This window comes from Opisthocomus hoazin, chromosome 10, assembly GCF_030867145.1.
Source record: "Opisthocomus hoazin isolate bOpiHoa1 chromosome 10, bOpiHoa1.hap1, whole genome shotgun sequence".
In the NCBI taxonomy this organism is placed as follows: Eukaryota; Metazoa; Chordata; class Aves; order Opisthocomiformes; family Opisthocomidae; genus Opisthocomus; species Opisthocomus hoazin.
Window position 1 is genome coordinate 13,823,920 of NC_134423.1, and position 115,533 is coordinate 13,939,452.

The window sequence follows — 115,533 nt, forward strand, 5'->3', positions numbered from 1 at the left end:
GGGAATAAATAAGCAGCATCTATTTGCACGCTGGAAAACCTTGCGCTCCGGGCGGTTGATTCCGTGGAAGCAGCACAGTGCTTTTCCTTTCTACCCAAGATCCCAGTAAGTGGACAGAGGCACAGAGGAAGGCAGCACTCGAGGCACCAACGGCTGGGCTTGTGTCATTGCCACCTTCCTCCACAGGCACGGCTGCCAGCACGGCCTGTGCCGAGGGACTCAGCTGGGGGTTAGCTCGGCTGGAGCCGCAGCCCCTTGGTGCGCCTTGGCCAGCAGGCAGGCATATGCAGTGCCCTTCCGCTTGGGAAGGCCCGCTTGGCGCCTACAGCAGGAGCTGGAGATGAGTTCCAGACACAGGGACCACGCGGCAGCATGTTTCGGGGTGGTTCACGTCTTTGTGTTCCAAGTAATCGATGGTTTAGCCATTTTGCTACCCAGGATGCTTGAAGCGGGAACGTGCAGGCACAGGGAGAAATTGGTGGCACCACGCCTTGGCCAAGCTCTGTGGGGCTGAACCGTCCATGGCTGTAAAGCACAAAGTGGTGAGAAGGTCCTGTAAGATCCCACACCGTGCACTGTCCCCTCAAAGGATGGCTCAGAGCTGCTCATGGGAGAGCAGGGCTACCAAGAGAGCCCAACAGAAGCAAAAGACAAGAAAATACAAGCAATGTTGTCAGGAAGAGGTAATAAATACGTCTATTCATGGAGAACAATGCAGCAGTGCAATGTTTTATTGAAAAAAAAAAAGTCATCTCACTTGATACCTCAGAAGACTGCGTCGCAACGTTGGTGGGCTGCACCGTAGGAGAGCTACATCGGGGACGCCAGCACAGTGCTGGGTGCCTCCTGCCGCATGGGCCCGAGAGCCCTCCCCTCGCGCCCCTGGGGTCTCCCAGTCGCTAACGACTTCCCGCGAGGAGAGGAGAGTTCACCCAGGTAGGCTTAATGCCCTGCTTCCTACCACAGCGCAGTTGGCTCAGTCTGGCTTGTGTCTCCTAGTCACCTCCGAGCTCCCTGGGGACAGTTGTTTCTTCAAGCACAGGGCTTGCTGTTAAGCTGCTTCCTTTTTTTTTTTCCTAAAAAAAAAAGCCACCCCACATCTTTGCCCTTTAGAAGAGTCCAACGTACGATTATAGTGCAAGAGGGCTTGGTACAAGTGAGCATTACCAGCATGCCGTGGGGGGACAGTCCTCCCCTACAAACACATCATCGTAGGATTAAAAGAACATCGTATCTCCAGAGAGAAGCGGTAGTGGGTCACCGTGAAACAGCTTTCAAACCAACCCACTTAAAAACAAGGTCAGGAAAGTCTCTAAACAATCAAATACATTCACTTTAAAAAAAACAAAAAAACCAAAAAAAAACCCCAAAAACCATTTAAGAACAGAAACTGTCGAGATCGCCCCTTTTACTCCCCGCCCTCCCTCACCCTGCAAACACTTACATATGCTGCAACTACGAGCTGCTCCTTGACCGGAGGCAGCGAGGAATGACCAAACACGGCAGGAGATGCAGAAGGAATCAAGTTCTGGTGACAGGCACTTAGTGGGGCTTGGGAGGGCAGCAACAGCAGTGTCTCAGGGCCCGTCTCTGTCTGTGGCGGGCAGGACCGCTCCCCGGGGAGCGCCTGTGCCCCTTTCCCCCCCTCCCAAGACGCCAAACAATTGTTTCCTACAACAGAGAGGGGAACACCTGTGCCAGAGACACTGGGCTTCTGGAAGCCACTGGCAGCGGAGTCGTCTGGAAAGAGAAGGGCTGGGATGCAGCCACAGTCCCGTCCTCCCTCAGGCAGCAGGGGACAAGCAGGCGAAGCGCCCCGGCACGAGCCTGCGGGAGGTGAGTGGTCCCCTCCCTGCCCTGGCTCATGGCACGGCTCAAGGGAAGCGCTCTGCAGAACGAGAAGCGGGGTGCATGCGTCTCCTGGTTGGGCACGTGAGCGAAGAGCTCCGTGCCTCTGAGCCGCGCTCATCGGGGTAAGGCATGGAGAGAATGCAGCAGAGAACGGCAAAGAGACACCCTGTGGGGAGCCCAGCAAGGAAGCGATGCTTTTCTGCCCTGGCACCACACCAGCGTTGGCCTGCTTTAGGGAAGCACAAAGAGCAAGCCCAGAAGCTCCCTGTCTGGGGTGATCTCCTGCCCTCCAAGCCCGCTTCTGCCCAGCCAGGGGAACTGAACGTCCTGGGAGTGCCACTCCACAAACTCCAAGCTCTGCAGATCATCATTAAAAAAAATAAAAGATAATGAGATCTAGTGTCTCCCTTTCCTCCCTTCATGTTCTCCAGGATTTCTGGTGTGAGCCAGGCCTGAGTTTCTGACAAGCGAAGTCCCTTGAGTGAACAGTCCCAGCCTGGTTAGGTATCACATGTGGAAAGACAAAGTACAAGGAACCTATTCACAATCTCCCCAAAAGCTGCCCCGGTTCTCCCAGAGCTCTGCCACGCCTGCGGTAACCCCCAGGCAGCCTTGGCCTCCTCCAAGTTTGGAAACGCTGCAGCAGGATGCAAATTTTTTTTTCTTTTTTTTTACATGTGTGCAAAGTGCCCAAGCCCTTTGCTAGCTATTGGTTTGGCTCAAAAGCGGTGCGTGAGAACCGTGGCTTCTCGTGCGGGGTGGGATGGCATCCCATGTGCCCCAGACCCACGCTCGCAGAGAGGACGTGAAGGCTATTCCAGTCAAACCTATCTGACCATCTGGAGATGGAATCAGTGTTAAGGCAGTGAAGTCTCCTCTCCTCTGCTGGGGAAGCTTTGCTCCTGCTAACGTTTTCTCGCAGAAGGTACGTGTTCGCAGCCACCCTGCCGGAGGGACTTGAGAAGGCTGCCCAGTTGCCCACCCCGAGAAACGCCTGCGCTTTGAGAAATGGCTGCCTCCCCATTACCTTAATCCAGATCTACCTCTTACACCAGCGCAAACTCCCCCAGCCCAGCAAAGCTGACGCCGCTCCCTCCTGCCAACACTGGGCTACGGCCTCGCATCTCCCAGCCGGTTGGGTCAGGCACGGTGTAGGGAAACATGGTAGGGACATTCACCGGGCAGCGAGAAAGGGTGATTGAAAATTCAAGTATGCTTTCCTCAGCGCGTGGCCCAAGGCGGGCGTTGGGAACCCCACACTGGCACGAGGGTTGTGCGGATGTCGTCGACATCCCCACTCGAGGGCATTCTTCGCACCCCACTGTCTTCCCGGCTGAATGTCTGTCTGCGCTGGCACCGCGTGGCCACGCAGAGATCCACAGATACAATGTGCATCTGTAAATGCTAAAAATAATAAAAAGTGCAACGACGTCAGCTTCTTTAAAACAATCCACATTGCTCTGTTACCGTCAGAGGAGGGAGGTGTCAAGGGAGCCGGAAAAAAAAACTAACTGGAACAGTAGATTGCAAATTTCTCACAGCTTGCACATTACAGTGTAACTGTTCCCAAGGAGCCGAAAAGGGAACCTGTCTCTTTACTGCTGCAGCAGTCAGGCCCTTCTCCCACGCAACTTTCCTGCCCACACAGCATCCTCCTGCCCTCTCGACAGCCAATCGAGCCTACAGTATTTCTTTGCTTAATTAAGGAGGGAGGAGGACCAAGGAGCAGAGAGTGCAGGGGAGGGAGGGGAGGAAAGTGAGCAGGAACTAAGCACAGTCCTCAGGTTTGCGTGAACGATGCCTTCGCCGTAAACAACGGGAAAGAGGGTCAGCCAGCCAGCCCCCCTCCCAGGGCGACCAAGACCTGAGCCAGCCACAGTCCTGGTCCCAAAAGGAGCTTCAGGCTTGGAGTGAACGAGGGAGACCATTCAGCAGATCCACCCCAGAGTGGTTTGTTTTGGAAAGTTTTCTTCTCTTTTTGGTTTAAAATGTCACTTTTTTTTTTTCCTCTCTTCCTCCTATGCCTCCTCCTCCCCCCTAAAGAGAAGCCCCTTCCAGTGAGACAGGGTAGGAGCTGCAGGCGCGGTGGTTCCTGCAAGGCCCAGGAGGCACCGGTCACTTGTGACGCTGAGCCGTCTTCTTCCGTTTCCTCTTAAAGAAGCAGCAGCACCTGGGGCACAAAGGACAAGGTAAGTTAGCCCCGCGCCCGGCACCCCAGGAAGGTCCCCCACCACCCCGGGCTTCCCTCCACTCAGCCGCATGCAACAGCCCCTGCGCGCCCGGCCCGAGGCCCCGGCAGACCTGCCGTCCTGCAGGACGGCTGGCAAAGGCTGCTGGACGGTTGACACCACCAGCCTGGACTGGCAGACCAGCAAAGGCAAGCAGTCACATCCCGCGGCCCAAAGGCTGCAGGCAACAGTGGGGCGCAGCCCCTGAGCACGGGAAGCCAGGCTGTCTCCCTCCCAAGGCTCGACTGGGGCGGGAGCGCAAGGAGCCATCTGGGAAAGCAGCAAACAAGGATCCAGATGCTCTGCTCCCTCTGTCCGAACCCTGGAGGAAGCGGACCGGGACAGTGAGCCCTGGCTGCTCTTCCCAGCTGTGAGACACGCGGTTTTCACCACTGTTCAGTACAAGGTCAAGTTCCAAAGGGATCTTGGCTCAGGGACCAGGTTTCTTTACTGAACCTTTCATGATAACCAGAGCTTCCACCTTGGATAACTCATTCAGTGCCGGGATGCAGAACCCCTGCTTCTTCCCCCATCCGATGCGAGGGAGGTGGCACAGCGCCTGGGGACTGGGGGAAGCAAGAAGGATGGGTATTTGGAGGCTGAGGTGGGGAGACGAATGCCCATCGCAGCTGAGGAGTGGTGGTTTCACTTGCGGGGTACTCTGAAAGCGGTCGCCCAGGTTTTCTACCCCTCCTGGCTTCCTACGGAATGACTTGGTCTGTAAGGCGTATCTACCTTGCTACCCTCAGCCCAGCGTCAGGGTTCTGTCTGCACAGAAGAAATGTGTTTGTTCTGTGCAAGTTCTGCTCCTGAGCTACTGTCTTTCCCCTTCTGCCGTTACAGCCATCTCCAGAGAAGCCCGGGTGATGCTGAAAGACTGCTTTCCCAGGCTGGTGGAAGGGATGCCTGGCTAAGCAGCAAGAGCAGAGTTGAGTATGCAAAGACCATTTTTTCCTCCAACCATCTTTGAGCAACAGCCAGACCAACAGCATTCAAAACTGCTGTAACAGCTTCTCTGAGTTATTTCCCACTGGGTCCTTCACAGCTCTGAAATGTCAGCATTACGCTTCTGTCCTCTCAAGAGCTGGAGGAACAGAGTCGTTCTCCCTCATGCCCTAGAAGGTGCTTGCCCCTGGATGCACAAGCCTTACTATGGGGTGCAAAAGCGATGGGTGACCACTACCCCTCTGTGAGCCAAGCCTGCCAGTGCAGATCGTCTGCTGGGGAGACCGAAACCCCCTACAACAGGGAGAGCTCAAACAGCCACAGCAAGAGGAGGCCCACCTCCTACCACATGTTCTTCTGGCCTGCACGGACTAAGGGCAAGGGCAAGTTTAACGTCCACGATTTGTCTTTAGGTTCCTAAAGAGGCCCAGTTTGGAGGTGGGACAAGAGAAAATGCAAAGCAGTTGTCCTCACAGGAACACGGGCTTAGAGCGACTTGTGACGACTCCATCACTACCCACCTAGCCTGACGTCTGCTGCATGCAGTCTGAAGCTTTGCCATCACCCAACCCAGGCTCCTGCGCACGGCTGGCACTCTCACCCCCCACCCCAGGACTGGTCTTGTGCTTTACTGTCCCAGGCCATCTGCCACCCTCTCCTGCTTTAACCTGTCGCAATATTTCTCTCCCACAGCAGCCACCTTCCTTCATGACTTGGGCAACGGTGAGTAAGGGGGAGGATGTTATGGGGAGAGAGGATGGAAGATGCACAAGTTATGATTTTGCATGCAGCGGGTAAGGGAAGAAGAGGGCTGAGCAGCACTCGTTTCCTTGGGCACCGAACAAAGGGAGCTGACTGACTCCTGGCTGTTTTTCCTTGTGACTGTCTTTTTAGGCTGTTACTCAGAGGTCCAGGGAAGGGTTCAGGAAAGGAAGTCCTGGCAGTTCAGACAGGCAGAGGCAAAACACCAAAATAAAAGAATAAGGCAGGCTGACAATTACAGAATGTGATCTCTCTGCATGCAGACAATGCCCAAGAGAACAGCTCCAGACTATGACATACAGAGAAGCCAGAGATGCCAGAGGTATTGGAGGCAATGCCTATGGAGAGCAGGGCAGAGGCAGTCAGTCTCCCGTCCAACAAGGACATTCCTCGCCGCACACGGGCTTTGTCACCTTGCTCCGTAGCAGTTCCCACCAGTCAGCCCTCCCTGGGACCTACAAACTCCTCATCCGAGTCTCCGCTTGGTCCTCCGCTTACTGGGTACGTGGTTTCCCCAAGGGGCAAGGAAGGAGGGAACACCTCTGTGGGACACCTTGAAACCAGGACACTACAGCTGTGGCTTCGAAACCCTGATAAAACCGTACACAGGCCTGAGCTGGGCTTGGACCAGGGCTAATCCCAACCCTTCTGCCTCGTCTGTCCTGGAGAAGCCTGTTCACCTGCACCCTCGGCTGGCAGCTGCAGGGTTTTTGGAAAGGAGCTATCTCCCACCCACCCTCTCCAAGCTGGAGCTCTAGCTGGGGCTCTGCAGCCAGACTCCGTGGCCATGTCTTCCCATCCTCTCTAACGATACAGGCCCTGGCCTGTGCTTCTTCAGAGAAAACTCTCTGAGGAAGTGACTGGCCCCCTCCCCTCGATACCCTGCACAAGGTTTTCCCTTCATGACCGTCTGCGTGAGGAATTCCTGCAAGATGCTTGGCAAGCCTGGTCCCGACTCTGCCCAACTCCATCAGACATCATCTGCTCATGGACGTAACAGTTTGGACGAGATGACAAGCCGAATAGAAAAGGATTAAAATCCATCTTTTGCATCCATCAGTTCAGACATCAGCCAAATTTCTTGGCCTAATGTGGGCACTCAGACAGAGCCCACACCCTCCCCAATATTGCATGCGGTCCTCAGCATGGTCCTAAAATCAGAACAGCTCTGGGTTGGCTTTGACTTTGTGCCTTTTTAGGGTTTGGTCGGTTTGATTTTGCCAGCCCCAGTCTAGTCTGGTCCGCTCCCCCTTGCATGTGGACTGGAGAGAGGGACTCACCACAAGTTGAGCATTTTCAGGCAGCTACAGAGAGTGTAGAGAAAAAACACAGAAAGGAAGAAAGAGCAATTAGTTCACAGAGGTGGGATGAAAGCATGTCGCTGCAGCCATGCAAACATGCAGTGCAGACTGGCAGACACACACCATGCCTGCCCGCCGCCCACCCCCAGCCCTCATACCACCTCTGCCCTTGCCATGGTGCCACTGAAAACTGCCACGCTTTCCAAGGTCTCAGGCCTCCGACAAACACCCCCTGTTCTCCACAAAGGCACCGGCCCCATGGGGTTCTTACCAGAAAGGAGCTCGGGGCCACCAGGAAAGGAGACTGCTCTTGTCCCTGCAGCTCCAGCGGCAGAAGGGCCAGATCATGGATTTATGCCTGGGACCTGCCTTTCAGCGAAGGAGCTTATCTCCAGTGTACCCCAAAGCAGCAGCACTTGCACAGCTCCTCTACCTGCCACGAGTGCCAGGGAAAGACCTTTCTGCTGCTGCATGTCGTCTCAAAACACAGAGCCTCAGCTCCAGCTCCTTCTAGCTCTTTCTGACCCACTTTACTGCAGGACAGAATCAAAAAGTCCTTTGCCCTCCCCATATATCTGAGGGGATTTATGAGCGCAGATACAAGGGAAGATGAAGCCAACCCTCCCTGTGGCAAGAGGAATGAAGCGGACTACACCTGGGAATTACAAGAGACCCCAAACCTGCCAGTGCAAAGCAGCTTATGCTCTGCTTCCCAGCACCTCCAAAACCTATTTGAGACCACAAAAACAAGAGCTAGAGAGAGACAGAACCGTTCCATGCATTGTGAGACATGGCTTGGGCAGCACGGCCCTTGCACAATCCTTTTCACCCGTCTTGACATCTCCCCTGTACATGGGTGTAGGGCCTGGACCCTGGCCTCACTCAACAAGGTGCTGCAGAAACATCGGCTGAAGGTGGTCCCAGCTTAAAAGCTGGCTCTCCCTTGCATTGGGTTGTTGTATGGTTAAGGGTGGCAATTTGCCTCATCCGAGGAGTGAGCCACATGCCCAGAGAGCTCCACTCCAGTCTGATCAAGGCAGAACCTGTGATGCCACACTGGTGGTCTCTGCAGGCCACACTACCCATATCTAGGAGGAATATTGCCCACCCTGCAAGCTACAAATCAGTATCTCCCCCACCCCGCCGTACTCGATGAGGAGCCTGTACCAAAACCAAGGCTCGCTTCTTTGGCTGGGAGGAGAAAGTGTATCTGTTGCTCGGGCAGGATCATGGCCAGGCCAGCTTCCAGTGAGCAAGACCACGCCGAAGTGCTTCCCGAGGGACAGAGGAACAGACAGCAGAAGACCTCCAGCACAACTAGCAGTGGCTTCGGCCCGATGCATACCTAGGGGCCTTTGCCATCAACACACCCTTTCTCACGGCTGCCAGTTTTCCTCGTCACCTTCCCACAAGCCGTTCCTAACAGAGGTTCCCATGAAGGCCAAGACAAACCATGTGGCACAAGCGACACCACTGTCATCCAGTCAAATTATAACCATGCTGCTGGGCAGCGTCACGGCACTGAGCAGTTCCAAGGCAGCCCCGGGGCCTATTTACGCCTCACACGGGGAGTGTCAGGATTACACTGTGACCTGCTAGGTCCTGGTCTAGTTCAGAGGCAGTGAGAAGGTCACATGTTGAGGATCATGCAAAAGGTGACGTGATGGTGCCAGATGCAGCACGTGTGCAAAGGAGGCCAAAATGATCAAAGCAGCAACTTTGTACATCAGTTCTCACTCCTGACCACAAGCTACAGAGGAGAGGTCAGCTCGGAGGAGGATGCTCTTCCCCACAAGCAGGAGGGCTGCTTCTGGTTTCTCTCACTCAGCTTCCATTGGGCTGGACCAAAAGAATTGACAGAGAGAAGGACCCATCCCTTCAAGAGTTACTTTATGACCATTCTGGATACCTGGCATCCACTTCTTGCAGCCAGAAACAAAGTGCTAACTTTCAGACCAACAATGTCTTCTCTTCACTGATCTGTGCTCAAGCTACTCCTACACTCTCAGCACGAGAGTACAGCGCGTTCTCCTTTTGCAGCAGGGGACGCTCACCGGGACTCCTGAAATCAATTCACATTATTTTGGTATTTGTGCTACTGTCTATCTTGCAATACATGCTCTGGATAAGAGTTACGTTCTCCAGCCATGACAAGTGTAAAAAAGAAGCAGCAGCAGCAGCACTGAAGACACCATGCACAAAAGCAGCAATATGCAAGGAAAAGGGCATGGGACACGAGCATCGAGTACTTCACCACGGGTAAACATCCCCACTCGTCCCAGGAGGAGGATTAATGACCACACCAGTGGAAAGCCTGTTTGTAAAGCAAACGTACTTAGCTTCCTCCACCACCTCCACCTCTGCCTGTGCTGTTATCGGCGCGTTGGAGTGTGCCCCCGTCGGGTCGTCCACGTTCAGCTCCCCATTGGTCGAGCTGACCACCTGAAACACAAATGAGCGCCCCGTTAACGAAGCCCCCTTGCACATGATGTGTCTCCACCTGCCTGGACCAGGGATGCTGTGGGAATGGGAAATCTGCGGAATAACTTCTGTTTGCTCTTGTCTCTTTGCACCCTCTTAGCAGGCTGTGGGATTTCTTGGATGCCTTTGGATCATGTTCCCGTTTGGAGAGACCAGCCTGGTTCATCCAAGGAGAACAGGAGACAGGGGACTCCACCTGAGTCCAGTAGTTCTTGCTCCTTCTGTGCCCAGCACAGGTCTTCATGTCTCTGGGGGGCTATGCCACTAGTGTGAAGATTAACTGACAGCCTTCTATACACACACAAACTGTGTTATGTCGACTCTTTTCTCCTGACACCTTTACAAGTGAGCAACTCGGTCCTGCTGCCTGCCAGCATCATGGGAAGAAGTCACTCCAGGGCCACCAGAGTCGCACTCCTTACACAGCCAGTTTCTGGAATTAGGTCCTCACCCAAAAGCTACTGATACAGTCTCTCATCATTTTTTGCTTCACAGCTGACATTATGGCTTACTTCGGCATTTCCACTATAGGGATGACTACAGCATCACAGAATCACAGCATGTTCGGGGTTGGAAGGGACCTCTGTGGGCCATCTAGTCCAACCCCCTGCCGAAGCAGGGTCACCCAGAGCAGGCTGCACAGCACCGCGTCCAGGCAGGTCTTGAATATCTCCAGAGAAGGAGACTCCACAACCTCCCTGGGCAGCCTGTTCCAGTGCTCCGTCACCCTCAGAGTGAGGAAGTTCTTCCTCATGTTCAGATGGAACTTCCTCTGCATCAGTTTGTGCCCATCGCCCCTTGTCCTGTTGCTGAACACCACTGAAAAGAGTCTGGTCACCCAGATCCCCAGCTGCCAGCAGCTCTGCATTCGCCAGGAGAACATGTAATTTTTTAGATAATTGATCATTGCTCCATTGCCACAACAACCAGCAAAGAATCCTGTATGGGACTGAAGTTCAGCTCGCCCTTCCGCACTCCAGCTGGAAGGCAGGACAGGCTCCAGCACGATGCTGTGAACACCTGGAGCTGCTCCCAGGTCCAGAGCTGTAACGATGCGTGGTTCCCCTCCTGCTCCACCTCTTTGCCCTTCTACAAGATAAAAGGAGGTATCTCCCATGGCGGGTGTCAAGGTGCTGCCCAGTACTCCTGGTGGCTCTGGATGACCTAGCCACCCGAGGTGAAGGGCAGGAAGCCACTGAAGCAGATGTCCCCTCACTATTACGTGCATCTATTCATATTCATTTTGAATACTTAGGTTCTACCAGCAACTGCTGTTTCTGAAGATCAAGTCCTGTGGCCAGTCTCTGCCAGGACAGGTCAGGACTCAGCTCTCCTCGAGTGACAATTCCTTAGGTTCTCCTCACATCTCCCTTCCCAGACTCACCACACTGTAGGCCCACCCAGGTTTTCCAGAACCCCACAATTCTTACACAACTTTGCAAAATGCTAGCACTTCATGGTGCTATTCCCAGTGATCTTTCCACACTTTCTCCAGCTGCTTGTTAAATTTCATTTTACAAAAGGCTTTGGTTTTCCTCCTCTTTTTCTACATGCCGCCACTTCATCTCGATATGGCAAATTCAACTGCTGCCTTAAAGGAAACGGCCACCTGAAGCTACTGACCTTCCAAGGGTTCAGCATGAGCTGGGGCATCTGTTGAGAAACAATTTAAGCATCTGCAGCCCAGCAGCCACGCGCAGCAGAAGATTTCCTGTTCTTCGCTGCAGATAAGCCAAATTTTAATGCTGATGGTGGCACATACAGGCTTGTAAACTGCTCAGGTAGGCAACCCTCCCAGTCAAATTCAGCCTACGACTGCATTATTACTGTAGCTGGCTTTGCACAAGGAAACTATTCCCCTTACATTAAAAAAAAATGAATAAAACCACCTACTCTGTACTTACCGAGTGCTGAATTCATAGAATCACAGAATGGTTTGGGTCAGAAGGGACCTTTACAGATCGTCTAGTCCAACACCCCTGCTGTGGGCAGGGACATCTTTCACTAGATCAGCTTGCTCAAAGCCCTGTCCAACCTCGCTTTGAACACTTCTCCAGTTTACTGTCTGCTCACGTCTGAGACCAGAGCTACACATACATTAGTTCCTTCTTCTCTTTCAGTTTCTCTGCTACTTGGTAAAATATCTTTAAACGAAAAAAAGGAACATGGCTAATCAAGCCAGAAAATCATTGAATACAACAAAGTATCAGGAATCAGTAAACATTTCAATCCAATCTGCATTTCACTTCGAGGCATCCTGCACTACCTGTCTCCTCAGCTCAGCTCTGTCCTACTCCAGGCACTAATTCCCATTTCACCAGAGCCACTTTTCAAAGTGTTGTGTTTGGCACCAGAGCCCACTCTTGCAGGCAAACCTCTGCCAAAGAGTTTACCTCGCCAGCAGTATGAGACAGTTCTTGTTTGCTTGAATGACTCTTGCATCTTCTCTCTAGCACGTCCAGCCACCTTACTCTGGCAGTAGAGCAAGAAACTCCCTTAGCGAGCCTGAGTGACAACCAGAGGCAGGTATGGTTTCATAAATAGAAGCGGTCTTTTCAGGAATTTAAAAACTTGGCTGTAGTGCCACCTTTAATGCTGTCTGGCACCATCGCACATCCTCTGCTCATCCACCTTCCACAGCGCAATCACCCAGCAATCCACCGTGCAGCCACCATGCCTCACACTTGTGCTGGTCTGCCACTGGATCCAAAACTAAAATGCACCGGGGAGCAAGAGAACAGGGTCACCACACCCTGCAACTGCAGCGACAGCTCAGCCTGTCTCCCCTCCATCCGCAGGGAGAAGTGGCTGTACAGCCTACTCGCGCCAGCCATCCCCTGTGCTCTTCTTCAGTCTGACAGCCCTAGATTTCCATTAGGCAGCAGGAATTTCATAGGAACCTCGCCTATCAAGCCTGAACTGGAGCAGCTCAACTCTTTTCCTAACACTTGTTGCGGTTATTTGCAACAAACCCTATTTCAGCTGCTTCTAAGAGCATCCCCAAGATGGGGATGGAAAGGTGCTTTATAGACCAAACCTGCTAACATACACTGCTTTCTGCGTTCAGTTTGACAAATCTGAGTTCAAAATAGCTCCCAGAGGAAAAGCTTCATCGAAACGGTAGCAGCAACAATATTGGCCGTCACAGCTTGGGTCCCACAAAACCATGGCTTGAGCGTTGCGTACAGCACAGGACCAGACTGGCCTGTGAAACTGCACTCCTGACCATGATGTTACTGCGGTCCGAGGAGAATTCAGGGGATTTAACACAAATTCTCACACCAAGGCTGTACACATCAGGAAGAGGAGGTACCTGTACTGATCCTCCGTGCCGATCTGCAGCCAAATGAGATGTCAAGTACGAGGTATTCGTCTGCCGGCTTGGCTGGATCTCCCACTCCCCTCGGCGATCTGATGACGCCTGCTCACAAGTTCAGAAGCACGAGAGAAACAGAAGAGAGGGCAAAAGTGAATGAGGGGAAGAAATAATAGGGTTTTTGTTAGTGAGTTAGTTTCTTTGCAAAAAGCAAGGCATTTAAACTTTTAGCTGGGCTAAAATCTCTTTACCAAGTGCAAATCATACTTTACTTCAGTGGCGTCTGCAGTAATCCACTGCAGGAGTGGATTTCTTCTTGTCTAGCTGCTACATGAAGAGAAAGCTCAGATCTATTCAGGAAGTTACTTCTTTACACGGCTTCATTTCCATGGATTTCAGCATAGAAATAAACACACTGACAGTACGTTTAATTACGTCTGTCAGGTCACACACACCAGAGCGCTTGGCATGGCAGCAAGACTGGATATACAAGCTCAACCTCCCTAAAATACGATTTTTTTAAACTCCAATTTGCAATATAAAACAAAGCCACGTTTTATTTCACCAAACGCTAGTTCCACACACTGATTCACCTGTACAGTGCAGAAGGAAACATCCACCACACCTGCTTGACTGGAGAGAGGGTTGGTGGCTTTTTGGTTTTCTGCAGAAAAGTAGATAAGAAACTTTCGCTAACAGTTTCTTCTTTATCCCTAACAGATGAAAACTTCAGGCAATTAAATTATTAGAAATGTATTTGTTTTCTCAGAAGAACCACTTTGCACTTGCACGTGAAGCTCCTTACAAGTCGCCCAGCTTTGATGACAACACATCCAGCACTCACCTAAGACCCAGCAGGATCTTGCCGCACCTAAAGCCAACCGACCAGCTGGAGGAACACTTCCCTAAGACCGGGAAGCACTGGACAAACAGGTAGATCTGTGCTGGCCAAAGGCCAATGGCAGAGGACACAGTCAAGCCCAAAGTGATCACGGAACAGATTTAAAAGGTGTCTCCCTGGACACCATATAAAAAACTTACGCAAGTGTTTCAAAGCTGAAACAGAAATTTGGCAGAAGAGAGGGCAGAGCAGCAGAGTCCCCCCAGCGCCCACGCTCCTGGCAGGAAGGATGCTGAACACAGACGCCTGGCCAGGAAACAAAAGGTGCGAGCGAACAAACACCAGGTTATCAGCAGTGAAGCTGAAGGAGCTAACCAAAGAGGGGTGCACAGGCCCGGCCTTTCCCCAGCACTACGTTGCGTTACTCCCTGCAGCCACAGACGATGAGCGCGAGCCCTGGTCTGAGCAAGAGAGAAGCCACAGGGCTCAGTGCCACTGTAAAAAAAAAAAAAAAAAAAAAGCTGCTCCACACAGGAGAAAAACCCCAGAAACCTTTGAATAAACTTCAACACTAGCTAGTAAATTGTGACTCAACTAGAATAGGAACACATGCAAAGGGGAGCAGAATAAAAAGTTGTCTCCCGGCATTTTAAAAAACATTTGCTATCGTTCCCTTTGCACGTGACCTCTGACTCCCTCCCGGAGTGACCCGCAGTGCTGCTCCTCCTTCCGAGCAGTCACCAAATCCAGTTCACAGACAGTATTTCCCTAGAGGTGGTCTTGTCCAGGCTTGTCCTATTAAATCTTCTTGTTACACATTCTTCCCATCAGCCTGGAGACGCTGCTCACACTTTTTGTACTTGGTGACATTCAAAGGAGAAGCACTTCCCTTGGAATATTTTTTCTAATGGCTGCAAGTCACAAGATTATGAACAACTGGAGAATTTAAATGCAGGTTTCAAAAGCTAGTAGAAGACAGATCTTGAGTGCTGCTTCTTCCAAAGCACTACGCCATCAGGTTGCTCGGCTAGCCCCGACGATGAAGTGGTACCATGCTATGTCAACGTTAGGATAAGCAAGCTTCTGCCTGGGAGCCTGGAAGCAGTTTCTAGGAGAGGCTCTAGAAGCCACAGGAGCCACACTTTTCTCTTTTAGCTCTACAGCGAAGTACGTGATAATCTGGTTTTAAAGTAGGCTTGAGCTGAGCTGCCCAAAACGCAGCCCGAGTAGTGCCACTGGGGAAGTGACGCCCATGAAATCTGAGAGCATCAAGTTCCCGTCAACACTCATCACCTTCCTACCAGCTACCAAACTGCAAGACAAGACTGGCACCTGAAGACAGAGGGGGCAGGGCTCACCCGTCTTTGACAGATAGCAAGTATCATCATTTCAAGAGGAAAAGGCTACATAAAGGAGATCATTCTCTCATGGCAGCGTCTTTCCTGGGAACCAAATACTATAAAAGAGAATCTGTGGTTATTATATTGAAGAACAAAATTAAGGCAATTAAATCTGGAGATCAAGGCAGTTGCTTGACCCAAACCCATGCCTCCAATTCACTGCTCTAGGTGTTTATTTTTTCTACTTTTTCCTTTAGACAAATCATTTGCTCAACATTTAAAAGGAACATCCCTTGGAATACAGTTGTTTATGTTTTGGTGAGAAGAAACTGATTTTTCCTGCACTTTGGGAATATTAAATAATTCAGCATCCTAAGTAATGGTTAGGTTAAAAAAAAATGACAAAAGCTGCCATGCAATCCAGCATCAAGATCATCTGACAGGCTCAGAAGAACAAGGACTGAAGGCTGCCTGCATAATATTTTGGGAATAGGACAGATTTCTTTGGGCTACATACTATAATTTGTGAACTAACATGCTTGAAAATGAAGCCAGGCGTCATTGTCCCTTAAAGGAAACAAGATGCCTCCTACGTACATAGCGTGAAGGTCTGTCATCAAAGCGGACAACTAGAGACTGCCACCCAAAAAAGGGGGGTTAATGCATTAATCAGGGAATATATTAAAGCAGATTATTTTACTAGTACTCACAAACCAGTCCACACTAATGAGCATGCATAAATGCAGCACTGCAAACGTGCTTCAAACAATCCTGCTTCCTACAAGCAACACTTCTAATGAGGGGTATTCATCCTGATTATAGCTGATGGCTTGAGATGTGTTCTACGTTAGCAGCTCTACCATTCAGACCCCAGCTGCATGGAACAAGGAAAGCTGAGCCCAGACGGGTTATTACATCTCACACTCGATTCTGCACCCACGAACCCCAGCTCATGCGAGCTGAGCGGGAGCAGAGCTGGCAGACAAGGAGCACACAGCGGTTAGAGGAGCAGAGCGAGCCTAGAACCACTCACTGGGAAGTAAGAGCATCAACAGCTCTAGCTAGCAGCCGGCAGCTGGAGATCTACTGAACTTCTGATCAATTCTGTTAATACAGAAAACCCAAACTCTCAACACCAACAAAATATTACAACTAGAAAGGAAAAAACGGGGAAATTCAAAAACTGGCAGTTCATCTGGACCATGATGCCCAGCCTCCCCAAGAGACCCTACCCTGGCAGTCTTTTATGCTCTGCAACACTCATTGCTGTGAACTGGACACCCCGAGAAGGCTATATTGCACGTACATGGGACATGCACATCCTTATCGCAGCCACACAGTCCATGGGAAGAGGGCACCTGGGAGCAGGCTGCCATCACCACACCTGTTGGTCTACTCCACGGTCCATGTGTTATGAGTAAAAGCACCCAAAAGAACGTTGTTGGCTGGGTACGTCAGGTAGTCTGACCAGACTGGATAGTTGGCATAAACAGCTTACCCAGAAACTACAGAAAAATGACCCATTCCAAATTGTACTGCACTTGATTCATGATCCTGAGAAATTCCAGTGGCTGATACAGTATTTCAACAACCTGTTGCTTCGACAAAATTCTGTTCAAATCACAATCTCTAAATTAGGCGGCAATTGTGCTTGCCATGACCAAGGCAAGAATCAGCCCCTGACACCTCTAGTGGCATACGGCTTCTGCTTCTCCAGACCAAGAGGAATTCAGAGAGGTGTCAAACAATGGAGCACCGCCGAAGCAGTTGTGAGCAACGCACCTGATTGCGAAGCGCCTGCTGCGATGGCCGATCCCTATGGACGTGGCTGTCTCTTGTTATTGCGGACGTCCCAGAATCTACGTGGACAGATCCCACTGGAGTAGGCTGGAAAGCAAGGCGTTCGTTAGGATGAACCCAGTGTTGAAGATGCTGCTCTCTCTCAACACACGCACGCACAAACCTAACTTGTCAGGCTGGCTCCACTCGGCTAGAAGCAGGAAAACATCAAAACACTGCCCAAAGGTACTGACAGTAACCAAGGAAAATTACAGCCAGGGCTATAAAATCCCCATGATTTGATAGACATGTGATTTGATGCTAGATAGCAGCACTAAACCTCTTGTATAAAAATTAGTTAAAAAGATATAGTTAGGTATCTGTATTGGTGTCAGGTCACACCTAGCGTGTCTCATAGGATTATTACAACCAAAAATATACAGACTTGTTTTCCTCATCCCCTTGTCTTGCCACTTTTAAAAATCACGTTTGCATAGAAACAGGACGTGTTAAAATTAAAGCTTCATCTGCTCTATTCTCGCCAAAGTCATAATTCCTGCTCACAACATCAAAATCTCCATAGCAACCACTGCAGTTATCATCAATAGCATGCTTGTCTTACAAGGTGCTTTTTATCAATTGCCTTTGTAATTAAACAAAAATAAGGAGAAAAATCGTGATTCACAAAGGGAATGATTTCTTATGAACTGTTTTGGGCGCAGCAAACATTGGTAATGCTAAATATAGTTGGGACGGTAAATCACCAGCAACGGCACCAAGTTTCGCACCGAAGGCATTTGATCTGGCACCAGTGACAATTAATTTACAGGTGCCTTTGTCACTGCTGGTGTGTGGTGACTGGCCATTAGCAAGAAGGCTATCAGCACAGTGACACAAAACACAAGCGATAGGCAGCCAGTGGAAGAGCTTTAGACTTTCCTATCAGATTTCCCCATGACACATCTTTTGGTCAAGGTCTTCTTGAGTATAAATGGCTTTTGACAACAGAAGCGATGCAACGAGATCATGATTATGGTCCATCTGGTGTCATGGAACTGCTAAATGGAGCTTGGTTACTCCCACATTTCCTTGCCACGTGCTATAAAGAGCTGGTTCAGCCTCCAGAGTAGAGTAACCCCCAAGATCTTTTGAGCTCAGAACCTGTTTCTGTTACTATTCACTGAGCATCTATCAGAGCTCTGCCTAGACCTCCTGTATGTCTTATCATAGAATCATAGAAAGTTTTGGGTCGGAAGGGACCCCTAGAGGTCATCTAGTCCAACCCCCCTGCAGCGAGCAGGGACACCGCTAGCTAGATCAGGTTGCTCAGAGCCCTGTCCAACCTGGTCTTGAATATTTCCAGAGATGGGGCCTCCACTACCTCTCTGGGCAACCCGTTCCAGTGTTTCACCACCCTCATTGTAAAGAATTTCTTCCTTATATCCAGCCTAAACCTACCCTGTTTTAGTTTAAAACCATTACGCCTCGTCCTGTCACTGCTGTCTCTACTAAAAAGATTGTCCCCGTCTTTCCTATAGGCTCCCTTTAAGTACTGAAAGGCTGAAATGAGGTCTCCCCGCAGCCTTCTCTTCTCCAGGCTGAACAAGCCCAACTCTCTCAGCCTGTCCTCATAGGAGAGGTGCTCCAGCCCTCGGATCATTTTTGTAGCCCTCCTTTGGACCCGCTCCAACAGTTCCGTGTCCTTCTTGTGCTGAGGGCTCCAGAGCTGAACGCAGTACTCCAGGTGAGGTCTCACCAGAGCAGAGTAGAGGGGCAGAATCACCCCTCTCGACCTGCTGGCCACGCTTCTCTTGATGCAGCCCAGGACACGGTTGGCCCTCTGGGCTGCCAGCGCACATTGCCGGCTCATGTCCAGCCTTTCGTCTATCAGTACCCCCAAGTCCCTCTCAGCAGGGCTGCTCTCAATCCTTTCATCCCCCAGCCTGTATTGATACCGAGGATTACCCCGACCCAGGTGTAGGACCTTGCACTTGGCCTTGTTGAACCTCATGAGGTTCACACAGGCCCACCTCTCCAGCTTGTCCAGGTCCCTCTGGATGGCATCCCGTCCTTCTGGTGTATCAACCGTACCACTCAGCTTGGTGTCATCTGCAAACTTGCTGAGGGTACACTCGATGTCGCTGTCCATGTCATTGATAAATATATTGAACAGCACTGGTCCCAGTACGGACCCCTGAGGGACTCCACTCGTCACTGGTCTCCATCCGGACATTGAGCCGTTGACCACTACCCTTTGGCTGCGACCATCCAACCAATTCCTTATCCACCGAACAGTCCACCCATCAAATCCATGGCTCTCCAATTTAGAGAGAAGGATGTTGTGGGGGACCGTGTCAAAGGCTTTACAAAAATCCCCATAGATGATGTCCATTGGTTTTCCCTTGTCCACTCTTGTTGTTACACCATCATAGAAAGCCACTAGGTTGGTCAGGCAGGACTTGCCCTTGGTGAAGCCAAGTCTTGATGAGGACTCAACCATTACAGAGGTCTTCCACCATTCAGTGCTGAGGTAGCAAGTATGCTCTCCTGCTTTACAATGGATGTCTTTAGATATTGGTCTCAAATCTTGTGCTAGACTAGAGGAAATTAAGTCTAGTCATGTTTATTGCCACAAGTGGGAAAACCAGCTTTGAATGCCCCACCAGGGCAGCCTCAAAGAGGTGGGAAGGGGCCTTCTGCCCCTTAGGGAAACTTCCAGGCACCGCAAGAACCCCCTGAACACAATGTCAGGACATCTGACTATGTCAAGCCCATGTTAACCAGAGAACATCAGTGAAAGATTTGATCCTAAGCTCACTGGCATTAATTTGGATTATCAGGAACAAAATGTCAGGTGGTGGGGAAGCAGCACCCAGCAGGCAAGGCACTGCATTTTGCAGGGACAACTTACAATTGGCCTGCCGACCCAGTCATAGGCGTAGTCAAAGGTGTAGCCTTTCTTTTCAAACAGCTCTGTGAAGATGGTTCGTAAATAATCATAGTCTGGTCTCTCAAAGAAGTCTAATCGCCGAACGTAACGGAGGTACGTGGCCATCTCCTCTGTTGGAAAAGAGGAAAAAAGCAGCAGCGTCAGTACTGCTCGCACACGAGCTCCATCACTTCCAAGCCTCTCAGAATGACACACATGCTGGACACATGCTTTTTGGTTAACTCCAATGAGGCTTTCCCATGGCACTAGGCTCAAAGTTGGTGCTCAGAGTTGGACCGTGGGGCAGATCCCTGGTGATGCGGGTTGCCCAAGCTCTACTAAGTTCAGCTCAGCTGTGTGGATTGACAGAAGCTGAGCATATCCAACAAGTCTTCACCCTCAATGACCTATCCAACAGTCTTTTATTGCCAGATAAATCTCACTCAGCTCTCCTAGCCTGCCCAAAGTCTAGTAATAGCCTGGTTTTATTCTGAATCTTCTGAATGAGCTGCTGCAAACCAATGTCTGTGTTCTAGCATTGAGCATCACACTCAGAGAAATGTCTGGGCTGTCAGTGCTACCTCTGGCTTTTCTTATAAAAGTAGTGGTTTTAGTAATAGTCTGTAACACAAATCAATTCAAACATTTCTCAAGCAAAGCTGGAAGTCCTACATCTGTTCCAGAGAGCTGCTGCTCCACCTCAAAACCGAGTTCCAGAGTTAGTTTCATTCCATGCAGCTTGCATGTCACATTGAGGTAAAAGAGGGAAAAAAGGAGAAGAAAGGTAATTCCTTCTTCCTGCTAGTAACTCTGAAAGGTGGAGGACCGACAGGTTTCAGGCAAGCAGGAACAGAAGTGAAGTTCCCTCATATCTCTTCATCCCAGACCTGCAGGTGTGACTGAGCTCTGAGGAAGGAGTATTGGGGAAAAAGATAAGAACAGTCAACCTGAAGCTGTTCTGCTTGGAACTAGGGGGGTTTTGGATGTGAATAAGTCTGGGGAATTAGAACAACTTGAGTGAACAATGATCCCTTTTCAGGCTTGCTGCTCCTCACGCCACTCTGTGAAGGCCACAGGGTACCTGGAGAGGGCTTTAACTTCGTACTCTGCTCTCCTAGCTCTGAGGTAGACTTTTGTTTAACTGGAGAAAAGATGTCGGGCTTAGCTAGAAGCACATCTTGAATAACACTCTCCTTACAACTGTTGTCAGGAGGTGGAATTCAATGACAGACACATCATTCTTGGACTAGATGATCATTCTAGGTCCTTTTCAACTGAAGCAGTGTATTATATCCCATCTTCTAAGCTGGCCACCTAAAATCTCAACACCTGTAAAACCTTCTGTTTGGAAGAGAATTAACTCAGTAGATCCAATACGCTCACTTGGGAGAGGGAAAACAACAAGGCCCTCTCTTGGAAGGAAGCCAAGAAGCAAAGCAGGAACACACAGCACTTGAGTATTGCGCAGCCTCCTCAATGAGAAAAGTTATGCTCATTTTAACTCGCAGCCACAAGCCCTCAGGCCCCACTAATTTATAGTGGCAGCTCCCATTGTCTGTCAGCTTGAGGAACAACATAACAGATACTCATCATCCAAATACTTTCTGCCACAGGAGCTCAGAACCATCGTATTTAACAAGGTATGTCCATCCGCACTCAGATGGTCCCATCAGGGCTTTACCTGGAAAGTTCTCACAGAGAACTTCAACCGGAGTGTTTCTCTTTGTGTCCCCAATCTTCTGATACCTCTCTTTTAAGGTGTCAGCCTGTAGTGCACAAAGACAAAACAGTTGTGGAGAAAGAGTTCAACTATGTGATAAACGACATGCTGTATGGGAAGAAAAACAAGGTATTTAATACCCATTCTGGGTGGCATCAGAAGACGTTACTTGTAACGGAACTCCATCCTAGACTACACTAGTTGGAATACCGTCTTACCCTGTTGTAATTCTCGCTGCATATTCTACGTGCGACAGGCAAAGAATATCTAAGGACATACTCAAAACATCTTCGGACACTTGTTAGTGTTTTAAGAGGATAATTTCTTACCAGCCCAGTCCTGAGGACTGTATAGAGAAGCTTTCATGGGACAAGAAAATAAAGCTGCATATACTGTGACTGCACATCAGTCCTAGGCTTAGAGCCACTGGCAACCTCCATGAACAACTGTAAAAGTAGATATTTGGGCACGTCGGGTTTTTACTGTGTATAACAGAATGCCACTATCGATAACTAGTCTACATCAGTCACATTTCTCCCAAATCCCATGCTACTCTTATACTACCTCTCTTTTCACCCCAAAGTGTCTATCACTTAGACTGCACTAATTAAACAGCTGGTCATCAAGAAAATGAAGCGATTTTCAGTTAGCTTTCCTACCTAAATCCCTCTTGAAGCAGAGAACTCTGCTCCAATCAGCTCCCTAAGAACAGGTTTTATTACCTTCATTTCAAAATCTGCCAATTAGACCTGCCAGCAGCATAATTAGCACTGTAAGATGTTCGCTCAAGAATTCAGCTCCAACAATAGAGACCAAAAGCGTAATCTGAGGAAACTTAGTAGAGTTAAGATGCCACATTCTAGATGAAGCTGAAGAGCCTGTGTTTGTTCTGGAGCTGAAAATACATAGGACTTCAAGAAGCAGTCGACTAATTCTTATCAAGTTCAGCACTGAACTGAGGAAATTACTTTGTAGAGTCTTGTCTAAACCTGGAATTGTTTTTGAACAATTTACATGATCAATTTAAAGCAGATGAGTACAACTAAGCCAGAAACAAGTAATGGAATAACACATACCTAGAGGCGTGAACTCAAAGTTGGAGAGATTCTGATTTCTTTCAGAATCACTTTCATGCTTGAAAAGCCCTGTCTTTGCTCTTATGAGTTGTCAACGTTTCTGGCATGTGTCTGATAAGGCTAAGCTGAGACTAATTCTGGATAGATGGTGACAAAGCAGCTTAACAAGGTCTATCACGCAAGCCACTGCCGCTGACCATAGCAACACTCTGCTGAGCAGCTTGCGAGCCCAAAAGCTTGTCTCCTTTTTCCCAACAGTACTAACAGGTCTGACAGGAGTTATTGTCTTTGTTAATAAACCTTCTCCTAAACTGATCACATTCGATCCCTTCACTCACTCACTGCAATTCCAAAGCTGAACACAGTTGTTTAATCATCACGAGAGTGATGGAGAAGTGAAGACGCAACTACCAAGAGCTTCAGAGCCAGCAAATCACTTGCTGCTAGTTAATTCAGCTGACGGACGTTAGCTGCAGTTGCTGTAACTCAGTTGCTTGCAGCCCTCCACATTGTACATGACATTTCATAAACTTCTAAGCACCGAGTGTCTGGTGTCTCTGGAGGGAAGCCAAGCTCAACACTTCTGTCAGAAAGCCAGTTTTTCAAGCTGAAGTCCATCTGCATGTCTAAAGCCATCAAACTGCTCCCGTTATAAACACGTTTCACAGATGCAGCGGCGGGACTGTGCCGTAACTGGAATTTCATAAACAGCCACTGTGTTCCAGTCGCACTCCAGCTTGGGGCAGCTTCACGTTACAGCAAAGCCACTCCAACAGCTCAGTGGCGGTCTCAGTGCTGCCCCTGCCCCTCTCTTCTGCCTCTGCTCAACCTTCTCTCCAGACGTGTACCAATCAGCTAAGCTAACGGTAACTTGAAGTTACAGGTAACATATTTCTGTCTCAGAATCTTTCCTGTGGCTAAAGCTAACGTCTTGTTAGACTTCAAGGACACAAAGGAGAGGGCAGCTTTTCTGGCTGGATTTTGCAGATGTTTCCCCCATCAGATTCTCATTTGGGCAGAGACCAGACAAAGTTTCAAAGGGGAAAACCTAAAGCTCAAACCTACCTTCAATCCTTGCCAGGGCAGGCTGCCTCGGAGGAAATACATAAACATATGGCCGAGGGCTTCCAAGTCATCTCGACGACTTTGCTCTAGAACAGAAGAGATGACAAATTATTGCTGCAACTGCAGAAATGCACCTGAGAGCTGATCAGCAGCTACATGTATTTCTGAGATAAAACTATAGTGGTGAAGTACACTTGCTGTCTGTAGCTCAGACCTTGTGCAAAGATACCTAGAACCTGTTACAAAAAAACATAAAATACGTAAAGAAAAGATCAGCTAGAAGGCGCGAGACAACACAGGAGCTGTAAGACATACTGCCTAGCCTTGGGTAGAATGGGTAAGAGGTAGAAGTATTAATTGCAGAGGAATAAAGCAGTTCCCCAGTTCTCCTTCAGACTGCCAGCGCTGATGGTGCAACTGCGATGTGGAGTTGGATCACGTTATTTCCTCTAAACTACACAGGAACAGACAGGGAACGCTTGCAACCACCTGCAGGGAACTACCGTGTTGCACAGTGCCAGCCCTTTCCTAATTGCTTCTGCAGCTCCTCACATCAGAGCAGATCAAAAATAGCTCCTTCCAGCACTGCTTTTCCTTGTGAAACACTTGCTGCTGTTGCCATGCAGATGTTATGACTATAACTGAGGGGGGAAAAAAGGAGCCTCAAGCCAAAGGAAAAAGCATCCTTAAAATAATCTACCAAAATGTGTAAAAAAATCCCAAGGGAAGATACAAGACAGAACAAGAAATCTGGAGCGCAACAGCACGGGACTGCTGCTGTGCCATCCTGCAGACTTAGGTTCACCGAGCTCGCAGACCCATTTGACGCAACCTCCTCTCCTCCAAATCTCCACCTGCGGGCAGGTAGAGTGCTCCGAAGCCGCAATGTGGGGCAGATCTAGTCATGCAGCCCACATGCCATGGCCAACTGTGTGTGAGCTCTGCCTGATGCTGCATCATCTGCCAGAGGAGAAAACGGCAGCGCTTTGCACAGCATGACTCTCCTTCAAAAGCAGCAGCAATTTAACCCTCAAAAGATGCTGGGGACGAGAACATTCAGCAGAAGGGAACTGAGATGACAGTTTCTGCAGGTTACCCTGATGCAGCTGTAAAAAGGGGAAAAAAATAGGATGCCCTGGGTAATTTAGCTCAGTGATGCAGATGAACTTCTGGGGAAGATGGTTGAGTGCACTTGTCTTTCAGAAAAACTGCAAGCAGAGTCCTTCACTTTGCTCGGTCCTGAGCTGTGAAGGGAGCTGGGCTGCCCTCACCAGCAAAGCACCAGCCCTACAAAACCCCTCCGGCAGAGACAGCCCCTCGCACAGCTGGCAGCCAATCTTCCCCTCCTCAAAAACACCCACCCAGAACTGACTCTTCCCCTGCATGCGCCATGGCAGGGAAATGGGTCCTAAAGAAGGCACGTGGTGTACTTCAGACGCAAGCGGATCTTCTTTCTGAACCCACCCACAGAGCACATCCCTGGCACCGGCAGCTCTCGAGCCTTCTCCCGCTGCAGCTTCTCATTCCTCCATCCCTTCCTGCCTCTTCACCAGGTTTTCCAAAATTAGAGACTGGGCTCATCCTTCCTCACTCTCCAAAGAGGGCGAGCTCTCCAAGAGATGTGAAAACCAGCAATGCCTTGATCTCATAGCTGGGAGGCTACTCAGAGAGTATTCCATTATCTTACTGCTCTTATGAGTTTAAGTGAATATAAACATTTAACAAGGTTTTTTGCCTTTTGGCCATAGGAATGTAATCTTCCGTTATGAAAGAAGGCAGTGAGGAGAGGAGATGAAAGGCAGGTTTAAAATTAGTTAAATCATTAATTTTCTCTAACCAATTATTAGGTCAGGGAACATCCAGCTCTAACACCTGAAACTGGAAGGTACCGGTACAGAGCTGTGCTATAAACATCTATTTGATCATCATTTAGTGTGGCAATTACTACTTGCCTACTTGCCTTTTATCAGGGCAGGGTTGCTACCAGTTATTTAGTTCCTAATAAAAACTATAATTATGGGGCTTCCAACATTTCAGCTGTCTCAATTCCTCAAAAGGGGAGAAAAAAAGCGCCTCACAACTGCAAACAGCATCACGGCATTGAGTGGCTTATAAATAGCTTGAAGGGCACAAGAGAGCCATGAGCCAAGCTACCATCGGAGGTCTACAGGACTCGGCCTGGCAAGCTCCCGTCAACCACACAGACCTTTGCCCAGATGAGTGTTGATGGACATGTATCTCGCCGTTCCAGTTAAGCTCTTGTGTTCCCTGTAAGGTATGTGTTTTTTGGTTTCCGGGTCAATGTATTCCTTCGCCAATCCAAAGTCTATGATGTGAATGACGTGCTCCTTCTTATTGCCTTGCCGGCCAATAAGGAAGTTTTCTGGCTTGACATCTCGGTAGATGAGGTTCTTTGAATGCACGTACTCCATTCGAGATATCTGCAAAATGACGAGGCAAAAGTTATTTGTGAGCAGACCAGCTACCGCACCCTCCTGGCTAATGAGGCAGCAAGGCTTTGTTAGCCCATCACGGAGCCTCTGCTCGGTGCTGTCTCAGATTTCAGCTACTTTACAAGAAACACAACAACAGATGGAGCAAACCGAGGCAGAAGTTACGATCCGAGCTGGGTCACATCCTGCCATGCAGAACTGGAAGAGGAATTTGTCATTCCCTCCTTTCTCTGGCTACTGCACTGTGCTCCCCGAGTTTATTCCTACAGAAACAGCAAAGGCTGTTTCTGAAACGTTACCAACAGAACACAGCTTTTGGAAGGATTCCACCGGGAATTGCAGCAGCCTTTTTGTATTGATTTTAAACATACTAAACCGGTTACCGAGAGCTCTTCCCTTGCCCACAGCCTTCCCTTGTTGCTCTTTGTCTTACCACCTTCCTCCCTCGACCCATATGGTGTCTTAGGCACGCCAGATTCTTCATGGGGGGGGATTTTTGGGCAGGCGGAAGCCCTAAGAACCTGAGCGCTGACTAAAAATTAGAATTAATCTCATCGGTTGTCAGCTAGGTATGGCTGGAATAGTTTTCAGCTTCTGACTAACTTTGGTCTGGCAGTACAACAGAGAAGGGAAGGTAAAAGGGTGGGAACCCCACTTCCAAGGTGACGGGGGGTCATTTCCCCTCTAACAACGCACCTTATTCAGATGGTCATCATTAACATTGCTTTTGAAACTTGATATATTGCAGGTGAAGTTGGAGTAGGTTAGCAAGCAGTTCTTCTTTGAGTTCCTAACTTACTAGATGATTCCAATTGGAAATAATTCACAATTTCATTTAATTTTTTACCTTTTAATTTTCCTTTATAGGTTTTAAATGAAAACTTGTGAATTCCCACTTATGGCTGTTTTGGTCCATGACTGCCCTGCATGCATGGCAGATTTTTTAAGCAAGATCCTTCTTTGGAAAGGCCATCTGCCCATTTGCATGCAGGCTTGCGACACTACAAAACCACTGCAAAGCTCTCGCAAACCCCACATTTTGCACTAACGAGCGTCAGTCCGCAGAGGTCACTGCCGCACCGTCGGGGTGGACCTCACAGCGGGATGCTATCAGATTTGGTGAACATCTAAGGTGACAGCCACAGGCTGGTCACCGCCCAGGGAGCTCCCTGCAGGGGGTCACTGGTTGCTGAGTGGTTCTGCACTGGGTTCATACTGGCAGGACAGCTCTGCATCTCCTGCACGGTGCAGGCTGGAGCGTCTGCCACTGAGCCAGCCGATTCCCCTGTCGAGCGGCTGCCCAGGCAGCAGTAACCTCCCGTCAGCCCCTCCAGTCACCCTGCCTGCCTCGAACGTGACCGCCCAGTCAGGCTGATAAGACCCCGACTGCTCTTTCGTTTCTTGCTCTGAATCCAGACACATCCTCAGCTGGCAAACCCAGATCTCTCTTTCTCTTCAGAGCTCTTGGATTCGCACCTGGCTGAAAGCTCCACGTAGATGTGATCACTCCATCCTGCTCACAGAGGTTTATCAGACGCCTTATTTTTACAGAAAGCCTGCTGCATTTCCACTGGTCGGAAAGAAAGAGGCGGGAGGGGGCAGTACTCCTTATAAAATAAAAAAAGCTGCACAGGAATGGCAGGAGTCAGGAAAAAATTGACTGCAGGTGAATCAGTTAAAAAATAGGATTTGCTCAAAGGCTCTTCAAAGAAGGTAACAGCACGCGTTGCCATTCCCCTCCTCTCTAAGTAGTAATTTATTTCAATGTGCTGAGAAAATGGGTTTCACGGCTAACAGCCATTATTTCTAATCAATTACAGGATGATGCAGAACAGAGCAGATGCTCTGCACTTCAGCCGTTCTTCTCGCTTGGAATCACCTGCAGGACACAGCAGCAGGTTGGAAGACAAAAAGGTATGTTGGGAGGCAATTCAAATTAAGATGCAACCCTTAAAACTGGAACAAAGCGTTTCCTCGCCTCTCCATACATAATGAGCTTTCAAACAGAGCCTGACTGGCTCATTTGATTTGTCTCTGCCACCAGAGAAGCTCAATTGTCAAAATGGCCAACTGCAACTATGCAACCTGAAAAAAGTCTGTTTTTTTTGTTTCTTAAAACCTCAGAGCAAGTCGCGTTGGCCAGGACAACAACGTGGACAGTGAGATGTCAGATGAAGCGATACACTCCAGCAGCACTTGGAGGTACTTATTTATCTGCTTTTTTTTGCTTCCACCACACATGCACAGATGCTGTTGAGTCTTTCACATTCCTTTTTCTTTACTTCCGCCTGCCTGGACGCCTCATGATGTGCTGCCAGAGAGCTGCGCACAGCCAACGATGGCTGAAAGACGCTCTCCAAGTCAGAAATATGTTTCCTGAAGTAGCCTTCGTGCTTTATTCACCCTGACAAGACACTCACCCTGCTTGCAGCTGCTAGGGATGGGAAGCTGGTGACTACCTGTGCTGCACTGCCCTTCTAGGCTTGCTGCCTGAGCAGAAACAAGCAGCGCTGGTGCAGCACGACCTTGGCCTGACTCAGACCCATCGCAGAGCTGAAGAAGCGCAGGAGTGGAGTTTCCACTCCAGAAATGTGCTGGAGGCAGAGACACAGTGTCCATTCCTTTTTGTCTGAACTGCAGGCTCTAATGTTCATGACTTAGTTCTTCTACGGACAGAGAAACCATTGCAAGGAGCTGGGACTAACTGCCGGAATTGCTTTCACACTGGAAAAACAGTGACTGCGAAGCAGTGTTAACACCTGCCCTGTTATTTTAACAGTATTAACAGACCATGGCATTTTATCGTAGGGCACAGGAACACTAGGGCTGGATGGGAGACTCTGCTTGCGAACCGAAGCAGGCCATGGCTGGCCGAGTCCACCTTCGGAGACACAAATCTCCATTTCAGACGGAGGGACCCCTGGGAGGGAAAGCATCCCCTGGCCCACAGCAGGACCCCTGTGCTGTTGCTGAGAAATGAGAGGATATTTGTGACATTTAATGAGATGCCAAAGAAACCCATGCTTTTATTTTCCTTTCTCCTGCCAAGGAAGCAAGCGTAACAAACCCTCTTTCCCCAAAAAGTTAACTCTTGAAATTCTGATCTCTCCGGCAATCCCATCTCTAGGCCTTCCTGATAAATCCGAGCCCTTCTTCCACACGTCACTTGCTTGAATATAGATCAGATCAGCAGAGATTAAAAATTCCTCCTGTTTAAAGGCTCTTTTGGTGTCTCTTATGCAAGACAATTTTGATGGTCACAAGTAAAAAACTTCACCATGACTTGGTCCAGATCGCAGCCAGAAGTATTCGCACAGTGCCTGGCACAACAGGCCTCGTCTCTGATGGCGAGCACTTAAAGCAAGGGTGAAAATAACGTTTATTCCTGACAAAACTGACTTGTCAATGAGCATTGCACATGTTGGACCTGCCCAAGAGTGGAAAAATTGACACCAGAATACAAAACATTCTCCCCCAGCCCAAACACCAAGTCAGCTCCACAAAGGCCTAAGATGACTTCTGGTTTATGGGCTTCGGGGACTCATATTCGTGAACACATTTTTAATTGCCAAGCTTTGCCTCGTTCAGGAACGTCAGCCGCTTGATGTATTCAGCTGCACACGGAGGATGGAGGAAGCAGTTCCAGTTTGATGCTCCCTGCAGAGCAACGTGAAGCATCACAAACGCACAAGTTACAGGAGTAAGAGAGCTGGAAAACTTCCACCAGGGAAGGAAAAGGAGAGGACTCTTTCAATACAGGTTTCACCAAGAGGTATGAAACAGTGCATCAGAGTAAAAGCGCTTCTGATTCGACTCAAGCTGTGTTTGATAAGCTGCTGCCGCAGCTCTGCACACAAGGCAGAAGCACATGCAAGCCTAGTGACAAACCTGAGGGCTGTGTAGCTCATCCCCCTGCGAGGCAGACCATCCTACTGTGTCATCTCATCTGAGAAGACTCCAAAATGGGCTCTCCTTCCTTGAAGACTCATTATCGTCCAATCTCTATCTCCCTCAGCCAGGAGAGTCTTCTTGACATAAAAGCATGTTTAGATTCCCCCATAATCACAAGCAGCACTCCTTAAAACAACGATGATACATTTGTTTCTCCTAGAGGGCTTTTCTTTCTTCTAACATCTGTAGAGTTAAAGGATCTGCGCCAGTCCTGAGAAGCTGCTATCTTGCAAGCTAAGCAAGACCAGCCAAGCATGTAATGCTTATTAAAAAACATCTTTCAGGGATGCCTCTGGTTAAAAATTGACCAATGGACATCAGAAAAGGAGATCAAGCGCCACCACATCGCACTCAAAGTTCGTGCCTGGTTTTAGCATGCAGCACACACACGGATGTGTCAGAGATGTGCTGCAGCAGCGGTCAGGCTTTGGGAGGGAGCAGGGGAAGAAGGCGGCCAAACGGGACCTTGAAAGCAGCAGCTGGCTGCTTGTCAGGCTGAGCCTGCACCACGCAAGGGCAAGGAACCACACAAACAGCAGAGAAGGGACTGGATGCTCCTAAAGACATGGGGTTCATTACGTGCAAGTGAGGGGAGAAAGATCTAGGGGACAACGGGGTGGACACTTAACATCCCACTAGCTCAAGGCACCCGAGATGCCAGCGTTGCTGCTCCAACATGTACAAAGACATCCACGGCAGATTTTTCCTTCCTCCCCCTCCAGAGAGGATCAAGCCCAAAGCAGGAATAGAATCTTACAATTGTTTAGGTTGGAGGAGACATTCAAGATAATCTAGTCCAACCATTAACCTAACGCTGTCAATTCCACCACTAAATGGAATAGAGAGGCAATGCAAAGGTGGCTCCCAGCAACGGGTTCGTCTCCTGGGAGCTCTCTGATGCAGAGCGGCCTCCCAGACGAGTCACACTGCTTTTTGAGTGGTCTTCCTTGGCTAAAAAGATGCATCATGTCATTTTGGTGAGAACCAAACCGGAGCAGCAGTTGTCTGCAATGTGCTGAGCTGTCCCTCACTCCCTCCATCAGGGCAGGGTGCTCCTCTCTGCTGTTTGGGCGGTACCAGCCCATTCATGTTTTTGGAAGACTCCCTGGATATTAGGCTTCGTTAACAGGTGTGTCAAGCATCATAGGAGAGAAACACTGCTTGTCCAAAGCACTGGATTCTGGCAGTGAAGTCCTACATCTCCTCATGCCTGCAGTCAGAATTACAGCAGCTGAAGCAGGCTTGGCTGGTCAAAAGCAAGAGTGAAACATAATTTATGGAGGCAAACCCACTGCATTTGACAGTTCAACTTTCCTTCTCTGATGTGTCTCTGACACTGGACTGCTATGGTTTAGTGGAAGACCTAAGATAAATCCAAAACAATTTCCCTCAAAAGCCTCGTGTCTGGAGAGGCGGCTTTTCATTCCAGTCGAGCAGTAAGTGCCAGCTCCTTCACAAAACACGTCTCTGAGGACCAGCTGAGCCCTTCTCCCAGGAAATCTCTCAGGGAAGATTGAGCACACCTAAAGATGCTAAATCTGTCTCCTTAAATGCATACACTCCAAGCCGGTAATTAACGTGATGTTCTTGAGTAGATTGGAAAGGTCCCAAAGAACCTCCCCATGGAAAAAGGAGCAGCACTGCCTGCTCCTACTGGAGAACATCAACTCCTCCATTTGTGACTGCTTTAGGTGTCCCCCCACATCAACCCAAGCATCTGTTCTTCAAACTGGTACCAGTGTCTAGATGAGCTGGCAGGCCGGCCGAGGTCACGAGATCAGCAGATGATGCCAGTGAAGACCGTCCAAGTACAGAACTAATCTGCAACCGAAGGGCTTGGCAAAAGGCAGAGGCAACCTGCTGTGACAATCTTGATTTCCTCAGCAGTCTCACGGGAATAAATTTCCATCTTTACATTTTACCTCTTTACAACCAAAAAGTCATATAAGCTACATCCAAGGCTCTGCCATCTGTTGCCACTTGATTTAACCAAAACCAATACTATAAATTGGTTTTCCACTGATGAAGGAACACTCGAAGCCAACAAAACTAGGCTGCTCAGCCACAGGAGGACAACTTCATGAACTCAATACCAGGCAGACGCTGTTCAAATTTCTGCATCTGTGACCTCAGTTTTCCATTTGAGATTCTGCTGTGGCAAACCAGTTTATTTAGAAAGGATTGTGCTCCCTACTCCCTTACCATCTTCATTTCAACTCTTCTATCCACAGATCCATTAACGCGAATACACAGTCCCACCTCTGCTGTGCCACATAAGTATCTGCAGACCATGGGTTGGAAAACAGAAAGCCACACTAAAATGATAACTGATCAGCACTACCCACTCGTGGAAGTTCATTTACCACATTTAGTATGTTCAGTTCTCACGTCGTCCACTTTTAACGCAAACACAAATCCAAGCTGCCACTTTCAGCTTGGTTTCATTGCCTTTTCAGGCAAATTAGGGGCTCTGTGGTGCTGCTCATACATCTACCAGTTTCCAGTGGTTAGTCATTTAAACCCATTGGCCAGTTTTGACCAAATTTGACCAAGGCCGAGACCTCGAATGTTGGTATTTTGGCTAAGCAGAGCTCACCTCCCACCGCTCTGAGAGGTTTCAGTCTATGAGCAGCCCGGTAGCACCAAACCAGTAAAACTGGTAGGAGTGTGGGAGGATGCTGTGCTCCCTGTGTCCCAGGGAGTGGGTAAGAAACGAGATGTTCTGGGGGTTGTCCAAACAGAGGGAGGGAGCTGGGGTAGATACTGGGGCAGGAGTGTGTAGGGGACACAGGACAAAGTCCATAGGAATCCAGCTTCACTGGTTCTGCTATGCAAGGAGCAAGTTTGCTCATAAGCAAGAGTTATTCTCAAACTTAAGAAGCTTTCTTTTGTAAGAAAGATGGAGAAAGGCTTTTTACCAAGGCCTGTAGGGACAGGAAAAGGGGCAATGGTTTTAAACTGAAAGAGGGTAGGTTTCGACATAAGGAAGAAATTCTTCATGAGGAGGGCGGAGAGACACTGGAAGAGATTGCCCAGAGAAGCTGTGGATGCCCCATGACTGGAATTGTTCAATTGTTCATGGACAGGGCTTTGAGCAACTTGCTCTAGTGGAAGGTGTTCCTGCCCATGGCAGGGGGGTTGGACTAGATCTTTGAAGGTCCCTTCCAACCCAAACTATTCTGTGATTCTACGATGGAAGGAGATTTTCTCTCCAACCAACAGACACCCCTGAACCTCACACTGTACCAACCCCGTCCTTCAGCTACACCAGGACTGACATAAACATGGGTCGGCATTGTGGAGGCTCCTGGTCAGAGCCCTGCCCACTGTTACTCACCAGCTGGATAGCTATCATTAATACCGTCTTCAAAGTGAACGTCCTATCACAGAGGTCAAATAAATCTTCCAAGCTAGGACCAAGAAGCTCTAGTACCATGGCGTTGTACTTTCCACACGGTCCGAAGTAATACACCTGGGGAAGCCCTTCAGCTGGAAGAACATGAAAAGAAATTAAATCAGTCAATGGGACAATGTTAATACCCTTCCTCCTAGGTGTAAATCTGTCGCTGGGCAGAGCCTTTACATCTACCTCTCGAGTGTCCTTTCTGTTTGTTCTTGCCCAGCAAGCAAATAAGTTTCAGCACACACTGTGCATGAACCAAAGGCCAAATCAGTGCAGGCTTTGCTCAGCTTACACCCTGAACAGACAAAAGGATTTCAAAGCAATAACATGACCACATGAAAGCATCTAGCTTTGGCAGCGTAAACGCTTCGATTTCATGTAATGAGACACGGAGTTCCCTATGTTGCACTAAACACCAGGCAGAGAACAAACCCAAACATGGGCTGGCACTCGTCTGAGCAGTTAGGAAGAAGATAGCCCTTGCAGAAAGCGAGGCACGTCCAAAAAAGGGCTGCTTTTTCAACCAGGATAATACATAGTTGTTTTTCAGCACAACCTTACACAAAGTTTACTCTTATCATACTTATGAGAAAGGGGAAAAAAAAAAGTTTTCCTTCAGAAAAGAGCAAATTTTGAGCCATCACCATGTAAAAATAAGCAATTGTAGTCATTAAGCACATGTGCAAACCCTTTTGCTAAGTCACACAAAAATTCAACGCCCAACTGGTAGGAGTCAGAGCCTACCCTTCCCACCCAACAGCTCAGCAACACACTTCTCAGCAAGAGTACGCAATATTCATACTCAGCTGACAGCGGCTTTTTGCGTGGATTAGCTTTCTGAAAGGCACCAGAAGAAAAGATAAAAAAAAAACAGCCTTGGTGTCTGGACACCCACTGAGCTGCACAGCACTCCTTGAATTACCTTTTAGTCAAAAAGAAAAATCAGATAAGTCCATATGGGGGGAATTCAGAGCAGAGCTAACTGTAAATTTTTCTAATCAGCATCTGAAAAAAGCACTCTGCATCCCGGCATCAGTACCAAGCTGTGTAACACTTTTTAAAAAAAATATATTTCTAGTCGACATCTCATAAGCAGTTCCAAAACACAATAGAAGGGTATTTGTTTTGAAATACGGAGGTTTGTCCTATGTCAAAACATTATCTTTGCTTCAATAGCAAAGATACAATGCCCTGCTACTCAGCGTACAGGCTCAGCACGGGGAGTACTACCATGTACACAGCCTTTTTGACAAAGTTGCACAGAGGACTGTAAATTATACAGCATGGGACCTCAAAGGATAGGGATTATAAATTTTATGGCATGTTTCAAGTGAATGCATACATGCACCTACATTTACATAAGAGATCAACATTAAAAATAGAAAAAAACTTCACTAATTATCAGATCCCAGAATGAAACTGCTTGTGTAACTGCACGGTTTTGTGTCTGCTCTGTGGCGCGCTCAGGCAGCCTAGCCCAACACAGGTCAAGGCAGTAAAGCAGGGGAACACTACGGCTGGAGTGTGTCAGCAGAACAATAATTTTATGTCCTACTACAGATTCAGGAAAGCCTCGTTAATCTGCCCACCGGCACTCATCAACTTACCAACAATACAACAAATGCGGCACTGAGATTACTAAAGCTTAAATATTACAGAACTTGTGCTCCCATGTATTACTCAAAAAGAACAAAATGCAGCTTGACAAAGATTACTGTAGGATGGTTTTAATCTTGTTAACTCACATGCTCGGGGAATCACATTAGGTATCAGTCATCAGGACGCATTAATGAGATATTACAGAGCATTGCAGGAATTCCCAGTCTAACCGGAGTTTTACATCCTATGTAAAACATTTACTCAGCCTGGTCTTGGGAGGCTACTGCTCCTAACAGAGCTTCATGTTTTAGAAAGCATTAACAGCACTTAAGTCCTCTAAGAAAACAGGATGGTTTGATGCAGCAGCAATTCAGAAAGGCGAACAATGACAGGATGTGACCCAGGCATCTCCAAATTGTTTTTAAATATCCCCAAACTAACATAAATGATAATTTAATGCCATCAGCTTAGTGTTGAAGGCTTACATAATTGCAATAGCTCTTGAAGTAACCCATGGTGAGCCACTGATTTTCAGTAAAACCTGATGAGGACTTACCTACGTTAGCTCTAATACCAAGATCATCATCTCTACATTTTAGAGAATAATAGAAGGATAACAGGGAATAATAGAAGAGAATAATAACAGAATAGTCTATGGAAAGTTTAAAACTGAGACTCTTATAAATTCAGGAGACAGATATATACAGTGAGTACTTCTACCACAATTTCTACACCAGGATAACAGTCTTGAGAAGTGCAAATCAAGAAGGAAACCACTTTGATTATGAGTGTGCTAATTAAGGAATATGGGAGAATAAAATTGCAGAAAGGCTCTTAAGGAAGGCGAAGAATCTCATTCCCAGAGCAAGGGGAAAGGAGTCCATTTACAGCCTTACTTGGTAAAGAGAGAGCACTGCAATTAAAATTAAATTCCTACTGGACGTAAGAACCAGGAAGATAGATTGCAGCAAGACTCAAAAGATCGGGATTTCAGGTAGGAAAGGAAGCAACACAACTATTTAGCGCTCTCTGGGGTGCCAGCCCCTCGAGTTAGTTTTACCCACTCAAAGCCTTACAAGCCATGAGCTTGTAGTACCATTCTTGGCTTTAACCTCAGGAAGGCTCTGCTGTAGGTGGGAGCTCCTGCAAGGTGAAGCTGTAGCAAAGAACATTAAAAAAAGCATCCTAACTGCCAGCCTATAGAAGACATTATTAGTTTCAGGCATATTTTTAGGATTCGATTTTTCTCTGAGGGTTTTGAGCAGCAATACCGCCAGCTCTGCAGTCAAGAACTTACCTACTGGCTTTGTTAGAATAAAAATGCTGTAAAATATATCTAATTTTCAGACCCAGGCTGCATTGCCCACGCATCCTGGACCCAAACGAGCATCACTCACAAGCCCTTTGGAGCTTCCCAGCCCAGGCCAGGGCTCCTCAGCTCCACTCTGGTTACTGAAATGAAGTTATGAGGGACACAGGGTAATGCACCCTCAGCTCACTCAAACACAAGTCAAAGTTTAGTATCATTTTAGGAAGGGGTAAAGCTTGAAAGAGAAGTTGTAAGCTTGATGCATATACTAAGGCTTTATGTCTGCAGGATCCAAGGAGGCAGATGAGGCTAGATGATTTCAGAATGCTTCTCCGCAAACTTGAGATACAGGCATCTCTGGGCCTGTTCTTCTTATGAACAGTAAAAAGGGGCAGCCTAAACGAATGTGCATAAAATTTTACTTATTCACAGCCCATCTGCGTAATTCAGAACGCAGCTTGGCTCTGTTTCAGCAACAAGCAACGTGTCCTGGTCCCACTGAGTCCATTGCCATGGTGAATCACAGGAACTCCACAAATATCACCAGCAGATCTGTAAATACTTCAGGACGTTGCCAACATAAGAGCTTGACTGAGGAAAAATTATCTTTTGTCTGGGCAGTGGAACTTGAGGATTTTAACAGCGAAGAATTGTGTCGGCAGAGAACTGAGAAGGTCAAACAAAGCCACAGTGTTGTGAAGCAATCTGTCCTCGACAAGCAGTTCTGGATTCAAAGCGTGCAGGATGAAAAGCCACAGGCACAACAGAGGTCTCCTCTTGAGGATTCAAAGATACAACTCGACACTTGAAATACAAACCATGATCAGTTTAATGCAATTAACATATGAAATAACATCTAAACAAGGAATTTCTCTGTGGCATTAAACACAACCAACATTTTAAGGCAAGAAAATCCATGCACGACACATGCAGGTTCTCCTTTGGAGAAAAAGCCGCCTATTACAGCAGAGGCTGCTGCAAGCTAATCTGAATTTGCTTAATGGCTTCAGTCTTGCTGCTGAGTGATTTGGCTTGACTGTAGGTAAAAAGCCCTGCTCCACCCTTGCTCTCGTGGAAAGTTTATCACCCCAATAAAGACAGACTGATCACTGCACTGGAATCCACAGGCAAATTCTGCTATTTCAGCAGTACAATGTCTTGGAAAAAATTCAAGCTGAGCACAGCAAAAACCTAGCCTAGAATTTCAGAGATTAAAGCATCGTGGCTGGAAGGAGAGCAAATGCAGACATCAAAGCTGAAAACTCAGACTTTGCTTCCACTGCGCTCCCAAGCAGCCACACGACTCCGGCCCTGGGTTTCCCAAGATGCTAAAACTCTCACTGCTCCTGCGGGCTGCCACCAAAAGGATCCATGCCATCCTCGTTCCACCCTCACCCGTCCCACCGCCTCCCCGTGCTCGTGTGGCCAAGGAATAAGTTGGATCAACCCACAAAAAAGCCTGGTGTCTGCTTGAGCTTGAACACAAGAACAGGAACAGTAACAAACAGCGGGACTACTGCTCTTGGAGAGCGCTTCATTTGAGCTGGACTGTCAGCAGGGAACTACACCTTTCAGCAAATTTCAGATCAAGCATCCTGGCTGATTCAAGTAGTGCTGTCTTGCTGCCACATGCTTTATAGCATGACTAATGGTCCTAATAACTTGTCAGACATCCAGCAAACTCCAACAAGCCACGGCAGTCCAGGCATCAGGTGTACAAATCGTACAGACAGTCCAAAGCCATTTCCAGGACTGCTTCTGAAACGGCGACTGGCAGAGAGATGCCAATCACAGGTTACGCCCAAGGGAAATCAGGTTTTGCAGCACCTGCCCCACATGGAAGGCATGGAAAGCGGAAACCATCTGCCGTGGCAGAGAATACATACTGATGCTCTGTATGTGAGCATCATGAGAGGCTATGAATAAACCGCGTGCAACAGCGAGCAGCCCAAAATACACCCAAGAAGAGACAAGGTAGGAAGTGCAGGAAGCTACACGTGGCACCTGCATCAGTGGAAGCGCAAAAGCCAAGTCCCTGTACATCATATCACCAGGAGACAGATGCAACTTGTGAAAACTAAACGATACTGGTAGCTTCTGAATCACTGATTTTTTTTGCTTCTATGGGAGACTGGTTTCCACTGCACTTAGACGTAGTGTGGCCAAATAAAAGAGAAGCTGACATCTTCAATTTCAAGAAGACGAATTACAGAAGAATTTCATAACCTCTTTTCATGCACACTTGAAAACGGAGCTCTATTGCAGAGGGGAGACACTTCTGAGGACCCCCAAATTAGATACCTGAAGACAGAGGGAGGGGGGAGCAATTCAGTGTCAAACAAATGGCTGATGCTCAACGCAAAAACACACTCTACATGAGCAAGAACTATTCTTCATAGAAATGGATGCAGAGACACAACAGCAGCATTAGTGCACACAAAGTTTCACGTGACTTTGAAGCAGCACTGATGAATGGAACGTAGATTGTCACAAAATGCTCATTCAGAGCAGAAAGTTTATTTTTACAAATCACAGAACACAAAATTACATGACAAACAGCATAAATAGCAACTGTGTGAGAGCTGAACATCTACAGCTAAAATTAAACATGTTCCAAACAAATTAAACAAATTGCTTTAGAGTAGTCAACCCATTTAAGCTGATTACACTAATGAGGATCTACCCTTCTCTTAATTTTCAAATCGGAATAAAATCCTGGCTGAAGCATAAACTTTGCTATCAATGTCGACTGGGCCAAGATCTCATCTTTTAACCTCTTAAAACACGACCCATGATAGCAGGTTTAAATCTACCCAAGTACTTTGGTTACCAGGTTACATCTATGAGCTGGAATTACAAAGGCTTGTTCCGACCTTCAGGTTTCTAAATAATCTGCTTCAAAAATAGAAAGAGGAGAGAAAAGTTAAGACACGCCTGTCACTTGGAATCAAGTTAGCCTAAAGCTCTTCCAACTATTTGACTGCGTGCATTTCAGAGATGTCTTATTTCAAAGCAGGACTGCAAAAGCGTTTCAGTACAGCCCTTCACCTTCAACCATAACTGGAGGAGTTTGGGCAAGGACAGAGATTTTGGGTGATCAAGAACATTTTCTCTCGTTTGTTGTAAGAAAACACCCAGCAGTTGAGATGCAAAGAAAAACGAGCAGAAAAAAGTAATTTCTGACTCTAGCACAAACTCACTTGCAGCTACGTTGCAGGTAGAAAAGGGGGCGATGGCACAGGGTCCGCCACAATCTTGCTAATTGCTCCAAGACTTTACAAACCCGTAAACCTTTACAAAACTGGCATCAGATTAGGGAAACAACCTAAAAATAGTAAGCTGATCCAACACACGCAGAAAAACATCAACATACAGAAGCGGGGCTAGAGCAGCGCTGTGACTCAGTGGTGATGGCAGTCGGAGGCCGGTAAGCACTGCAGCAGCTCCCTTCCCACCACTCTGATAGAGACCCTGGAGATGACCAACCTGCTTGGGAATCATGACCATTTTCAGCCCATCTTATCACTGTAAAGCTCCTAGACAATTTCCTTGCTCTCCTGAGCTTTGATACTCTGGTTTCAGAGCCCACGATTTACCTTTAGTTCTCTCTCTCTCTCATCTGAACAGGGTGAAGAGCAACTGGATCTGCCCAGAGCATCTGGCAGCATCCCACCGTCTCCGGCCTGCTTCCCCGTGAGGCAGCTGAGACACTGTCAGCTTCGGCTCCTCAGGGAGAAGGGGCACTCAGCAGAGCATTGCTCAGCAAGAACCAGCCCCAGCTGCTCCTCTCCCTTGCCCAAAGCCCAGCAAGAAAAGCAGCAGAAAGGGTTGCCGCAGCAGGCACTAAATAAGCCACCTCTTCAAACCCTGACTGGACTTTGTGCTGGTTTCTCTGCTACCAGCCCCATTTATTCTAGATATCTCCTCCATAACTGCTCATCCTCTTCCAGATGGCATCTCAGCAGCCCTTTTACAGCGTCATTATGAGCTCCTCTTATTCACGCTCCCCCCAAACATCCTCCTGCTCAGTTTGCTCCAACTTGTGCCAGACACTTGGCTCTCCACTGCCAGCTTTTCACAACATCTATTTGCTGCTTCGGTTGGGCAATGAATCATCTCCCTTCTAGAAAATACTAAATGCTCCAACGTCACTGCCCAGCAGGAGTAGCTGCGGCAGGACTTTCTGCTTGAGGCCATCAGTGGGCAAGAAGGGCGCACAGCCGCTGCCAAAGAAGAGGAGAGGCAGAGCAAGGTGCTTCCCTTGCCCTTGGATGTGGAAGAGGTACAGCTCAAACACTTTCTGAACCCACAAGGCACTTGGAAATAAAGAAAGGGAGAACGTCACAAGTTGGATCAGTACCTTCTCCCCTGATGACCGCAGAGCAAGCCGAGCTTGTTTGGCTCCTCATCTCTTGGGAAGAGATGACACGGCGCACAACGGTACAACAACGGTTGTGTACACACCGTGAGCAGACAGAGCTACCCTCATCTCCAACGAGTCTAAAAATAAAGCACGGCTTCCACGCAGACTCCAAGACTCCAGCTTCCATGCAGCAACCCAGCATATTTGGGGCATCTTCTCAGGACATGCTGAATGCATTGAATCCCTGCTGTGTTTTAAGTAGCTTGAGAGTATTTAAATCTACAAAAAAAGGTATACGAAAGGGAACAGAAGAAAAACAGACATGGGAAGGACAGAAGGAAGAACATATTTGTTCTTGCTGCTGGTATAAATCCAAATGATTTGATTTTTACTTCAGCTGCAGAAAAAACAATTTTCACAATCATTGTGTTATTAAAACAGGGTGGCATTTCATTTTCCTTGAGTTGTACAAGCTGGTTTCCTGATGTTATGGCTTGACTCTATTAAACAACTCTTCACATGCACAACTCTTCACATGCATAAAGAAAGCAGCAGTTTCAGAGAGGGTACCAAGAGGACACTCACATTTGTATTAATAAAAATCAAAAAAGAGTGGGAGGAGAATTAGCCCTACAAAGAAAAGTTAAGCTGTAGGAAGACTTTCAAAATCTGGGAAATTTACCCAGAAACACACATTCACAGGCAGGTTTTAGCTGTAGCAAGCAAACCACAGTCAAGCGAAATTGTTTCATTTCTTGTACAAAGACAAAAGAATAAAGCACAACACAATAAATTGCTTTTTTGGCAAGTTTCGGAAGACTGAATTCACATTTCTAGGGCTCAAGGGAAATGACTGCACTCAAATCTCCATGTATCTGTTGGATTTTCTATCGATATACCCTTTGCAACGATCTCTTGTTCCAGTGACAGTGGAAGCTGGCACAAAAGACAACACCTTAACAGAAGGATCGAAACAGTATATAATTTTAGAAGTTATTTTAAACCACCCAAAAAAGTTATAGCTTAACTTCTAGCTTAATTATCCACCTCTTCCCATACACCTGTGATATACGAACAAGGGTGGAGCAAAATATCAAAAGGTTTTGTTTCACATAATCATTCCTGCTTTGCTGACTGGGTTTCTGTGTGCGCTCAGCAGAGCCCATGGTTTTGCAGAAAGGCGCGAGAAGCTGTGCTGCTACAGTTTCTGAACTTCGTGAGGGTTAAGTGAAGGCTTACGGCAGCCTTACTGAAGGCAAAGGGATTTGCCCCAAAAGCTCTCGTGTAACTAAAATACAGCCACGTCGTGAACCAGCTCCCCAGACTGCTTTTCTACCTCCAAGCTCAGCTTTGCGGTTTGAAGGCGTGCATCACTCCATGCGGCGGCTCCGTGCCGGCCACCCAGCCAGGCGCTACCGGCAGCCTTCGCGGCTGGGATCACAGCTCCTGCGTGCTGGATCTAGCAAGAAGGATGCAGCCTCCCGCTCCTGCTACGCTGCAGGTCACCACGCCGGGTGAGTTTTGCCGGTTGGTGCAAAGCCAGATCATATCTGTGACGGCCAGTTTGGTTCTGCTGGTTAATACCACAGAGAAATTGTTTCCTGCTCAGTTTTCCTTGGCTCTGCCGTTCTTGCACCGGGTCAGCTCTAACTGCTGAAAGGGAATTAAGCAGCAGGTTTTGGCTGCTTCGTTTTCATCAGGTAACAGAGGAATTGAGATGACTATGGGTACGCTCTGTGATTGCTTTTTTTTCTGTTCTTTGAGAACAAGTTATGCATGTTAATTAACATCACAGCTATAACCTACAGGAAGCTTAAGAAAAATCAACACTGAACTTCTTGGCTGCAAGAGAGTGCTCAGCAGCCCACAAACTTAACTCCAGAGCACTGCCAAGGAAGAGGCTACTTCTTGGCAGATGAAAAATGCTAAGAAAGCAGCAATAATAAAAGACTTCTGCTGAATCGCTCCTCTGCTGTCCAGAGAAATATTTTGATTTGATCACACCAAGTCCCACGTGGCCGTTGCCCTTCACCAGCTCACCTTCATCGGAGACTGTCGGCTGGAGGCAGAGCTCTTACTGGCTCTCTGCTCCTCCCTACCCATGTGCCAAAAAATCTACAGCACGTGTTAAGTGATGCTTTAAGTTTACGGCATGCCGGCCAGCTGCAAAATAGGGTGAGACTGCCATGAAGATAATGCAGAGGGAATCTGACAGCTTGGATTATAGCTCAGCTGCAACCCACGACTCTGCAGTGACCAGGAGTCGTTCTAGCCAGGATGGCACAGCAACATAAGGCAAAACTGGCACAGACAGGCAGTATTCATCGCTGATCCAACCGCACTTGGGTCTCCGATGACAGATCAGAGTGGTCCAATTTAGCTGGATAAAGCAGACAACCGTATGAGACACGCAGCCTCTGCTTTCGGTGTTCAGGAGCGAGCTGATGCTTGGCCACGCTGGCTGAAGGTGGCCAGCTCCTGCACGCCAGACCACGGTGGGACAATCCGGGTAGCGTTTCTGGCAGCACAACCCTATGGGCCATCCCCCTGCTGTTCGCAAAGCCGTGGGTGCAGCCTGGCCCCCAACACCCAATCCGGTCCTACTGGGAGGGTGGCTTGACAGCAGGAATGCTCTGTGCTGCCATCAGAGCTGCTTCAGCATCAGTACAAGACCCAACAGGACTGATTAGAAAGCCACAAGATGGACATTTGCTCTTACAATAGCATCACACTAGTAAGTGATGAGAGTCAAACACATGTAAACTCACAACAAGTCAAGGGATTGGCAGTCATCAGTCCTGTAACTATTGTAGTTTTTAATAGAATCATTCAGGTTGGAAAAGACCTCTAAGATCATCAAGTTCAACCATCAACCCAACACCACCGTGCCTGCTAAACCGTGTCCCAAAGTGCCACATCTACACATTTTTTTAACACCTCCAGGGACGGGGACTCCACCACTGCCCTGGGCAGCCTGTTCCTATGTCTGGCCGCTCTTTCAGGAAAGAAATTTTTCCTAATATAGAATTTAAACCTCCCCTGATGCAACTTCAGGCCATTGCCTCTTGTCCTATCACTAGTTACTTGGGAGAAGAGACCAACACCCATCTCACTACAACCTCCTGTCAGGTAGTTGTAGAGAGCAATAAGGTCTCCCCTCAGCCTCCTCTTCTCCAGACTAAACAGCCCCAGCTCCCTCAGCCGATCCTCATCGGACTTGTTCTCCAGACCCCTCACCAGCCTCCTTGCCCTTCTCTGGACACGCTCCAGCAACTCAGTGTCCTTCTTGTAGTGAGGGGCCCAAAACTAAACACAGCACTCAAGGTGAGGCCTCACCAGTGCCGAGTACAGGGGCACGATCACCTCCCCACTCCTGCTGGCCACACTATTCCTGGTACAAGCCAGGATGCCGTTGGCCTTCTTGGCCACCTGGGCACACTGCTGGTTCCTGTTCAGCTGGCTGTCAACCAACACCCCCAGGTCCTTTTCTGCTGGGCAGCTTTCCAGCCACTCCTCCCCAAGCCTTTTTGAAGGGAAAAAGCAATTCTTCAGATTAGTAGGAAAATGTTACCCACGTGGTCCTTCCAGCCTGACGGAAAACCTCCCACTCCCTCTTATCACAGGAGAACCTCCTGTAAAACAGAAGTTCAAAGGTACTAAATAAGATACTACCTCCAGATTTCATCTCTCTGTTTCACCATAAGATAGCTCAGTATGAGTAGGTCGAAACAGAGTTTTGAAGGAGAAGCTGCCACTTTCAGACAGAAAAATTACTACACAACTGCAAGCCTCCACCCAGAGCACAGCTTGCTGAAAAGTTCTTCTGGCATAGCTGGATACGTTACAGATTCAAGGCCAGAGTCTATGGCTGATCTTTCAGAGATGGGAGGAGGTTTTTGACTACCAGGCAGGGCACAGCTCAGAAATGCAAACTCCAAACCCATGTAATGGCCAGTCTGGGGGGCAGGCAGCCCTATGTACCAGAACTTCACTTGTGTCACACCTCCCCGGCATAGCTTAAACACTTCTCTCATTAGGGTGAAGAGCACCTTAAAAACCCTCAGCATTCACAGGATGATTTTGGTGCTGAGGAAGCACAAACCTATGGCAGGGATCCTGCTAAAACGGGCACCCACCTTCCAAAAGGGAATCAGCTTTGTTTGAATGGAGGCAGTGCCCAACACCTGACACATCAGCCCTCCAGAAAATGAATAGACATTTATAGCTCTAGACCTTGATTAGTTTCTAAGTGCAGCGTCCTGACAGCTTGAAAAATGTTCATAGAAGAGCTCAGAAAGGGGGACAAGCAGAACAGGAAGGCTGACTGGTTGCTACATCCTTATTAATTATTGTGGCCTTAATTGCCAAACTGGGTTTTCCGTTCAATGTAAATATAAATTCCAAAGTTTATCTTCAAACATCAAGGATTTTCATCTCCTCACTCAAATGGCTGAGGCACCCCAAGTCCCAAGCACAACCTGGGCTGCTTGCAAGCACGAGATATGTCAGCTCAGGGTTTGACAGAAAGCACCAGAAGCAGCACAGTAAATGGCCCGTCCCTCTCCTCCACTCCAGCCGACTCCTCACAGCCGTTGGGCCAGCAGCACATCACACAACCCGCTCTTAGCAGATGTTGCCATCTATCAGAAGAACCCAACGAGGCATCTGGGATGACTCAGATGAGCCTGACCGGTACAGATTTACGACCACCATTGTAGGGCACATCAGGCTTCAAGGAAAAGCATCTGCAGAAAAGGCATTTTTCAGCTTCCCAGCACCCCACCATGCCCCCCCACACCCTGCCCAGTGTCGCTCTGTTTTGATTTGTGATTACTGCAACGAACACCGGAAGAGTAAGAGATGCATGAGGACTTTTTGAAATATAAAAAGGAAATTGCCCTAATCTCATTTTCAAATATTAATGGCCTTACTTTAAAAGCATCTGACAGCTTCTAATAGACAAAGCCTAAAATTAGCCCAAGGAAGTCAAAACTTCTGATGTTAAGAGATGCTGAAATGTGCATATTCAGGAAGCCTGTCCTAACAAGTGAACTGCCGCATTAAAAAAACCCAAGTATTTTTAGATAGTAAAATATTACTCCCCAGAGATCAACAGCAAGCCGCCTGTGAAAGCAGGCAGGCTTTAACTGGCGATGTTACAGTTATTACATTTTACTTTGCAGTTCAAAAGCTCTGAAGTCAGAGGTCCCTCAAGTTCCAAAGTTCGTTGGACTACCCTGACTTTACAATGAAGCCGCCAATCACCATTCTTTAAAGGTGCAGCTAAGTGTGAGGGACCTCCACGAGTTGCACTTTTTGTTTAAAAAGTCCATTTCCAGAGGAATGAGACCATGTCTCCTTGCTGAGGCATCTCAAACCTATTGCCAATGGCACGTTTCTTTACAAGGTTTGAGAATGAAGGGAGAAGAGTTTTTCCTCGCTGTCAGAAAATTAACCCAACAGCTTAAAACGAGTGCTAGGCTCTATCACAGGGATCTGAAGTCAGGAAATGATTAAACATGAGATGTGACCCAAAGACGCAAGTTGCTTTCTGTGCAAATGGATGTCAGTTTTGTATCATTTTGCACAACTAAGTCGCTTATTACATACTTCTAGTGACCGAACAGCTATATTCTAAAATATTTCCAAATACTTCAAAGGAGGAGGCTGCAGTGCTCATCCAGACAGTTGCAGTGTGACAGCTATGAACAAGCCTTTCCATGCAATGAAGCAGGACACAAACGTGCTTCAGCCAAGCGCCATGTGTCGCTCCATGCCAGCACAAACCCGCTTCAGGGTGCAGAGTGGCAATCCCCACCCCGCCACCGTCTGTCCTCCCCCAGACCAGCAGACCTTGCTGTGGGTGATCTTCTGCTGGCTTAACTCCTGGCTACAACAATGTTTTCGTTAAGGTGGCAAATGTGAGTGGGATTTCTGAAGATTAAAGCGACCACAGCAACAGCCAATGCGTATGTTCATGCTCCTTAATTAAACAGGGGTGTAGACATCTTCCATTAACCCTCACCTATGTGGCCTTGAGTTACTCCAGCTCCCTCAGGCAAACGTATCGCACACAGGGAGTTCCCCATGAAACAGCTGGCACTGGCACCATGCTCCACCACGGTGACTTGTTTACATCCATCTGTACAACAAGCCTTACCCAAATGACCCCTACCTAATTGCTACGTGAATGACAGCATTGTGCAACCAGCATGGAAAGAATTTCTTTATGCAGGACACCGGTACGTACAAAGTGTGCAGCAGGTCATGAGTAAAGCAAAAGCAACACAGAATGAGAAAAATGTGCTCAGCGTAGGCAACCCTGAAAATCTAACTTAATACGCAGTATGGAGTAGCAGACAGCTCAACTACATTGAAAAATATATATGCAAATATTGACTAGACTATGCAAAAGGCTTGGTTATTTATACCACCTTCATTTTCCTTGGTCCTACTTCGTGACAAACAGACTGCTTCGCTCCAGCAAGTTGTGCAACAGAAAGAGGTCCAAAAGTAAACACACAGACTCCATACTTCGTTGGAGGTGAACTTGTTTACAGAGCAAGAATTAAAACAAAACCACAGAATCCGTCAATATGCTATATGTAACGACATACCCCTCCCCGACCCAGTATGTTCTGCTCGTACACTCTGACTCATCTATTGAGTGGGCTGGGAGAGCAGAGATCTTCTCGGTTTCCTGGGATTCTCCAGCGTATCAGACTCCTCTCCCGCTTTCCACCACGACACCAGAGCAGCTCATTACGTTTGACACCCGGTTGCCAATGCCACCTACCCATCCTGGGGATAAGCGCTGGCTATTGCATGAAACTCCAGGCATGTTGACACTGGACTGCTATGAATCACATGTGCCAAGGTGGGACTGCGAGGTAATGGGGGAAGGTGTGACTCATCTGCCAGCTGATACAAAAATAAGCTACTACTGAATCAAAGATGCATGACTTCTTCACACTATGTGCACAGGCAGAAGCTGTCACTATGCGGGAACTCAATCGTCAGCTCGGCACAGCCAAAAGAAACCTGAAAAGAAGCAGTACTCCATTTTACCTTCCAAAGGCAGAGCTTGCAGGCAAGGCATTACGTACAGCGTTAATGACCACAGGGGAGAGATGCCAGAGATGCTTTCAAATGTAGTAACGAAAAAAAAATTAATTCCTGTACATCTACTGGTCACTGCTTGAAAGTCAATACTTCCCAGGACCACAGTGAATTATTTATTTGTATGGAAGTGCAAGATTAAAGAGCAGTTTCCTGATTATGTGGAGATGTTTTTCAGCCATGGTCACGTCCTGAGAGAGGGGAACTGGGCTCAGAGCGATACAGCAACAGTCATGCAGCAGTGGGCTCCCTGTCCTCGAGGAAAGACTTAGAGTTTGGAGCACAAATACACTTGGGGGCAAAAAAAATAAAGCTTTTCAAGCAGACATGTCTGCCCCAACTTCTCAGCAAAGCAAGGCTTATAGAAACAGGTAAGTCTTTTTTTCCCCCCCTCCAACCAGCATAGCTGGAGAGGAGAAGAAAAAAAAAAAGCTTTTGGACGAAGCCTCAGCATTTGGCTTCCCTTTCCATTGGGAGGCTCTGCAGACATGGATATGTGAGCTCCATCGGACACAGCAGCAGCTGGATGAGGAGAGGCATCAGCTTTACGGCTGCACAGGCAGGTGCCTGCAGCATCCAGCCATCCTCCTGCAGCACATTAAGGGCTCTGGAGCTGCTCCATCGGCTCGGCTGCTGTGTCCACGAGACAGGGCAGCCCAGCGCCCTGGCATGCAGACAGCTTTGTCACACTTCTCTCCCCTGGAACACAACAGCTTTCTGGAAGTGTTCATGCACAGCATCTTCAGCTATCCTTTGGCAACAGGATGTTAAACTCTTAGCAGACGAGAGACATGCTTATGGCACCGAGTAAGGATACAGAGGTTCCTACAGCAGGAAACATCGCAGCGTCTTACGTTTAAAAGTCTTCACAAATTTAAAACCCATTTAAAGTGTTTTCTAGCAGAGCTCAGAGCAGTAGGATCCAGCTTTCACACTAGAAGCTCGAGCAGCACTGCACACAACCCCCACTGCCAGCCCAGTTCCTGATCAGAGCAGTTAGTCAACGGGAGAGGCCAGTATCTCCCTGTGCACCTCAAACTAGCTGGTTGGAAATACAACAGTATGCAAAAAGATGTGTAGGAGCTGCGGCAGATTGCAGCCAAAAATACAAATGATGGGCTGGGCAGTGATAAAAGCATGGCCACATACTCTTGTATGTCCACACTACACAGGAGAAAGAGCAGCTCAAGCCAAAGGTTGTCAAAGAGCGAGAAACAGAGACTGGGAAATACAGGCACTGCTTGCTGATAAAAGATGAATTTCCATCAAAAGCTTTGGGAGAGATGTTTCCCCTGTGAAGTCTGTAGGAGAGTTTAACTTGAAGGAAAGGTGAGAATCTGGAATCAGGCTTAACACAAAAAGACCATTCCTGCTGAAGGTCCTCAAAAAGAGCCCACAAGACAAAGCCAACGCAGTCACCAAGACCTTAGCGTGCCACCAGCTGCTGAACATGGCCCAACGGGCCTGGCAGGGCTCCTGCAAGCTGTGTGAACTGCTTTATCCACCCCAAACCAAGTAGGAGGGCCGGGTGAGCCGGGAGCAGTTTGAGCAAAGTAAAAGCTTTGCCTTTTGGTACACTGCCCAGGAACCACAACCATTTCAGGAGTCAGGAGCTGGGTCTGTTTGACCATGGCCAAAGTAACTCAGTTTTGCTCTGCCAATGCCAGCTTCCTCACCTCAGTATTTACAGGGAACCAGACAGCCAAACATCAGCCAGCAGTGGGGATGGAGCTCCTCCACTCGTTATCCTGCAAGCTGTATGGACTGATTTATCATTTGTAAAACATCCTGAATAGCAGCCAGGCCTGTGCTTGACGTTCGTGGAGTATAGGAGACACAAGACACATGCTCAAGTGACTGAACCGAGACTGGAAATACGCTGAAGACTTGAACTGCTTCTGGCAGCCCTAGGAGATGTAAAAGCATCCAGTAAAGTCAGAGGGGGAGCTGTCCTTGTCCCCAGGGTACGGAAGCAGCAGATTTAAGTAGCTATATGAAGTCTCGGAGCAAGACGAAGCCCAGGAGCTGAGGAACCAGCCTTGGGGAGGAGAAGAACACCTGGAACGGTCAGTCCTCAAAGAGGATCACAGAGCAAGAGCCTAATTTTGAGGAACACCCAAATCGCACTTGGACATCTTGCGGAAAGCTGTGCTGCTCACGTTCATATGCAGGTAGCTGCTATCCAGCAGGAAAAAAAATTAGGACTGACGTACACAGATTGTGCCACCACTAGTAAGGTGAGATCCTGGGGATACCCCAGGCCATGATGAATCTTCTATGTCAGGATGTTCATGCGTGCTCACATGGATTTTACAACAAAAAGCAACCATGAAACAGTTCAGTACGACACCAGCATCTTACAGGATTGATGACAGAGCGACACAACTACAGGTTGTTAAAACAATTATCTTGGTGAGCAAACAGATTGTATTCCAGACTACCTAAAACCTAAAGGAATTCTCGTCCTTTCCTGAGACACCCTACGGACTGACCATCAGGTCTTTGACTCCATGCCTGCAGTTTCCTTTTTTTGTTTCACTGCCTTCATTAAGGTAAAGCAGTCATACACTATTTTAGATTATTAAATATTTAATTCCACAGTGAGACAGAAGAAACCAGCAGATGGTCACTGTGCAGCAGGCCCTTGCCTCTTCTTTTGGTGGGGTAGAAGGGTTTAAGGAAGAATCATGAAAACCCATAAGCAACCATCCCTCCATTTAGAGGGGCGAGGTAGGAAATTATAAGGGAGCTATTAGTTTCTCCTACTGCAGGGAGACATTGAAACATCAGAGATCACATCAACTACCTGCAGAAGCGCATCAGAGACGCCTGTCAGTTGGTTCTTCCAACCCAGGACTATCTCGATTAGCTACATCTGAACCCATTTGATATATCCACCAGTACTGAGGTATTCTGAGAAGCAGCAAAAAGAGCTACACTCATCTAGTGTAGATCCCTTAATCAAACTTTTCATTGCTCCAGTATATCTTAATCTAGTGTGAAATATGTCTTAAGACGTACAAGCCACAAGAAACCCAGTCTTCTCCTCAGCCAACCCAAGCTGACTAGTGATCTTCAGCTGATTCACGTGGCAGACTGGAAGCTGGTGCTGATGGGAGGTAACGTGCAACTTCACTCCCTTGTCAGAAAGCCTTTAAACATTGATGCTGATGGAGCACGTGGCACAGGAAGCCACAGCGGAGCTGCAAAAGGAAGAGGCAGCTATCACACAACTGTGCTGCTTCCTCCGTTCACGCGGAGACATCTCACACGGAAGCTCACCCCAGGAATTAACTTCAGACAAAGCCCTGAATTACTGGGCTATTTGCTACTCTGTTGACCTACACCAAGGAAAATGCAAAACTAGACTGTATAGCTAAAAAAAAAAAAAAAAAGACCAATTTTGTTAGTTTTTGATGATGGCAACAAGTGATGATGGCGGGTAACTGATAGCAACATACATCCTTCAGTCTTCAAAGGGTCCTAAATTAACTGAATTGTTCTAAAATTTGGGAGCAAAAGCCCCGCAAAAGTGTTGTGTAATATACTGCAGGACAAAGTCAGCATTACAGAGCTAGTTGCAAATTTCTCTCCAAAAGTAGCACCTGTCCTACTGGTGTGATCCAGCACTTCACACCTCCTTAACAACACTGGTTAGGCTTCTGCAGGGGTTTTGATGCACAAAACCTTTAAGCTCCTGAGTTTGGAGGTTGTGCTTCTTGATCTGGTACATTGCAAACAAGTCACAACCAAGTTTTCTGCAGTCTTTAGCACCCAAGACCATTCTCTAGGAAGGCCGACTGCCACAGAACACGTTCCTGCTGGCAAGTCCCAACTTCAAGTGGACACATCCAGTCACACACTAGAGATGAAACATCTTTCTCGACACACACAAAGGTATCCTACAAGAAGGTTCCTACTTCATCCATGTCCAAGTAGGCTGGTCTCTTCCAACCTAACTCTTCCTATGATTAGTATCCAAGAGTAACATACCTTTTAAAATGTTTATTCTGAATATCCAGGAAAAAGGAAATCACCACTAAAATTCTTCTCATTAGGATAAACCCCATTTTTCTCCAAATGCTGCAATGAACGATAATTTTGACTTCTCAGAGACACTGCTCACTGAGACCATCTGGGTGTACATCCAGTTGTGCGCAGCAGTTGCACTAACAAGAGGACCACGCTGCTACTGCAGCGTTACAGCAATGCTTTTACTAGTCTTACTTTTAGGCTAACGGTGGGAGGTTCACAGTCAGTCACGTTATTTGGCAAGATTAATTGGCTAATTTATTGAACAGCACGTCACAGGCAACACTACTGTTGTTCTCCTCTGAGTCATACACACCATGGGTTTGGACACTTTTAGTCTTCACTTCGTGAGTCCACGATAATTTCAAGTAACCAGTCCCGCTTACTGGAAGTTCAAGGCTGTCTGAGCAGCTGAAGTTTTTAAGCAAGGACCATTAAGGGGAGGCTGGCATTAACAACATCTCCGAGAACAGACCCATCTACTTCCCCAGAGTCGGCACTTAATTAGCACCAAACTGTTTTTACAGACAGACGGTCTTCCCCTAATTCTCAGCGTGGCGTGCAGACACCAAGTGAAGGCTCCCTGGTCCTGGCAGTCTGACTCCACCAAAATGTATTTTGTTCACTTCCAAGTTTCATGGAGAGACCAGAGCTGTGGCTCACATCCTCCAGCCGAGCTCCTAGCCTATTCCCAGTTGTTTTAGCAAAACTGTAGCACAAGAGCTTCTAATGGCATTCAGCAGATTATCGGAGCTGGGGCTGCAATGCCCGTGGGACCACACAGAGAGAGAAATAAAACGTCATGTTGTTCATGAGGCTTCTCAACAGTCTCTTGACAAGTACTGGCAAAAAGGCTTGAGATGACAGTCGGCCCCCACCTAGAATGAAGGAAAGAGATGTCTCGAAGGCAAGATCTCCACATCTGATGGCAGCACGCTCAGAAATACTTCCACTAGTGTGCACAGCATTAGACTGGGTAGAAATGCCCTGTGTGGGTAAGTGTTGCCGGATGAAAAGTTTAAATTCATTAGGAACAGGAGAAAAGCCACTAAAAATACTTTATCTAACCAAAATAAAGCCAAGCCCCCAACATTTGATCAGTTTTAAAATTCCCCAATAACATTTTTAAAGTGGCAGCAAGCCAACAGGTATAGAAAACGCGGATTGGGATGGCTGGGTTATCACAGAGATGGCAAGCATCAACAGAATTCAAGTAGGGAGCGAGGAGCAGAATTAAGTGTCTTACTTCTGTGAATCTACATTTTATTTATTTACTACACAGGCTTCAGCACAAATGCCCAAAGTCTCAAAAGCACAGGTAACGAACTAAGTGACGACATTAACCTATAAGGAGCTTTGTGCACAATACCAGATGCTACCACTGGAACACAAAATACACAGAAAATAGCACCTTTTGTCAGCAGACAAGTCCTGTTTAAAAAAACTAACAATATTTTAGTGTTTCCAGTAGTGCCAACTTACTTGCCTCTCACATCCCAGATTTTACATCCTGTAAGGAGCAAAGAAGCCACAAAACACAGAGTGCAATAGCACCCAATCTCCAGAGGATGTGCTACATAAAATTAAGGAAACTGATTAGAAAAATTAATTGAAGGAGCAAAAAGGAAAAATGCAGGACCACTGCTTGGGTACCGCATATTACGAGCTTAGAGTAGATATATCTCCCACTGCGTTGAAATTAGTATTTTGAAGCACATCCTCTGCAAGTTGAAGCTAGGTCCATCCAGCAAAAACAGAAAAAAAAATCAGAAGAAAGTGTAAAAAATTTACAGTACTGTAGGAAACTTGCCAAAGCCCACGGTCAATACATGATCATGGCACAGAAGGGGCAGAGAAGATCTTTGCTTCAGAGAGACTTCCTCATGCAGTGGGTAATCAAGGCTGTGGAAATCCCTGGCATGGGAAACAGCACATGCTAAAAGTCTATATAGGTTGAAAATGCAACCATAAATTCAGGGAAGAAAAAGAAAAAAAAAAAAAAATCTATTAGACACAAGCTCAAGCCCTATATTAGGTAAATTTGAGAGCTTGCCAGAAAACATTAAAAAAATAATAAAAACCACCTTTGGCCAATCCTGTGATGTTCTTCTCATATTTGCTGTAGACTACTGTCACACAGAGCATACTGAGCTCATGGGCGACACTCTTACGATTCAGTAAATATCAACGAAAAGAGTATTTCAGATTTTTATTAGAAAAATTCTTACACAAGTTCCCAGATGTTAAGACTTTGTCACCTTTTTGAAATCTGTCATTCTATACACAAATAACTTTCCCTCCAGGCTCCTGTGTTTTACACACACACTTATATGGGTATTTCCTGTATCAGTCAATCCTCACTTAACTTGAGTTTCTAGGTCCACATAATTACCCAGTATCATCACAATGTTATTCTGACCAAATCTCTTCCAAATCTTGTGTGAGGCTAAAAGAATTTGCTCAGATCAGTAAGTTCAAGTCAGAGTTACACATCAAAAAGGATGGCAATGTTTGATCTAATAAAGAAATCACAAACTTTCTATAAGCTTAAGGTAGGTTTACTCACCCGCACTTCCAAGTTGTTTATAAAACCTGTATTCTAAATGAAGCTGTGGTGCACGTGATTTTATTGGTTCCTAAAACAGAAAAAAAGTTCTGGTTAAAATCAGTATGGCTGAAAAAAGTTCTATCCTATACTTCAAGATTTGTGACTGCACACAATGCTTCAAGTTTCAAGATAAAACATCCTAGACTGAAAGTCTAACAACAGACTTCATAGAACCATAGAATCATTCAGGTTGGAAAAGACCTCTAAGATCATCAAGTTCAACCATCAACCCAACACCACCGTGCCTGCTAAACGTAAAAGTACCACATCTACATGTTTTTTGAACACCTCCAGGGATGGGGACTCCACCACTGCCCTGGGCAGCCTGTTCCTATGTCTGGCCGCTCTTTCAGAAAAGAAATTTTTCCTAATATAGAATCTAAACCTCCCCTGATGCAACTTCAGGCCATTGCCTCTCGTCCCATCGCTAGTTACTTGGGAGAAGAGACCAACACCCACCTCACTACAACCTCCTGTCAGGTAGTTGTAGAGAGCAATAAGGTCTCCTCTCAGCCTTCTCTTCTCCAGACTAAACAACCCCAGCTCCCTCAGCTGCTCCTCATCAGACTTGTGCTCTAGACCCCTCACCAGCCTCCTTGCCCTTCTCTGGACACGCTCCAGCAACTCAGTGTCCTTCTTGTAGTGAGGGGTCCAAAGCTGAACACAGCACTCAAGGTGAGGCCTCACCAGTGCCAAGTACAGGGGCACGATCACCTCCCCACTCCTGCTGGCCACACTACTCCTGACACAAGCCAGGATGCCGTTGGCCGCCTTGGCCACCTGGGCACACTGCTGGCTCCTGTTCAGCTGGCTGTTGACCAACACCCCCAGGTCCTTTTCTGCTGGGCAGCTTTCCAGCCACTCCTCCCCAAGCCTGTGGCATCGCATGGGGTTGTTGTGACCAAAGTGCAGGACCCAGCACTTGGCCTTGTTGAAACTCATACGATTGGCCTTGGCCCACTGATCCAACCTCTCCAGATCCCTCTGCAGAGCCTTCCATCATCAGACCTTCATCATTAGACATCATTTAAATAAGTAGAGAACAAAAAGCAGTAAGACTTGCAATATGCACTCTAGAGGGGAAATAACTTCCTAAAGTAAATACAGAGCTCATTCATGTCAGTAAAATTGAAGAATTGTTCAACAAAGTTCCTGGGCCTTGAAGAATGACCCTGGACATCGGCAGGAAGAAAGTCAACACCGCAGAAGACCAAGTCCCAAGTTCAGTTTGTGGACTGTGCCTGCCCACAGTATTTTTGCTGGTCACTAGCTTGTATTTTTGAAAAATGTTCCGTCATAGATCTGTGTTTTAAGTCAGACCACAGCTTTATAAGCCTACAGTCTTGCTTGCAGCAAGCGTTACAGTGCAGCCAGATATCTGGTAGAAACACATGAAGCAGTCTCCCCCTTCAGTAGCAGGTGTCAGCCAAACATCTCAAAGCACTCAAGAATATTCTATTTCACTACACAGAATTAAAGAAAGGGCTAAGTCCGCAATGCACCCAAAACATTACATTTCTCAACCGTTACTCATCTGCACTTTACGCACAAAACTATGATCCATAAAGTCATTAACATGCAAGATTACAAAGCTTCTAAAAATATAAAGTTAATATGGAGAAGATTAGCCGACTTGAGTCATTACATTTTCAATAAAACTGTGCACCTGGGATTCACCTACTGCCCAGACATCTTTGAAATGGAAGTTAATACTGGCCTCAATTTTTGTTTGGATGTTGTTTATTTCCTCGTTTCTGAGAAAAGAAACACTCCATGCTCAAAATTATGTAAAATTCATAGCACAGCACCCAAACTAGTCTGAGTTTCAAACACCTGCTAAATAGCCCTCTATCTGATGAACTCATCATCTAGCAGTTTGCCTATACAGGAGCCCCCTAAGACCGAGACAAAATAAATTATTTTGCGTTTCACATCAGCTCCTATGAGGCAGAGCAAGAGCATCTTAGACAAGAGTTTGAGCCAACACCTTCGATACGGTGTCTGCATGGGAGAACATGCAGGCTTTAGCTGATCCACTTCGTCTTGTTTCACCTCTGGCCTGCACTGCAAGACTAATGTGCACGTGAACTCCACGTTAAAGACTTTTTAAGTCAGAAGAACAATTTTTGTACAGGAATTCATGCAATTTGACTTCCAGCCAAGCTGTTCATCACCAGCTTGGGCCATCCCCTCCATTTGCCAGCAAGGGGAAAAAACGCTCCTGGTTGCTTCTCAACTTTCTGATATTTAAAAGATTCAGAAGTCAAATATGACCAACTACTTAGAAAACACTGGTGAAAAATATTCTGAAGGCAAAATAGAACCTGCACTGAAGGCAAATATAAAGCAACGCAAAACCAAGTTTGTTATATAGGTTGCATTTAAATCAAGATACTCATTGATGGTGGCTTAAGGGAGAGTCTATAGACACCTGCACAGCAAAGGGATTTAGGGCAACAGGAACTCAGACTGTTCAGCAAATAGTTTATTTATCCAAACAAAATATTTGGATAAAGGTAGAAGGATTAATGTATCAGGACGTGCGGCTGCTCGTGACAAAACAAGCCCAAGCCATTTCTGCATCAGGAGCTGCTGGAGCCTGAGCTCTGGACGCTTGCCAGTCGTGGTAGCTTCCAAGAAGATCATACCAGAACAGATGGTTGTCCTGTAGGCCAAGGGCTTAAGGATGCTGGCAGATGTTGCACTTGTAGTAAAAATAACTGGATTGCTACTGCTACTGCCTAATGTACAAAATCCACAGCTCGAACCAAAGGGCATCACGATCACTACAAGAGGGTACAGCTTGGTACCTGTGCTCAGACTACATATGTATGTTAATGGAATGGTTTCATCCCAGGAAGAAATTTCCACTACGTGCAACTAGGTATTAAAAACTCTCAGAAGCTTAAACCAGTAAATACGGCTACAGCATTTCAGAAGACAAACCCCTCTATGAACTAGATGTCCTTAACCAAATAATGTTCAGCTGAAGAGCAGGAGGAGCTATATGGTAACACCACACAAATCAGAAGACAGGCAGTATTTTCCACCGCCTTTTCCAAGATGCAGCACAATCCTCACTCCTAAAGAGAAACCATGAGACTGAATTTCACAGCACTTTCTGATCAGCTCTTTGGCATCCATCACACAATTCTCTAACTTTCCAGCTTTAATATCATGACAGGAGGCACAAATAGCTGAGACAGCAAGGTTGCAGTTGCAGAAGACCATCTCATACAGCTAGAAGGACTTGGGAGCAGAGTTTTGACTTGGTCCAATGATGCAGATAAAAGAAAACGCTGCCTTAAGTACATTGAATGCAGCTGCTCTGTCACTAGTCCACAAATTATTTGAAGGACAGTTAAGTACACATGTAAGAGAAGCATATTGGCTGCCGAGGAGGCTGAATAATTCTTACTTTCAGATAATACAGCCTAAGACTAGGAGACCAAAAAAGACCCCATCTCTTGTACTCATTAATCTTCTCAAAAACAGAGTAGGTATGCAAATGCCTTCACAGCCACTGGATGGCAATTCCAGTCCTTCAGACATGAAGGACTGGAGATTTTTAAGCATGAATCACAACAGGGAAAATAAAACTGGAATGTGTTGAAGAGTAACTGCTTTAACACTCAGATGTTTCGGGGAAACAAAAAGAACACTACCGGGGAAAAAAAAAAAGGTTAAAAAAAGGTAAGATTAACGTAGCAATAAAGGTAATGCCATTCAACTCTGCCACACAGCTATTGCAAGGTTTCAGGTTACTGGGAGGTGTCACTGCAGGCACTGTTTTTAGAGAAATAAGCATTCATCCTTTGGACTAATAGAGCTGTGTTTTTCCTGTATTACTACTTCCTTACGCCCTCCAATGCTGTACCTTTGTGGGATTATCTTTGAAAGCAAATTAGAAGCGTTATTGATTCAATAAAACACCTCCTCTCTGTACATAGTGCATTTTCTATTGTCAGATCTGCCTAAAAAGCGAGCTGCTGAACAAGCACCAGTCCTCCTTCCTGATGTGGATCCATATCAAGGACATCCTAAGCTCCACTGCAGGCATTTATTTCAGAGTATCTTCTGACATTTGCCAACAGGCTTGAAACTGAATCCCTCCTGCAAAGCCCTAATTATTTTTCATCTGCATCATATAAGGAGAACGCTAGAGATGTAAGACCTGTGGCACTTGAACGTGATCAGAATTAATACACCGAGTCCATCTTGATCTTCTGGAATCTGAATGACTCCTGTCATTTTGCCAGACAGCATCTCTTGGGCAAACAGGCATGTTTGCTGCTAATACCAAATTAGCGTTACAACTTTAACTTCAGATTCTAGGGTTTGGATCTGTGATTAAAGAGCATGCATATGAGAAAAGAGCACAACAGCCAAAGACATGAGATTTAAAAACCCCAAGAGACTAATGAAAGTCTTAGTTTACAGACAGGAAAAGCTAAGGCATAAAATCAAACTACTAGCCTATGATTTTATAAATCTAGCAGAGCTAGGAGTTAGGGAGTTTTCCCCTCCGCTACACTGCTACTTCAGACCACCGCTGCCCACAGTGCCTTTGTGCCCTGAAGCAGTCTTCAAAGACGACTTCTTACCTGGACCACTCGCAGCTCCAGGTAAAAGAAACCTGGAAGTCACTGCGTGGACCTGGGGAGGGCTACGCCATATTTTCTGCTATTACAGAAAATAACCTGTAACGGGTACTGGGGCTTATGACACCGGATGAGAAGAGAGCTGTGAACTATACCGCTTGCACAAGTTCTGAGGTTCGCTGCTGTTGGAACTAGAGTTTTTTAATGAAACTCCTGCAATGCTTTGGTGACCCAATTTGATTCATTTTTACCACCCTACAATGTAAAAGGAGAAAATTATTCTGAAGATACTGTGGCTATAAATACTCGGCCACCCAAATCAGCCAGAGGAAAGGGCGACTTTCACTGAATTGGATCTCGTTTCACCTGTTGCATCTGCCATCTATCAGCACAGTACCAGACCAAGTTGTGCTATTTTCCCCCAAGAGAAGTTTCGACACTGAAACCCCCCCTCTCAACTCCAAAACCACAGTGCAGCAGGCTGCACAGTGCCACGCTCCTAACCAAACACCCACCTAGAGAAAGGTGAAGGCCTGGAGAACCGATGGAGGCCTGAACAGAAAGGCTCAACCCAGTGAGCAGGAAGAGGTGGCAAACTCACAGTCAGTGCTGTTCACTGGGACCTGGCAGCCAGCTTGGAAAGAGGAACGAGGCTTTCACCGGTACAGGACAGCTACAGACCATGTAGGTACCAAAAATGTTCAGTGGGTGGAGGGATGGGTTCTCTCCCCATTTTTAGCGTTCTCAAGAATATATCTTGGTTTCAGTAAGTTATTCTAGCTGAGGGCAAGAGCAGCATTAAGCCCAAAGTGATAAAGTTGCTTTTTGTCTAAATTTTTAACATTAAGTCATTTAAGAACACTTGAAGCTTCTACTTACCAGTTTGATCGCTACATATTCATTGGTGTAGAGATTTTTACCTGCGAAGGAAAAAAAAATCTTTTAGTTCCACATTCAACACTTGCAGCTAGAGAGACAATGCAGAAGAGCATCACTGAAGGCAGAGAGCTGCCTTTTCTCAATTCCCTGCTGAAGTTCATGCCTTTAACAAAGTGCTAGCCTCAAAATAATAAGTTGCAGCAGTTGACCAGGGCAGGCAAACACTATCTTCCATTCAGCATAAGATAACTATGTTTTATGGCACCACTTATGTTCGATGCAAGCGTTTGAGGAGGTATCCCAGACACGTTAGGTTTTATTCTCCACATCATGCCAAAAAAAGTGAGAAACAAAATAATGAAGAGTCAGAGCACCTTTTTTTTCAGATATATCTGGAATCTGCTGGACACTGAATAATTCTATCCTATGATTTACAGGTATATCACTAACTTATTCGTGCTACATATCAAAGTGACTACTGCCAGGAGGCACACGAAAATAACCTTTGTACCAACACACAGCTTTTACATCTTCCTCTACAAACAGGCAGGCAGTGTGTATAAAATGCCTTCTGTATGCCCGCGGCACAAAGGCAATCCTCGTAATCTAGTAAGACTAACAACTTCCAGTTGCAAAAGAGTACCATTGATGTTAAAAAATACACTAAAAGAACAAAACCCGTTGTCAGGAGCCCAAAACACAGACAGGTGTCCAGTCTGATACTAGGTCTGGCAAGCACGAAGGGCAACAGGCTAGGACAAGTACAACCAGGCAACCACGAAGCCAGCTGCCGGTGTATCGCAGCCGCATGACTCCGAGCCAGAGCTAGTACCTGTTCGTGCTACAGCTGGAGCTGTAGCTTTTTCCTCCAGGAACCTGTCTGGTGTTTGAGCCAAGCCCTTAGCAGCCATAGCGATCTGCAGCAGAGACACACAGCTACTTGTGTCAAGGAGCGTCTCTCTGTGTGTTCTGAAGCTGCCAGGCACCATATCATTCAACGTCCTCCAGTTCCTCTGCTAGGAAATTTGAGCAATCACTCCCCCTTCACCATGTTGCTCCTCACTGACAGCAAACTCTCCCGGAAGAGACATCACCGGGGAAGGATGCTCAAGCAGTTCTCATACCTGATCTGTCCCACCATCCCAACATCTCTGCTACCTTTCCGACCTCCTCCAGTTCCACCACATCCTTCGAGGGGGGCGGCCTTCACTGCAAAAAGCTCCCCACGATTTTATACAGGGAAGCATTGACCTTCTTTGCCCATCATTGCTAGCACTGCCACAGCACAAGTCAGTTTTCATTGAGCGACCATAGCTCCAAAATTCAGTACCAATCTACACTGGAAGCTGTCAGTGCTTATTTGTAGCATCAGCTTTGCCCAGCTCTATTACACATTTATTTTCCAATTCCTGGAATAGATATTGATGCTTAGAACAGACCAGCTACTGAGAAAGTCCAGGACAGGGAGTGACATACTTCAGAGCAGGGAGAAGTTTGGGCAGCTCTAGCATCTCTACATGACATCATTAATAAACATACCACATCCTCCCTTGCATATAGATGCTCTTTGCATGCAGCAACAGCATTGGAAGACTCAATAAAATTAAAGACTTTCTGAACACGAGAGAAGATGAACAGTCATCTTTAAATGCTGAAATACTTATCAGGGAAAACTCTCCATTTATTTATTTTCCTTTATGACAGCTTCATACTTTCTGCATTCAACTTCTTTTGATACCTTCACCACTACATTGCTCAGTGTAGTTCTGCCCTCCGAACTTCAGATCAGGAACTCCCAGTCCAGGTCCCACACTGAGCAGATTGCTTTAACATCCGCCAGGAAGTCTAAACTTTTCTAGAAATCTTCAACCTGTTACAGTAACTAACCGGCAATGATGTTTAACACAGGGCAGGCATTTAAATGTGAGGTTAAATATTCTTAGAGGAAGTGTTTTATGTAAGCAGATGAGTAAGCTGAGCTCCACTGTTAACCCTTGCAACACAGGGTTCATCTGAATCTAATTCTTTAGATCTTTTAATAAAAGCTATTATCTCCAGGCTGGAAACGAGGGGTAGAAAGGAGGTTTTGCAGCTGCATCAGGAACACTCAGACATTGGAAAGTGGCTTCAAAGCACTGCAAGAGCTGAAAGGCCAAATCGGCGGAAAAGCAGGTGGCAGGATAAACTGCTTCACCCTTCTGAGACAGATAAGAGCTCCAGCCTGATGCCATCTGATGACTGGTGGGGGGAGAACACGCAAGGACATTAAGAGAAGGCAGCCTAAATACACTTAAATTATCTGCTCCGTATTAGCTACCAGCAAATGAGTCATATCAGCAGCTCCAGCTGTAGCTCACCCACTGACACTTCCTCCTCCCTCTCGATAGGGATCAAACTCCTATCAAGATGCTCAGTTTGAGGACACTGAGCTAAGGGAAGCTCCAGCCCAAATAAGTGAGAAAGTCAGATGCTTTAAACAGCAAAAAATCCCAAAGAGGAAGCCATGGGAACGCCATCCCCTACAGAACCCACGACCTCCATCACAATCCTGGAGATGCACCATTCCAAGGCAGTTTTGGCACTCGATGTGCAGGGGTGTAACTTCATCCAGGAAGCGATGACCCACAGATCTTCTGGCAACACTTCTGCTCTCCCACCGATGTAGGATAATGATACTGGGGAAACAGGGCTCTTCCAAGCTCATTTCAAGGCACAGAAGGACATTGCTAGCATCCTGCATGTTTGTGGGGCCATAATCCAGCCTACTATGGTCTGGTTCATAAGGCTGAGAACTAGATAGAGGACAGTTTTGGTAACGAAATTCCTCACATAAAAAGCTGGGGTTGGCAAAACACTAGTCTGAGATGTCAGGTCAGCAGCCAAAGGTAAATGCACCAATTCATTCCCCAGCTCACCCTCCTCAGCGCACACACTATGGGGAGACTTTGAACATAAGGAGGTGCAAACAGGTCCAGATTCTGAACTTTAAACCCTTCCCAAACACTGGTATTAAAATGGAAGAGTAAAGGCAGTACTGCTCACAAGAGTAAGTGAATTTGCACAGTAAAATAAGCCATGAATAGAAGCTGCATCTTATCTCAGTAAAACCAAAGATCTGCAATACAGCTGAGATGATATAACTGTGCTAACAAAAGTCCCTCCCAGTTCAGGCAAAGCTTTTGACGGGGCAGAGACTAAGTTCATGCCTCAGATTTGTGTAGTTCCACTGACAATTACGAACTACATATTCTAAATGAGAAGTGATGCATTAAGTCACCGGCATTCACGTGGGAAACCTAGCAGAGCGGATTTCTCAAGCCCTGGCTATAAGATGTGTCAAATACACGGACAGATCGCAGGTCGGGTGAAGAGTCCAAAGCGATCGATCTCTCACGTGCACCATTCCCACAGGTTAAGAGCCACAATTACATGAACAACACAAATAAAAAATGCTTTGACCATTCCTTCTAGCTCATTGCTATACGGACAATACATTCTGATAATACAACAGGGCTGGGTAATGAAGCAAACATCCAATCAGTCATCCCAAAGACCAAGCAGAGCTCACCCCAGACAGCACAGTATCTGCAGAGACCAGATCCCATGGGCACCCGAGACGTGAGTTCACATCGATTTTGTAGTGCCAGATTTGCTGTCCCTTCCACGAGCACGTGTCTCCAAATAACGGCTCCTAGTGTGGATCCCGCACAGGATCTGCTCTTACCCACGCCCTCCACACCTAGCATTACTCTAGTCCGACACTCACATGCTGATTTTGTTGTTTGGGAAGCAGAGACAAAATCTGCCCCAATATCAGACACTACTACCATCTTTATTTACTTTTTCATTTGTTTTAAAGCACAGCTCCTGGCTTTGAACTGCAGCCTGGCAGTCAGCTGGGTGGTTCTTGCTTTTGGGAGGCACCGTCCCAGATCTGATCGACCTGCTCTGACTCGGCAACATACAAATAAGCAGCCTTTCTTCTAGTTTGGGTCCTGCTGCTTGCTGCTGAGATGCCCTGATTCTTTGTGAGACCTGTGCGTCAATCATGCTGATGTTTGACTTCTGGACACTATGCAATTTCTCTGCACAGCACATGAAAACACAGACTCTTTTCAGTGGTGCCCAGTGACAGGACAAGGGGCAATGGGAACAAACTGAGGCACAGGAAGTTCTGTCTGAACATGAGGAAGAACTTCTTCCCTCTGAGGGTGACGGAGCACTGGAACAGGCTGCCCAGGGAGGTTGTGGAGTCTCCTTCTCTGGAGATATTAAAGACCCGCCTGGACAAGGTCCTTTGCAGCCTGCTGTAGGTGACCCTGCTTCGGCAGGAGGGTTGGACTAGATGACCCACAGAGGTCCCTTCCAACCCCTACCATTCTGTGATTCTGTGACTTCGCCAAAAATCCCTTTGGTGTAGCAGCCTACTAAGGGAGGAGGCAAGCAACAAACAGGATCTAGGTCTCTCGACTTTTTTTTTTTCTCCAAACAGGGAGAAAAGCCGAATTAAAAGCTGTAATTTTAAAATAATAATTGAATGCACTATTTTGAAAATGCACGATAAAGTTTGCACTAGAGCAAAAAGATTCAGGCTCCAGTCTACAGATCTGCATTAAAATAAGCCCCTGGTCCAGCCAGAACTTAATGTTTATTTTAGAAAACCCTCCAACCTAACGAAATTGGAATAATTTTACATTAGTACCCATTCAGAATCACAGAATGGTTCGGGTTGGAAGGGACCTTTAAAGGCCATCTAGTCCAACCCCCCTGCAATGCGCAGGGACATTTACCACTACACCAGGTTGCTCAGAGCCCTGTCCAACCTGGCGTTAAATGTTTCCAGGATTTAATGCTTTACTAAATAAGGGTGCCAAAAAAATGGAAAACTGAGACATTTCAAGAGGCTTATTTATCCCTGACTTGTCTCATGATTCAGGATTGCACGTAAATACAAGAAATATCCACTGGGTAAGTGCACAAGATGAGGCTGTTCGTAGGCTCAGCTGGTGATACCTTTCCTATGGTGAGGTTTACAGCCATAGCTTATCAAAGCGCTGGACTGAACGGGTTGAATCCCACTTTTCCTGAGCAGTGAGCACCTACTGACATCACACAATTTTACAGCCCGGCGAGCCCGTTCTCAGGCTGGTTTGCATAATGCTGGTTCTCGTATCAGCTTGGGGTGGACATGCAGGACCTTGTAAGGGCAGAAGTCACGCTGTAAGACTTCGGGTGTGCTCCAGCTCCCAAGCCAGCGTGAGAAGTAACTTGGCAGACAACTGGGAGCTACACGACAGGGCTTGGCGTTGCACAGAAGGCAATGAAACCCCATAAGCGCACAGAGTCCGGCCCAGGGATGGCAGGCAAGACCCCCCTGCTCTTTGCTGGCACCCTACCCCTGGTAGTAGGCTGAGCTGTTTTGGAAACCAAAGCTCTCACAGACCACCAGATCTACAGCCTGTCCAAGGAAAGAGCATCCCATCAATCCTGCTTCATCTTATTACTCTGGGCCAGATGCCGAGTTTTGTGTTCATCTTCCCGTTTCAGCTCATCTGCAGGCTGGACTCCAACTGTGCTGCTCCCATGTGCTTAAAAAAAATAATATTCCTGGGGCTATCTGTAGCAAGAAAGATCAACCCTAAGCAGCGAGCTTGATATTCAGAGAAAACAGCTTCTGTACGTACACGCCATCTCCTCCCCAAACAATCAGTCCTCTGTCTGGTGCTGGAGTGCAGTAGAAGAGCAGCTTAGAGTGACAACACAGCACCTGAACAAAGAAAAGTTCTTCGGGGAACTGGAAAAATGTATTTTCCCATTGGTTATCAGTGCGTGACTTTGCTCTTCCTGTGTTACTAAAAGCATTCATTGGTGCTTAGCTTCTCCAAAACCACATAATAAAAAGCCAAAAAGCAGAGAGCGTGCCACTCATCCTTGCAGGACAAAACTGTTATCAAAGACTTGTTTGCTTGTATTTCAGATGTGTTGCTTCTCCTTCCCCCCAGCGATAATTAGCATCACATCTGTGCAATAAAAATATCTGATATTTGAGCAAACAGGAGTTCTTAAAGCTACAGTGACTGACAAAACCCAAAAATAATACACCTGCTCTAAGGACCTTACACCTAACTGCTGTTATCAGTACTTACAGCCCGCTGCCCAAATACAGCGTGCTACTTAGTTAACCAATATTAGAAAAACATTTACCAGCGTACCAAACAAAAAACCCAGAGCCACTTAATTAACAGGTGATGCTTTTTCCATAGTTAAAACAAAATACCTCTGTCAACTGACTTTTTCAGAAGTGAAGTCTCTGCATAGCTATCTGTGCTTTGAAACAATAGTCAAAAAACCAATTCTGCTAAAATTTTGAGAAATGTGAAAAAACTGCCATGGAAACAGGATCTGCATTTGGGCACCAGCCAAATAAACACAAGAGCCATTTACCTGGAGGGATCTGCTGCAGCTGTTCCACCTCAAAAGCAGAGCTTGGATTACAAAGCAATTCAACATCTCCACTGGGATCCTGCTATCATGACGCTTGCTATTGGGGGGGGGAGGGGCCTTTGAAAAGGCAACGCAGCTACTCACGTTATGTTACTGTAAAGATACAAACCTAGCTTCTCATGTCCCCGTGTTCATCAAGGTGGGAGGTTTTTGTCCCTGCCCTTGGTTCCTCTCCACCTTTGGAGCATTATCTCTGCTCCTGCAAATCAATAAAACTCCTCTGATGTAACACTGAAACCAAAAAGACCCATTTACTGAGAGAGATCATAAGCTGGTTAATCTTCTCACTGTGGACATGTCAGATAGATGCAATAACCAAACCTTAGAATGAAAGATTCCACAAATCAATCTAAGATTACATAGATTCTGAGCAGGCACCTACACAGATACTATCAGTAGTTATGTCATAACCCTTTGGTTACCTGAAGAAATTTCCTGATCGAATTATTTATCCCTTGTGCCTGATGCACGGATGATTTTGATTTTAATTTCAACTCTAAACACATACCAAGTTTTGGGCAAATAATATTTATGTCAGCCAACCTGTCTTCAGCACTCTCAAGTTCACTACCACAGCAATCCAATCCATTGAACAGAAGAGGAGAAATACTGGGAGCTCAGGGAGATGTAGTTAAAAACACTGGCTGTTTCCCCCAGCTCATTTGAAAAACAACCCTTGTTTGTTTAGGATGACTTAAGAGCCCATTGGGTTCTTAAGTCGTCCTAAACAAACAATGCATTAGCATAGCCATCTGTTTGGGTGACCAGCTGCAAGACACATGGTTAGAAGACCAACAGACCACGAAAAATCACCGGCAGCTGGGCCGGTTCAACGACCAAGAGGCAGCAGCCAGATGGCCAGTCAGCACTCCCCGCTCTTCGTCAGCTAACGAGTCAAACTCAAAGGACAGATCAGGGAATGGGTGATGAGGCTGAAAGTAGGGCACCAAGGTTAGTGAGGGATGTGAAATAGAGAAGATGAGGCCAATTGCTGGGAAAGAGTCTCACTCATTACTTTTATAGGGAGCCCTAGCTTATGAACAAGAAATTGAGAGCACGATTTAGCAATCCAGGCAGTTAAGAAGACTTAATTCACCTTAGGCAAGACATTCGGTACTGAGAACATTCTTCATTTTTGGGACTGTTCAAAATTTGCATCTTTGGCTTCTCCAGTGTATTCACTTTGGCTCTATACAAATAAAAATAATGCTAACAGTTACGTCTTCTGAGTCAGAAGCTTCGGTAAGACAGCTCAACACTTGGGAAACAAGATAAGCACATGCATTTCTCCAGCCAGGGTAAGTTTTTATGTATTTATATTCCAGTGGTGAAAGGCTAATCTGGATAACGCAGGCCACTAAAATGGTTACTTCTTACCTAGTCTGAGTTCTCCAAAGTTCCCACACCCAATCTTCTTGCCCACTCTGAAGTTGGGTCCCACCATAAGAACGCCAGAAGAGGTCGATGAGCTTGGTCGAGAACCATGCCCGCTCCTTCCCGGCATCCCTTTCGTTGTCCGCTGCCTTTCATCCTTTTCCCTATTAGGATGGTCCATGATCTTAGTGAGATATCTCTGCCAGCAAGCTGGCAGACAGGAATTGGCGTACGCACTCTTCTCCTTAGAACAGAAATATATATCCAAAAGTATCTGAGTCAGGGTCAAAGAGAGTCATGGAAACACATGGAGTTCTTTTGGCACTGTATCCATTTTCCTAATGCATCTTGATAATGTACCAAGCGGTCGTTTATGTTCTTGACAACTCGGTGATGGCAGGTTGCTTTTGGTTTCTTACCTGGGGAAAAGAAAAAGGATATATGGAATCAAAATCATTACTTTAAAATAACCAAGCAAGAATGTACAACAGGACCAACGTAAAGAACTTTCCCGGTCTTGAGGAAATTAACAGCTATACGGAAACTTTACCATTTTCTCAACAATTTTGTGATAAAAAGCCCCGTCATCAAAGAGATACTAGTGCTGCCCATCCACTGCTTGCTACTGGAGTTATCAGGACTCACACCGCACACACTAACAAAAGCATTTTCAATTACACCAGCACGTCAGGTGGAAACTGCAAGTAGATCATGTCCCATCTCTACAGCAGCTGTGAAGTGTGACTTTGTTTTCTTTTCACTTCATACATTTATACAGCATTACACAAAAGCCAGACAAAAAATAAAGAGTGGCAAATGAAAGGTGTCAATAGAAGAAAATATCGAAGCACTTAGGAAGTAAAATTCTCCTTCATTTTACATCTTTTAAAGTTGACCTCAGATATTTTCACTAATTAAAATAAAACACAAGAATTATTACCCATCCACAAACCAGTCGCACAGAAGAAAAGCATCAGCCTTTTTGAAATATGAGTATATTTTCCCTAGCCTTCAACTGTGGTATACTTCTATTTCTGGAAACTTTGGTTTTGATCCAAGGCAGCTGTATACAAGGCAGAAGTCATTCACACTAGACCCAGAAAATGCAGGTAGCTACAGTTGGAAATCCCAGTTTCTGAATACTGAACTAGCCTTTCGCGCAACTCTGACCTTTTGTGTCCATTTCCATTTGCAGTTCTGTGTGTTTGCACAAAAGAGGGCACAGTTCTCCCCAGACTGAGCTTCCTCCCTAGATTTTTTTTTTGTTAAATACTTCTGCAAAAAAAGCAAAGACTAAATACAGAGAATGCACAACTTTAACATCACTTTGCAATTACTTTCCACTGCTTTTGTTCATGTATTATCGCAGGCTTCTATATCAGACAGGGAGCTTGCAGAACTCTAAACAGACTCCATCTTCATAGGAAGGATCCTGGGACCCTCCACTGGGTATTAGGAAGACCTTGAGGAACTAATAACTGTGTAAAGAAACATCCACACATGTGGATGGATGTTTTCATGCAACATAACAACCCCACAAAACCACCCATCTTTAACAGTTTATACTAATGCTGAGAACGTAGCTCAGGTTGCACAGGTTACAACTCACAGGACATTTCACCTAGCCCGTGACTCAGCAGCCCTCTTTTCCAGCGTGAAAAGCAGATGAATTCTTGTAATCGCCCTGCACAAAGGTGGATCTCTGCAGAAAACGTTATACAGCGCGTTTGCAGCAAACCCAGGTGGTCTGAAAATCATCAGATCACTGGAGAACCACTGTATCTCATCCTTACTAATGATTTGGCCGCACCGACCCAGAAGCTGCAGTGGCAAGCTCCCAGGGTGGTACTGCGTAATATGGGAAATGCCATTCGTGATTAAGCAGCACCGGCCTAGCTAGAGACAAGAGTTGGAGATGCTCACATAGAAGAAACACCGTATTTTATATTACCAAGCTTTACTTGTACATCAAATTAATTCAAGATTTAATACTTAAAACTGAGTATGGATTAGCAGGAAGCATCCGTTACAGGCAAACAGGATGAACTGGTTTTTCATCACAGACATCCCCAACATACCTTCAGTGGTGGTTTCTCAAAGCTGTTTGCATAGATGAAAGTACAGTTGTATTTGCTTTGTGAAACCAGCTTGCAGCAGCAATGACGAAGTTCTATCAGATATCAGAAAAGCACTTTGATTGGACCCCACCCCAACCCGTCCTGGGAGAAGAGACTTTCTTCAAAACAAGCAACAGAAAAAAAGGACGGTCACTGAAACTATGGAAGTTCATTGCTGAACAGAAATCAAATGTGAGGATGATGATGGAGTGCTTCTATGGCTGGATCACTAAGAAAGATGAGCACAACAGATGAATTCTGTGAATTTAAAAAGCAGCACTTTGAAAAACACACTTCTTCCCACCAAAGCCAGAGAGGAGGACGTATTTCCCCCTGGAGACCAAAGCCATTATTTTAATCAAGGCTGGATAATCCATGGGCAACAACTACAAACCTCACAAAAGGGTAACAGAAAGAAGTCTCTAGCAAGGGCACAAACCCTGCCCAGTTTACACTTGGAAAAACCAATGTACAGCATTGTGCGAGACATGAAGGGTGGCACAGCTCTGTAGACTGAGGAGATACTACTACGAAGGACTATGCAGAAGAGGGGCTAAAACCCTGAGAGAAAGGGACAAAATCTGCACGATGGGGACTGATTACAGCACAGGAAGGAGGAATGATACAACTTTTCTGAAGCTGCAAACGGATTTTTTTTTCTTGCTCATTCAGCTAACAGTCACATGTCCAGCAGAGCGCATACGAAAAGTCAATATAAGCTAAAACCCCTGAAAGGGTTTCTAAACAACCCTGATGAGCACAAGGTGGACTGGGAAGAGACAGGCTGTTTAAGAGCACGCTACAATGGTTTCCTGCACGATGCCAGGAGCCGTTTAACCTTCCTTCTGCCATGAACTACTACCAGCTTCCAACTTGCAGAGTAGAGGGATCCAGATACTGAGGTTGTTTTGCAGCAGAACCTGATGCCTAGGTGCAGATCGTTTCAAAATTGTTTGGCTACCTGCTGGCACAAGACAGAATCCTTATAGAAAAGCATGATAAATGGAGTTGAAAGCCACCAAAAGATAAAGGCACACAATTTGACGTGTTTCAAATGATTGATATGAGTTGGCCTTGATCTTGTCTTCTTCCTACCGAGAGCAGCCCTGAGGAGGATGACTTGGGGGTGCTGGTTGATGAGAAACTTGACACGACCCCGCAGTGTGTGCTTGCAGCCCAGAAGGCCAACCACATCCTGGGCTGCCTCCCCAGCAGCATGGCCAGCAGGTCGAGGGAGGGGATTCTGCCCCCCTGCTCCACACTGCTGAGACCCCACCTGGAGTCCCGCATCCAGCTCTGGAGCCCCCAGCACAAACAGGACATGGAGCTGTTGGAGCAGGGCCAGAGGAGGCCACAAAAATGATCCGAGGGCTGGAACCCGTCTGCTGTAAGGAAAGGCTGGGAGAGCTGGGGCTGTTCAGCCTGGAGAAGAGAAGGCTGCGGGGAGACCTTATAGCAGCCTGCCAGTACGTGAAGGGGCCCGCAAGAGAGCTGGAGAGGGGCTTTTTACAAGGGTGTGACGTGACAGGACAGGGGTAATGGCTTTAAACTGGAAGAGGATAGATTTAGATTACGTATAAGGAAGAAATTCTTTCCTGTGAGCGTGGTGAGGCCCTGGCCCAGGCTGCCCAGAGAAGCTGCGGCTGCCCCTCCCTGGCAATGCTCAAGGCCAGGCTGGACAGGGCTTTCAGCACCCTGGTCTAATGGAAGGTGTCTCTGCCCATGGCAGGGGGGGTTGGAACCAGATGATCTAGAAGGTCCCTTCCAACCCAACCGATTCTATGATTCAGTCACCGCAGGGCAGGCAGTGCTCCATCAGTGCTCGATGACACAAGCACATCATTCCACTAAGGGCTGCTCATGCCTCTCGCGAGCACAACCCCTCCCGAGCCTCGATACAGCTCCCCCTCCTACAGACTAAAGTCTGAACTCGGCTCGAGCCCCACGCGCCAAGCTTCAGATCTGACATCAGAAATACACTGCTTGGTTTGACGCTTACACCATCTTGCTCAGTGCATCTCAGATGGGACAAGCAACTCCGTTCTCCTCTCCTCAGGCAGATTAAGTACAGAGATCCACCACGCATTTTCTGGCTAGTGAAATAAGATGTTAACAGTTATAAGCTACTACGCCTCCATCCTTCCTCCGTTCCCCATCTGTACAAAGTCTCCCCAGGGAGAAGGATGGAAAGGTCATGCCTGACAGCCTGCAAACACTAAACATCCTCTCTCTCAGCTGAAAGCCTCCTGCAAACAGGAATTCAGATCAGCAGTGAATGAGTGAACCAAGCGTGTGATCAACTCTTTATTACGGCCAATGCTACAAGCAGATCCCAGCTGTCAGCACACCAAACTGCACAAAGATCTTTCACTGTTGTTATGACGTACTAAAAATGTAGTAAATATGGCATCAAATATGGCTTTTGAGGACTAACAAAGCGCTTGGCTTTGGAAGAGGAGTGGCAGAAGAACGACCACTAGCTTGCAATTTGAAGTCAGTCACATTAAAGACTAGTCAGAACGCCAGGACTATTTCCCGCCACGATCCCAACTTTTTCATAACGATTTTCCTTCCTACCTTTCCACCCACTCAGCAAGATTGCTCCTGAAAGTCACTTGCATTTAAACAAAGCTGCATGAAGATATTTCCCTAATGGTGACTCAGTCCAATTCCAGTATTCGTTTCACTACAGTGCAGTTGGAGACGTGGGAACAGTGATTTAATGAAAGATGCAGGCTTGAAAGGAAATTACTTAAAGCACAGTTAGCTATGTACAAAACCCCAGCTTTGTATCCTGCACACTTCATAACACTTAGGACCCAAAACCTAAATCCTGACCTCACCTCCGTCAATAAAACCGCAGCACTAGAGCTACAAACCAGCTTCTAAGAGGTGTTGAATACAGCTGCCTTTCCTGTTGTCATCAGCGGCACAGTCTGCTGTGAAGGAAGGTTTGTCGCTTACCAAGTGCTCGTTACGACACAGAGACCTTGCTCACAGCCATCCAGCTTTCTCAGTGAAAGCCCTAAGTTTGAAAGCAGCAGTAGTAAAAGACAATGCAAACAAGAGACTGGTGTGAAGAAGCCAAAGCAATCTTTATTCCTTCCCTTCAAAGGAAAATCTTACTTCCCCTGCACTGCAAATTTTTCTGACCTACTTAAGATACTCTGGAGACCCTTCCAAGATAAGAACAAGAGCTTTCAAAGTCTTGGTTTGTGGCACAATTTCAGAAAATCTGCCCAAACTAAAATTGCAAATGAGTCACCTTTTCTTCACATCAAACCAAGCAGACCCGATCCAGGTCTGTGTGTGGTTTTGATCCATGAAAGAGTCAAAACACGCTAGAAATCAAACTGCAAATGCTTGGTGCATGGATAGCCAGCCTAACCTGCCGAAGGTATTCAGCCCTGCAGTTCCTTTTCCTTCTTTAAAGCAGAGACCTTCAAGAAAGCCCCATTTTCTTTTGGGATGGGTGATGTAATCCCACTCTCTACAGAAACAGGAACTCAATTTCTCAAAGCAACTGCAAGACCATTGCTTTAGGGCAAGGCACATGCCCCCTCAGTGAATTTTCCAATGTCTACCACGTAATGCCCATGTGATACTTTTGGTAAGATTCTTGATCTGGAGAGTGCTTTCCAGACAAGATCTGCTACTTCCCACATGATTTCACAGACTGTAAAATCCTCCAGAGCTCTCAATGTAGATGTTATAAACACACGGATATGAGATCACCAGTTTCCACGCTCGTTCTGTGTCAGAAGTAGAGCCTTCAGCAGCAGAAAACTTTGCTCGCTTTGCCACAGATTGGGACAAATGGTTCACCCTCTGGAAAAGGTATAGCAGCCGGGATGCCGGCAATGACGAATGTTTTGAAACCAGGACATTCACGATGTATTCGCTCACGTTCTCAGCATGTGCCAACTCATTTTATTAGCTTACACCCTTAAGTTTAGAGGAACAAGCTGGCTTTGTGTCCTCTGCTCCACTGCACACATTAACAGCTTCCTAGGTGTCAATGCTCTTCCTACACTAAAACACAATTAGTAAACCTTTCACTTACAGCTTTGCTCTCTTCTACGTGGACACACATCTCCATCGGCTTCAGGTCCGTTTATGCCTTCTCATCCCACCGCTTCATCTCTTCCGTTCCACGACATTACACTTCTTGTCCTGCTTCTGCCCAGTGTTACCTTCCAACTGGTCCCAAAGAAAAATTTCTTTTTCCAAAGCAATCCCATTACTTACTTCTGGCAAAGACACTGTTCTACTAACAAGAAAATAAAAGAGTTATGAGATCTGCCCTGTTTCTAAGGGGGGTGGGGGGGGTAAAGATCAACAGATCACCAAATATCCGGTCTTGGTCTGACCTGGAAGAGGATCCTGCTCTGGTGCTTGGCTATCTACACAAGCTAGTAGGAGGGGAGGACAGAGGCTGAAAGCTTTCTCCACTCAGCCATGAGAAATACACTCCACCCCCTCCCCCCTTTCCCACTGGAGAGCTTTCTGGTTACCTAGAGGGTCTTCTACCAGGAGATACTCCACCGATAAACTTCGTATTATGGGAGCGTATTTCAGCTACCTGTTGGTATCCCAGTAGTACCTCCACACAGAGGAGACCAGCATTTATCTGTGCCTTCCCAAACATCACTAGACTGACGTGGTTTCAGTGTCCTCAATGTTGTGCAAAACAATAGAAAAGCTGAAAAGTAGGTCAAAATTCTCTGTTGCAGTTGAAAGCTGGTAACAGCATTGACAAAGCTGGCTGCAGACTATGGCATGCAGGTGCACGTCACGTCAGATGTCCCACACTTGGGAGGTTCTTTCCAACCTTGAAAGCTACAGATGCCTTTTCAACATTATGAGTTGCTTCTGTTGAGTCATTTGACCCAACAATTTAATTTTCAGCTTGTGCAGTTAGTTTTGTTCAGCGCTTCACAAGCGGAAAAAATGCCTTACAAGATGAAGCATACAAACAGTATTTAAGTCTAAATTGCTGGGAAGGGAGAAGGATGGACAACTGCGGATCACTACACTCATTCATTACTCTTGAATACCCAGGACTGTCAAGCTGACATCCTACAATTACCGTTTTTACAGAAAAGGATGAACCCAAACGAACTCATACCATTTTCCATCCTCGGGAAGTGAACTTCCATGAAGTCTTTTCCTCGAAGACTTTGTGAACGTGCTAAAACACATTAATTGTATAATTCTCAACTAAATGCATTGGCAAGTTACTTTTTCCAAATGAGTCTCGGTTGATCATTTCACTAAGAGTGATCCAAGCACCCTTCTCTAAGTTCATTCCTGAACTTTGTTCTCAATACCCTCTACACAAGCTCAGCATGAAAGCCAAGAATGCTAGGGAGGGAAAAAGTAATTTAGTTCATCCACAAGAAGAGAGTCAAAACAAAGCACAGACTGTTTTTCAGGGAAGTGATGCAAGCTAGATTCATTGACTTCTCTTCCCCACTGGAGCTCCAGCCACTTGCCAGCAGACATGTATGCTTATTCCTACACACGTCACAAAGCACTACAGACCATAACCTGTCAGAAAAAGAGGGTTAGTGCTCTTTATGAAGAGTTGGGTTATGCTGGAACAGCTAAATGAACAGTTGAACACCCAAATAAAATGAAGAAGTCCCCTAACGAAACCTGAGCTCTACATATTTTAGGGGCTTTTTTAGGCTGAGAAGAATAAAGACTGAAGAGTAAAGAAGCAAAGATCTTCTGAGGATTGCTGCAGAAGTCAGACAGACATCCCTCTGCACAAAAGCCCGACAGCGTGCCAAGCCCCCATCTGCAGGCAGCAAGCACCCCCAGACAGTGCAGGTGCTCAGTCCGCCCGCAGCCGCCCCAGGCGTCCCCCAGCTGCCCCAGGCTTCCCCCAGCCCCTGGCACGGAACTGCCACATCCACAACATTCTTGAGATTTAACCCCAATATTACAGTAATCGACTCCAGCTTCAAAACGCAGTGTTTGGAAGGCTTCTCAAAGGCTGGCAAAAGGCATGACATCTAGGATACCACTGCTGCAAAATGGGCTGTGTAAGGCCGTGTAAGATACGGTTCCAGCAGAAATAGATATTTATGAGGATGCTACAGAGGAAATGAGAAGAAAACTGGTAGTTGCAACGGGTCTGCACCTGACCCAAGGCAGGATGAGAACCCTGCAGATGATCTCTTCTCCGATATCCAGGCATCACACACACCCGTATTTTTTTCATCTTAAAATACCAGGTTGCTTAACAGCAAAAAGGGAGCCTCAGAGATACCTACACCACCCCCTTCCTTTCAGCCTATGCATCCGAGGGGCAAAACCTACCACAGGAGAGATGACTTCTGGACAGCCATGCATATTTTCAAGGAATAACCCACATCAGGTTCATATGCCGATGGCTGGTAGTGTGCAGCTGCTGGTACTGATGATGAACAAAGTCCTTGACAAGACCACCACCGCGTCTCGGGCTCTGGAGCAGGCTTGGATCACCGGCAGCAACATCACTTGTGCAGATTTATAGCATAATTTAACACAGATGCACCTCAGTAGTCTAGGACTGTTTTATCTGCGCACCACCTGGCAAGGAAAAAAAGCCTGGAGGATGAATTACAGGCAGGCTCAGAGAGCTTGAAAAGACTGGTATATTTGGCAGTTAAACACAAAAAAAGCCCCTTTGCACTATCCAAACCATGAAGTGCTTTTTTCTGCTTTCAGAAAGGAATGCAAGTATCAAGATCAGAGCCAACACAACTTTCACTGGGTGTGCATGCGGGGCGAGGGAAAAGCCTTACTAGAAGACAAGTCCTCATGAATTTGAACAGAGAGGGTCGAAGAAAACTGAACACCCTTTGATAGCAAGGGGTAGGTAGAAGCTGTGTTAGTGAAACCCAGCTCGAGCTGACACGCAGCCCTGACTTATTCAAAGAGGTGCTGAGGAGCATTTGGCCACATGTCAAGATGAGCAAAAGCACTCGTCAGGTTCCTGTTTCCCCAGTAGAAGAACACATTCATGTCAAGTGCCACCCAGTTACCAATAAAACCAGCGTCATTACAGAACAGTAACAAAGTGGGATTCAGCTGTAGGCTCTCTGTGCCCCAACTTGAGAGGAGAGCTCCAGGTCCCCAAACTCAACTTCTGACCGCCTGATGGGAACAGGTTGCCTCTCCTCTGTCCCACCAATACCCAGGATGCCTCAAAAAGCTGAGGACAAACCAACAGAACAGTTTTTCGGTTGCCTTGGACTAGAAGGACACCAAACCTCTGCCAAGGCTCATCTCAGCTCCTAAAAAGAGCTTCCGACACAGCTGGTCAGATCCAGGATCTCATCCCCTTGAAACCAGGTTAAGTAGAGACCTGGGATGATGCTTGCTAGTGGTCTGAAGCACCCTCTGCTTGGTATTACTCAGCGTGTAGATAATATGACCTTCAAAACATAGCCGCAAAGATCAAAAGACTGCGTGTGCTGTGTCTTGTCAGTGTAAAACATCACAGTGATGCTGCTGAGCATTTGCACCTGATGGCTCAGAAGACAAAGGAAAGCTAGTCTGGCCTCTTGCAACACCGAGACCTAAACAGGGGTGTAAGGGGTCTCTCAGTGCCCAAATGTCCACTACACAAAGCAACAAAGCCTTAAAGAAAATACCACCTCCACGTAAACAGAATGAAGTTATGAAGGTGCATCAGAAATAGGTGTCTTCAGAAAGGGAGCTTTATGCAAGTATCTAATTCAGTGCAAGGATTTAGGCACTGAGCTGCAACGGTTTAGGCTCCGAGTGCCAACACATACCATAAATCAAGAAAGATCCATCCCAGCTTAGGTGTATCCTCCAGGGATGAATACCAGCAATCAGCCAAAGCAAATTTGGCTATAAGAGAGACTACATGCTTTCACGTCCTACTGTGGGGCAATATTCAGCATCACAGAAACTGAAGAAGCTGTTCTTCACCGCCACACAGCCTCACACGAAGAGCGGACAAAAGCAGAAACCCATAACGGGACATGGCCAAATCCAACAGTGTAGGTGGGCAAAAGCCACAAGTATACTGCGTGCAGCCTGTGCAGCTAAACCTTAAGACCTGGACGTGCAGGCAAAGCCCATACACCCCACAGGAAATGGGGAAGCAGTCATCCCCGCCAAGTTCGCATGACTCCATCCCACAGACTCTCGCCGTTGCCCAACAGACTTCATTTGACCCCTGTCTCCAGGTTGCTCATCACCAGAAACTGCTCCTAAGAGGTGGTTAATAAAATGGAAACGCAGTGATGTAAGAGATGGTGAGACGAAATATCAACATCTCATAAAAAAACAATAGTAATGGTGATACCAAAAGGAGAGACAAGTAGTATATTAAGAGGAAACACAAAAAAACTTGATACTTCATCATTTAACATATATATATTTTTTCTTTAATGCCTGAACTTCATCATCCCCTTTACTGAAGATACTGCCTTTTCCGGCAGTCATGGGACAGGTGATCAGACCATGCTGTCACTTCATATAATCAGATGTTTGGCAGGAATTCAACTGACATTACCTACATATTTTGCTTGCAATTGAACTATGTCTCAGAGGAAACTATGTACCCGAAACTTATATACAGAGAGAAGTCTCCCCCAGCCTTTAATGTGCTCTTTATTTGGAGGCAACTTGCTGTCAAGCAGGGGTAACAAACCTTGTAACCATGTGCTGAGGTTAAAGAGCACAAGGTAGCTGAGAAGGTAAAAACCAAGACTCCTGCATAATAACTCCTGCTCATTTGGGCTTAATAAATACATTACTTCAGCCCAAGCAAACAACAAATCTCAAAGCTGCTACCAAGAAGGGGCAGTAGCTGCCAGCACCCCGATTCCCTGCCACCGCCTCATTCTCTCCCACCCCACTATTTCTCATAGGGTAAGGTTTTTAATGACGTAGCTCACTTCCTTGAAAAACTGTCAGAGCTTAATTTTTAAGGCACTGTTACACTCAAAGCCCGAAACCTGCTGCAGCGATTTCTTCCCTTCCCATGATGGGAACATCAGAACTCCATGAAGTCAGCACTGCAGCTGTGCTACAGTCCCAAAACAAGCTGTCAGAAACCCCCACTTATCCTACAGGGTAGTATCCTCATGGCATATAAAGAACAACCTTTCCCTTTCTCTCAGAGATTTAAGATTCCCCTTTTTCAGAGCTCCCAACTGCACATCCTTATGAAGCAGCTCAGCTGTCAGGAGAGATTGATCCGGATGGCCTACGCGATTGAAAGATGCCAAGAACTACACGCAGACCAAGCAAAACACCCACTGGAGAAGCACAGCCCCCTTACAGGAGGGCCAAAAGATGTTCAGGACAGTCTGTGACAGTCTCATGAAAAATAAATAAATAATCCTGCATCTTGCCTTTTTCAAGTTATTTCTGTATTTCCAAACAAAGCAAAGGTCACTCCTTTTGCTGGCAGCTATGACCGTCTCCTCCCCAGAGCAAGGTACAGGCTTGGTCACTGGTTTCATTCTGTGCCTGCAAGTGGCAAGATGGGCTACACCCACGCAAACATCATCAGCTCCATAAAAACCTGCATTTCCTCGGCAGAGCAATTAGGTGTAATAATCCCAAGACGCACAGTCAGACAGTTGCATTTGTTCACAGTGTTTGTGCCTGGTTAATTCCTCGATAGGGCAAAGAAAGTTGCCCGTATCACCAGCCCGCAGTGGAAAACCAAGAAAAAGCCATCGATACTCCAGACAGCAAGCTATGCGGCTTTAAAAAATTGTATTACTTCAAGGTTTCTGTTATTGGTTGGTTTTGTAGGGTTTTCTTCTTCCTCAAATCTGAAGGTAGCAAGTTGACAGTGGCTTAGAAGTCTTCCCATGCTGGATGGGTGTTTTAGCTTTTTCCAGATTTATTAGCAAGCACCGCCCCACACCTGTTATTTTTTGTGCTTCCCAAGATGCAACTTCTTCGTAAAAATCATCTGCACCACCTGCCAAGATGAGGTCCATGCGCTACGTCGGGCAGAGCAGCATCAGGAGAGGCAGCCTCTCCACATCCGCAGCCCACTTAAAACCGTCCGGTGCACTGGGACACCTCTATGTGGCATGAGCAGTGTAAGGGATGGCAACAAACACTCTCCGGTTTCTCACAGTGACAGTCAAGAGAAGCTCTGGAGGTTTCTTCTAACTGCACCCATCCAGCTGACAGCGTTTGCCTTCACGCACCACCAAGCTCATCAGATTTCCCCCCTTAAGGACACAGTAATCAGATTCAAATTTTCAAAGGATCAGCCTGGTTATGAGACATCACCACCCCTTCCTCGCTCACACTCCGTCATGCTGAACACAGGTTAACAAATATGGGTGGCCAGACATCACCCTGCCCTTGCACCAGGTGATGGAGAACATGTCCAAGATGAGAGAGGGCCAGCAAGGACATCTGGTAATCCAAAAAATCCCTGCATACCAAGAAAAAATAGATAGTCCTCTGCCTCCACAACAAGGCAGCCAGGAAGGGGGCAGCAACAGTGTTCCCCCACCGAGAGCCCAGACCCTGTCCCACACAGCAGGATCACCTGGTGACCCTGCAGCTTGCTAAGCAGCCCTATTTTTCAGCCTCAAACAACAGCTCCAAAGCCATATCCCGCTTCCGCAGCACGTTTATTTTCATTATCAAAGCCAGATGTATTCGGCGCTGCCGCTGTGCTAAGGTCATGGCGGTGGATTTAATTCATGCCAACCTCTGCCCCTGCTGCCGATAGCCCTTTACCTGCATCTCAGCTCCGTCTCACCACCTGATGCTTATTTCTTAGATCAAGAAACAATACTTCGATTCTAAGTGAACAACTTGGCTACATTTTTGCCAGGTCAGCTCGCCATTTTGGTTACTTCCATATGGACTCCCCAGTGCCAGAAGAGGATCACCCCTGAAGTTATTCAACACCCAAAATGAGGATACCACGGGCCCATCCCATAGCACGTTTGGTTTCAAGCGATGACTGCAAGCAGCAGGAACAGGCAGCACTGACACAGAAGCGTTGAAGCTCATGTTGCGTTCGATGGAGCCACGTCAGCTTAAGGAAATGGCATGCAAGCTAGCAGGAGAAGTAAGCTGAAGAGGTGTTTTAGTTTCGGAGAGGTAATTTTACAGGACAACTTATCTCCTATCCCTCATGTTAAGGACTTTGCACAGTTCACAGCCTGGCTCCTCTGTTTGCTGTAAACTTAAGACTTGCCTACATAAAGTCAATGTTGTGCCAAAACAAACAAATCTTCCACCCACTTGTGGTCCAGCAATCTATTAGCAAGGAAAGGCAAGGCACATACCATTAAAACTATAAATACCACCTAGTATGAACAAGAGTAAAGTCTTGTGGTTAACAAAGAGAAATATTTTGCTCCATTCCTCAAGGAATTAGACTTACGTGTTGGCCTTAGCTGTATTGGTATTCCTGTTTTGCAAGCTTCAAACCCATTCATGTGTTTCACTCCCATTTGACAAAGAATTCAAAGGCCTTAAATTTCTCCAGCTATTATGACAAAGCCAAAGGAGAGAGATCTACATGTGTTCCCTCACCGAGGAAAATAATGAAGCACAAGCTCAGTTATGCAGTGTAACACAAGGAACGCACATGGGAGAAGAGTCACTCATCCCTGACCACAAGAAAAGCTTCACAGCTTGGGTCTCATTAGATACTGGATTATCCAAACACTGAAAGCACATTTCTTGAAGTCACTTACTCCCTCTGCTACAGTACCAGAATTCAAAAGACCTCAGGTACTTGGTATCTCAGCTAAGATGTCCTGATGGGCGGAACCGTCCTCCCAAAGCACACAGTACCAGCTAACTTTGCTTTTACTATTCATATACAAAATAAACACACCAATAACCATATAAGCTTCCTTGCTATTCAACAAGTGAGTGAGAGTGAGCACTTGGCAGGTATTTCAGACTAAAGCTAGCTAGCAAGTACTGAAATGAAGGTTTAAGGAAGCACGGAAACAGAGAAGCTATATTAAGTGCAGGTCCGTGCTACTGTATTTCCCATCCTATAATGACTTCAAAATTAGTGACACTGCAGAGAGAAGCCTAAAGACTTCAAGAACCAAACCAAGTCCCTGTGATGAGATTAAGGCAACTCAGATGAGTTTGGTGCAAAGAGATTAGAAGACACCTTATGGCTTCCCCTGCATTAGCAACGGGGAGAAACCAAAGCCAATGCTTCAGCAAAGAAACAACCAGCAAGCAAGGAGCGATGATCAGAGGAAGTCCTTAGCTCCTGAAGCTGCAGGACAAAGCTATTTGTTCTACTCTTTCACACCCACCTGGACTTAAGAGTTAAGTTTCTCTTTTAAAATAAGAGAGAGCTGCACCACAGGTACTTGCAGAGGTTTGTAGCCAAGGAAAGCACGTCCTGATGGTAACATTCCTTTGTGCTGCAACACATGGCCTTGGACTAGTTACGGCTGGCAGATTGCTTCACGTTGAGCTTCAGCATTTATTTCACAAGAGCCAATCATGTTGAGCAGAGAGATGACACCTTGTTCCACCCTATTAATTGTAATACCATGATCTAAAACAATAAGTGGGGTTTTTTGTCCCATGCAGAGACTTACCTCCTAACCACGGGAGAAGTCTGAGTACTTGCGCTACCAAGCTCCTTTCTGGCCTCTGAAAGGCACCAACCTCCCATCCAAATCCTTCCCCATCACCAAATCTTCACTTCAATAAATGCTGAGGCTTTAAGAATACATTACTGAAACCCTGCCTCCCTCAACTACAGCTCACCTTTAGGTACCATCTCAAAATTGTATTTTCAAGATTAATTATTTCATTACCATGCCTGTTCCCCTTTCATGAAAACAATGTAACCTTGAGAAAGCTGCAAAAACAAGCCAAATTCTTCAGCCCACAAGGCAGTTCTTCCACAAGGAAAGTCAGCACCTCTTGATAGTATCTATGTACAATGTCCAGTATTGTCCCATGTATCATGCACTTGTAAAAAGTCATCTTTTGTGGTTTAAAACCTGAAAACAGCTGCGTATTCAGCTACAAAATATCCCCTTGAATCACCGCACATGAAAGAAATTCATGCTATTTCCAGATTAGTCTTCTCAGTCAGACCGTGAAAACCAGCAGGTGGCACAAAGACATTTCAGATTTTTCAGAAGAAATTCATACCATAAAAGTGCAGGTGCAATCAGAGCATGAGCAAGCACACCGAGAAGCACAAAGGGAGCATTTGGCACAATAAACCCTCGTAGGTGGCCGGTAGCAACATCTAGCCAAGACCACAGGAGCACAGAAAATACACAGGAATGCTCCATCTCAGAGCTAAAGACTTGAAGACCATTTCACAACCCGCCGTGATATCAACACAACAACGCTGGACTGATTTTCCCCACTTGGATAAACTTGTCCTGCTTCTTTCTGAATCTGTGTAGCCTTCTGGTAGCCAGAGCTCGCAGAACAGTGCTCTGCAGCCTGCATCAGGTGAGGTATCTCACCTTCTTTTTGAACCTGCGTCCTTCAGAGCTCATTTGAGGTTAACCAGCGTCCTTGCTCACAGCACCAGCACTATGTCCCCAAAGACGGCATCCCAGAAAAAGTGAAACTCTATGCAGTTTCAGCGTGGCAAACTTAAGGCATCTACATCAGAAAGGTCTTCTCTTTTTCTAAGTGTCATTGCCATTGCTATGCAAGAGAACAAGTACTGGAAGAATATTGTTTTGTCATAGAAACCATTCAGATTCGATTCTCATTCAGCAGGAGAAGAAAGTTTAGGAGAAAACGACACTGAGGACAATCTGACATCTGTTGCCTTTTAACGGGAATGCTAAAAATTGGACTTGCCAGCATCTGAAGACTCAGCATTAAGATGGAAAATAAACTCTCAACCACGGTGGTCTGACCAGCACCCTGCTGCAGGATGTGTCTCAGGACAAGATGCAGCTGCACATGGAAAAGGGGACAGCTTACCTAAGTATACTTAAACCCTTGTTTGTGATGGAGGACTGCTTGACCACACTTACAAGTACCAAGTGTCCAACAGCTGCCACAACCTCCCCAGGGGACCTTGCTTCATTACCTGCGCTCTGCTCTCTGAAGTTCATTTACTACAGCACTGCAGACCTCTGCTGCGGCTTGAGGAAGAGAAGATGACAGGAGCCATGTACTTGCCTTCAGAAGCCGCTTACCGTTACCTGTCAGCTAGCTAGGAAGCACGTAGGATCGCCCCTATCTGAAGCTTATCTGCTCTTCTTCCCCACGGCACACGTGCAAACGCAGCAGAGCACAACTGGGGACCTCTCACACCAAAGGATTTCTGAAAGCAAACAGAAGATGCCACTTCCAGGAGCAGTTTACCTGAGCACAGCTAAGTTACAGCAGCCAAACCAATGCTCGTTAGCAGGGCTGTTCATCATCGATCAACTGCATAGGAGGTGGCTTCATTACCGCTCGGACTCTTTTGGTTTCCCCCCAAAACGCTACCAAATATAGGTGACAATGCCCACGTACTCTACAACCTCTCTTACACACTCGCATGCTGAGAAAATAAAAGAATTAAGATTTTACAGCCTTTTGCAGGAATTCTTCTCTGGATTACTGTGGTAGGTGCACGTTAGCAGTGGGGTTGTGGTTGTTTTAAGGACAGGTCAGCTATACTGTACGACGACATTTCCAATTTATGTGTACAGATAAGAAAGCAGCTTACACCTGACCTATGCGGAGATCAGATACATATCGTATGAATTAATAACCTTTAGTTTTCCTGGCGGTGGGTTTTTTTCCAGGAAAGCTATCAGTGAGACTACGCATCCATGCACCGCTCAGAAACAGCTTTCACAGCTCTATTTACGACAGCACAACCACAGAGTTTGGGTGCGAGTCAAAGCTCCATATGTACTCTGTTTCTGGTTTTGATCTCATAGTAGCTCAGATACATGGTGACACGTTTAATATCCAACCAACTGCAAATGCTGAAGCACAGAAAGAGGGTCCAAGGTGATGACAAAAACCTCCCAAACCCTACAGGTGAAACAATTAAGCATTTACCTCCAGATTTCTCATGACTCAAGAGAAGTAAACAGCAAGCAAACCCTTCTCAGCCAGCCATTGCTTTATCCCAGTAACATTTTCTATCCACTTTCCGTGCTCTTCCTAGCGGCTACCTTCAGGTGAATCCCCAAATGACTCCCCAAGTCCTCTGTGGCACCCCACAAGCCTGAAACGCTGCTTCCACACCACAAGAACGGTTCAGACTCCTCCAGCCCATTCCCGGGGATGTAACAGACCATGGTTAGTCTAGACTACAGCAGCCTTAGCAGCTTAGCAGCCAGGCTGAGACAGGCTAAAACTAAAATTAAGCAAAGACAAGTCAAATTCAGCCCAAAGGAGCCTCCCAGAGTTTGCAGCCATAGGTCAAGGCCATAGCTCTTCAACTCCAGGGCAACACCCTGTCCGCAAGGTACAAGACAGCTCCACAAATGGCACCAGCAGCACCCTGGCACGCTGCACGCTGGGGAGCACAGGACAGACAAGAAACACGAAGCACAGAGTCCAAGTAGTCCCAAGCCTGGTGCTGGGCAGGAGGGAGAGGATTACACCCAGTATCTCCAGGGATGGGCCAGGCAGATCAGAACAGTGCCTGAGCGTACCACCACCATCTCCCCACTCCCACGCACCTCATCCTGACCTTGCCTGGTCCCAGCTTCCTACTCTGCTCACATCCTAGGTACAAGGGGAGAGCGGAAGTCAAAGCCAGGCTTTCGATGTCTCCTGAGGGCTGAAGGAGACAGAGATGAGCTGGGTAGAAAAACCGAGTAGCCCCTAGGTTACCAGAGCAGCCATGCCTGGTACATACACATCAGATGGCTTATCCCATTCAACATCTAGCTACCCTAAGGCATCTTCCTGCTCCTCCACCCATCACCTGCCCTCAAGTCTCTCCATTTCACCAGCTCCGGCACTCGTTTGACCCTTCAGCAAGCCAACTCCAGAACTGCATGGCTTTCTGAGCTGAATCTCTACTGAGAGATTAAAAAAAGCTTTAGAGACAGCCCGAGGAAAGGTACAGGTAGATGGCATGATCCTTACCAGCAGCAGGTTGTCACATACTGTAGTTCCATTAAGTGCACAGCTAAGGAACTTGAGGACAATTGGACATTTATGAGTCTTCTAACAGTGCAAAATAAATGCATATACTCGAGGAGTTCTGCTCCCCCTGTTTGGTAATTTTCAGTAGCTCTTTTCATACCCTGTATATTAGCAGCATGCCAAGAATATAAAGGCTTCCGTTTGTGTTCACTGCAGTAGCAACAGCTTCCACTGATACTGCAGCCACATCTTCCACTGTCACGTTTCTGAAACACACAGATGTAGCACAGCCTCCCTCCCCCACCCCACCAGGCGAGAAAGGGATAGGAAACGCTGAATTTCAGAAGTGGAAGATATTTAGTAAGCAAAATAATTTGGTAGTGCTTTGAAAAAGAGTTATCTAGCAGGTACTTAAAGCAGAAACAAATGCAACTTGTTGTGCAAAGATGACAACAGCTGGGAAATGCAGTAAAACCCAGCAAGCACGTGGCCCACGAGCTCATTTCAGCAAGGTCTTGCTGTAAGTATCCCCACGCACTAGTTTTGAAAATCACTAAAAACGTGAACCCGATGCAAGCAGCACAAGGGAAAGGAGTTAGAGGTACTACTTCGAATACCAGTCTCACATCTTACTAGAAGAAAAGGACATGCAGGTTACCTCTTGCTTAAGGAACGCCAACATTTTGTGGGAAGGCATCCAGAACTTCTGAAAAAGCACCAAAACAAAGGCTAAGGTGTACCAAAATCCCCAGTCGTGCAGACTGGAGCATATGCACTGTGTCCTGAAGCATTTCCAGCACTACATAAGTATTGCTCCCAGCAGAAGCATCCCTAACCTAAACCTGCAGATACTTTGACCTCTGCAACCTTGAAGCCATTTGCAGAGCTGCACTTCTCTACCCAATCCATACTCCTCGGGTACAGATCTGTCACCAGTATCCCCAGTTAAAGACCAGTAAATTTAATCTTGAAGATTACTTGTGCAGCTTTTCATGCAATCAGATTCTCAAAAGGTGCATTGTACCTGCCCCAACCACGCTGTTCACAGACTGACTGAGGGTCCAGCCAGGAGACCACTGCTACAGACACCTTGGCTGTCTGGTACACACACCTTCATGTCCAAACTGCACAACAAGGGGAAGAACAACAGGATCTGGAGCAAGACATCCTTGCGGGGGAAGGGAAACGGCACAGCTCTGCTTTGATTTGTCTAGTCTCTACAGAACCAGAGGAGGAAACAGACCCAAAATTCCAGGTACTGGATCACTCGCCTCCAGCAGAAGAGTCCCTGTACAGTCTTCTCCCATGTAGAGCAGTCTTGGAAGCACAGTGCTATCTAGAATGGGGATGTTTCAGAGACAAGAGCTGCTTGGACCTCCTAGCCATCAGGACTACTCACCCCATGACCCCCAGTAAAACATCAAGGCACTCTTTTCACCCAGCTGAAAAAGTGAGGAGGAGCTGGTTTCCGATGGAAATATGAAGTAGTGTCTGTCTAGCAAAGCTCAAGGGTTGATCACAGAAGACCTACAGGTAGGTACCAGAACCCATATTAGGATGAGCACGGTGGCATATCCGCCAGATAGACTTTGCCCACACAGTGCTAATTGCCTAAGTAATGCTAATTCTCCTAAGAGAGCTTGATCGCATCCCCCCCTGCCAACACGACACTTATGGAAACATTAAAAACCATGGAAAAGGCCTCACAGCATACTACAAAATATAAGGATCCATTATTGCTCAAATGAAACTGCATGGCTTGCTCTGGGTTTTTAGCGAGGAAATGGAAATCATGCTGACATACAATTGTTCCACCCCCGTGTTCGCCTTCACACATTTCTTACAGGTCAATTTTAAAGAATTAATTCTTGTTCAGCTAAACATCTGGTGGCTGTTGCTACAGGAAACAGACGATCTGCAACATTTGCGCAAAAATAATGAGTTACATAAAAGCCAGACTGCATAAGCAAGAACAAGTGCTTTGCCAGTCTATGAATCTCAAACAGTACATGAAACCCCACGTTTAATTTTTGGGTTAGAATACAATGGAGTGAACCTGTACACACTACAAAAACCACGAAGATTTGAGTTTTCACTAAATTTATAGTCATGCTGTATTGTAATTAACCTTCTAGCTAGCAGCTGTCCTAAAGATTGTCTGTAAACAGCAGAGACAGATGAATTACAGCTTAAAAGTAGCCCAGTTCAGCTCTAGGCATTTTCAGACTTGGATCAAGTCAGCACAAGTTGAAGAGTTATAGAAGATGGTTTTGGTCATTAACTATTGGAGTTAGGGGCTCCCCCATGCCTAGTGGAAGAATATTTTCCCTTAATGCTACAGAGCACCTTTTCGGTCCCTGTCCCCTTTTCCCCAGGGTTTATCAGTGTTTGGAGACCAACACCCAGCAGCTGAAGATACGCTGCACTCAGCAGGGCACAGGATTTTGTGGAAAAAGTTGAGAAGCAGCTCTAACAGCACCACCATTTGAGACCCTAAGACCAACTCAAAGCCTTGTAAGACTACAAATTTTTGATATGGTCTTTACAGGTCATGAAGTCCCACAACAGTAGAGGCAGCATTCCTGAGCACATCTCAAGCAGCATCGCTCTAATATACTGGAATTGCACTTCACATTATGTACCTTTTTACAAATAGATATTGCTGTTCTTTGAGGAGAGCTTCAGCATTTAAATAATCCAGAAGCCTGATAGATGACTAATACAACTAGAAAGCTTCAGCATACAGAAGGATATTTTAGCTACCACACATCATCAGGACTGCTCTCAACATGCAGCCAAAGAACAGCAGAGGCACCTACGGCTTTCACTGCTGTCTCCCTTTTTATGACAGAGGCTCCAAGACTTTGCTTCCAGCTACCTTCCTCCAGCACCACCTGGAGAAGTCCACTCTGCAACCCCAATCGCTTCGACGGCACAGCATTCTCCTACGCAAGCCTCCGTTGGTCTAGATCTATCACATACCACTATGCACTGTATCTACTACTATGCAGAAAGCCGCTCCAACACACCACTTAGTGAGCACAGGGGAGATGTACCATGTGAGCAACTGTTTAAGCCGGGAATTTAATCATTCAACCAGCAGCCGCTGCTGCTCTTGTTCATTTACATTATCCAGGAAATAAATTTGCTCCTGAAGCCAGATTCCTCGAGCTGGACATGGTTCACCAAGCACACCAGAGGACAACACGGCAGAGTCAAAAGCTAACTCCTCACTCGCATGGGCAATGCCTGTTTCTGCAGCACAAAATGTACAGGTGGAAGCACCTGGTACTGGTTTCACTGGAGCTGGGAAGAAGTCAGGCCAGCGGACCTCTGCCTGGGGATTCTGAGGCAGGGAACACACAGATGACAACACAAAAGCTCCTTGAAAGAGTAATGACATGCGGCAGGGTGCTAGCTTAGAGAGGAGTACAGGCAAGTGAAAGTCCTGAAATGGGAAAACCAGAGCTTCTTTAAACATTAAATTTAAATATACAGAAAGATAAAAGCAGGCAGGAACGGGATACAAGCGTAGACGGCCTGGGAGCAAGATCCATGGCTGAGACAGTAGCACTTTTCAGTGTCTCGGAACTGATAAAGAATTTTAGTAATGCATTATCAGCATCTACTGTATTAAAAAAAGGACAAGATGGGTCTCCTCATTGTATCACTTAGCATTCATGCTGCCTACAGTCTGTGCTAAGAATCCGCATCCTCGTATGTAAGCGTCTGAACAGAAAGTGAGGGGGGAACAAATTAGACATCGTGAGCTGGGCAGAAGCTTTGCCCAAATGCAAAAGCATGCTAGGATCCCAAAACGCACGTAAACAGGTTCATCTGACCAAAAAAAAGTTCTCAAGATCTCAGACATCTTACAGACAGGATAAAGGAAAACAAGCCAGTGACCTCAGTCACAAAAGAAACCCTCCACATCATCACATCAACAACGCTACAGACCTCATGGGCTTATCTTTAAGACAAAACAATATAAAAATGAAGCATAGTCAGATGACTACAGTCTCCCTTAGACTCCTTCGAAGATATTAAAAGTGCTGTACTGCACCAGTCTGAATTGCTCAGACTAAAGACTTCTCAAACAATCAATGGCACTCCCACTACTGGCACCAAAAATAGACAAATCGGTTTTAGGGAATGGAGCTGCAAACTAATTTAGATACAACATCAAGCAAAATTGAAAACAGATTTCTCCTCCAGGCTGGAAGCTACCGAAAGCATGAAACCATTGTCCATCTATCTGGCCCCCCCCAGCTGAAATTACCAAAAGGCAAGAGCTCATTAAGCTTTCTCCATACCAAATGCAATACGGAAATGATCATTTAGAAAGAAATTGTTTTGTCATGTCATTTTGTCCAAAACTAGAAACAGTATTCCCAAAGGATGATACACAATTATGGCCCTAAACAAAGTGCCCTGACTGCTTAATCAGTATCACTTAGTCTGCACTGGTTTATGTTTGAACAGAAAAATAGTTTGTTGATGTTAACTCTTTCCTGAAGTCCAGAAAGAGAAATCTAGCACCAGTTCCACTCCTGCAGTATTCACTATGTACACCCCAAAAAACCTGCTGCCAAGCAGACTTGCACTGCTCTCAAGGTCATCGCTTTCATCAAATCAAAACATTTGCTGCTTTTGTTTACTTTCATCACTATTGCCTGTTTCATGAAATCAGGGTATCTATCCACACTGGAGGCAGTCAAATACCCTCACCTACAAACATTACCCCCTTTGATTTCTTCCTTCCAGAGAGGAACATTTTCCCAACACCTCCAGTTTTGAGTTTTCTGCTCGTTCCATAGGTGAGCTGTAACAGAATAGGCAACCTAGCCCATATTTCACTTGTCACACTGGAACAAACGCTTATATACAGAGCACATCAACTCTCCTCCCAGTAACAAAGTTAAAGCACTTTCAGAGATGCTTCATTTCACCACAAAAGACTTTGGACTCACCCTGACTTTAATCCTACCCAATTTCCTTGTTGGAGATATTCATCACTGACAAGCAGCATTGCAGCTACCTACTTCTCAGCTTAACATGTATGTTTCTAAAAATAAAGCCCGGGAAATTAAATCCGGAATGCAAGTTCCCAAAGAACTTACTTACTTCAGGTGAAAAATGCTGACAAAATGGAGAGGAAAAAAAAATTAAAATAGAAATAAGGAATAAGAATTGAACAGCTTGCATTCGGGTCTCTAAGTATCCTTCCATGGGCTTGACAGATATTTCACGTACCCTGGTTATAAGTCACTGGATTTTACAGTATCTTCCCTTATATATGGTTGGTTTTGGCTCTTTTAGGAAGGAATATTAGAGTTGCATGCTAGGACGCTACAGAATATCAAGCCATGATACTCATCACACATTTCTTAACTCACTCTTGTGTTTCTTCTTTGAAATCACAGGGTAGTAAGTGCTGGGGCACAGGAGTAGCAGAGCAGCCAGCCAGTCATCTCTGTAGTGAATCTGGAAAAGAAAGGACATTTTAGAAAGTCTCCATGCAACTGTTTCTACGAGCAACTTCCAATCTTGCTTTATTCTGAAAAAAAGAAAAAAAAAATTTAAAAAGCACTGTTTGCAGTTTAATATGCCAGCTTCCAAGTATATTGTGGATGAAACACCACTTTTTACAGGAAATTCGAGCATTTCTCCTTATCCCATGACAGGGCAAACTCATAGTTTTCTGTGCAATAACATGAATTCTAGTTCTGAAGATGATAGTGTTTTCTTAAAACACAGATGTTTCTGGCTCATCAGTAATTTTGCGGTTTGTTTTTAGTAAACTATGTTTCCCCACCTTGGGAAATGGGTTCCCAAGCCTGAGTTCCCACGTTGCACCATCCCTGGGCTGGCTCTATCTCCTGTGATGCTCCAGGCACTTCGGTCAGAAGGAAGCACAAGGGGTTGTTGTGTCATTTCTGCCTTCCCTCCCCCTTAAATAACACCCTCAAGAGCGTGTGGCCCATAGGGCAGAACACCAGTTTCCAAGGGGAGTGCTCTAACAGGGATGAGAAGGTTGAACCAAACCAAAATTATTTCTGGAGTACTCTGCCCTAGGTGATCAGAGAAGTGCTGTTTTGTTCTGCATTCAAAACTTGGTCATTTCACTGTCTTTAAAAGAAAATACCTGGATTTTTCTCATAAAAATTCTGAAGAGCAACTTTAACTTCTGAGAAGCTCTGATCATCATCCAGAAAACAGGTGGTTCTGCCGTGCTGAAGGACTCCACACCAGACTGCCTTACACGTGATGCTCTGCAACGGACTATGAGCAACCAGGCTCCCCAGTGCCTACGGGTATTCAAAGCCTACGCCTGAGCTAGCACTTTTATCCTTATTTTCCTACTAGAGCAAGGGCAGAAGTTTAAGGATCCACACTAACCTCTCAGACTGCTTGTTCTGTAAGCACAAGTGGGGAAAAAGGTGTTACTCTTTACCCTGACCACAGCAGAAAGAAACCCTGTACCAGAGAGCATTTTTTGCTTTCTCCAACATCAAGTCCAAGCTAGACTGAAGTGGCCATCACCACCCTGTCAAGAGACACTTCTTTGACTGAAGCGCATCGGAATTCAGTCTACCTCTGCCCTGTACTTTCATAAACTTGTTGTCAGTCCAAGTCACATGCGAGTTCTTCCAGTGTCGTTCATGATTTCTGTCCTCAAGAAGCTAGGAGGATTGCTCAATGGCGTTGTACAACACTTCAAAAGTCTCCATGAGCTCACAACAGCCATCATTAATTAATCCTCATCTACAATTATCCAGCACCAACTCCCGAATGAAGCCAACCACCGGGGTGAGGAACACACACCACCACTTCAGTGTACAAGCGGTGAATGACACCCATTCCTCTAAAATGAAAAGGCATTAGGTAGTTGAATACATCCCCGAATATTAAGTTTATTGCAAAGCATTTAAGGCAAGCTTTTGTTCTACTTGACACTAGAGTTGTTCTAAATTACTTGACCGGGTCAAAGGCTGCAGCAAGGAAGAACCAGCCAAACTTGTACCAAGCTAAGCCCTACAAGAAAGGGAAAATGCAAGCGCCTATATTCACAGGGAAAGAAGGATTCTGGCTTTATTTAGTTACTTGACACCGCAACCCTAAAAGCACTCTTGGGCAAAGAACAGGAGTATCCCATTAATGTGACAGTCCACATATTTAAATGCTGAACACTCTTTACCCCAGTGAAGTTTGCTCTTCAGACACCTTGAACACGCCCCAGTTAAACCTCAAAGGAAAAACAGAAGTTGTGCCTAAAAATTCCAAATTGAGCTCACTGGCCAGAAACTGCCTCAGTTTCTTTACACAAATACCATTCTCTAGTGAGAAGTGGCATCTCCAAACAAGGAAGCTAAACAGAAGACTATTTATAACCCGCTCCATAGTAAAATGATTTACTTCAGGAATAAAAGCAAATAAATCATGTCATGCTATCTTAAGTTCAGGTTCAAACCAGGGGTTAGATATTATTCATGTTCTGCTAGAAGCACAAGACAACTGGAGCATTACAGAGCAGTCAAAGGGTAGCACGAGAAAATTCCCCGTGCCGGTCAGCCTCTGCCACTTCCTCCTGGCAAGGCCAAGTGACAAAAACCCATCCCCACCTCATACAAAATATTTACTAACAGATCTTTTGACCTGCAGCACAGCAAACATGACTCCTCCCACGTTCACATAGACAGGACTCCAGAATCTTGAGAGCACCTGAGGTTCAAAAGGCAGAGCTCATTTTCCATCCTTTCCCTGGCCATACACTGACGGTGCTGGGCTCACTCAGAAATCCTGTCTGGTAGCAAAATGGCTCAAGCAAAGCACAGATGAGCCCAGAGTAACGAGAGGATTCAGCTCACAACTGCAGGACATGTCAAACCTGGATGAGAAGCCAGGAACCTCATTTAGCTGTAAGCATAGCATGATACAGAAGGCCACCACTTGCAGCAAGAAAAAGCAATGGTTACCAAGTGAGAATATGTGGACAATCCATTTGGAGCACCAGTTTATCACGGTAACGAGCTCCAGTCTTTCCTTTTCCATCAAGCCTTGCTGCCCAAAGCCTAACATTATGCAGAACCCAGAGGACCATGTCCCTTCTTGAAGGGAAGGCTAAGGCAGCTGAAGGAGCTGCTATGAAAAGATGAATGACAACGAAAGAGGCAGTCCGAAATCACAAACAGCAAGAAGGATCCTTTGTAGCTTTTGACAGATAATTAAACTTTTGTGTTTAATTAGTACCTCCAGACACTGAACTCATTTCCTGTGACGTCTCCTTGATGGCACCAGCTAGGCCTCAGGCTTGGAGACAGGCATCTCAGCTTGAACTCAACAGACCTTGGCTCTGCACGACCATGCAGATGTAATGTGGAATCCTTCAATGAGGACACTTCTGCTTCCCACTGGGCAACTCACTCCAGGAAGAAGAGTTATTTAGCGTGCCAAAACCAGAAGGATACGCAGCATTCAGGAGTGTGGAGCTGGGCACAGGTCCCACGCACCTGTACTCCAGACATGGTCCTCTGCATCACTTGACATAACTGCGGCACAGCTGCCTCTTCTCAGCATGCTGCCAACACGCAGTGTTTCTCTTCAGCCTTCAAAGGCCACAGATATTCAGACAAATACCATCACACTGGACCCCCAAAGCCTCTTCCAGCTGTCAGTGAGAGAACAAGGCTACACCAACAGCTTGAAGCCTCACTAGATGTTTTTCCCCGTTACTTTTCAAAGCAAGGAGCAAATGAGAAGCTTGGTTCAGTTTCAGAGCAAAAACTAATGTCCCTGAAGGCAGCTTGTGAAGAGACGATATTTGCTACCTTAGAGTACACAACCAGGTCTTTAATCTCCTCTGGGGGACGGGGAAATCTGTGCCAGCCTGAACCAAGAGACACAATTTTCAACGCACAGCGCTTGAAAGTTCAGGGTATACCACAGATGCTTTTCGGTTCCCGGAGGAGGACGTCGTTTCTGCCGCAGCAGGGAAGATGACTCTACAAATCCATTCCTTCTTAGTTCTCTTGGGAAGCTGGTACACAGATAGTTTTTGGATCTTTTGTACTTCAGCTCATTATTATTTTTTTACCAGTTAGCGGCACAAAATTCTCGATAATACTTAAAAAAAGCTTGTCATCGTTAGGCTTGAGGCATTTACAGTCTTACCAAATTAAAGCACAGGAATCATATTAAAATTCCAGCCTAATGGACACTGCCCTACTCCGAAGTCTTCACACTGTCCAGCACAGCAAAAAAAAGGTGAGACGGCTCCCAACAGTGTTAAACAGTGGAACAAAACCTCAAGAGCAAACATGACGCTCCAGCACTCACGTGGAGCTTGAACAACGAGAACTTTGCTTACCAGTGCACAGAACGTGTAGTCCTCCAGAAACAAGTGCCTTATTTGAAAAGCAACCCACCAGTCCCAGATCAACGCACATTCAAGTGAGCATATTTTCAACCAAAGAGTTCCACACCCATACGGAAAAAATAAGGTCTTTGTAGACCATTTCTGATGTGCAGGAAAGCCTTTTCAGGAGACCTCAACACTGCCAAACAGTTGCTGTTCCAGATCAAATACATAGGCTCATAAAGGCTTGCCTTTCCTCTTAGGGGGCATCATTTTTCCGAATGAAAAAAGCATGCAAACTACCTCAGGGTAAACACCATGTTCTCCAGTTTCATTTCACAGCTCAGTATTTTGTTCTCCTCTCATACAGACCTTTAGCCAGAGCTATTAAAAGAAAACCTGGAACACTTAAAACAGTAAAAACAAACCCCAAAATATTAACACAGTTTCAACATTTCGAGAGGCACTAATATTTTTAGAGACTCCACAGGTAGTATCTTCAGCAGCTGGGGGGAAGACTAGCAAAAGCATCTCTACGTATGTAAAGCCTCACCTCAAACAAGTGAGCTCCCAAAGAAAAGCCTGCCTAATGGTTAAAACAATTGAATAGATGAGTTTGTAGCATGAAACACCCCTCTCCTTTTCTGCCAACGCATAAGGAACGGCTCTTTGGGAATAATAAAGATATCTGTATGACAATTCAGGAAGTCCAGCAGACTCCAGCTGCATGTTGCATGGAAGTAACCAGAAGGAGTGCGTCCCCACTTTGAAGTTCAGTCGGACAAGAACAGCTAGAACACATCACCTGCACCTCCACACGTACACTGCTCCGCTTGCTTTAGTTACAGAAAGCATTAACAGATACAGCTCAGAGGACAGCAGCAAAACACCTAAAGTGATGTCCTCCAAGAGCCAAAGAGGTGAAACGAAGAAGACGGCTCATCTAGCTTAACCTTCAGCTTGAAACAGCAGCCACAAGCAGCTGCCCGGGAGAGGGAATGAAGAGGGTAAGCGTATGTAACTTCTCCATGCACTCTTCCATCTCAAATGGTTTTTATTTCTGGGCCTTCCCAAGTCAGTTTGGGCTTCTGGGTCTTCATGAACACTCTGTGCAGCCTCTTTGTGTGCTCATAAGGTGCTTCTCTGAACTTGCCCAAATTTTTGTAGCCGCAACAGCCCTTGGCTAGTTCAACAAGTCTACTGTTCGCTGCCTGAAAAACAACACCCTACTGCTCCTTCTGAACCTGCCTCCTGTCAGCCCCATCTGATCCTCCCTGAATCTCATGGCAAGTGGACCATCCTCCCACATCCACCACCGATCACTTCATTCACCTGACCGAACCCACTGCCAACCCTCTAAAGTTAGCTAGATACAAATAGCCACTTCTTATCAGAAAGGAAAGAGTAAGAACCTAACTTTGATTGCATAGAATAAATAAGCAGCATTATGTGCCAACGAGCTGTGAATAAATAAGCAGTATTATTATTTGTTAATTAACAGTAGATATTAAAACTTATGCCTTGTGGGCAGCAGTGAAGCAGGAAGGACCCAGGCTATGCATTAAGGCTATCTGCTCTCCAAACATGGAAAGTAGCAGTATCAAATGGGGAAAATTCACACTTCGTGGGGTAGATTTTGCTGCCTTTTTGCCAAAAACAAATACTTATATTCCACACCTGGAGAAGAGCTGGGCAGAAAGCTGAATGTCTTAACAACTGCACTCGAAGTGAAGCTCCTGCTTGGACTTAGTAATTAGCAAATTCCTCCCCAAATACACCCCAAAGCTGCCATCTACATTCATTCTGCTCAGCTGAAGAAAGAGAGTCAGCTTTTATTCTGGGACTGTACTTGGGCACTGCTCAGAACAGTATTTATCGTCTGACACCTAAGGAAAAAAAAAATACTGCTGCTTGCAAAAACCATTTGACCTCTCCCTCTGAATTCCCTTCACTCATGATTAGCCCACACATTTCAAACGTACCAAGACTCCTGCAAGCAGGTCTAGACCTCAACTTTGCATTTACAAAAGCAGAATAGGAAACAAAACTTTCTGAGTTATCTAGCAGTTTGCCTAACTGCGATCGCCGCGTTTGTGAGCGTTTTGAATGTATCTAAACCATCGGCTTCTGCAAACTCCTAGGAGCCCAAGACTGCCAGCAAGCTGCCGAATCCCACATGTCCTCCCAAGGCGTAACAGGAAGCTGACATTTTGTTAACAGCAAAATATTGAAGACTTCAGAACTGATGCCAATGGTCTTTGTGAAGAAAGGGAACAGAACGGCACCTCAAATAAGACAAGGAGACTACAAAAATCGAGAGAAAACATGCAGGCAAGTTCAGATAGAGTCTACTCGCAACACATGAATATTGTGAAATTAGATTCTTTAAATCTTTTGACTCCTTCGGAAGAGAGTCCTGCTTACTCAAAATTTCACTATGCAAAGTTTTCACTAACTTCAGATATTCCTGACAAGAAGCTAGGCTACGTGTTTCCAGTGGCAAGCAATCATCGAACGCTCCATGGTTCCAGGACACCTCAGCCCGAGTGCACAGAGATGCTCTGGCCCTGCCAAGGATGCTGGCAAAGGTAACTGCAGTTCACCCTTCTGATACTGCCTCTGCTCCCAAAACCCTGACCTGTCTGATACAGCCTCCAAAGCTTGAAACTCAAACTGGGAAAGCCCACCCAAGCAGTACTGTACTTTTCACCTCCAGATGATTTAACCTTTTCCCCCCCCCACCAGCTGCAGATACTGTGCAAGAAACAGTAGCCTGGAAGAAAGATAGCACGTGGCTCTGGGAAAAACAAGCACACATCTTAATGTGAAACATCTGCTTTTTACTCTTTTCTAGCGCATAGCAAAGAGAGCTTCCCCTTTGGCTTCCCCTGAACCAAGAGCAGAGGGGACCCAACAAAACTCTCCTTCAGAGAGGACTGAAACAGAGCATCCACCATGATTAAACACCAAGCTCTGATAAATATTTAAAAGTGGGATTTTGAACTCTCGCTATCTTATCAAAAGAGGCTTTAAGGAACACTCTGACCGCAACCTTTCTTAAGTGCCTCTACACAGCACTCACTCACCTTCCATCTTCCACCAAAACAGTACCTAGATCACACACTGCCCATTACTGTTATCACAGTGCACTTTGCTCATATTTTGGACTTCTTTTTTCCTCTTTTCCAAGCATCCCTTTATGGGTTACTTGAGTCACACAGCTGATACTCTTCTAGCATTTGCACAAGAACTGTTTCTGCTCCCAGTCCCTCAGGAGAGATTTACCTCTCTTCCCAAAGTCTAAAAGAAGTCATCCCAAACGGCATTTGTCTTATTAGACATGGTCAAGTTCACACTCCCAGGTCTCAATTCCAGCCTGGATCATGCAGTAATATACTTTAAAAAAAAAAAAAATCCTATCTAGTGCATGTGGCTTTCTTGCAAGATCCCTTTGATTTGCATCTGAAGACGAGTTTCTTCAGTTCTTCGTACGCTTTTGAAGAAAGCTGTTAGAGCACTCACCTCTCCCAGTCTTTGTAGCAAAGATGAGTTGCTTGACATTCCCCCACTTCCTACACTGGTTTACTAAATCATTAACAGACTCCTAATTTAACGCTCCTTAGAATAGTTGCCTGCTCAGCTGATACTCCTCCTCAAGCCTAAGTATGAGCCAGTAACCCAAATGCAGCTATTTGGGATCTGTTTTCCCCACTCCACAGGTTCAGAAAGCTTGCCAGCCACTCAGGTGACACCACTGGCCCTCTAAAGAGAGGAGGTGACACTTTCCAAGAAAAGCCCACTCATCCCCATTCATCAAGGCCTCTGCTGCTTTCCTCAAGACTTTTCATAGACTTCAGGTTCTTTGCAGCTTCTGCTTATCCCTCCTGGTTCTCCTCCTCCATGTGTGATCCCCATTTAGGAGTTACTGACAATCCACATGTGCCCTAAAAGTTGGGAAGATGCTTGCAGTTTGGAACTTGCACCAGAATGAAAAAGACCTTTGAAGGAAAACCCAAGTGTGTTCTCCCCATAAGGTGGAGAAACCAAAGAGCTGCAGCAACCCCCAGAAGGAATTCTTGTCGCTTTCTCCCCTGCCTGTGCTTATCAGACCCATTCGTGAACAAGCCTAATTCATGAGAAAACCAACCCAACAATACCTGGAGAGCGTTGTGCCAGGTTAGAGGGTTAGGGCAGCTCAGGAACAGGTTTGACGAGCACCAGCAGCAGTACATGGGAAAGGCAGGACCAAAACCTCCCCGTTTTGGCACAGCAGTTACCACCACAGCCTTGCTAGCTTTTAACACTCCACAACAGGACATTTCAATACCAAGCAAGGCAGCGAAACATCAAGTTTTGTGTTTAGGTACAAAACTACACCAACAGCTCCTCAAACGTGCCAAAAAGACTACCAGTTTAATAGTCCAATTTCTGATTAAAGCTTGATTTTTAGCAGGCATGGGTCAGCAACCTAAGAAACTGAAAAGCAATCCACAGCCTATGAGCCATGATATGAACATGAGCAGAACAGCACCGGGGAAGCGTTGCGATCATCACTATATATACTTCATGTAATTAGTATGACACAGAGCAGGACATTAATATGTGCATGCTTCACTCATTGCTGTCCCTGCTCCATTCTGGGCTATCAGCCGATCACCACCTCCAGGGAACACCCGGCTGCCTCTGGTCCTGATCCCACACTAAGAAAGCTGAAGAGAAGCATTATGAACACCTCCTCCCACTTTCTGCCTAAAAGGGTGGAATTTCAGTAATTTTTTTCCCTTTTAAAGGGACCAAGAACTTCACATTCAATTACTTTCTTCATCCTTTATTTCTAATTTTCATTTGCCTGGTTTCAGTTTCTACCTATCCCACCTTGAAACCATTTTACAGATAAACCACTGTACGGTGTATGGTGAATCTCCTTTGACTGTGTACAGCTCGGGAGGCCTCTAAGTATGGACAGTATGGTGAGAAACAGCTCAAGATATCCCCCCTGTAAGTATCCATAAGCCGCCTTCCAGAGCTCTTTAGAAATCTTGCCACCTCACGCTGCCCCAATATTCCAGAATGGCAGGGGCTCATAAAGTTGAAATCATTGAAACAAGAAACGCCCTCCTGGTATTTGTCTCCGTCCACTACAATCGCAGATGCTACAGGGAACCCTAAGCTTCTGCAGTCCGCTCCAGCATCCACAGCCGCTGGATTACAGATGTTGGTATGGACAGGTCTGCCCAGTCCTGCTAGCATTTGTTTTATGGACCTGCTGACCACGGGTTTGTCTAACTGCTTTTTGACTGTATCTAAACCATCAGCTTCCACAAACTCCTAGAACAAAGTCCAGAAGTTTAAAAAGCAGACAAAGAAATGCTTCTAATCCTAAGCATCTCAGACATTTTAGACTCCCCAGGATAGGGACCTGCCCCACTGCCTTCAACTCAACTGCCCTTCTCTGTATGTTTTCCAACTCTGCTGAAGACGCAATGACCAGAAACTCATAGCATGATAGATACAGTCACACACTCACCTATTGAAATTCACTCAACATATTACTCAGCGACCCTATGCCTTAATCAGACTAATACTTCAGCCCTCCAAAAAATAAAACAACATGTACTACCTGTAGCAAGCAAGAGACCTGCCTGCCAGCAATAACCAAATCAATGCCAGGGAGATGAATCCCAACGGTCCCAAGCCATGCCCATGTCAAAGAATAAGGGTTTTGCCCACTCACCTGCAAGTGAGTTTCTTTCACAAGCCAAAAACCCACACCACTCACGGCACTCCTGAACACCAGCAAGCACGGCAGACACTTGAAAAGCCTGTTCGACTTCCTAGCAACAACTTTTCCCATTCCGCTGGCACTGTGCTACCAACTTCAGAGAAGTTTGGTGGTTTTCAAGGATGGCAGAAGAGCTCCAGAATGCTGATTACATGCTGAAAGCATCATCTTCTTTATGCTCTTAGGAAGAATTATGTATTTAATTAGAAGCAGCCTTAACGAAAAGCTGCTAAAGTTGAACACGGAGGATAAGTCTCACTTCACCCAAGGGGGCAAACCCACGCACTAAAGCAGATGCCAGAACCATTCACCTCTGTGCATCGTCTCACACGCACTAAAAACTTCTCCCAGAAGCTGGAGTAAAGCGCTATTTCGTACAGATCAACTTACCCTTACCTCGAAGGCAAACATTACCCTTCACACAGTTAGGAAACTGCATCTGCACAAAGCCACTCCGACTCAACTTCCGCTTTCAATCCCTGATCTTCAGTGCAGCCGTCAATTAGAAGCGTTCATTACCAAGTAAACTGCTCTACGCACTGAGTGGCATCTGTCTTCTTTGAAGCCTTCATACCCACCGGTGAGGATCACTTTGTACCGGTAGATAACTCGTAGACCTTTCGAACCGCATCCAGGTATGCAGTTCATCACTGCCAGCAGCAGCACTGGAAGCGTCAGCCAAAGATCCAACACAAAAAGCATTTCAGTGTCACCAAGCCTCACAGCTCCGTCCACCACAGAAAAGCAGCCTTCACGTTCTGATACCGATACAAGCAGAAGGCGTCCTTCTAACACAAGGTCATACCAAGCTTGCTAGAAGACTAAATTTAGCCACCTGTGCCTCAGGCAAGTCTGTTAGTTATGGGAAGCTCAGATACTGGTGTTGAGCACTGGTCCAAGGGTAAATCCCTTGGAAGACTTGACTCCATTTAATTGCAAAAGATCTTTAAGCTATTGAAGGGGAGCTCAATCTCAATTCGTCAAAGAGGAGATGTATTTCAATACCACACAAAACCGGCACGAGGACACTGCGATACTGTTTTAAGGCTCGTTTGCTCAAGCGGCATAAACTATTGCTACGTTCAATGTCAGAGTCGATAAGAGAGAAGCTCAAGAAGATTTAACAGATGGGGCTTCAGCACAAGCATATTTTAGAACACCTTCTTAGCAAGCATATTTCCTACTCTAACATGCCTCACACTACATTTATAACACGCTATAGAAGAGCGGATCAATGAGAACACAGGGATTATTCCAAGCTTTTGTAAATGTTAGCGGAGACTGATTGAACAGTTTGTGAAGACAAACCCCAGTTTACCAAAAGGTGTCACAGCAAACAGCTTTGTCAAACACTTAATAATTTTCCAAGCCAAAAAGATGGTGATGACTCAGATTCTTCAGCTGTGTTGGGTCTTTGGATCAGTATCAGCCACAAGCCCACAGAACCACCACAGCACTCAACTGAGGTTTGACATCCAAGATCACTGCAAACCTTCAATAGAATCTACCCATAGAAAAAACACAATATAAATAAATTGGTTCCAAGACGCCGTTGGGGAATATCTACATGATCTGCCTCGGCCCTGCAGGCCTTCAGAGACCCCAAAGAACCTGTTCTGGTGCAAGCAACCCAAATAGGAGTATTAGCTCAATTACACCAACAAAACCAGGATTACTAAGATGACTGCACCAAGTCCATCTGAGCGCAAGGTTTCTTGCACTAGGTGTTGAGTATATGTGGTCCAGGCAGACCCCCATAAGTCACACTCCATCCCCTCAAGTCTCTGCAGCCAGATGGTACCACAGAAGGCTGCCTGAACATCTCACAGTCACGCTGCATATGGCTGTGACACGCGACTGCGACACATCTGAACCTGCCCTTGCAGCATCCCCAGCCAGGAGGACGTTGAGACCCCCAAGCCCTCCAGCCTATCTGCCATGAGCCAAAACCCTGAGCTATCGCCACAGTGGCCAACAAGTTACCCCCAACACCCTGCCTTCCGTCACGTTGTCTCCTCAACGTCGAAGCACTCTGTCTTCTGCGGGGATCAGAAAGAACAGAACAAGTGGTTGCAAAACGCCATGCTCCCAGTCGTAGATCCTGACGAGTGAAGGAACACTGGCATGCACAGTAACTACCAACATTTAGACATGATAGAAACCACCGAGTACCAGTGCTGTATCCAGTAAATCCAGACATAAACAAAGCACTGTGTATTGGTTTGGAGCCTAATACCAGTTTTGGATCTTAACCACTGAGTAATATAAATTTCCGCAGAGGTATTCTTCCCACAGAAGTGGAGCACAGCCTAACTATGATTTACCATCACTGGTGTTGCATCTATCACCAGTAAAACTGAAGCCTTAGCGCTGCCAACACTGCACAGAGCTTTTTCACAATTAGAAACCTGTCAAAACCTTTCCAAACCGAGGACAGCTGGGAAGCAGTATCAGATGCTGAAGTGGCTGCAGGCCTGATCTCAGCTGCAGGATGATCATCCAGAGAACCAAAGATGTCCAAACTGTCTGACCCGGCACTGACGCTAAGCCAACCAAGGCAGTCTGTGGCTAGCAAAATGGGACTGCAACCAGAGAGCAAGCACTTCTCAGGGTGGGTAAGAACCTCACTACCTGGTGGATGCACACATAGCACGTATTTTGGAAATGTTTATTTTCATCTAAGAAGCTACTCAATGCATGCGTGGCCACAGCCCCTCCCTCCCAGCGCAAGCCGGTGTGTTGTTACCTGCTACCACAGCCCTGCCAAAAAGCGACAGCCAGAACGAATCTTCACGAGCCTCCTAAAGGTGATACCTTTGAAGTCTGACTTGGACTTGAAGAGAGACAACTACAAAGTATGTGGTCTCTGCTTCATTAAAATAAGATGTTACAGTTTCTTAAGTTTCATTTGTTCATTGAAACTTGCTCTTTTAAGATCCAGGAAACAAAGAAACTAGCCTTGCACCTTACAAAAGATGACAGTTACCAGGTACCTAAGGACAGCCAGACTAGCCAAAACGGGCTTCCTACAGGACTTACAATTAAGACACTTGTATCAAACTTCAAAAAAGTTGAATTGTTTCCTAACACTGCCAGAACTGGCACTGTCAATGGAACAACATTCTGAGACGTATTTTAGAGGACTTCCTCTCATGTGTTTTTAACAGACCTAAATAAGCAGAAGTCAGATCTACAAGGAATTTTGAGTCACAAGGAATGAAAGCTTGAAGATCCAGTAAGTCTGAGATGCTTGAGACTGCTACTTTTCAGAAACCCACCTGAAAAATTTTGTCCAAGAGTAGTAATAACTCAATTCATGTGTCTCCCCTTGCTACGCGGAAGACTAACCGCACGCAAACAGATTTCCTTCAAATTAATTTTTCCTGTAGTGTGCTTTCCATTAACACGAAGGAAGAAAAACGACCACGTCCAAACCTGCCCTCTGATTTATAACTCAGAAGCGAACGTGCAGCAGCTAGCAAAGGAACACTGAGCTTGGTTTGTTGTTTCTACAAACAAGATGTTACCCTAACTACAGGTGCAACAAAGCTAAGTATTTAAGAAAAAAAAAAAAAAAAAACCACATGCAGATTTCACCCTCCTAAGCACACAAGATTTTCTGTTACATTAGACGAGTTAAATTATGAACTGAGCTCCACAGCAAATCGCCAAGATAGAGGTGATCATCTTTCCCAGCATAAAATAAATACCTTCAAGGAACACATCCTTCAGACTGGTTTGCTTCACAGAGTTCAAGCAGCTTTCTCCAACAACTTAATTAACCTAGCTTTAGCACAGAAGTACAGGGATTCCTTGTGGATTGGAAAAAAAACAAATAGCTCTATGGAAAGCAGGTATTCCAGCATTTTCTTAGCATCACCATGAACTGCATGAACGCATGAAGCTTTATCAATAGGCATTAAAACATGTATACGGGACAGCATCTACTCAGGACATTTAATAGATGATGTGGCCTCTTCTAACATACCATGTGCAATATGGCCAGCTCATCTCAGAAGACTACAGAAATGCGACAGCTTCATTAAAATCGACAGCAGATTCAGGATGGCAAAGAAACCTTCACTTCTTTGTAAACAGCTGCAGTTTTCCCAGCCCAGAGGAATGTCATAACGTAATCAGAAAGAAAAAAAAAGGAGCAGGATAGCAGAGGCAGACAGGAAAACAGTTTTCCCATCTCACCACTGAATATCCCCAATTCCTGCATTAAATGCTAGGAGTAGCAAATCCAAACTAGTCAATTGTCTTCCACACAGCAGAAACTGTCAGGCTAATCTTCAGAGGAGAATTGCTGTCAACTCTTCAGGCTATTAAGTTATTATCCGGAAGAGATTTGCTCACAGATGAGCAAGCCAAAACAGAAGATTCAGACAGGTGAGAGACACCTATCCATTTCGGAAGATGAGCTGCTCTAAATAGATCTTACAGGAAGGAGTAACATATGAAAAGCAGGAGAAAATGGTGGTAATCTCACACTGATTGCATTTCATCGTTGGTTTTGCCAACTTCTAGAAATAAGACATCTTTTAAAAGGTAGGCAGCCTCTGATGAGCCAGAAATCAAACAGGCATTTTAGCAAGGAGTTAAAACACCTCTTCCCTTCACAAAAAAGAAAGGTCTAAGGGGATTTAACGTGGAATACAGTGATGCAGCACGCACAACAAGTCTGAGATTTTACCTCTCCACAGAATGGTTTGGGTTGGAAGGGACCTTCAAAGCTCATCTAGACCAACCCCCCTGTCATGGGCAGGGACATCTTTTACAATATCAGGTTGCTCAAAGCCCTGTCCAATCTGACTTTGAACGCTCCCAGCACATACATCCACAGCTTCTCTGGATGACTTGTTCCAGTGTCTCACCACTCTCATCACAAAAAGTTTCTTATGGCCAATCCAAACCTACCCCCTTTCAGCTAAAAGCTGCTGCACCTTGCCCTGTCATGGCAGGCCCTGGTAAAAAGCAGCCTCTCCATCTTTCCTATAAGCCCCCTTTATACACTATAAGTTTGCAAGAAGATCTCCGCAGAGCTTTCTCTTCTCCAGGCTGCACAGCCCCAACTCTCAGCCTCTCTCCACAGCAGAGGTGTTCCAGCCCTCTCACCACTTTCATGGCCTTCTCTGGACTCATTCCAACAGGCCCGTGTCTTGCACTGAGGACCCCAGAGCTGGATGCAGTGCTTCATGTGGGGTCTCACAAGAGCAGAGTAGAGGTGGAGAGTCACCTCCTTCAAGATGATTCCTTTACATCCCGCAGACCGTGCTTCCCACACTGGTGGTTCTGCCACTGCAGATTGAAGCCTTCAGTTGTTTCAGCTCTCTGCAGGTCAAGGTGACCACTGCCATAATTTCATCAAAACCAGGAACTTTGCAGGACTTCAAAGGGTGTATCGTCAGTGACTTGTTTGTGCAGGGACATACTACTAAATAAGGTCAGGAAGGAACTGCTGCCCACGGTCCGCAAAGGTACAGCTAGCATATGATGGAGGGAAGTTTCTGGAGGCAAAATTCAGGCTGAGAATAGGAAGGCAATGACCAAGAGGCGTGTGACAGCATCTCAAAGAATTGCTCCCACACTCAGGCTCAGATTCATTAGGAATTGAGGAGATTTTTGGATAACTGGAAGCCTTTACAATGAGGACTGAATTAACCAACATAGCACCCGGACACTGGCACTTGCAATCAAGATCGAAGGCACCTCTGACACTTCAGAAGAGCAGAGAAAGTCAGCAGATACAGAGGAGCACATATCTGAGAATGATGCAGCTTTTAGGGGAAAGAAGCTGATTCATAAGAACTTCACCTCCTCAAAAACCCCTACAGATGGGACAAGAATTAGCCATGTGAAAAACAGAAGCTAGAAAAATCAACACAGTACAAGTTAAATAGGACGCAAAGACGAAACCAAGTCACAAATGAATTTCTACACAAATGCTGGAAGTCTAGAAGTGAGATGGAGAAACTCAAAAGCCTGTTTTTAAACTGATAACGTGGATGTAGCAGGTTCATTCAAAACACGGTGGTGGGCAGACAAGTCAAGGGGACATTGAAAGTATAGGAGGACCAAGCAAGCTTTTAAAGGACCTAAGATTTCTAACATACACCACCATTCGAGCAATCTAAGTTTACTGTGTCAGCAAGAAACACCATGTAAATCAGAATCCAAACCTTAAACCAGAAAAGCACTGTCCCAGCCACCCAAGCAGCAACAGCAGCTGTCACGCTGTCACCAGGGGGTTGGACAAGCAGGAAATGTGGCATTCAGTAGAGACCTCAAATGTCTCCGCGTAAACTGCGCAAGTGTCAGGTCAATATATAAGGTCAAGATTAAGTTTTTAAATAGCATAACGTGACTCCTCCCCAGCAGCGATGAGAGAGGTGGCAGTTCCGGCCTCCACCTTGCATGGCGGCTGGAGTATTGGTGTGAGCCCCCAGCGTGCGATCTGACCATGCCGTAGAAGGAACGAAAGCCAACCCAGCCAGCACCGCAAGGGTAAGTGTTCAAGAAGCAAACTAAATACAAAGTAGTAAGATTTCATTATTAAAAAAAAAGAGAAAGAAGTCCCATGATTTATTACGGGGTTAAATAATTATTAGACAATGTCTCCCAAAAGTTGAAATTATATTTTACACTCAGTGTGCTGAGCTTGGCCACCTCCACTCTCACTGCTTGACCCCAGTCAGGCAAGCCAAGCAAATAAGGCTTCGGGTGGCAAAAGGACCACTCAGAAGTCAAGGCAACAGCAACAACCTCACTTTACATACAAAGTCACCTAGGAGGAGGACGGGGAAGTCCCCCATATAGTTTCTTGGTTAAAGCTGAAACCAGAGTACCTGAAAGCCACTTTCACCAGCTCTCTCAGAACGATTCAGAGGCATCTGAGCAACTGCAAACCAGGCAGCTGCGATGGGCAAATGAGAATTGTCCTAAAGCACGGACTAAATGAACACAGGGCTAATTATATTTTATAAAATGAAGTCATGTCTCAGGATTCAGCTGGAGGTTGGTGGGGTTTTCTTTTCTTTCTTCTCCCTTTTGCAGGAGACAGAGCATGTGAACAAGGAAAAGGCTGCCGATACACTTCATTGAAAAAAACCAAGCATACTACATGACAAGATCCTTCAAAGTTCTTTGGAGAACAAAATTCTGTAAGATAAAAGAAAAAATCCTTCACATACGTAAATAACCGGTTAAAAAAAAAGATAAGGAAGGGGGAAGAAAGGCATCACTGATCAGTTTTGTAGTGGAGAAGACTCGCCAAAGGATTCTGCTCTGCTCAACTACATTGAGCTGTGCAAGAGAAGGCAGCACTGAGATGACAACATTTACTACTCTGAATAATTCAATGTGATCAGTAAATAAGAGCAGTGACTCTAAGGAATTGCAGTAAAATCTCATGATGCGAGTGGGTGATACAACCAAAAGCGCAGCACATCAGGAACTGCCACCCTAACTTCAACTTAAAAAAAATACGAAAGCCTGGACTCAAGCCAAGACTGGGGAACAGGATATCAGGGCTACAGCAGTGTATTCCACAAAAAAAAACCCAAAAACATACCTCTAGTTCTTTGATCACTAACGAATGAGCAGAATGCCTGCAATTACACAGAAAATCATACAGAACGAAATACAAATCCAGAGTGCAGTGTTTTCTAAAGAGGCACCCGCAACATTAATATCACCCACTGATCTCATCAGCACCTCTGCCAACCTCCCCGACTCACTCGTGCCGCTCCTCCTGCCATCCCCATCTCCAGGGAGCTGGAGCAGAGCTGGCAATGACATGAAGAGCGACGAGAAGAGACACAGAAAGGGAACTCCAAACAGATGAGGATAAGTCAGCCTAACCAAGAGACTGCCAGGAATGGAAAAAGTAGTTTCCCAAAATTGTGAATGTCATGGAAAAAGCAAAGAAGTAATTTGTTCCAAATTTGTTTCTTCCTGGTTTTTTTGGACACCCCCATTTCTTGTTTTCTGTCTCTTCCTCATCCATAGACCATGTAACAAGCAGCCTACACACTTACTGCACAGCGCAAGGCAGTGAGTACCACAGTGGTTCAAGGCGAGTGGACAAGCCTGTGTCAGAGAAGTGTGAAGGTTACTAAAGTCAAACACCTGGCTCAGGGAGGTCATAAACTGCTGGAGAGGGAAAAACAGAGCACCATTTCCACAGATTAGATCTGCTGTATTTAAGTACTCCTCCCCTCCCCAGGCATCTGCTACTGGTTACTAGCGAGCAGGATACCGGGCCAGATGGATTCCTGGTCTCATCTGGTAGCACTTTTTAAAGCATTATAAGGATTTCATCTGTTAACCTGAAAAAAATGCAACAGCTGATTGCTTCAGAAGAGCTGAAAATGACTTTATAAAGCCATGACAAAGTGAGCAATCTCAGTGCAAGGAAGGCAGCAAGCAGCTGTGGACTGGGCTGCCCTTCGGATCTCGCCCGGCTCGTAACGGCCCTCGCAGTGGGGCTCTGTGAACCTGCCTGCTTGGTCGCTCCCCACCAGAACACATTCCGTCAGCGACTCCACGATAGGAAGTCAAATTGTCATCGATACAGAGAACTGGAACAGCATAAAAACTCCTACGGAAGAGTAACAGACAGACTGGAAAAGGCAAGGTCATACACTTCAGACTTCACAAAAAACGGTACTATGAACTGGAAAGCTCTTTAATCCAAAGAAAAAGAGAGAGACACAAGGTATTAGCTTGTCACCGTGACCTGTGAGCCATCAGCCCGATTCAGACATGAAGGATACTGGCACAAAGAAATTACCTGCGACACCACACAGCATCCCAGAGACCTCCCCCGCCCTTCTGTGCCCTGCTCCGGTCAGGGGCGTTCAGGGATTAGCTTTAAGCAAACACCTGCATGGAAGAGATCGACCAAGAACCTGGAAAAGAGCAAATGCAAGGTTGGCGCACGTGGTTTGAAAATAAGAAGCCAAGAGTTGAGTGCTTTCTGAAATCACTAAAGGACAGAAGCGCTGGTTTTGTAAGAGGCAACACAGATCAGTATGTACCAGCCACAAATAAACTGACTGCAAATCTGGAGCAAGTTTCCAAGAGAAGAGCTTTCCACAAGAAAAAAAACACACCAAGAAGCCCAGGTTGGCCTAAACCAGCAAGGACTTTAGGCCAGCAGAAAATACGCCGCTGCAGACTTGCGGAGTAAAGCGGAGAGCTGCGCCTCATCTTCCTCGCAGCCCAACAGCTCTTAAAAAAAATACAAAAGGTACCAGCGGGACACTTTGCAGAGTCCAGAAAAAGCCATTTCAGGGCATGCAATGTTTGAAGAAACACTTGTGTCTAAACAAAGTTTAGGTAGTGATGCAAGGCATTAGTGTAAAACCCTGGCTTTATCACAGAATCACAGAATCACAGAATAGTAGGGGTTGGAAGGGACCTCTGTGGGTCATCTAGTCCAACCCCCCTGCTGAAGCAGGGTCACCTACAGCAGGCTGCAAAGGACCCCGTCCAGGCGGGTCTTGAATATCTCCAGAGAAGGAGACTCCACAACCTCCCTGGGCAGCCTGTTCCAGTACTCCGTCACCCTCAGAGGGAAGAAGTTCCTCCTCATGTTCAGACGGAACTTCCTGTGCCTCAGTTTGTGCCCATTGCCCCTTGTCCTGTCACTGGGCACCACTGAAAAGAGCTTGGCCCCATCCTCCTGACACCCACCCTTCAGATATTTGTAGGCATTTATATCAAACAGACAGTCTAAAATTTCATTAGAGTTAGCAATATATTTGCCAAAAGGTTGTGATATCAGCTGTACCGGGGGACAGGCAGCAGGAACTTCAGTATCGAGAAGAGCGATTTGCCTGGCCTGTGCTCACCACGATCCTCCATGCTTTCTAAGTACATAGTCTTTTTCACTACGAATTATTTTTTTCTACACACCATGACATTTAAATTCCTCTCTCATCTGGTCGCACCTTGGTGGCAGTCACCTTCTCCATACAAGAACTCCTGCTGACATTTATCACTGGCAGCATCTCCAGCTCGTCCCTGACTCAAAGAGCTCTAGTGTCAGCCCCGCTTCACATGGAGAAGACCACTCCGTGCATCTCTCTACGAAAGCAACATAATAAAACGCGAATTCTCGCACCAGTAACGTTTCACCACACAGGCAACACTCCCAAAACTTCAGCGACCGGCAGCCAGCGAGGAATCCTCCACAGCCTGAAGAAAGCAACCTCCCCAAACTCGTAACTCAAAGGTGCTCTTTGTATTTTTTCGGAATGTGTCTGCGGGAAAGCACCGCTAATATTTGATAAGAGCTCCTCGAGGGGAGCAAAGCTCGCGCTTCTCAGCTCGCCCGTCACTCCCGGCAGCGGGCTGGCAGAGCCCGCGTTACCGAGGCGGCATTACCCCGCAGAGAAGACGGTTTATCGGGGTGAGTTGCAGCCAGGAGCTGGGGAGCCCAGAGAAGGACAAGGCAAGTCCTGCAGGACTCGGGGAGTGGCAGCACAAGCCGGTTACACAGATGTATGAGGTCACTGATAAGAAAAAAAATAAATCAAGCCTGAGCTCCCACCCACGACAGCGTGACTCCAGCCAGGGCAGCCGTACCGAGCCGCGGAAGGCGGGACACCCCGCACGGCGCCGGGAGCTGCCACCGACCGGCCGCGGGCTGGGACCGGGCGGCCGCTTACGGCTACGCGCCCTCGGCGCTTTGTTCCCCCAGACCCGGGCACAGGGCCTGGGAGCGGCCCCTCCTCCGGCCGATGCCCTGCCCGCGCTCCCCGCACCGGCGCGGCGAGCCGGGACCGCCAACCGGCGCCCCGTCCCCATCGACCGGCTCCCGACCGACCGCGGCCACCTGGAGAGCCGCTCCGGGCCCACCGCCCCCTCTCCGCGCCGGTTCCCCTCGCCGCCCCCCCCCCCCGGGCGGCTCGGCCCGAGCAACGGAGCTCGGCCCCGGGAAGGCGACCGGGCCGCGCCGCGGAGAGAAGCGACGCCCCTTCCCCGTCGCCGCCCAGGCCCCGCAGAGACGGCGGTCCCGCCGCCCCCCGCACCTGGCTCCGGCGGCGCTGGGCTCCCGGGGCCGGGCCGGGCCCCGCCGCCGCCGCTCTCCCCGCGCCCCGCCGCGGCTCCTCCCTCCGTCGCGCTCGACGGGGAGGGCCCCGACCCGGAAGCGCTCCCCCCTTCGCCCCGCCCCGCGGCCAGCGCCGCCCTATGGCAGCAGCGCTCCCGCCTCGCCCGCGACCGCTTCCGGGACGCCGCGGCGGCGGGCTCGCCCTAGCAACCGCGTTCCGTTGCTAGGCGGAAGCAGCGCCGGGGCCGCGGCGGCGGGGGGAAGCGGGAGGGAGCGGAGCGGAGCGGGCCCCACCGGGGCGGAGCGGGCAGGGCCGGCCCGCGGCTCAGCACCCCGCCGCGCCGCACCCCCGGCTCCTCCCGCTTCTGGGAAAAATCGGAATTCACGGGTTTTTTTGACAAATCGCCCGGAGAATCCGGTAAGATCCGGACTTCGGGCATTCAAACTGTAGGTTTTCCTCGCTACCCCGTATTCCCGAGGCTGGGCTTGTCAATTTTCCCTCGGTGCCATAATTAAGCAGAAAATAAATCCCAGTTTTAGTAAAACTTGCTAATATTTCGCTTTACCTTTTGGGCTTGCTCCTTCTTTTCATAGATACGTGCAGTCTGCCGGCTCAGCTACAATATCACACCTGTGATATTCGTATCACAAACCGACTGTCTCGATGCCGACAGCCTGCCCTGGCATCACCGTGTCCCGCGCCGCCCCGAGCCTTCGATCCGGGCTGAGCTCACTCGGCACTTCTTGTCCCTTCTATCGCTAATGAAATAAAATAAAAACACCAGCGTCACCCCGTCTCTGATAAAAGGAAGCAGCGCTGGGGATGGAGCACTTTTGCAGCGGTAAGGTTCGGTGCTCCTGGTTTTTAAGCACTGTAAGGAGAAACTGGTAGGGATTCACCAAAGCAGCCGCTGCCATGGCAGGGCAGGATGGGCATGCCCAGGGTGGCATCACCCATCCCCAGGGTGGCATCACCCATCCCCAGACGGCATCACCCATCCCCATGTTGTATCACCCATCCCCAGAGGGCTCCGCGGCAGCCACAGCCATGTCTGCATTTCGAAGCACGCTTCGCCGTTCCGATAGAAATTGTACCATCATCTGAGTTTTCCCCGTTTCTCCTCGGAACCATCCGGGAGTTCCCAAGGAGCACCTTAATTGCGAAACATTGCTTATCATTAAACAATCCAACTCTGAGAAACTCTTTTGGGAAGTTACAGCGAACATGCGGATTCTCGTTAGCCCTGTGATAATCCCCTGGGAGCTCATCAGAAGACCGGCCCGCGTGTCGAAAGCCGTACAGGGGTGAAGGCCACTCGCAGCGGACCCAAAAGATGTCTCGGGTGGGCGAGGGCCACCCCACTGGCGGTTTTACCGGCTGACGCTCAGCTCCGCATCCTCGACCGAGACAGGTGAGACACCGGCCCGATTCCCGAGCGCTTTATTACCGACAGAAAGGAAGCGTCCTGCTTTGATTCTTCAAATGGCTGCAGCGTCTCGAGTCAGATGAAGCGGCGCGCAGCTGGCTGGAGCTGGTGGGCAGGACAATACCCCTTTGTACGGGAAGGACAATGAAGCTCCTGTCCAGGATCTGGCACGGGGGGGCACCACCCCGGCACAAGTGCCAGAGCAGCGTGGGCTGCGGGCACCTCGCAGGGCACAAGCGCAAAGAGACCTCGTGTCCTTCTGGGTAACGCTGGCCGTGAGCGTGCAAAGAGAAAAATAACAAAAGTCGGAGGAAAAACAAAGATTAAAGGAGCATTTTTTGGCAGGAACGTGAGAGCACAGGAGCAACCATGTAGAGTGAGAAGCTACCAGGGTCTCGTCCTTGTGTCCTGGTGGAAACAGCCCCTGTTATCATTCAACCCACAGCAGGAATGGACATGAACGGGCTTGGCATTTACCAAAATTACCAGTGCTCATGTGCGAGAGGCCGTCCTGCGCAATTCCCTCAGCATAAGCAAGCAGCATCTGAACCCCAAACGGCAGCATCTGCAGCAGCTCTGTCACAGGAAGCTTTATTTCAAGGAGTGGGAAGTCAAAAAGCCAGCGATATTAAGCGGCCATCAGACATGCCACGGTGCAGCAGAGTCTGGTGACAGCTTTTTTCGTCAGGAAAAGCCCTGAAGGTCAGAGACAGAGCTGAAAGCCCCCGATCTGGGAGTTGAGGTCCCCGAGGCTTTGCGTTGGATTTACCACAGTGGGGTGAGAGGGCAGCAGCCCAACAGCTGACAGCCCTTTCCCCCCTCCCTCCCCTCCGTCTGCATCCCCGCTGCGGGGACATCTGCTCTCCCCGCCGAGCAGCTGCCGGGGAGACGGAGCAGACCCTGCCCGCCCAGCCTAGCCAGAGCCAACAGAACGGCGTGGCCTGGCCTGTTTCGGGCACTCGGGGAGGAGGACTCTGCCAGAAAAAGCTTGAAAATGCTCCGGAGCAGCAGGACTTTGCGATTATCCCACAGTACTTGAAGAGAGAAAAGCAAATAACCCCCCATGGCTTAGGCTGTGGGGATGGAAAATGATGGGGTCCATCCCACCACTCTCTCTTCCCCAGACAAAGATAATCTTGCGCTCCAAGATTGAGAATTCAACACATTAGACCCTTAGGATTTCATATCTTCAAAACACTGCTGTCTCCTCTCCAAAATACCCTGTTTGTGCTCGTTTTGCAGTTGGTTTTGGAGCATCCGAGAGCACCGACTGCACACAACGGCAGTGACCCCCCCGTGCTCTCCCCCCGCCTCCACGTTCCCCTCACTTGCTCTCCCTGCAAGCCACCCCGGCCCCATTCCCCCTTCCCACCCCAACACCACAGCCCAGCCAGCAGCGCCTCAGCCCGAGCCCCAGCGCGGAGGGAGAAGGGGTGCCTGGGGCGTCCCATGAGGAACCAGCCCTCGTCCCAGGAGAGGAACCTTGCTTTGGTGGCCTCAGTTGCCTTCCTGGACCAAGAGCCGCCACTGAGCCGGGCCCAGCAACGAACCGCTTGCAATGTCGCTCCGTCCAACGTCCCCCAGGAAAGGTCCGGGTGCCCCCAGCTCGGGTCAAAAGTTGCTCCTGGACCTTTCAGGCGTGGGTGGGGGTCCCAGCTGAGGCCACGGAGGACAGTTTAATGCTCATTAGTGCTCTCAGGGCTGCGATGTCCGTGAGATGAGGGGACAGAAAAATAATTTGGAGTATCCGCAGAAAACTCCACGTGTCGGAGACAGGAAAAAGAAAATCTGCTGGGCAGAGCGGGTTCCCACCGCTGCCCGTTCCCACCCCTCCAGCACCGGGTCTGAGCAAGCCACAGCGATTTCCCCGGTGAAATGGGAACTGGGGGGTGA

The 115,533-nt window shown here is 46.9% G+C and overlaps 1 protein-coding gene across 3 annotated transcripts; it reads right to left on the reverse strand.

Moving 5' to 3' along the window:
- Nucleotides 1-719: 719 nt before the first annotated feature.
- Nucleotides 720-112,279, reverse strand: CSNK1G1 (casein kinase 1 gamma 1). Of its 3 annotated transcripts, XM_075431528.1 has the most exons (15): nt 112,194-112,279; nt 91,414-91,501; nt 67,833-68,248; nt 59,952-59,992; nt 54,430-54,499; nt 33,376-33,527; nt 25,841-26,075; nt 23,635-23,720; nt 21,455-21,539; nt 19,756-19,904; nt 16,848-16,952; nt 12,882-12,989; nt 9,423-9,529; nt 7,067-7,090; nt 720-4,021 (listed from the first exon to the last, which is right to left on the reverse strand). In XM_075431528.1, the coding sequence occupies exons 3-15, from the start codon at nt 68,008-68,010 to the stop codon at nt 3,967-3,969; spliced, it is 1,395 nt and encodes a 464-aa protein (XP_075287643.1). In that variant the 5' UTR covers nt 68,011-68,248; nt 91,414-91,501; nt 112,194-112,279; the 3' UTR covers nt 720-3,966. The 3 variants fall into 3 exon arrangements, with proteins under 3 accessions (XP_075287643.1, XP_075287645.1, XP_075287644.1); XM_075431530.1 differs by lacking the exon at nt 7,067-7,090; XM_075431529.1 differs by lacking the exons at nt 91,414-91,501; nt 112,194-112,279 and adding an exon at nt 91,271-91,346.
- Nucleotides 112,280-115,533: the final 3,254 nt, after the last annotated feature.

Coding starts and splice junctions, on each gene's coding strand:
- CSNK1G1 (XM_075431528.1), bottom strand. CDS start 68,010: ATGGACCATCCTAATAGGGAAAAGGATGAAAGGCAGCGGACAACGAAA. Junction 9,530..12,881: donor GGCACGGAGGATCAGTACAG/GTACCTCCTCTT, acceptor TTTGTGTTTCAG/GTGGTCAGCTCGACCAATGG. Junction 7,091..9,422: donor GAGGTGGTGGAGGAAGCTAA/GTACGTTTGCTT, acceptor CACTCTCTGTAG/CTGCCTGAAAATGCTCAACT.